At 42.0% G+C, this 144,179-nt stretch overlaps 1 protein-coding gene across 1 annotated transcript; it reads left to right on the top strand.

The window, feature by feature from the left end:
* The first annotated feature begins 35,668 nt into the window (after window positions 1-35,668).
* Window positions 35,669-117,882, top strand: LOC126291702 (uncharacterized). Its single transcript, XM_049985334.1, has 7 exons — window positions 35,669-35,793; window positions 35,949-36,185; window positions 47,419-47,472; window positions 67,403-68,399; window positions 92,510-94,429; window positions 105,744-105,830; window positions 117,606-117,882. The coding sequence occupies exons 3-7, from the start codon at window positions 47,420-47,422 to the stop codon at window positions 117,840-117,842; spliced, it is 3,294 nt and encodes a 1,097-aa protein (XP_049841291.1). The 5' UTR covers window positions 35,669-35,793; window positions 35,949-36,185; window position 47,419; the 3' UTR covers window positions 117,843-117,882.
* The last annotated feature ends 26,297 nt before the right edge of the window (window positions 117,883-144,179 follow it).

Below are 144,179 nucleotides of genomic sequence, written 5' to 3'. Positions count from 1 at the left end.
AATAAAGTTAATTGTGGGGTGTTATTACCGGCCACCAGGTTCCACCGTGACAGTTCTAGAATCATTCAAAGGTAGTCTACATCATGTATCGCAGAAGTACCCGGATCATGCTATATTAGTCAGAGGCGACTTCAACCTACCTAGTATAGACTGGGATGTCTATGGATTCATTATAGGTGGTACAGACAAGCTGTCGTGTGAATTACTTTTGAACACATTATCCGAAAACTGTCTTGAGCAGCTAAATCGACAGCCAACGCGTAATAGAAATATTTTAGATCCGGTAGCCACAAACAGACCAGACCTCATCGACGGTGTCAGTGTTGAGACAGAGATTAGTGATCATGATCTTGTCATTACGACTATGGTTACGAAAGTTAAAAAGTCGGTCAAGAAGGCTAGGAACTCTCTTCTTACTAGAAAGAGCAGATAAGCAGTTGTTAGCATCCCACTTAGTAAATGAATCGACTTCATTTACTTCCGGTACGATGGACGTGGAAGAAATATGGGCACATCTTAAAAACATTGTAAATCACGCATTGGACAAGTATGTGCCGAAAAAGTGGGTTACGGACGGAAAAGACCCACCGTGGTTTAACAGCGCAATTCGGAGAATGCGGTTTCACTCGCGGTACTAGAAAGATCGGGAGAATGAGGACAGGCAAAAGTTAGTGGAGGTTCGTGCTGCTGTAAAAAGAGCCATGCGCAAAGCATTCAGCCACTACCACCGTCATACCTTAGCAGAAGATCTTGCTGAAAACCCAAGGAAATGCTGGTCTTACGTAAAATCGGTAAGCGGTTCGAAGGCTTGCATCCAGTCACTCACTGATCAGTCTGGCCTGGGAACGGAAGGCAGCAAAACGATAGCAGAAATTTTAAATTTAGCATTTGAGAAATCTTTCACGCAGGAGGATCGTACAAACATACCGCCGTTTGAGTCTCGTACAGATTCCCGTATGGAGGACATAGACATCCCTGGGGTTGTGAAGCAGCTGAATGGGTTGAAAACAAATAAATCGGCAGGACCTGATGGGATTACAATTCGGTTTTACAGAGTGTACTCTATTGCATTGGCTTCTTACTTAGCTTGCATTTATCGCGAGTCTCTTGCCCAACGTAAAGTCCCGAGCGACTGGAAAAAGGCGCAGGTGACGCCTGTATATAAGAAGGGTAGAAGGACGGATCCTCAAAATTACAGACCAATATTCTTAACATCGGTTTATTGCAGGATTCTCGAACATAATCTCTGTTCGAATGTAATGAATTTCCTTGAGACAGAGAAGTTGCTGTCCATGCTACAGCAGTTGCACGGCTTTAGAAAGCATCGCACCTGCGAAACGCAACTCGCCCTTTTTTCACATAATATCTTGCGAACCATGGATGAAGGGTGTCGTACTGATGCCACATTCCTTTACTTCCAGAAAGCGTTTGACTCGGTGCCCCACTGCAGACTCCTAACTAAGGTATGAGCATATGGGATTGGTTCCCAAGTATGTGAGTGGTTCGAAGACTTCTCAAATAATAGAACCCAGTAGTAGTAGGGCAAGGTTCGTGTTACGACACACTGCATTGTTGCCAAATTTATTCAAGATGGCGGCGATGACGTCATCCAAGATGGCGGCATGTAGACTTGGGAACAGTGCATGACGTCTTCCAAGATGGCGGGTTTTGGCGGGAAAATAGGCGAATTGTGCTATGTCCACTAACCTAAGCCTCCAGAAAAAATAGGCGTGAAATTCAAATTCCAACAGAATAATGCACGCAAAACTGTACTTCTCTTTATTAATATTCATTATTATTCATTATCATTTATTAACATTTATTATCATTTGTTATCATTCATTATCATTATTATCATTTATTATCGTTTTTTATTATTTATTATTATTATTGGCCTACCTCCACTGACATAGAAAATCGTGCCAAGTTCAATCATTTATTACTATTTATTATTATTTATTCAATACGCCAGATTTCGGTGGGGAGAAAGCCAATTCCATTACAACCATAACAAAAAATCGGTCACAAGTTCAAATTCCAACACGATAATCGGTCACACATACTAAATACTCCACCTCATCCTATCAAGTTTTAATTTTTTCGCGGTCATTGTTTAACTTGTAAGCTATGAAAATCGCGTCAAATAACAATAATAAACTGCACTTCCACTAATCTAAGGCAACTCCTGTGAATTCGTGGGAAAAGGACTAAAGTCTTTATTTCAAACAGTACGGTCATCACTTGTTCTCCAAATCACACTCCTGGAAATTGAAATAAGAACACCGTGAATTCATTATCCCAGGAAGGGGAAACTTTATTGACACATTCCTGGAGTCAGATACATCACATGACCACACTGACAGAACCACAGGCACATAGACACAGGCAACAGAGCACGCACAATGTCGGCACTAGTACAGTGTATATCCACCTTTCGCAGCAATGCAGGCTGCTATTCTCTCATGGAGACGATCGTAGAAATGCTGGATGTAGTCCTGTGGAACGGCTTGCCATGCCATTTCCACCTGGCGCACCAGTTGGACCAGCGTTCGTGCTGGACGTGCAGACCGTGTGAGACGACGCTTCATCCAGTCCCAAACAAGCTCAATGGGGGACAGATCCGGAGATCTTGCTGGCCAGGGTAGTTGACTGACACCTTCTAGAGCACGTTGGGTGGCACGGGATACATGCGGACGTGCATTGTCCTGTTGGAACAGCAAGTTCCCTTGCCGGTCTAGGAATGGTAGAACAATGGGTTCGATGACGGTTTGGATGTACCGTGCACTATTCAGTGTCCCCTCGACGATCACCAGAGGTGTACGGCCAGTGTAGGAGATCGCTCCCCACACCACGATGCCGGGTGTTGGCCCTGTGTGCCTCGGTCGTATGCAGTCCTGATTGTGGCGCTCACCTGCACGGCGCCAAACACGCATAAGACCATCATTGGCACCAAGGCAGAAGCGACTCTCATCGCTGAAGACGACACGTCTACGGTCTTGGCGTGCATCCGTGCGTCGCTGCGGTTCGGTCCCAGGTCGACGGGCACGTGCACCTTCCGCCGACCACTGGCGACAACATCGATGTACTGTGGAGACCTCACGCCCCACGTGTTGAGCAATTCAGCGGTACGTGCACCCGGCCTCTCGCATGCCCCTATACGCTCTCGCTCAAAGTCCGTCAACTGCACATACGGTTCACTTTCACGCTGTCGCGGCATGCTTCCAGTGTTAAAGACTGCGATGGAGCTCCGTATGCCACGGCAAACTGGCTGACACTGACGGCGGCGGTGTACAAATGCTGCGCAGCTAGCGCCATTCGACGGCCAACACCGCGGTTCTTGGTGTGTCCGCTGTGCCGTGCGTGTGATCATTGCTTGTACAGCCCTCGCAGTGTCCGGAGCAAGTATGGTGGGTCTGACACACCGGTGTCAATGTGTTCTTTTTTTCCATTTCCAGTACTTAGTACACATCTTCGAGATCCACTGTGCTCGCTACGATGTCCAGAGTCCAACTGTGTGTTAGTTCGTATCTCAGGCACCCCGAGGACGTCGCCGTGACGTCATTTAATATGGCGGCAAGAAAGCCAATTTGGCCCCACCCACCAAGTTTGAACTTTCGCGGTCACTTATGCTTCCGCCGCTAAATTATTAAAATCGCGCCACTTGTGCTAACCTAAGTCACAAGGTGGGGAAATGACTCTTTATTTCAGGCATTACAGTCATGCAGGTGTGTCCCAACTGACTGCGAAATGGTCACACCACGAACTCCAGAGTGCAAATGGTTTAGTTCACGTCGTCGCCAGCAGAGGGACCTACCCCCCCCCCCTTTCCCTCACCCCTCAGCCCCACCAGTCGGCGGTAGCCCACGCGCGCCGCTGGTCCAGCCAGCAAGCCACCGCTGACGTCACACGCGCCACTCGGCCGGTCGGTTCGCGATCCACCACGCGGCTTTGTGGGACGAGCAACGCCCCGCCACAAGTTCGTCGCCAAAGTTGTTTGCGCGAGGGGGGAATCTGCCCTGACGTCACACCCGCCGACAGGCCAGTCGCAACCTGCTTTGCAGCACAGTCGAATCTGGCCACGTATTTCTAAATCAGCACCCGGGCATACATTATTAAAATCACGTCATTTGTACTGCGCTAAGTGTAAGTGACAAGGTGGGAAAAGGACTCTTTATTTCGTGCATTACGCTCATGCTGGTGTACCCCAACTGACTTCGCGATGCTCACACAACGGACTCCAGAGCGCAGCTGAGGCACTCCGCTCCGTGCCCCGCCTGTCGGCTGACGAAGGCCCCGGCCGGCAGGCAGGCGCCGACCGGGCTCCCAGCCCACGCTAGCCACTGCTCCAGAGGCTGCTGCGTAAACATCCTGCCCGCAAGCACCACGTGCTGGACAAAGGACACGTTCCACCATAAATTTATTTTTCTGAACAGACTCGAACCTGCCGATACCTACCTCACACAACTGCCCGAGATGTTTGCAAAGTTCTATCACGTGCCATGCTAAAAGCTATATCGGTCCCAAAGTTAGCAAATTCCCAGCACTGACAGACAGGAACCAACACCCTTGCTTTGTCAAAACCACTCTCACACCACGTACCACGCCACCAGCACATGTGATGAAGCACAAAGGACGCTCTCATCCCCATAAACTTTGGAATCCCAGACCGACAGACTGGAACCGACACGCTCGAACTGAAATGTTTGCTACCGAGTTGGAAACTTCTTGACGTCACAACGCGCGATCGGCCACATGCCTCTGTCGGGCAAAGAACGCTCTAAGTTAACTGATCGCCTGATTCTAATTATTCACCTCACATGCTTCGATTACCTAATCCAAGATCTTCGCGAAAATACATGTCCGTACACATGAGCCATCACGCCACCTAGCTTAGTACCTCCGCAAGTGAATGCAACAAAGCTCGCATGACTATTTATTTAATTTGATCAATTAATTAACCTCTCTGCCACGTCCACCTAGACTTGGAATCAATTTTCGACACTGCTACGCCCAGCTGGACTTGAAATGAAATAGTTAAATTCCCTACCGACCACCACGTCCTTTTACCGACCCATTCGTTGGCTAACATGTACTAATGCGTAATTCCATTTACTAACGTGCACTAACGTGTACTAACCTACATTAAGTTATATCACATTTTGTCTGTACAAATAAGCCAAGCTTCAATTCTGATGGCCAGTTCTTGTTTCGCTACCAACACAAGAAAATTGTGTCAAACGAAGCCACTAATCTAAGTCACTTGTGATGACTCAAAATCGTCTGCTTTGCCTCTCTCACACACCACGAGCGCGAGACCGCCCACTTCACAGCCAGGACCTTTAGACTCGTGTCGGACATACTCCTCTGTAAATATTCTAGCTAAACTATGACCCTAATACTGTTGTTCAATCCACACAGTCTAGGACATGGCCAGAGCACACCACCAGTAACTTAGCCGAGAACATTGCTCGCTCCACCTTTAGTTAACCGCTGAGAGACGGAGATATGCTGCAATCACATCCCTCGCGCTTTTGTAGCTACTCGCCTCTGGAATTCGATCTAACAAAACCTCCAAGCCGAAAAAATAAGAACCAACTCGAACTCTCCCATATTCTATATCGTCCCACAAATACTTAACGTACATTTTATTTACGCATCGGATATACCTATCACTCTCATACAAAAACCGCTCGCCCTGATGTATCTGGTGTCATGTTGCACAGTCGGCAGACAGGCAAACAGCTCCTAGTTTCAGTGCACAATATCAAACTACTCCTATAAAATGCACTACACATAACTGTAAACACCATCACTGCTCTTAATCTGTCCAAATAACACATTGCAAAATAACTCAACAGATGCGCACAAACAAACTGTCCCACGCTAACTCACACGTCCGACAGCTCTCAATTCGCTCAAAGGTCTCTGTTCGAACCCTCAAACATGACTTGATGACAGCCGCATTCACACCTAACACCTGAGAAATTCATATGACCTACACGCCGAACATGACTATCCAAGCCAGATCGCGCGAGTCGTCTGTCACCGTCCAAACTCAATGCGGTCCAACGCACATGTTAAGGCCGCATTCCATTCCTTGCCGGCCTATATGCGACACATCTCCACGTCTGTTGTCAGAATAGCCGAGAGCGAGTTCACACACACACCATCCGCACACATCCCAGCACTTCAAACATGGTTCAAATGGCTCTGAGCACTATGGGACTTAACATCTGAGGTCATCAGTCCCCTAGAACTTAGAACTACTCAAACTTAACTAACCTAAGGACATTACACACGTCCATGCCCGAGGTAGGATTCGAACCTGCAAATAGTGGTCGCACGGTTCCAGACTGAAGCGCCTAGAACCGCTCGGTCACACCGGACGGCCCCAGCGCTTCCCACCCCTCACAATCTAAAACGGTCATCTGACGATATAAAAAAATATAAGCCCAGTCAACTTCTCCGAAATTGTATAGTGGCGCCCAAAAATAGTTAACACTCGCTTTCGTGTTTTCTCAGCTTATTTGTAAAACGATTCAGATAGCCGTACCGTAGATGCAACTACAACGTAAGGGTATCTGTTGAGAGGCCAGACAAACGTGTGGTTCCTGAAGAGGGTCAGCAGCCTTTTCAGTAGTTGCAGGGGCAACAGCCTGGATGATTAACTGATCTGGCCTTGTAACGTTAACCAAAACGGTCTTGCTGTTGTGGTACTGCGAACGGCTGAAAGCAAAGGTAAACTATAGCCGTAATTTTTCCCGAGGGCATGCAGCTTTACTGTATGGTTAAATGATGATGGCGTCCTCTTGGGTAAAATATTCCGGAGGTAAAATAGTCCCCCATTCGGATCTCCGGGCGGGGACTACTCAAGAGGATGTCGTTATCAGGATTCTGTGGATCGGAGCGTGGAATGTCAGATCCCTTAATCGGGCAAGTAGGTTAGAAAATTTAAAAAGGGAAATGGATAGGTTAAAGTTAGATATAGTGGGAATTAGTGAAGTTCGGTGGCAGGAGGAACAAGACTTTTGGTCAGGTGAATACAGGGTTATAAATACAAAATCAAATAGGGGTAATGCAGGAGTAGGTTTAATAATGAATAGGAAAATAGGAATGCGGGTAAGCTACTACAAACAGCATAGTGAACGCATTATTGTGGCCAAGATAGACACAAAGCCCATGCCTACTACAGTAGTACAAGTTTATATGCCAACTAGCTCAGCAGATGATGAAGAAATTGATGAAATGTATGATGAGGTAAAAGAAATTATCCAGGTAGTGAAGGGAGACGAAAATTTAATAGTCATGGGTGACTGGAATTCGTAAGTAGGACAAGGAAGAGAAGGAAACATAGTAGGTGATTATGGATTGGGGCTAAGAAATGAAAGAGGAAGCCGTCTGGTAGAATTTTGCACAGAGGATAACTTAATCATAGCTAACACTTGGTTCAAGAATCATAAAAGAAGGTTGTATACATGGAAGAATCCTGGAGATACTGAAAGGTATCAGATAGATTATATAATGGTAAGACAGAGATTTAGGAATCAGGTTTTAAATTGTAGGACATTTCCAAGGGCAGATGTGGACTCTGACCACAATCTATTGGTGATGACCTGTAGGTTAAAACTGAAGAAATTGCAAAAAGGTGGGAATTTAAGGACATGGGATCTGGATAAGCTGAAAGAACCAGAGGTTGTACAGAGTTTCAAGGAGAGCATAAGGGAACAATTGGCAGCAATGGGGGAAAGAAATACAGTAGAAGAAGAATGGGTAGCTCTGAGGGATGAAGTAGTGAAGGCAGCAGAGGATAAAGTAGGTAAAAAGACGAGGGCTGCTAGAAATCCTTGGGTAACAGAAGAAATATTGAATTTAATTGATGAAAGGAGAAAATATAAAAATGCAGTAAATGAAGCAGGCAAAAAGGAAAACAAACGTCTCAAAAATGAGATCGGCAGGAAGTGCAAAATGGCTAAGCAGGGATGGCTAGAGGACAAATGTAAGGATGTAGAAGCTTATCTCACTAGGGGTAAGATAGATACTGCCTACAGGAAAATTAAAGAGACCTTTGGAAAGAAGAGAACCACGTGTATGAATATCAAGAGCTCAGATGGCAACCCAGTTCTAAGCAAAGAAGGGGATACAGAAAGGTGGAAGGAGTATATAGAAGGTTTATACAAGGGCGATGTACTTGAGGACAATATTATGGAAATGGAAGAGGATGTAGATGAAGACGAAATGGGAGGTAAGATACTGCGTGAAGAGTTTGACAGAGCACTGAAAGACCTGAGTCGAAACAAGGCCCCCGGAGTAGACAACATTCCATTAGAACTACTGACGGCCTTGGGAGAGCCAGTCATGACAAAACTCTACCAGCTGGTGAGCAAGATGTATGAGACAGGTGAAATACCCTCAGACTTCAAGAAGAATATAATAATTCCAATCCAAAGAAAGCAGGTGCTGACAGGTGTGAAAATTAGCGAACTATCAGTTTAATAAGTCACAGCTGCAAAATAATAACACCAATTCTTTACAGACGAATTGAAAAACTGAGGAGGATCAGTTTGGATTCCGTAGGAATGTTGCAACACGTGAGGCAATACTGACCTTACGACTTATCTTAGAAGAAAGATTAGGAAAAGGCAAACCTACGTTTCTAGCGTTTGTAGACTTAGAGAAAGCTTTTGACAATGTTGACTGGAATACTCTCTTTCAAATTCTGAAGGTGGCAGGGGTAAAATACAGGGAGCGAAAGGCTATTTACAATTTGTACAGAAACCAGATGGCAGTCATAAGAGTCGAGGGGCATGAAAGGGAAGCAGTGGTTGGGAAAGGAGTGAGACAGGGCTGTAGCCTCTCCCCGATGTTATTCAATCTGTATATTGAGCAAGCAGTAAAGGAAACAAAAGAAAAATTTGGAGTAGGTATTAAAATTCATGGAGAAGAAATAAAAACTTTGAGGTTCGCGGATGACATTGTAATTCTGTCAGAGACGGCAAAGGACTTGGAAGAGCAGTTGAACGGAATGGACAGTGTCTTGAAAAGAGGATATAAGATGAACATCAACAAAAGCAAAACTAGGATAATGGAATGTAGTCAAATTAAATCGGGTGATGCTGAGGGAATTAGATTAGGAAATGAGACACTTAACAGTAGTATAGGAGTAGTATGGAGTGTAGCCATGTATGGAAGTGAAACATGGACTATAAATAGTTTGGACAAGAAGAGAATAGAAGCTTTCGAAATGTGGTGCTACAGAAGAATGTTGAAGATTAGGTGGGTAGATCACGTAACTAATGATGAAGTATTGAATAGGATTGGGGAGAAGAGAAGTTTGTGGCACAACTTGACTAGAAGAAGGGATCGGTTGGTAGGACATGTCCTGAGGCATCAAGGGATCACAAATTTAGCATTGGAGAGCAGCGTGGAGGGTAAAAATCGTAGAGGGAGACCAAGAGATAAATACACTAAGCAGATTCAGAAGGATGTAGGTTGCAGTAGGTACTGGGAGATGAAGGAGCTTGCACAGGATAGATTAGCATGGAGAGCTGCATCAAACCAGTCTCAGGAATGAAGACCACAACAGCAACAACATTTGTAAATTCAAATTCTTACCAAAACAGAACTTGTTCACCAAAATAATACTGAATGCCCTCCTAACCTCCTACCTTTCTAGGTCTCAACATACGCAAATATTCTCAATCCTCTTGTATCATTAACTTTACAATACCCACTACATGCCCCAATTCTCTCCATTCCTAAGGAAGTACTGTGAACCTGCTCTTTCTTTCTACATACGCCACACTCAGCGGTAATCAGCGCTTCTACATCAACGGGCGGAAGTCCCTCTCAGAACTGTCCACAAATTTGGCCATCGCTTCCCCTCAACACAAATGCATTACTCTCTCTTCTTCTTCCTTGCCTGCTCCCTTTGTTTCTACAAACATATCCAGACTCATAGACTACAAGAACACACCTTTTTTTTCTATGTACAGCATCTTGTAAACCACAGAATAACTAGAAACAAACAGACCAAAAAATGATATTCGAACTCTCGAATACTGAAGTCATTGATGTCATTATACTTACAGTTAAATCTTATGATCGCGGTCTCAATTGATTGGCATTCCACAATGAGCTAAGGATCGGAAATACACTCTCTTGACCGCTGTTACTCTGGAAATATCTCAACCGTCCTTACGACTTCCTCTCTACTCATCACATAACATAAACAATATTAACTTTACAATGCAATATATACAAACGCTCTTCTTCTTCCTTGCCTGCTCCCTTTGTTTCTACAAACATATCCAGACTCATAGACTACAAGAACACACCATTTTTTTCTATGCACAACATTTTGCAAACCACAGAATAACTAGAAACAAACAGACCAAAAAATGATATTCGAACTCTCGAATATTGAAGTCATTGATGTCATTATACTTACAGTTAAATCTTATGATCACGGTCTCAATTGATTGGCATTCCACAATGAGCTAAGGATCGGAAATACACTCTCTTGACCGCTGTTACTCTGGAAATATCTCAACCGTCCTTACGGCTCCCTCTCTACTCATCACATAACATAAACAATATTAACTTTACAATGCAATATATACAAACGCTACACAATATAAACCACATTAACTTTACAATACAGTATATACAAATTTACACAAAACAGTGCACTTATCCAATATAGCTCTACAACATGCGAAAAAAAAATCCTATTCCTACAGAGTCTATATACATCAATGCTCTCCAATCCCAGAAAAGCACCGTCAACCTGCTCTTTCTCTCTACAGACCTGACACTCAAGCTAATCTTCCTTCTTACATCAGTGGACCTAAGTCATCCTCAGAACTATTTTTACAAATTCGGTATCGTCCCCCCTCAGCGCAAACGCCTTACTGTCTCTCCTTCCTTATCTGTTCGCTATCCTACAAGCATCCGCAGACTCATAGACTGCAAGAACACATGTACTTTCTCCATAATATTACACCATTTTAGCTGTACTTTTCAATATCATGCACTAGGCTACACCCTACCGATCACTAGTTCATCATAATTCCCAAGATATAGACTTCAAATTAATTCTCTACAAACGCTGAACTTTATCTATGTGCAGAATGCTGTAAACCACTGACTAACTAGAAACAAACATACCCAAAATGATTTTTCCAGTCTCGGATACCAGTCTCAGTCATGTGACATTTTCGAGATCTTGGCTATAATTTACACGCCAACTAAGGTCTGTCCCAGGTCTAGTGAACAGACAAGTGTGTATCCAACACACCACAATCGATCTTCACTCAGCTAAATAAAGGAAGCAAATGTGCAGAAGTAGTCAACCGAAGAATCTACATCCCATCTAACAACACTCCAACCCAAATCAATCATCTTCTCAAATTCTGACTTGATCACCAAAGCCGCCCAACACATACTATTCCTTCGCTATTCGGTCGTCTAGAGGACATCAAAGTTAACTCTTACAGATTCATACACTCCAACAGGTCTCTGCATTCGGACAGCTGCTCCAGTTATTTATTATCATTTATGATCATTTATTAATATTTATTATTATTTATATCATGTGCGTGTGTTCGCCACAAGGTCAGGAGACCAACTGGGTTAGTACTCATCGCCACAAACAGCGGGCCTCATTCAAGATGTCCGATTTTGTCAGGGAGTTTGAATTTTGGCAGAAGATCATACAATTCGTTTACCTAACAAAAATGGCTCCAAGTTCAACTGTGTTTAGCTCCTAGCACAACCACCAGAGTGCTCTGTCATCACGTCAGTTGATTACACAATTACCATTATTCAAGACGGCTGCACCCAGTGCGAAAATGTCACCTTTCCCGAACATGCATGCTACTCTAAAATTAAAAAAAAAAATATTCAAATGGCTCTGAGCACTATGGGACTAAACATCTATGGTCCTCAGAACTTAGAACTACTTAAACCTAACTAACCTAAGGACATCACACAACACCCAGTCATCACGAGGCAGAGAAAATCCCTGACCCCGCCGGGAATCGAATCTAAAATTCCAACTTGGCTTTAGTCACACCCTACACATCGTTCAGCTGGTCCCATTTCCAGATCTTTGCGCACCTGATATGTGCAATTTAAGTCGGAGAAAGACATATCAATTACCTTCTGCAGCCTGTCTACAAACAGAATGACCTCAGTTACTGCAACAGGACCTTGTCTTGACCATTCGCCGGAAATGCGAGCGCCGCCGGCGGCATGTCAAAGCCAGATATCTGTCCATATAAAAAGCCGTCCACTCAGCCCCAGGACCAGCATGCCAAAGTGGGCTCTCTCTCTCTATACCTGCTCTCCAGCTATTTTCTAACGACATACAACTGCACAAATGGATTCCTGAATAGCGCAGATCTCTATCCTCCCCTGCATCTCCAACTCGACATGTAAACAGTGTCTCCCCCAGCCAGCGAACCCGTCGTCATCAGTCCCCTAGACCTTAGAACTACTTAAACCTAACTAACCTAAGGACATCACACAACACCCAGTCATCACGAGGCAGAGAAAATAAGGATAGGGCATTTAATATTATAACTTAAACACAAACTAATGATAACAATATTCCGACACGCACCTTGGCCTTGTAATAAAGCACACTGGCCAATCATGTGACAGCATGTTTTCCTAATTTGAGTATCACAGTTAAACCATACCTCCTCTGCTTTGCAAGTATCATTGCGAGCATTGATAGATGACTGCTCAGTACGTCCATTCACACTTAATTTTCGAACACATAAAAACGAACAAAGTACACCAGACAACGATGTACATATTTCTAACACCTCGTGCATAGTACTTGATCAATCTCTCTGTGTATGGCGGTCACAGAGCAAACTCGCCCTCTTACGTTAAAAGACCATCCTCACATCGACATTGACCACTCTACCCTGCAACATCGCTACCCAATTAATCCTGGAATTAATTTGGAATTAATAAAACAGTTTCTAGAGATACCTAACATTTTTCCATTCTGTTATTTCACTATCACTGGAGTTTTCATGGCTGTTTACAGATCTAAATATTTACCTGAAAATACAATCGCTATATTGGATAAAGAACAGAAAGGTAATAGTAAAAAGTCCATAGCTTGGTTAAACAGGAACAACATCTCGCATGCTCTTAATAGTGGTGAAGTAAGAATTGCAGGAGAAAAAGTAGATGGATTTGATAAAGAAACGAATACTGTTTATCAATACCATGGTTGTTATTGGCATTGATGTAAAAATGTTTCAAAAGTGAAACGGTTAACAATAAAAATAAGCAGACAATGGATGATCTTCATCAAAAGACCGACAAGAAGCGCAGAAATATGAAATACTGGATACAGTCTGGTAGATATGTGGGACTGTGATTGGCTGAACTCAGCAGAGTATAAAAGGCTTAAGAAATTAAAGCAGTTGCCTGAAATTGTTGAACCATTGACTCCAAGAGATGCTTTTTATGGTGGCTGAACAAATGCAATAAAATTAAGAGCTAAAGCTGATGGTGTTTTTACTTCGTTGACCAGCTTATTCTGAACTTTTTACCTCACCAATATCTGCAAATCTTATTAATTAATTCACTACCTCGCATTCGAAATGAACATCCAAAAACCACTAGTCTTTTTATTCTCATTCCGTTTGAAATATTTTCTATATTCGGTATATTTCAGCATTACTTTGTAATTTCGAAACTTTTGCTGTGTTTTGTGGTACTAATATTTTCCTTAACAATTCGTCTTTCTAGCACTTCTAATTTCTCTAAATTATTGTTTAAAGCCAGGCATTCGCTCGCCTATAGGTATTCTGGCTTCAGTAATGTGTTGTAATGCCTTAGTTTTGCGTTTTTGGATAGACAGTTTTTAACATAGAGATCTTTGCTGATACTATTTGCTCTCCGCATTTTGAGCGGTGTTTCTTCTATTGCAGATTTTTCCAAGGCATTTTCTTCCATTATCTACCCTTGATATTTAAATTTTTTAACCCTCTGTATTCAGCCAATACCTGTTTTCACGAATTTTGGAGGGTCATTGATGTTTGTTAAAAAATTTATTTTTCTGCAAATATTTTAAAGCCAGTTCTGCTGAACATTTCTTCCAGGAGATTTATTTGTATTATAGCAGACGCCACATTTTTGGAAATAATAGCAAAATCATCTGCAAACTCAAGACAGTTGATTTACATCTTTTTGCCGGCCGCGGTGGTCTCGCGGTTCTAGGCGCGCAGTCCGGAACCGTGCGACTGCTACGGTCGCAGGTTCGAATCCTGCCTCGGGCATGGATGTGTGTGATGTCCTTAGGTTAGTTAGGTTTAAGTAGTTCTAAGTTCTAGGGGACTGATGACCACAGCAGTTGAGTCCCATAGTGCTCAGAGCCATTTGAACCATTTACATCTTTTTGCTTCCTCTTCCTATCCTTATCGGCGAAATGTTGAACTTGGTAAGTTTTTCGTTCCGAATTCTCACTGTTTTCTCTAATAAACCATTAAAAAGACCTGGGGATAGGCCGTCACCTTGTCGTACACCTGGTTTTATTTTGAAAGGCTGTGAAATTTTTGTCATAAATTATACTTTACATTCTGTATCTGTAAGTGTTTCTCGAATTAGGTTTGCCAGTTTGGATATTACGCCAAATTCTTGAATTACTTTATCTATAACTTCTATGTCAACAGAATCAAAAACCTTTTTGAAATCCACAAACAAAACTACAATGTTCTTTGAATTAACTAATCTGTGGCGAATTACTGAGTTGAGATTAAATATTTGTTTTATGCATGACCCTCCGTTTCTAAAACGGCTATGATATTCACCTAAATGACTGTCTAGTGTTGTTCCTATTGTGGTTAATAAAATAAGTACTTTATATGCTACTGACAGTAAAGAGATTCCTCTGTAGTTGCTTACACTTTGATTATTACCTTTCTTTGTTGAATGGATGTATCAATGCACATTTCCATTCCTATGCGATTTATTCTTGTTTACGGATTTCTTCAAAGACTAGGAGTATTTTGTAAGGACACTTGAAAAGTTCAACTGTAATAGAATCTTCTCCAGTAGCTTTATTGTTTTTGAGGATATTAATTACTTCTTCAGTTTGTTCTATAGGTGGTGGTAAATCATCTTCCAAATTTTCATTAATACGTTGGAATGACGTTGTTCGGGACAGTTCAGAAGCTGATGAAAACATCCTGGTAATATAGCGCAATTTTCAGTATTGATTAACTCAGTTCTGCTGTTTTCATTTTTAAAAGACATTTGGAGTTTGGTACCCCTGTAATTTGTTCTTAAAAGTTTGATGAAAGTCATGGGCATTATTTGTTACAATGTTTTTCTCGACCTGCGCTGTCGCGTGGAAAATTATAGGTTCCCCCACCCCGTCCCCTCTTAAGATACGTCATGTATTCACCAGGCGTAGGAGGCGGCTACCGACCTGTCGCAGTATGTGTTGCTAGCACCTCTGCGTTTTAGGACAGATAAATCCCTCTGCGTGCGCGACAAGAAACGTTTCTACTTGCTATGGGGAAGAAAACCAGCCCCAGTAATTAAAGAGAGTAACATTCGTCAAGGAAGGCACGTCATAGAAAGAAGATGTTAATACAGTGAAAGGTAATTGCAGGATGTTAAAAGCAATGAAATTGTAAATACCGACTGGAATGCATAAAGTATACCGTCAAGATAGGGTGAATAGCGGTGTCAGAGGCGTAAAAAATATCTAGCGAGATTCAGAACGCGAAGTACATTTGTTGAGAATAAGTGTAAAACGCGAATAAGACACAATCATCGGATGATTATATAGTCGCTTATATATACCTCCTACCTCCAGAGTAGTAGTGACGGGGAATCTGAGAGGAAATTTGGAGAATATTTCGCCTAAATCTCCTGATCTTGTTATGATATTAAGTGGAGATTTTTGAATATACCAGCTGTAGACTTGGAAATTCTAGTTACTAAAAAAGGCAACCGTGTAAATTGTTCTAAATGCGTCATCCGAAAGTTACCTGGAGCAGCTAATCAGAGAACCGACTCATGAAGTAACGTATTAGATCTGAAGGTATAGTAAAGGAAACCAGTGATCAAAAGGCCGCAACAATACCACTGAATACAGTTGCAAGTATGAATATAAAGAAAGATAGCAAAACATTACCGCTACTCAAGGCGACAAGAACCAGATTTCAGATACCGATAAATCTAATCTCCAACGTTGCCATTTTTGCGCGCCAGTGGACAAAGATCAAGAGTACGCTCTGCACAAAGTATGCTCTGAGGTGAGCAAAGTGATCTGACAGCTGTGTTATAAAGCTGCTACGGAAACAAAGAGAACTTTAGTGCAAATGTAAACGCAGCGAAAGTCTCACAGATGCAAAATTACCGTAAGGAACAACTTGCGTGAAGCGTTCAACAAGTCCTCGTTTTGAAGAAGGATCGTCAAGCAGAAACACATAACTAGTCGGTATTATGACATTTCTGGAGACCGTAAATCTCTGCAGGGATCACCGTGGGTTGCAAAACCAACGATCTTGTGAAACCTAACTCGCTCTGTTTGCCCAGGAGACCCATAAAGCAGTAGAAGGTTGATGCGTTAGCCCTTCACTTCCGGAAATCGTTTGATACAGTCCTGTAGTGCACGTTGATGAACAACATATGAGCGTATGGAATATTAGACCAGCTGTGTGATTGGACAGAAGGGTTTCTAGCAAACAGAACACAGCATATCGTTCTCAACGGAGAGAGAGATCTTCAGTTGTAAGATTAGCTTTGGGCATACCCCGAGGGGTGCTGTAGGGTCATTTCTTTCCGCAGTATGTATATATGACCTAGAGGATAGCGTCAGGAGATCCATAGGGACTTCTGCGGATGACGCTGCTGTATACATGTGGAGAAGTTGGGAGACTATAAATTTGTGGCAAACTGCGGGAAGACCTGCAGAGAAACGACGCTTGGTACAGAGACTGACAACTGAACCTCACCATAAGTGTAAAGTATTTTGCCCTAGTAGATCCTGCGCAGAATTTTCAGTCTAGAGACCGTTCTAAAATACAAAGCAGCCTGAAACAGCCCAATAATCTGCAAGTTTGTTGACTTTAAAAAGACATACGACTCAGTGACCTACAAGCACTTTTTGATATCCTTGTTGGACTAGAGTCAGATCCAAAAACCCTTAACCTCATCAAAGGAACACTGGCAGATACTGCCTCCAAGGTGAAATTCATGGGTGAAATATCCGAGCCCTTCCTCATCAAAACTGGCGCTCGACAAGGTGATGGTCTGTCTCCTATTCAGCCTTGTGCTGGACAAGGTCATCCCCGAATTGGAAAAGGAATTGAAGAATAACAACTGCTGGAAACCTTTAGATAGGGCGACTCAAAGATGGCATGATAATTTCATGTTTAGCTTTTGCTGACGACTTAGCCATACTGGCGGATGATGAGATAATATCAATCGAACAGGTTGAAACCCTAAAGTCTGAGTTAATAGCCACAAAAACTTGATTACAAAATACGGTCATTTCAATAGAGTCCAATACTTTAAATACTTAGGTAAAGTCCTTGAACATACGGGGCGAGAGAAAATAGCGCAAAACATTCGCCTCCAAAGACTAAAGAGAGCCTTTGCAAGAACCTAAAAGGTGTACAATAAAAAATGCTTGTCCAAAAACACTAAAATTAGGCACTACGACACAGTTTTAAAACCTGAAGCCCTGTATACCAGTGAAACCCTGACAGTCCACGTAAAACGTGACCAAGAAAACTTACTAAAGGAAGAACTTAAAATCATCGGAAAGATAATAGGGCCAAAGAAAACAGAAGAGGGCTATAGACTACAGTCTCGCCAAGCAACTGAGAAATTGTCCAGCCTTGCAGCAAACACTAGAAAAAGGCGAGTAAAATTTTATGGCCACGTCTGTAGGCTTCCAGAAACAAGACTTATGCACAAAATGCTTAAGTACATAGAAGGACTTTAAACTATACCATGGATACAAGAGGTCAAAAAGCACCTAGAAAATGCTCAGGTAAATTATTCAGATATTTTGGACAGAAAGGTATTTTGCAGAAAGTTGACAAGTGGAAAGTGAAGTCAGAGAACGAAGCTCCGAAGAAAGGAGGAACAAAATGGACGGAGGAAAGGAAGGTCACATGCAGAATAAATGAGAGCAGCTTGGAAAAAAAGGAAAAAATAATCAAGAAGCTTTGCGTGATCCAACAAGGTCTAAAACTCTGTTGTATGATTACATTATATTACGGGACAGTTTTCCCAAAACTGCTCCACAACTTGATTAATAAACCGTTATTCCGATTAGGAGACCTAATTCATTTAAATTGTTAACGCTGCATGAAAGTATGCCTGCAATTAAATCTAATACCAACGACAGCAGATGTAGTTAGTTATATTTTCTTTAACTCTGTATGGTAATGCTCTAAGGAATGAAGAGATACGTTTGAAGTTCTCTAACGCTATAGATACAGCACTAAGGAACAGCGCAGTAGGCAACACAGTTGAAGAGGAATGGACGTCTCTAAAAAGGGCCATCAGAGAAGTTGGGAAGGAAAACATAGGTACAAAAAAGGTAGCTGCGAAGAAACCATGGGTAACAGAAGAAATACTTCAGTTGATTGATGGAAGGAGGAAGTACAAATATGTTCCGGGAAAATCAGGAATACAGAAATACAAGTCGCTGAGGAATGAAATAAATAGGAAGTGCAGGGAAGCTAAGACGAAATGGCTGCAGGAAAAATGTGAAGACATCGAAAAAGATATGATTATCCGAAGGACAGACTCAGCATACAGGAAAGTCAAAACAACCTTTGGTGACATTAAAAGCAACGGTGGTAACATTAAGAGTGCAACGGGAATTCCACTGTTAAATGCAGAGGAGAAAGCAGATAGGTGGAAAGCATACACTGAAAGCCTCTATGAGGGTGAAGATTTGTCTGATGTGATAGAAGAAGATACAGGAGTCGATTTAGAAGAGATAGGGGATCCAGTATTAGAATCGGAATTTAAAAGAGCTTTGGACGACTTACGGTCAAATAAGGAAGAAGGGATAGATAACATTCCATCAGAATTTCTAAAATCATTAGGGGAAGTGACAACAAAACGACTATTCACATTGGTGTGTAGAATATATGAGTCTGGCGACATACCATCTGACTTTCGGAAAAGCATCATCCACACAATTCCGAAGACAGCAAGAGCTCACAAGTGCGAGAATTATCGCACAATCAGCTTAACAGCTCATGCATCGAAGCTGCTTACAAGAATAATATACAGAAGAATGGAAAAGAAAATTGAGAATGCGCTAGTTGACGATCAGTTTGGCTTTAGGAAAAGTAAAGGCACGAGAGAGCCAATTCTGACGTTACGGCTAATAATGGCTAAAGAAAAATCAAGACGCGTTCATGGGATATATCGACCTCGAAAAAGCGTTCGACAATATAAAATGGTGCAAGCTGTTCAAGATTCTGAAAAAAGTAGGGGTACGCTATAGGGAGAGACGGGTCATATACAATATGTACAACAACCAAGAGGGAATAATAAGAGTGGACGATCAAGAACGAAGTGCTCGTATTAAGAAGGGAGTAAGACAAGGCTGTAGCCTTTCGGCCCTACTCTTCAATCTGTACATCGAGGAAGCAATGATGGAAATAAAAGAAAGGGTCAGGAGCGGAATTAAAATACAAGGAGAAAGGATATAAATGATACGATTCGCTGATGACATTGCTATCCCGAGTGAAAGTGAAGAAGAATTAAATGATCTGCTGAACGGAATGAACAGTCTAATGAGTACACAGTATGGTTTGAGAGTAAATCGGAGAAAGACGAAGGTAATGAGAAGTAGTAGAAATGAGAACTGCGAGAAACTTAACATCAGGATTGATGGTCACAAAGTCAATGAAGTTAATGAATTCTGCTACCTAGGCAGTAAAATAACCAATGACGGACGGAGCAAAGAGGACATCAAAAGCAGACTCGCTATGGCAAAAAAAGGCATTTCTGTCCAAGAGAAGTCTACTAATATTAAATACGGGCCTTAATTTGAGGAAGAAATTTCTGAGGATGTACGTCTGGAGTACAGCATTGTATGGTAGTGAAACATGGACTGTGGGAAAACCGGAACAGAAGAGAATCGAAGCATTTGAGATGTGGTGGTATAGACGAATGTTGAAAATTAGGTGGACTGATAAGGTAAGGAATGAGGAGGTTCTACGCAGAGTCGGAGAGGAAAGGAATATGTGGAAAACACTGATAAGGAGAAGGGACAGGATGATAGGACATCTTCTAAGACATGAGGGAATGACTTCCATGGTACTAGAGGCAGCTGTAGAGGGCAAAAACTGTAGAGGAAGACAGAGATTGGAATACGTCAAGCAAATAATTGAGGACGTAGGTTGCAAGTGCTACTCTGAGATGAAGAGGTTAGCACAGGAAAGGAATTCGTGGCGGGCCGCATCAAACCAGTCAGCAGACTGATGACAAAAAAAAGGTAATGTTTGCAGTTTTTTTTCGTAAACTTTGGGTGCCCAACTGGCTATGAGAACGAACTAGATCAGAGGGGGAGCACAGCAGGCAGAGAATAAAAATATTTCCACTGAAAGTTATGAGTCAGTCAGGAATGGACTGGAAACAGAGCGCCGTTTTTCCAACAGACGCTAAAACACAAGGCAAGAGGCACCGTGGGTGTAAAAGACAGAGAGACAGAGAGAGAGAGAGAGAGAGAGAGTGCTGAGCACATTTAAACTTTCAGTAGCAAGGAGCTTAAAGAACGGTCTCCAGAGAAGATAAGATCTGTAAAGGTAGGGGGAAAACACATTTCACCCAGGGAGGGAGACAGCTAATGTGGGCCGGAGTAGGTCACAGGAATAGATTTTTAAATTTTGAAACCTGTCCATGTTTGGATTGTGATAATTTCGTAGCGGTGGTGGAGATTTGCAAGTGAATACATGCAGATGTTTCGGTTGGATGAAATTCGTAGGTATTCTTCTATCACTAGATACTTCACTCCCTAAATAAGTGAAACTGTCTACCACTTTGAGGGGTTCTCCACTCAAACAAACAAAACAAAATACTCGTTCGATCTATACTTGAGTATTGCTCATCAGTGTGGGATCCGTACCAGGTCGGGTTGACGGAGGAGATAGAAAAGATCCAAAGAAGAGCGGCGCGTTTCGTCACAGGGTTATTTGGTAACCGTGATAGCGTTTCGGAGATGTTTAACAAACTCAAGTGGCATACTCTGCAAGAGAGGCGCTCTGCATCGCGGTGTAGCTTGCTCGCCAGGTTTCGAGAGGGTGCGTTTCTGGATGAGATATCGAATCTATTGCTTCCCCCTACTTATACCTCCCTCGGAGATCACAAATGTAAAATTAGAGAGATTAGAGCACGCACGGAGGCTTTCAGACAGTCGTTCTTCCCGCGAACCATACGAGACTGGAACAGGAAAGAGAGGTAATGACAGTGGCACGTAAAGTGCCCTCCGCCACACACCGCTGGGTGGCTTGCGGAGTATAAATGTAGGTGTAGAAAGTAGTATTTCCATTGATCCTTCCGTGTTTTCCAAATACCATTACTTAACTCTTATCTTTATTTATTTTTAATCCATACCTTTTCATTATTTCCTTCCACGCATCAAGCTGTACTATACATCGCCCCATATTACCATATCATGTACAAAACTCATGTTTTGTCTTTTTCTTTTACTATATCTTTAACTGCCCTATTCATTCCCTTCATCACAACATTAAAAAGCGCAGAAGGTAGAATACTTCCTTGTTTAAGTCCTTTGCCTTATTTCGAAGTATTCAGAGCTCCCTAATGGTGTTCTCACTCTACAATTGTGTCTTCTGTAGTTTTATTACATCTCCTATACTTATCTTCTTCACTTCTTCCCAGAGTCTTCCACTGTTAACTGAGTCATATGCCTTCTCTATGTATATAAAAGCCATTATCACCATTTTATTATACTCCCAACATTTTTCCATCAGTTGATGGATAGGAACATCAGGTCGATCGTGCATCTTCCTCTCCTAAACCAATGCTATACTTCACTGCTTTTCTATCTTTTCACGTATTCGATTTAGTAAAATTCCTTCAGAGATCTTGCTGTATCACTCGCAAGGGTTATTCCTCTGTAGGTTATAAAGTATACATCTCATACATTCCCGTGCTGGTGACACTCGACACGCAGAAGTTTGGCCTCTGACTTTCTCCAACCATGAGACCCACATCTGCGATCAACGACCTATATAAACAACATAGACTGGCTATGACACCGTCATCTTTGAAGCAACTTGAAAACTGAGCCGCCATGCCTTGTAACGCCGAGGTGCAGCCTACACGTCGTCTGCGAATACCGAATGTTGTTATTGTTTACCACGCATCGTGTAAAAGAAAGACAATCTGCGCTGACAATGTGATGAGGGCTAAAAGAAATGAAACACACTTCTGACATCGATTAATTGAAAAGTTTATTACGACATGTTGCAGTTCATTTCGCTGCAAAGCCATATAGATTAGGTCAAAAACAATTTTAAATAGTTCAGTAGGTCCAAAAACGATCAATTGACAGCGCAGGACCTCTCATTGTCCCTTAAACAATATAAGCTTGTTTACATTTGCCGAATATGTTTCCCTCTTTCTTCCATTGGCCTGGTTTTGCACCTACAATTAAAGTACCATTTTAACAGCATTCTGACTAGAAAAGAGTAATGTGACTCTTCTCTAAATTCAGCTGGCACCATTAGATGGTTAAAATCGATTAAATAAATTCGGCCTGTCACCCAACATTCTGAACAATTCCACACACATCTACAGAATGTAGTTGTTCTTCCATATTAAGGTTTGACAGTCCCTGAAAGCCCTTTCTGCCACTGTTAACAATTTGAATACACCCTTTGGAGCAGTATAAAAAGTATTTCTGATGCATTTTATTGCAATGAAACCTGTTTTCCATCAGTTTTACACTTGATGTTAATCCATTAGGAAAACAATAGCCAACAGGAATTTTCCAACTCTTATTAATCCCACTGATCATAAACACTAGTGCCTCTTTTGCTATTTGGCTATCATCACTTTCCTCACATTCTTGCCCTAAGTTAACATAATCCCAGACCTTATTACTGTCCCAAATTAAGTCTTTTTTAAGAGCCACCTTATCGAACATAAGTGCAGCTAAAATAGGTCCTGATCTGCATTGAACCTCATCTGCAAATTTTTTTAAGCTTTCTTCTGTAAATCCAGGACTACCATTTACTGTAGTTACCCACCTGCGGAGTGTTCGAGGATGGGGTAATTTAACAGACTTCCTCAAATAAATATAAGGTTTGAAGGAGTGAAAAATTAGTGTAAGGGCAAACTGTCTTATTTCTTTAGGATATTCAGGAACTGAACATTTGCTTTGCATTGCAAAAAGTGCTTCAGAATATCACTATTTTTGTCACATCCTATCACTTCAGAAGCACAGTCTTGATGTATCTTATTTAGGCCTACAATCGCTGTTTTATAAGTCACAGTTTGTTTCTTCTTTCTTGAAACACTGTGCCTTGCATGTTTCGCTAGCTTCCTCAGCTTCTCGGTTCTTCTCTGTATTGCCTCATAATTCTGTTTCAATTTTTTGGGGCTAGGTAAACAATAAGAATGATGTGTATGATCATTCTGATTCACTCTTTCACCTACAAAAATGAAGTATTATCATTAAGCTTTATTTTTCTTTAAACATACATTGATTAACAGTGAAATTCACACATAACCCATACAGCAAATAAATAACAGGAAAACTATTTTACCTGGTTCATTTGATAAGGAAGCTGATTCTTCACTGACATGCCGTTTCCTTGGTTGTCTCTATACTGTAGTTGTTTCCTGCAGATGGTCAGGAAACGTAAATATTGTCGGTACTGCGTTTGCTAGAAGTCGCCTTTTCTCGTTTGTACTATACATGTATCTATCTATCTTCAAAGTGAAATGAGCATATGTAGCTATATTGAGTTGGCTGCCACTTATCTCGCCTCATATTGGCTACCCACCGACTTAACAGCTCTTTCTTTTTCAGAGGAAATCTAAATATAAAAAGACGTGTAAAAAGTGGCTTATTTACATTTTGTATACAGCTTAAACACGAAAATGATGCACAAGACGCTAAGTACAGCACGCATTTAGATACTAAATATGATATTCCAGTTGTTTTATTACTTCTATTAGCGCAATTGTACGCTGCACATACACTGGGCATGATTCGCGATAGGTCAATAAGACTTTTAAAACAAATTACAACCGGAAAACAGTGATTTTCTAACGCCAGTACTATACACCAAATGTAAATACACTGACATGTAGACGTTCCAAAAAATGGCGGCCGGTGTTGCTTTTTGCTGCCGCTGGGAGCGCTGTTACCTCACAGATAGCCACTCTATGTAGTTTATATACCTCCTTGTCTGCGATGTCACCCTCGCCCACCAACACTTCTGGCACAGTTATAACCTGTGGAAATTAAACGTTTCCTACCTGGCTGTCCCTGACTGCCGACAGATCGTTGAGGATGCGTGGGGCCTATATTGTCGACGTTGCCCCCCTACACATCCACCCCATCCTGCTGGCTATCCTGCACGAAACTGGCTCAACGCAGAGCAATGGTGGGATACGGCCAAGACGTAAAGGCTTGGCATGGGAGCACCGCGAACTTTTATTACGCTATCATGTATGACTGCACTTCGATAGCATTCTCTCCTGTCAGGTAACAGTGCGTAGTGCTAAAGCACGGATTACTTCACTCATGTGAGTATCCTTAGAAGGAACGCTTGTCAGGTCCTACACTCATGACCATATGACTCACGAAACCCCATCGAGGTACCACCTCCTCACAGAACGCCGATATCGTCGTCAAACTCTAATACACAACCTCAATGATGCAGAAGAATGACGATATACTACATAACGCGCCGTTGGTAATGCTTTCCATTCCCATTTCATTTGACTGTACACTGGCGTCTCACATTACCTAACTGAAAAGGCAGAGGCACCACCGCGCTGGAGGATGACTCAAGAACTTCTGCAACACGTGACAGCTGAAGAAGTCCTAGAAGCTATCAATGCGGGCGCTGACAATAGGTTCCCCAGACCTGATGGCCTCCCTCTCGAACTTCACCAGTGTTTTAGCTATCGTATGGTAACTGGAAGTCCGAGGCTCGAACTCGGGACCTTTGCCTTTCGCGGGCAAGTGCTCTACCAACTGAGCTACCCAAGCACGACTCACGCCCCGTCCTCACAGCTTTACTTCTACCAGTATATCGTCTCCTACCTTCCAAACTTTACAGAAGCTCTCCTGCGAACCTTGCAGAACTAGCACTCCTGAAAGAAAGGATATTGCGGAGACATGGCTTAACCACAGCCTAGGGGATGTTTCCAGAATGATATTTTCACTCTGCAGCGGAGTGTGCGCTGATATGAAACTTCCTGGTAGATTAAAACTGTGTGCCGGACCGAGACTCGAACTCGGGACCTTTGCCTTTCGCGGGCATGTTAAGTTTGGAAGGTAGGAGGCGAGGTACTGGCAGAAGTAAAGCTGTGAGGACGTGGCGTGAGTCGTGCTTGGGTAGCTCAGTTGGTAGAGCACTTGCCCGCGAAAGGCAAAGGTCCCAAGTTCGAGTCTCAGTCCGGCACACAGTTTTAATCTGCCAGGAAGTTTCAGATCAGCGCACACTCCGCTGCAGAGTGAGAATCTCATTCTGGGAACTGGAAGTCCATTTGCCGTGAACTAATGTCCCCAACAACTACGATGACATTCGTCTTCCTTGATGAGGTCATCATCCTGGTTCCTAAGCGGTGGGCCCATCACTCTACTCAAGAGTGACATGAAAATATTGTGGGAATCATTCATAAAATAGACTTTGCTGGGCAGTGATAACATTCATCCAGCCCTTTGACTTTAGAAGGACATGATCGCACTCTCCAGTTGGTGATGTTTATCTGGTGCATTGGCATAACCTGACTTCAGTCAGGTGTCGACCACATATTTTTGAAAACGGCCCTCCAGCACATGGCTTTTTCGGTTCATATAGTAACAGTGGTAAGTCGCCTCTTGAGAGGCATGACTTCAAGAATATAATGGTCGCCTCACCACGCCTTTATAGTTCAAATATTTTATCTTGGCGGCTCGCGCATGCCCACTCAGACGCGGGAGATTGCTGCGTTGCCAGCTGCACGCTCCAAGAGAAGCAGCGCCATAGTACAGTATAGTTCGCAAACTTACGTTTTGGGTGGAGCGCGCAGTTTATGAAGTAAAGCCACCACAGCGACATTAATCCATTCGCTGCTTCAGAGACGTGCTCCCCGCATTCTGTGCTGTGCGCGATTTTGTCATCACTGCACTGCTCGCCTGTGCAGACACATGGTATTCCGGCTGCTTTGACACACTTTATAATTCGATTTCACAAAAACTATTTGGACAAAAAATTTGATTTTTACACATCTTCACTGATGCCTTCCCCCCATAAATGGCTTAATTTTGTTTCGACGTTCAACCCAATTATTGTGCAGCATTAGATGTAGTAAACCATTGCACGAAATTTTGAAGAGTTTGCGGAGTAAAAAGTCCACAGTGTATACTTTCTATATGGGCGATTTTAGTTGCCACTAGAAATTTCAAAAACTTACAGTCAAACGAATAAAATTCATGAAGTAAAACACTTCGATATTATTTTTAAATAAAGAAAATAATAAGCATCCAACAAGATTTGAACTCGGAATCTTTTGTTTAGCAGCAAAACACCTTAACCATTACACTAACACAGCTCAACATTAATTAGAATTCCTGGAGTACTTTAAAGGATCAAACAAAATACCGACAAACACTGTTGGTATCACTATAAATTACTCACGTTTCGTCAAAGTACAGCAGGAAATAAACAATTACCACTGTTCTTTATTGCGGAAAAGCGGTTAGTGAGAATGAATTTCTTTGCTATAGCCTGAATTGCTTGTTTGGTTTAATTAATTAATAGAATATGAAACAGTTGGTATAAAGAACGCTTTTTCCAAACTTTCTTTTATAGAAAGTCTGCTATTAAGACATTGCTTTTGCTCAATTACTTTTTTTATGACTAAGCGTTTCTAAACCTCAAGACACTCGTCCGTGCTCTGCACTGCAGTCGTTCTCTGTTCATTGACCGAGTGTGTTTCGTGGTGTCAGACGCGCAGAACGAACCTAAACTCGGCCGCCGTCGTAAATGACGTGCACTTTAGCAATTGATCTCACTGTCTGACAGTGTTACCCACTCACCACAATACTGCAATAGAGCACCTATTCCAAGGACCTCGCCAGTGCCTGTTGGGCCTGACATTGCATGGACACCATTTCTGCTGCATGGCCTATGCTGACGATCTCCTCTTGTACCTACGCAGTGAAGATGATGTCCATATGGCCCTGACATTGGTGGCGACATACGAGGAGGCATCAGGCACTTCTTATAACGTTTTCAAATCGCATGTTATGCTCATTGGTGAGGGTCTACCTAAGAGATAAGTTGCTCCTGTAAGTGAGGCCACGAGCGTCCGCTGTCTGGGAACTGATTTTATGAATAATCTTTGTCGTTTCTCGGCAACAGATATCTCCTTCAAAAGATCAGGGCTTAGATTCCTCGACATTGTGTAGTGTGCACAATGTGTGAATGTCTACCCTCTCTCTCGCATCCTTCATGTCCCATAAGTGTTCCTGGTCCCGGTTCCCCTCACCTGTCATATGTTGATGGCGATGGGATCCTAAGTCTGTACTGGGATGTTATTTAAAGTTCAATATTCCCCTTTGCCCTCCCACGGGAACGTGGTGGGGTTGGCTTATTCCACGTGCCAGACAGTTACAACACTTCTTGTTAGCTCGCAACTGAAAGTCTGGCCCCTTTGCCGTCAGTCTGCAGGTGATGGTCGTGCGGTAGCGTTCTCGCTTCCCGCGCCCGGGTTCCTGGGTTCAATTCCCGGCGGGGTCAGGCATTTTTTCTGCCTCGTGATGACTGGGTGTTGTGTGATGTCCTTATGTTAGTTAGGTTTAAGTAGTTCTAAGTTCTAGGGGACTGATGACAATAGATGTTAAGTCCCATAGTGCTCAGAGCCATTTGAACCTTTGACGACAAGCCTGACCGAACTGCTTTTACATGAATATGCGCCGGTCTCCATGTCAGCCCCAGTCATGTTATCAGACATTTCATCCCCTTTTATAAAAAAAAAAAAAAAAATGGTTCAAATGGCTCCGACCACTATGGGACTTAACATCTATGGCCATCAGTCCCGTAGAACTTAGAACTACTTAAACCTAACTAACCTAAGGACATCACACAACACGCAGTCATCACGAGGCAGAGAAAATCCCTGACCCCGCCGGGAATCGAACCCGGGAACCGGGCGCGGGAAGTGAGAACGCTACCGCACGACCACGAGCTGCGGACATCCCCTTTTATCACTTTCGGGATTTCTTTCTGGAATTAAGTTACGTTCTCCTTATCACTGCCACGAATACTCTGGACAAAGACTGTACATGGCGCATTACGAAAGCATCGACCCCCCAATCTTATCGAACTTACGTTTCCTCAAATCATATGGAGTCAGGTGTGGAAAGTAGGGCGTGCACGCTTCCTCTACACCAGCGTCCAGTCTGCCTGGTATATCACCGCCAATGACAAACAGGTCAGCCGGTTTGGTTTACACTGCATCCGTCTCGTTGAAACAGCCCTATGTATTCACTGTGGTGTGGACGACACAGATGCCCACCGATTCGCATGCAATGCGTCGTTTGACTTCTGGAGGCTTGCCCAGTGTATCTTGGCTTTCTCTGACAGACTCCTGCTCAGATCACATTCCAGACACTTTCACTCGCGGATGTGATTTATTACCCTGCAACGAAAACTAATGCTGTGAGTTAGATGCCCAGCCGTATGTTCCGTTAATTTTTTGGCCCCAATAAGAAATCGGAACTGGGTTATTGGATGTACCTCAAAGGTCAACACTGTGCGCTTGTTCGGGACTCCAGACATACACGCAATTCTTTTCCAATTTTCTGGCGAGCACCTTTCCTTACCTGCCTTCCAGCTGGATCGTCCAAGCTACGAGATGCAGATGCTTATTTTGCTTATATGATGTTCTGAACGAACTACAAACGGAATCGCCTTTAAAATTTCGAGAGGACACGTTTGGATGTTCCACCATCCAATGACACGAGCGCCTCCTAGAATTCTGGTACATAAAATAAAAATAAATAATTAAATGACATAAACAAAAATATAAATAAAGTAAAAAACTACAAAATATAAATAAAATAACAAAATAAAAAGGCCCTACTCGACAACTTCCATTTTCATCGCTCTTCTGTTTGTTGCTTTGTTGCTTCCCCCCGCCCCCCCCGTCCACGTCCTACTTTCTTCCTTTCCTACCTCATTTTAGTAATAGGTTAGTTGATTTTGGATAGGCATAGATAGGCGACAACGACTGAAGGGGTGAAGTTATTTTCTTTTTCTCGGGATACAAGTGTCGGTGGTAAGTAGATCTTTTTATTGTACTTCCCTTTCTTGTCCAGGGGCGAAAACAAAAATTCGTGAAAAAAAGATGGGCAAACGTCCCGAGTTCAAGTCTCGGTCCGGCAAGTAGTTTTAATCTGCCAGAAAGTTTCACAACGTGCAGCTGTTCGACAACTGCTGGCACTTACCAAGTGAGTTTTCGGAGGCAATGTATGTCAGGATATCAGGAAGGAAATATCTTTGCACATAACTGTTTACTTTCTTCGCTGTCTGTTACTCATTTCCTTGATTTCTTTCTGTGCTGGTACAGTTTCTTTCTGTTCACATTATAAAGTCGTGTTGTAAGACAGTCTTTTGGCTGATAAATATAATATAAACGGTTCCATTAACATTTACAAATTTCATTATCGTACGGAATCTAAGGCTCGTACAGAAATTCTTAAGTGAAAACTGAGTTCAGGGGCGAATTGTCTTGCAGTTACAGGGTGTGCTGTTCTTGTAACTGAAAAAAAATATTTTCTTGTCCACTAGCGTAAGCGTCATCGTGCTCTGTGCCGATGAAACACTGAAGTGACAAGAGTCATGGACAGAGTTATGGACGTATACAGAGGACGGAAGCATCGCGTCCACGAATTTGGGCGTAACATTGCAGAGCGATATGAAGTGGGACAAGCATGTAATGGCAGTTGTCGGGAAGGCGGATGGTCGTCTTCGGTTCATTGGTAGAATTTTGGAAAGATGTGGTTCATCTGTAAAGGAGACCGCTTATAAAACACTAACACGACCTATTCTTGAGTACTGCTCGAGCGTTTGGGATCCCTATCAGGTCGCATTGAGGGAGGATATAGAAGCAATTCAGAGGCGGGCTGCTAGATTTGTTACTGGTAGGTTTAATCATCACGCGAGTGTTACGGAAGTGCTTCAGGAACTCGGGTGGGAGTCTCTAGAGGAAAGGAGGCGCTCTTTTCGTGAATCGCTATTGAGGAAATTTAGAGAACCAGAATTTGAGGCTGACTGCGGTACAATTTTACTGCCGCCAACATGTTTCGCGGAAAGACTACAAAGATAAGGTAAGAGAGATTAGGGCTCGTACAGAGGCATATAGGCAGTCATTTTTCCCTCGTTCTGTTCGGGAGTGGAACAGGGAGAGAAGATGCTAGTTGTGATACGAGGTACCCACCGCCACGCACCTTATGGTGGATTGCAGAGTAGATGTAGACGTGGATGTAGACGTAGATGTAGATGTAGATAAAAGTGCAGTGCAATCACGGAGCTGTCGTTCGTACTCGGATGATTAATGTGAAAAGTTTTGATTACGGCAGAACGATAAGAATTAACAGATTTTGACCGTGGAATGGTAGATGGAGCTAGACGCAAAAGTGTGCCGAGAATGCCTAGTTTCAGGCATTACCTCTCACCACGGACAACACAGTGGCCGACGGTCTTCCGTTAACGACCGAGAACAACCACATTTGCATAGGGTTGTCAGTGCTAACAGACAAGTACCACTGCGTGGAATAACCTTAGGTATCAATGTGGGGCGTACGTTGAAAGTATCCGTTAGGAAAGTGCTGTGAAATTTGGCGTTAATGGGCTATGACAACAGACGACAGACGCGAGTGCCTTTGCCAACAACACAGCGCATGTCCGTGGCTCCTGAACATATCGGTTGGCCCCTGGACGTCAACAGAACCGTGGTCTGGTCAAATGAGCCCCGACTTGAGTTGGTAAGAGCTGATGGTATGGTCCGAGATTGGCGCGGATCCCGCTAAGCCATGAACCCAAGTTGTCAACGAGGCACTGTGCGAGGTGTTAGTGGCTCCATAACGGTGAGGGCGTTAAAATTTTCAAATGTGTGTGAAATCTTACGGGACTTAACTGCTAAGGTAATCAGTCCCTCGACTTATACACTACTTCACCTAAATTATCCTAAGGACACACACCCATGCCCAAGGGAGGACTCGAACCTCCACCGGGACCAGCCCCACAGTCTGTGACTGCAGCGCCTTACACCACTCGGCTAATGGTGTGGGTGTGTTTACATGAAATGCACTGGGTCTTTTGGTCCAGCTGACCCGATCATTGACTGGAAATATTTTCAGCTACTTTTAGACCATTTGCAGCCATTCATGGAGTCCATGTTCATAGACAACGATGGAATTTTAATGGATGACAATGTGCCGTGGCACTGGGACACAATAGTTATTCATGACTGGTTCGTAGAACATTCTGGACAATTCGAGAGAATGATTTGGCCATCCAGATTGCTCGACATTAGTCGATTCGATGAGCATTTATGGGACATAATTGAGAGGTCAATTCGAGCCTCAAATCCTGCACGGGGAACACTTTCGGAAATAGGAACAAGTATAGACGCTGCATTGTTCAATATTTCTGCAGGGGACTCCAAACAAACTGCTGGGTCCATCCAACGTCGAATTCCTGCACTACGGACGTCCGACACAATATTAGGAGGTATCCCATGACTTTTGTCATCTCCGTGTATATAGGAAAACTCGACATCAGGTCTTCACAGGATAAAAAAGTCATAGGTAAGAACATGTAAAAATTCTTGTTAATCTTTAGCTAGCCATTTACCGTAGAAACTTCTATAACTGACTCATTATGCTGCAGTAACATCCTTACTAAATGACAACAAGAAGCTATATTCTTCTTTGATTGGCACAATGTTTCCAACCTTAAATTCGAGAGTAGTGCCATTAGCGTTCTGACGAACTAGTCTGCCAAATTATGGCGAAAATTGTTGGCTGCACTCGGTCTGCACTTAATAACAAACTGCACAATATCTTCGAATTTTATTCTGATTCGAATGAAGAAAATATTGAGAAGTAGAACACAATATTTTTTTCGATGTCATCGGCAGTCTCTAAGAACACACTGCCTGGTCGGTAAAAATATCGTGTGTATTAAATAGACTCAGGGTCATAAATTAAGGATAACTGCAGAGCCGGCCGGTGTGGCTTAGCGGTTCTTCAGTCTGGAACCATGTGACCGCTACGGTCGCAGGTTCTAATCCTGCCTCGGGAATGGATGTGTGTGATGTCCTTAGGTTAGTTAGGTTTAGGTAGTTCTAAGTTGTAGGGGACTGATGACCAGAGATGTTAAGTCCTTTAGTGCTCTGAGCCATTTGAGCCTTTTTTTGTTGTAATTGCAGAATTTGGTGCCACACATCGTGGCACTACACAGAACTGGCGCTAATAGCATAGGCACTTAGGGAACACACACGACACAAATATGTAAGTTCACGGTATTGGTGATAAGTTGAGAAAACCGTTCCGAAACACATGTGCTGCGCATGTATACCGACATCAGTATGGGATATGATCACCATGCACACGTACACAGGCCGGACAACGGGTTGGCATACTCTGGATCAGGTGGTCGAGTAGCTGCTGGGGTATAGCCTCCCGTTTTTGCACCAGTGCCTCTCTGAGCTCCTGAAGTGTCCTAGGGGTTTGAAGACGTGTAGCGATACGTCGACTTAGCATCCCAGATCTGCTCGATGGGGTTTAGGTCTGGAGAACAGGCAGGCCACTCCATTTGCCTGACATCTTCTATTTCAAGACATTCCTCCGCGATGGCAGCTCGGTGGGGCCTTGCGTTATCATTCATCAGGAGGAAGGTGGGACCCACTGTACCCCTGAAAAGGCGGACATACCAGTGCAAAATAACGTCCCGATACATCTGACCTGTTGCAGTTCCTCTGTCAAAGACATGCAGGGGTGTAAATGCACCAATCATAATCCCACCCTACACCATCAAACCAAGACCTCCATACATGTGCCCGCATCTCGTGGTCGTGCAGTAGCGTTCTCGCTTCCCACGCCCGGGTTCCCGGGTTCGATTCCCGACGGGGTCAGGGATTTTCTCTGCCTCGTGATGGCTGGGTGTTGTGAGATGTCCTTAGTTTAGTTCGGTTTAAGTAGTTCTAAGTTCTGGGGGACTGATGACCATAGATGTTAAGTCCCATAGTGCTCAGAGCCATTTGAACCATACAGGTCCTTTTCAAGGACATTAACGGGTTTGATATCTGGTTGCCGGTTCACGCCAGATGAAAACCCGGCGGGAATCGCTGTTCAGTCTATACCTGGACTCGTCAGTGAACATAGCCTGGGACCACTGTTCCAATGACAATGTACTGTGTTCTTGACACCATGTTTTACGGGCTCCACTGTGACCAGGGGTCAGTGGAATGCATCTTGCAAGTCTCGGGCGAATAAACCATGTCTGTTCAGTCGTTTGTCGACTGTTTGTCTGGAGACAACTGTTCCTGTGGCTCCGGTAAGGTCCCGAGCAGGGCTACCTGCAGTACGCCGTGGCCGTCTGCGTGCACTGATGGTGAGATATCGGTCTTCTTGTGGTGTTGTATACTGTGGACGGGCCGTACTGTAGTGCCTGGACACGTTTACTGTTTTCTGGAATCGTTGCCATATCCTTGAAATCACACTTTATGGTACACGAAGGACCCGTGCTACGATCTGCTGTTTGGCCAGCCTCCAGTCGCCCTAGTATGCTACCCCTCATAACGTCATGAGCCGGCCTGGGTGACCGTGCGGTTCTAGGCGCTACAGTCTGGAACCGCGTGACCGCTACGGTCGCAGGTTCGAATCCTGCCTCGGGCATGGATGTGTGTGATGTCCTTAGGTTAGTTAGGTTTAAGTAGTTCTAGGGGACTGACGGCTTTAGAAGTTACGTCCCATAGTGCTCAGAACCATTTTTAACCATTTTTGAACGTCATCAATATGTGTTCTTTGAGCCATTTTCAGCACACAGTCACCATTAGCACGTCTGAAAACGTCTGCACACTTACTCGCTGCACTGTACTCTGACATGCACCAACACACATATGAGTATGTGGACTGTTGTCACCGCCACCGTGCGACGACTGCAGGTCAAATGCACCGCATGGTCATACCCTGAGATGATTTAAACCCTCAAACCGTACACCAGGGAGTTGTTTCACCATGTATCAGCATTATCCTTATTTTATGAGCATGAGTGTATGTCATTAATTTACAGAGATCCGCTTCAAAAATGGCTCTGAGCGCTATGGGACTTAATACCTGAGGTCATCCGTCCCCTAGAACGTAGAATTACTTAAACCTAACTAACCTAAGGACATCACACACTTTAATGCCCAAGGCAGGATTCGAACCTGCGACCGTAGTTATAGGTAGTTTCCAGAATAGGCCACAAACTGCTTGCCTATTTATTTCACAAGAATAAATGCTTAGTATTCTGTTGTAGTACCTACACATTATTATTATTATTCTTATTATTGGTGTTAATATTACTGGTACTGGTCAGGGACAGGGTACTGGCAGCCAGAAATCTTCCAATTTCTGACAGTTCAGGAGTAAGGAGAAAGGTAATCAAGTAATTCGCAAAACCGTAGGTACAGTACATACAGTTTGACACGGCTGATTCTAAATGGAGTAGCTGCGATGGGTGAAGCAAGTCTCACTGGTAAGAGGACTTGGGCAGATGCATGTTTTTGAACTAGTGTCTAGCATCAATGTGGATTGTTAGCTTTCTTTCCTGCGAAGGAATTATGGGTGACACTTTCTACACACTGAAAATTGCTTCATCGTTCTGCAAGAAATGTGGTTAAAAATAAACAGCAGTAATTGCCACATTGGGTCCGTAGTTCGTGGTTTAGTAAAACACTCATAAAAAACTAAATATTATTTATCTTCCATCATTTTAAAAATAAAAGTTTTCGAAGAAAATTCCCTTTTATTTTAAAGTTTAGTTAGGCACTTATATGGTGATGATGGCTGGGAAAAGGGGTAGGGGTAGATAATACCTGGTTGTACTCTGGGGTAATGGTCTAAGAAAGCTTGGGAACCAGTGTTCTGAAGAGACAGTAATGAAATGCTTTTTACGAACGCTATAACTTTACAAGGACGCATAATATTCGTGAAGTGTCTGGTCCCCAACAAAGGCAAGAAAAATTGTTGCTTTATGATCCTTGGCAACAGGTGTTGGCTAAGTTTGAGTAAAATTTCTCTCCGGTAGATTACTTGACAGCGCAAATAAGATAAATGCTATCCATATCTGCAGCTACCTTATCCCACCATGTTGTGTGTGGGTTTCGAGCTCACACACGTTCTGATAAGCGCCTTAGCGCATCATTTAATTATACGTTCTCGCAATCTCTCTCACAAGTCGATGAGTGTCAGTTACCGTTTGAACTGTAGATTCATCAATAGGCAGGCATTCTGCTAACCGACTGCGATTGCATACATCGACGGTAAGAATTTTGTTACATATCCATTTATCTAACGTGCTTCTGCAAAGAGGGAGGTGTTGCTCTAACATTATGAGAGGCAAGTACCGGTCTGTCGCAAATTTTTGCGCAGGTGGTCTGAAAGGAAAAAAATTCGCTATTATAAACAACGGTTTCAGGAAATTTGAGACAGATGGAGAACTTTTGGCGCCTACAATATTAACTTGCTTGTACGTGAGAGTTTCTGCGAATGCAGCTCCTATTTCGAGAGTCGCAGCTACACAAATCTTTCCGATCAGAGGAAACAAGATATCAGCCTACATAACCTGACGGTGTGCGGCGTGAAAAATTGAAAAGGAGGACAGCAGATTCTGGACTGTAAAAGGATCAGCAACAACGGGCCTTTAAGGACAAAGGTAAGACAATAAAGACTTTTGGCATACTTTTGAACCTACTTGTGTTGCGTGTGTAGAAAGGATGTTGCCTGCCGAGTAAGGAACTGAAAATGTTTCGAAACCAGAGTTGTTATCGAAGTGTGTGGGGTATAGCAATTGATTATTTTGAAGGAGAGTCAGGTTTTGCTTTAGATAAAAATCGTCAGCTGGAACTTTGAGGGTCGTTCAATAAGCAAACACCTTTTTCTAAGCCAATTTTGGTTGCAAAAATGCTGAATTTGTTGTGGGACATCGCGGAATATTCCCGCTTCAGCCCCTATGGTTTCATGAAATTCCCATAGGTGGCGGTGCTACACGCAGCCGTCAAAATGGCGTCTATAACGTAGATACGTTCCAAGCAGAGATCATTGAGTTTGTTTTGGCGGAAAACCAGAGAATCGCAGATGTTTATAGCAGCTTGCAAAGGCTGGATACGTTCTCAGCTGGTTTTCTGTATGTTATTAATAATGGGACATAAATTTTAGTAATTTAGTTCCAAGTCAGCTATCTCAAGCAAATGTTAGAGTTTACGCTATGTTAAGAAACGTGTGTGAGGTCTTCTTGTATATTGTAAACTCTACGGTTGTTATAAGGTAAAGTTATTGTTTTCTGATCTCTGGTGTTCTGAAAATTATTTTGTACTAGAAGCATCTCAGTTGACATTCATGAACTTCTGTTGCATCTGGATTGAGGGAAAAACGTTAACAGGCATTATTAATTTGTTTTGACTAAGAGATTTGTCAGCAGTCAGGAACTGTTCTCTTTTCGTAAAGGACAATCACAGCTGGAAATGTTATCTGCCACGGTTAAAACTGAAATTTTATGAACAAGCGTACACTTCACCAAGCGACTGAAATTGCAGACATTAGCGGTAAGAGATTCATTGCATTTTTATTTTTAACATCTGCCTGGGAAAGATGTAAAACCGCATTGTCGCAGCTGGTACAGAAATTTTAAAATAAGGACTGTGTTCATGGGCGAATTACCTTTCAGGAAATGTGCATATTAATCGTGTAACTGAGAAAAAAACAATATTTTCATATTCGACACTGCAATGGTGTGGTTGCTATACGCAGGTTGTGGTGTGCGTAGTATAAGACCTTCGGTACACACACCATCAGATTCTTTGACTTGTCGCTCTAACGAAGTAGGCGAGTGTGAGCAATATGTCTCGTGGTCTTATCGTGGCGTGTTTATCTTCTGCTGTTAGGTCAGACGATAGATATGCCACTTGCACGCTTAGAGTAGCAGATTGACGGTGACCAACTTTAAACAGAACTTGATTAATTTTCACACACATTTATTAAAATAATAACAAGCATAAACATTACCTAACTTGATTCTGGATGCTATTTTCATTTGACAATCTGAAGTTCCTTTGGTCTTGGTATGTTAATCTTATTCTCACATATCTCTGATACTTGACAAAGCGTCTATACATTTATCTTCATGGCTATGTACAGGAATATGATAATCTTATTAGACGCAAACTGGAACTTGACTATAGAGTGCTACAGACTAATGCAGACTCGTACAGACTGGTGCAGACAAATGTAGACTGACTAGTCAGTGGTCTGTACACGCATTATAATACCTCGAGTGTTCAGATGTCACTGTGTGAGTGTGATCCAGGAGGAGAAAAGGTTTTACGTTAGCAGCAATCTCATTGGCTGCGTTACATATTAATACGCGGATCGGCGGAAGCAAAATTTGGTCCGCCTCTAAGGCAGCGCCATCTCGTAGTGCAGAGACGGACGAGCGATGCACCTGCGCTGTTGTGCTTAGCGGAGCGCGCTCTTGTGGAAAAGTTGTGTACGCGCTGACTACGCGGAACTATGTACACAACACAGATTACATGGCTGAAAATTCGACACCTAGCCATCAAACGATAAGAAAACTATAGTTAAGACATTGTAAAAATTACTGTACTAACAGCAGTAAGGGAGACATTATGCACCAGTTCCTGTAGCAAAGTTAATCCAAGAGCAATAGAGAGTTTTTTAAACCTTGTCAAGGAATAAGACTAGGAGGATGTTTACAGTGCCAATAACATAGATGATACCTATAATCCTTTCCTTAACACATTTCTCATGCTCTTTCCATTCTAAACGGGCTACTAGCAATAATATACGGCCCAGGTGGCTGAGTAGTGAGATAAGAATATAATGTTGAACAAAACGGGAATTATATCAAAATGTTAGAAGCAGTCACAATCAAGCTGCAGTAGCCAAAGCTTCCTGGCAGATTAAAACTGTGTGCCAAACCGAGACTCGAACTCGGGACCATTACCTTTTGCAGGAAAGTGTTCCAACATTTTTTCTTTTTCTTCATTTTGTTCGTTATAGATCGTTGTGTTTGGTTCAAGTTCGTTTCTTAATCGTTCCACTCAGTTTTTTTATTACAGAGGCCAACCGCCTCTCTAACCGAACTTGCTGAGCTACCGTGCCGGTCCCATCTGAGCTACCCAAGTACAGCTCACGCCCTTCCTCACAGCCGTATTTCTGTCAGTACCTCCTACCTTCCAAACTTCACAGAAGCTGAATGAGATTTCGCTCTTCAGCGGAGTGTGCGCTGATATGAAACTTCCTGGCAGGTTAAAACTGTGTGCTGGACCGAGACTCGAATTAGGGACCTTTGCCTACTGTGGGCAAGTGCTCTACCTAGGTAGGAGACGAGATACTGGCAGAAGTAAAGCTGTGAGGGCGGGAGTGAGTCGTGCTTAGGTAGCTCAGATGGTAGAGCACTTGCCCGCGAAAGGCAAATGTTTTGAGTTCGAGTCTCGGTCCGGCACACAGTTTTAATCTCCCAGGTAGTTTCATATCAGCGCACTCTCCGCTGCAGAGTGATATCTCATTCAAGCTGCACTAGTCCATTACGAATAGTATTGTAAAGTGTTTAAAATGTTATTAGGAAGGCAAGGAATGGATGGTATGGAAATAGAGTAGTTATTTCACAGGATAAAATTAAAACCATATGGTCAGTTCTGAACGAAGTGTCTGGTCAGCAGCACAAAGACGTAGATATAAAGTCAGTTCGCTGTAAAAATATTTCTGTTACTGATAAATCAGATATGTGTGTGGTATTTAACAATCATTTTCTAAGCATTGCTGGTGAGTTATATAAAAGTTAGTTTCTACAGGGAATCATATAACTTTCTTGGCAAATTCCTTTTCCAGATTGATATCTGAAATACTCCTCTGTGATACTGATAAGGGGGAGATTGAATCAATAATTAAATCACTGAAGACTAAGCACTCTCGTGGATATGATTGACTATTAAAGCATTGTGCTGCACATGTTAGCCCTGTATTTAGCCATATTTGTAATTTTTCCTTTAGGAATGGTCAGTTTCCTGAACGATTAAAGTAGTCAGTAGAAAAGCCGCTTTATAAAAAGGGAGAAAGGGATAATACAGACGATTTTAGACATATTTCTTTGCCATCAGTGTTTGCTTAAGATATTGAAAATGTTGTGTATGTAAGGATAACTGATCATTTAATATTACACGATACGCTATCAAATGTACAGTTCGGCCTTATAAGTCGTTTAACTACTGAAAGTGCTATATTCTCTTTTCTCTGTGAAGTACTGGATGGATTAAACAAAAGGTTTTGAACGCTAGGCATATTTTTATTGATCACAAAATATTGCTTCAGAAGTTGGACCACTACGGAATACGGGGAGTAGCTCACAACTGGTTCACCTCTTACTTTACCAACAGGCAGCAAAAGGTCATTTTTCACTATGTTGAAAATGGCTGTGATGTTCGTCTGAGTGGGGTACAGTCAAGTGGAGGGTGCCCCAGGGATCAGTGTTTGGGCCACACTTGTTCCTTATTTATATAAATGATAAAATGTATTACAAGTAACTCTAGAATATTTCTGTTCACTGATGTTTGGTAGTAAAGGATGTGTGTGCAACATTGGCTCGATTTCAAAAATAGTGCAGTTCATGACTTACGTTCATGGCATGTAGAAAATAAACTAACGCTAAATCACGGTAAGACTCAGTTTTTACAATTTCTAACACACAATTCAACAAAACTTGACGTTTTAATTTCACAGAATGGGCATATGATTAGTTAAACTGAACAGTTCAAATTCTACGTGTTCAGATAGATAGTAAACAGTCATGAAAAGCCCACTTTCAGGATCTTGTTCAAAGACTTAATGGTGCCATTTTTGCTATTCAAACGGTATCTGAAGTGAGTGATCGTTCGACACGAAAATTAGTTTACATTGCTTATTTTCATCCGCTTATGTCACATGATATTACAGTTCGAGGTGACTCTTCCCATTCTAAGAGGATATTTTTGACCCAGAAACGGGCTGCTCGGGCAATAAGTGGTGTAAGTTCACAAACCTCTTGTCGACCCCTGTTCACGAGTCTGGGTATTATGACACTGGCCTGTCAGTATATATAAATTCCTTAGTGTCATTTTTTGTTAACAATATAAGCTTATTCCGGAATATATGCAGCTTTCACTCAGTTAATACTCGGCAGAAATCAAACTTGCATCTCGATCGGACTTCCTTAACTCTTTTGCAGAAAGGTGTGCAGTATACTGTGCACCCATTTTCAGTAAGCTATCACTCGAATTCAAAAATCTTAGCAGTGGTCCACGCGCTATCAAATCTAAACTGAAGAGTTTCCTCATGGGTCACTCTTTCTATTCTGTCGAGGAGTTCCTTGAAAAATTAAGCTAATTCTTGTCGTATTGTTGATTATGTTTACTTAAACTTATGGATTGAATTTCGGGTCCATAAACATTTTTTTTATCTGTTATTACTTTTCTGTTGTAATTTCATGTACTGACACCTTCCACGACCTTGGAGATTCGCTCCTCAATTAGGTCCTACGGAACGTGACTTGTAAATAAAATAAAATAACCAGCGGCACTACGGACCCTACAATTGTCTTAGAAGATAGATTAAGGAAAGACAATTCTACGTTTCTAGCATTTGTAAACTTACAGAAAGCTTTTGACAATGTTGACTGCAATACTCTCTTTCAAATTCTGAAAGTGGCTGGGGTCAGGTATAGAGACGAACGGCTCTCTACAATTTGTACAGGAACCGGATGGCAGTTATAAGAGTAGAAGGGCATGAAATGGAAGCAGTGGTTAAGAAGAGGGTTAGACAGGGTTTAAGCCTATCCCCGATGTTATTCAATCTGTATATAGAACAAGTAGTAAAGGAAACAAAAGAAGAATTTGGAATAGGAATTAAAATCCACTGAGAAGAAAAAAAAAAGACTTTGAGGTTTGCCGATCACATTGCAATTCTGTCAGAGACACAAAGAATCTGGAAGAGCAGTTGAATGGAATGTACAGTATCTTCAAAAGAGAATTTAAGATGATCATCAACAAAATCAAAGGATAATGGAATAAGTCGAATTTAATTAGGTGGTTCTGAGAGAATTAGGAAATGCGACACTAAACGGTAGTAGATGAGTTTTGTTATTTGGGAAGCAAAGTAACTGATGATGGTCGAAGCAGAGAGGATATAAAATGTAGACTGGCTATGGCACGGAAAGTGTTTCTCAATAAGAGAAATTTGTTAACATCGAGTATAGATTTAAGTGTCAGGAAGTCTTTTCTGTAAGCATTTGTATGGAGTATAGCAATGTATGTAAGTGAAACATGGACGATATGTGGTTTAGATGGGAAGAGAATAGAAGCTTTCGAAATGTGGTACTACAGAAAATGCTAAAGATTGGATGGGCAGATCACGTGACTAATGAGAAGGTACTGAATTTGGAACTGAGGAGAAGACGAGTTAATGGCACAACTTGACAAGAAGATGGGGTCGGTTCGTAGGATAGATTCTGAGGCATCAAGGGATCACCAATTTAGTACTGGAAGGAAGCGTGGAGAGTAGAAATCGTGGAGGGAGACCAAGGGGTGAATATAGTAAGTATATTCACAACGATGTAGGATACAGTTGTTACTCGGAGGTGAAGAAGCTAACACAGGACGGAGTAGCATGGAGAGCTGCATCAAAGCAGTCTCTGGACTGAAGACCACAACAGCAACAATAACAACATTTCTATCCATTTTTGTGTAAAATTTCCACTAAGCTGAGCGCTTCGACATCTTGATCGAGATCAAAGCTCACTCACCACTAGGTAAACGCACTAGTCATAAACACAGACGAAAAACTGGACTTAGAGCTACTGCAAATACCGGAACGACAGTAACAATGACGATTCGTGATAAGAGAATGCAGTCAGAAATAATAATTCAATAAGAACAAAACGGGTCGATTGTTTCCGCCCAGTAGTGAATGGGTCGAGATGCCAGATGCCAGGCGAGATGTTGCTCCCATCATTCTAGATCGGTTTGAAGTTCCTTACAGGCTATTTACACTACTAACTACAGGTACGAGGATGGTTTGATAAGTCTGGTAAATTTCTGTGAAAGAATAGAAGATTATTCTTACACCCTCATGGCTCGTAAGCTTAAGCGAGCGAGCGACTCTTAACCTAAGGGACAGCCTATGTGCCCTGTGGTTTCACAGGCTAAACCCAATTGTTATTCCTGCTTATCCTAAGTGTACTTGTGTCTCTGATGGCCTAACGTGTTGTGTGTGTCCTATGTGTCACATGAGTGTTGTGTGGGTGTGTAGTGTATCCGATCCCTAATCATGGGGATCCTTGTGACTTCATGCAGGTCCATGGTGGGGAAGTCCCGCGGCAGGTGCATGGCAAGGTGCAGGACCTTACCTTGCAGGCCTTGTAACCGCTTGATATGGCAGTCGGCGGCATTTCCCCGCACTACGGCCGCGTATTCCAGCACTGGTCGAATCAGCGCCAATTATAGCGTAATGCCGCAGTGTGTGGGAAGCGTGGACTGTGGATTCAGTACAGGGTAGAGTTCGCGTAAGCGTCCTAAGACTCTGCCCCTAACCTCTGTGATATGTGGCCCCCAAGTGACGTGCCGGTAGAAAGTCACGCGCGGATACTTTACAGTGCGAGACCATGGAATGGGGCCTCCCATGATCTGCACTGGTTGAAGATCCCTTAGTATCCGGCGACGTGTAATAACAATTGCCTTGATTATTCCAAGAATCGTATAAAGAATTTCAACAATGCACAGCGTACAGTTCATTGTTGACAGACGTCTGAATTGTACAATATGTCGACTGCGATCGAAATAGAGAAAACCGACTTTCGTGCTGTTACTAAACATTTTCATTTGAATGATTGGACTATCTCACAGTCAAAACAGAAGTGGATGAAATTCACACAGACTCTCCACCATACTGAGGACCATTTACTTTTAGATTATTGGATTTAAACGTGGTCGGGCAAGTACCAAGATTGAAGTGTATATCGAGCAGTTAGATCAGGGGCCCACGTGAATAGTAAATGGTTGTGAAAACACACTTGACCTCTTAGCAACAAATAATCCTTAGTTAATAACGAGCATCGAAACGGATACAGGAATTAGTGAACACAGGGTTGTCATAGCGAGACTGAATACTGTAATCCCCAAATCCTCCAAAACTAAACGAAAGATATACCTATTCAAAAAAGCAGATAAAAATTCACTTGACGCCTTTCTTTGAGACAATCTCCACTCCTTCCAAATTAACAATGTAAATGTAACTACATGTGACTTGAATTCAAAGAAATCGTACCGGCACCAACTGAGAGATTTATACCAAATAAATTAACAAACAACGAAGCTGACCCTTCTTAGTACACAAAACGGATCAGAACACATGTCAAATTTAAACGGAACCAAAATCTCCAAGATTGGAAATCTTTTACAGAAGCTCGAAATTTAGCTCGGACTTCAGTGCGAGATGCTTGTAATAGTTTCCACAACGAAACTTTGTCTCGAAACCTTGAAGAAAATCCAAAGAGATTCTGGTCGTATGTGAAGTATGTCAGCGGCAAGCCACAATCAATGCCTTATCTGCGCGATAGCAATGGAGATACTATCGAAGACAGTGCTGCGAAAGCTGAGTTACTAAACACAGCCTTCCGAAATTTCTTCACCAGAGACGACGATGTAAATATTCCAAACTGAGAATCAAGAACAGCTGCCAACATGAGTAACGTAGGAGCAGATATTCTTGGAGTAATGAAGCAAATCACTTAACAAAAGCAAGTCTTCCTGTTCAGATTGTATACCAGTTAGATTCCTTTCATAGTATGCTGATAACAATAGCTCCATACTTAACAATCATACACAACCGTTCGCTCTACGAAAGATCCGTACCCATAGACTGGAAGTTTGCACAGGTCACACCAATATTCAAGAAAGGTGGTAGGAGTTGCCCATTAGATTACAGATCCATATCATTAACGTCGGTATGCAGCACGATTTTGAAACATATATTGCGTTCATACATTGTGAATTACCTGGAAGAAAACGGTCTATTGATTCGCAGCCAACATGGATTTAGAAAGCTGTGAAACACAACTAGCTCTTTACTCGCACGAAGTATTGAGTGCTGTTGACAAGGGATTTCAAACTGATTCCGTATTTCTTGATTTCCGGACGGTTTTTAACACTGTACCACACAAGCGGCTTGTAGTGAAATAACGCGCATATGGAATATCGTCTCCGTTACGTGACTAGATTCGTGATTTCGTGCCAGAGAGGGAATAGTCCGTAGTAACTGATGGGATGTCATCCAGTAAGACAGCAGTGATTTCTGCCGTTCCACAAGGTAGCGTTAGAGGCCCTTTGCTGTTCCTTATCTATATAAACGACAGTCTGAGCAGCAGTCTTAGGTTGTTTGCAGATGATGCTGTCGTTTATCGACTAGTGAAGTCATCAGATGACCAAACTCATAGCAAAAAGATTTGGAAAGGTATCTGTATAGTCAAAAAATTGGCAATTGCTCCTAAATAACGAAAGGTGTGAGGCCATTCGCTTGAGTCCTAAAACGAATTCGTTAAACTTCGATTACACGATAAATCAGTCAAATCTAAAGGCCGCAAATTCAACTAAATATTTAGCAAATACAATTACGAACAACATAAATCGGAAAGAACATATGTTGTATGGAAGGCTAACCAAAGACTGCGTTTTATTGGCAGGAGACGTATAAAATGTTACGGATCTGCCTAGACTTCGCAGGTTCAAAAATTGGTTCAAATGGCTCTGAGCACTATGCGACTTAAATTCTGAGGTCATCAGTCGCCTAGAACTTAGAACTAATTAAACCTAACTAACCTAAGGACATCACACACATCCATGTAGCGGTCGCTCGGTTCCAGACTGTAGCACCTAGAACCGCGAGGCCACTCCGGCCGGCACTTCACTTGTCCGTCCTCTATTAGAATACTGCTGCGCGGTATGGGATCTGTTCCAGATAGGATAGACGGTGTACATCGAAAAAGTTCAAAGAAGGGCAGCAGGTTTCGTATTATCGCGAAATAGGGGAGAGAGTGTCACTGAAATGGTACAGGATTTTGGAAGGACCTCATTAAAACAAAGTCGTTTTTCGTTGCGGCCGAATCTTCTCACGAAATTTCAATCACCAACTTTCTCCTCCGAATGCGAAAATATTTTGCTGACGCTGACCTATATAGGGAGAAACGATCACCATAATAAAATAAGGGAAATCAGAGGTCGCACGAAAAGATATATATGTTCGTTTTTTGCATGCGCTACGCGTGATTGGAATAATAGAGAATTGTGAAGGTGTTTCGATGTAGCCTTTGCCAGGTACTTAAATGTGATTTGCAGCGTATCGATGTAGATGTGGTTATGCAAGACCACTGAATAAAAATTAGTGAGATAACTGAAACTGCAGGCGGCTCAAATGAGTGAGAGCATAATTTCCCGCAAGGAAAATTGGCTACGAAGAAACTGTGTACGGTGAAGGTGCCACGATTTCCCTGAGTCGACCAGTAGCGCGCAACATCTAGCACAATGACTAGCGATGTTTAACCGCAAGACTGTTTGCACCGATTTGTGACTGGATCTGTCGAAAGACGCCAGAGTAAAAACGGCAGTCAAAACAATGGACAAAGGCTGGTGAAAGTGCACTAAACAAGGCAAAGATCACTTATTAGCTGATAATGTGATGTTCACTGTTTTTTGGAGTTCTCGAGCCACCGAGGGCACAGAGGATAGTGCGACTGCAGGGACTATCTCGCACACACCTCCCGTGAGACCCACATTCTCACCTTGTATGCCCACACACTACATTCGTAGTGTCCCACTCCAAAACACTCATTACTCGTGGAAGACATTCTTTCCAATCCCCGTAAGAGTTCGGGGAATATGTGTGCATCCGCGCAGAAGGAGGTCATGGCCGGTATTGCCAGAACTGTATGTCCGAAAGTCCGAAAGAACCTTTCATTCAAAATTGAGACCTTTTCCCCGTTTCTTAGAATAGTTACGTTGTATGCAGCCTCGTGCGGGTTACAGTACGGTAGGTTTCTACTCAGCTTTCCTACGGGCGATCTGCTGCAGCGAATTCACAGGTAGGTGCAGGCAGAAGGACGAAAGAAACCGCACCGCATCAAGGCGATGGACAGGAAATGAGGGAGAGTGAGGGGGCACTTGGAGAGAGAGAGAGAGAGAGAGAGGGGGGGGGGGTGAGGAGAAGATGAACAGAGAAAGAGAGAGAGAGAGAGAGAGAGATAGAGAGGAGTTGATGAACAGAGAGGGGAAAGGAGGAGAGGAGATGGACAAAGAAAGGGGCAGGGGGAGATGGAGAGAGACAGGGAGCAGGAAGAGATTAGGACGTATATCCAATTCCACTTTCTTTCTTTTCCATTTAACTAGACAGAGCCATAGCAGTATAGGATAAACCTGATTCCACCGACAAAATTTTGAAATTTATTCACAAATATTTTCTGAAAATATTGTTTTAAGAGACAATTGGTCTTCGGTGGGTCGTTAGAGAGTAATAATGTAATTAAGATATATTCGGTTTGTTACCTCAGTTGTTTCTGTGTAAATATTCTCAAATACCTTGGAAAAGCCTGACATATGCAGTCCCCAAAATACAGAACCCAAAACACAGAGTTATGCAACGAGCTTTAGACATATCCACAAATGGTGGGACGTGGGAACAGCTCAACACAGCGCCGCTTTCCCATGACGTTCAGTGAATCCCTGCACCAGAAGCGTATCGCCCAAGCGTATCGTTAGGAATCCTATCCATAATGCTGTGCATTACTGTTATTGAATAACTAAACCTGGTCATTTATTTGTTCAAATGACCGTTTTTGTTTTGTTTTCCAGAATGGTCAGACTCCTGGACATAACAAGTGCCGTGGCGAAGTCCACCGATGACGAGTGAGTATTCTGTTTATAATTTAAATCAATGCTCGTCGAACTGCGGTCCTAGTCAAGTATTCGTGCGGCCCGCGTTTCTCAGCCGTATCTTATAACAACATCCACTCGCAACTAACAGCCGACTCCTTAAACATCAACTAACGTTGAGAGCTTGTTAAGCGGGTATTTTTCTTGCTCAGTAACGAACAAAAATGCTTATAGAGGCAGTAGATAAGCTTAATTTTAATTAACATTAGTGAATTCGGTCTTAAGCTAAGTAAAGTTACGTCAGGCGCAGAGTGGTATGCAGCGCGGCTACTGGAGGGTTTAGAGCAGTGAGAGGAGGAATATTTTATTGTTTGCCTTCTAGTGCTGGCTACTCACGAGCGTGCGCAACTGGCACGGATCAACTGCTATGGCAGAAATGTCAACCGGAAGTAGCATTCATTCGCAACTACGCATTATAGAGATGGTCATCTTCAATTGTTGTACTTGTTTGTAGCAAGTAATAAGAAATTAAACTAAGGCTGTTGTAATACAACACAGTGGGTGTGATGAAAAAGACATTCGAATCATTTAGTCAACATTTGTGACTGTGTCATCCATTGCAATTACTATTACTGATTAATATAATGCACTAATTTATGTAGGTTACCAATGAATACTAAGGTCTGTATAGTAAGGTGTTGTAAAGTGACCGGGACAGGAAATGAGGAAAAATTATTATTTTTTCCTCTGGACAGAGCTGCTGCCTACCGAGAAGTGCTCACACTAATTCTAATACACAACACCACTGTTGTCAGTGAGACTTGGAGGAGAAGCTTGTTCCGTTATTTTTTAGCAAAAACTTTATCTTTTTGAGTCGTCAGATTTACAATGTCGTTCTCATAATGCCCCGTACCACATTCGTTCGTAGAGTAATAATTCTAATATCTAAAAAACGTCTTTTGGCCTACAACTGTAATTCCTCGTTATTTACTTCAGTCTGATAGTTTTTTTCGTAGATCACTAGCGCCGACACGGTGTGCGATCGGGAAAAGTGGCCACGCTACTCGTCGGCTAAAGTACCCAAGACGTTCGCCCCAACAAGAGTTAGTTGCTTCCAAAACACACGCTTAATACAAAAAGTCAAACTGATTTCTAATCAAGTTATGTTATTTAAAACCTTCTGTGTTATATATGGTTCAGATAGAAAACCACCTGCTGCAGCCGTTTGGCGTGAAGACTCCTGCAGAATGCGCCTGGAAATCAGAAAAAATCAGCTCTCTGTCCGAACAGGCCTCGGAAGGACCAACGGTACCGACCGGCCGCCGTGTCATCCTCTCAGCCCAGAGCGTCACTGGATGTGGACATGGGGGCGGGGGGTCATGTGATGAGCACACCGCTCTCCCAGCCGTTGTCAGTTTTCGAGACCGGAGCCGCTACTTCGCAGTGAAGTAGCTCCCCAGTTTGTCTCACAAGAGCTGAGTGCACACCGCTTGCCAAAAGCGCTCTGCAGACCGGACGGTCACCCATACAAGTGCTAGCCTATCCCGACAGCGCTTGACTTCGGTGATCTGCCGGGAACCGGCGTTACCGCTGCGGCAAGGCCGTTGGCTACATCAGGAAAAAAGGTTTACTGTTAAACGTCATTGTCCACAAGTACCTACTTAGAGACTAAATAGAGGTAGCTACACTCATGCTGATAATTAAGGATAACTGCAGAATGTGGCGCCACACAACGTAGCAGTACACAAAACTGGCGCTAATAGCATAGGCACATAGGGAACACACACAACACAGATCTGTAAGTCCACGGTATTGGTGATAAGTTGGGGAAACTGTCCTTAAACACGTGTGCTACAAACGCCTCTGTTTCCTGCACAGGTACCCCGACATCAATATGGGATATGATCACCAAACACACGTACACAGGCCGCACAACGGGTTGGCAGACACTGGATCAGGTGGTCGAGCAGCTGCTGGGGTATAGCATCCCATTCTTGCACTAGTGTCCGTCGGAGCTCCTGACGTCTCCTAGGGGTTTGAAGACGTGCAGCAATACGACGACTGAGAGCATCCCAGACGTGCTCGATGGGGTTTAGGTCTGGAGAACAGGCACGCCACTACATTCGCCTGATTTCTTCTGCTTCAAGGTACTCCTCCACGATGGCAGCTCGGTGTGGCCGTGCGTTATCATCCATCTGAAGAAAGGTGGGACCCACTGCACCCCTGAAAATGCGGACATATTGGTGCAAAAGTACGTCACGATACGCCTGACCTGTTACAGTTCCTCTGTCAAAGACATTCAGGGGTGTACATGCACCAATCATAATCCCAATCCACACCATCAAACCACGACCTCCATACAGGTCCCTTTCAAGGACATTAAGGGGTTAGTATCTGGTTCCTAGTTAACGCCAGATGAAAACCCGGCGAGAATTACTGTTCAGACTACCCCCGGACTCGTCCGTGAACATAACCTGGGACCACTGTTCCAATGACCATGTACTGTGTTCTTGACACCAGGCCTTACGGGATCTCCTGTGACCAGGGGTCAGTGGAATGCACCTTGAAGGTCTCCAAGCGAATAAACTATGTCTGTTCAGTTGTCTGGAGACAACTGTTCCAGTGGCTGTACTCCGTGGCCGTCTGCGGGCACTGATGGTGAGATATTGGTCTTCTTGTGGTGTTGTACACTGTGGACATCCCCTAATGTTGCGCCTGGACACGTTTCCTGTCTGCTGGAATCGTTGCCATAATCTTGAGATCACACAGAGGGCCCGTGCTACGACCTGACCAGCCTCCAGTCGCCCTAGTATTCTACCCCTCATGACGTCATCCGAATGTGTTCTTTCAGCCTTTTTCAACACTCAGTCAGTCATCATTATCTCGTCTGAAAACGTCTGCACACTTACTCGCTGCACCGTACGCTGACATGCAACAACACACCTCTGCATGTGTGGACTGCTGCCACCGCCACGACAGCAGCTTAAATGCACCGCATGGTCATATCCTGAGGTAATTTAAACCCGCAAAATCGCCCATCAGAGTGTTGTTCCACCATGTATCAGCATTATCCTTAATTTATGAGCATGAGTGTATGTGGCCTTAACAAAATTGCATGTACTTCCAGGACGTTATTTTGTTTATCACTTAAAAATATTTGGGGTGTTACCTTATATGGAGATTCAAAATGTGTAAGTTGTAAGCTACAATCATTCACCATGGTTTGCTGAAAATTGAATTTCTCTTCGAGTGGACACTTTACCCATCACCCCTTCCTATGTGGCCCGAGGTATCGTTCTACAATGTCAGTATTGGATCTTGAGCAAAAAATTTGATGACCACTGCTTTAAAACATTTACGAAAGCTCTGTTGTACTTACAGCAGGTAATTAACGTAGCCAGACAGCTTTGGAACGCCATCATAAGAACATTTTACAAGGAAAGACTATGTTAGTAAGAGTAACTGGGTACCCATCCTTGTAAACAAGGTCGGTATCACATTGTTGCGATATGGCATGCGACTCAGAGACACCTGGCTAAACTTATAGTAGAATAAATTTCCAATGCAAATATTTGGCCAGTAAGTCGAGAAGTGGTGATAGCATACAGTTTATAATCACCAGGCGTTCCTCCACTGACCTGGGTTTGTGTCCATACCTCAACACAGTGTCTCAAGGAGTGAGGGGCTGTGACACTGGTGATGGCGATCCATCTGTCGAGGGTTGATGCTAAGTTCAGAAGCCGCTGCGGTGCCATTCGAGTGGGGTATACAGTGGCTTTCACTATCTTTGTCCTTTTACTAAAGTTCCGTGCCTCACTCTGTAAAAATTGAACCCTTATAGGACCGCTTTGTTGTCAGTCAGTTCTGTCTGTCCCAATGTTATGAACCCTTATCCTAAGGAACGGATAGACTATCAAGTTCAATTTTACGTCACATCCACTACTGGCCATTAAAATTGCTACACCAAGAAGAAATGCAGATGATAAATGGGTATTCATTGAACAAATATACCAGAACTGGCATGTGATTACATTTTCACATAATTTGGGCGCATAGATCCTGAGAAATCTGTCCCAAAACAACCACCTCTGGCTGCAATAACGGCCTTGGTACGCCTTGGCATTGAGTCAAACTGAACTTGGATGGCGTGTGCTGGTACAGCTGCCCATGCAGCTTCAACACGATACCACAGTTCATCAAGAGTAGTGATTGGTGTATTGTGACGAGCCAATTGCTCGGCCACCATTGACCAGACGTTTTCAATTGGTGAGAGATCTGGAGAATGTGCTGGCCAGGGCAGCAGTCGAACATTTCCTGTATCTGGCAGGGCAGCAGTCGAACATTTCCTGTATCCAGAAAGGCTCGTGCAGGACTTGCACCATGCGGTCGTGCATTATCCTGCTGAAATGTAGGGTTTCGCAGGATCGAATGAAGGGTAGAGACACGGGTCGTAACACATCAGAAATGTAACGTCCACTGTTCAAAGTGCCGTCAATGCGAACAAGAGGTGACCGAGACTTGTAACCAATGGCACCCCATAACATGACGCCGGGCCATACGCCAGTATGGCGATGACGAATACACGCTTCCAATGAGCGTTCACCGCGATGTCGCCAAACACGGATGCGACCATCATGATGCAGTAAACAGAACCTGGATTCATCTGAAAAAATGACGTTTTGCCATTCGTGCTCGCAGGTTAGTCGTTGAGTACACCATCGCAGGCGTTCCAGTCTGTGATGCAGCGTTAAAGATAGCCGGTGCCATGGTCTCTGAGCTGATAGTCCATGCTGCTGCAAACGTCGTCTGATTGTTCGTGTAGATGGTTGTTGTCTTGCAAACGTCCCCATCTGTTGACTGTGGGATCGAGACGTGGCTGCACGATCCGTTACAGCCATGCGGATGGGATGCCTGTCATCTCGACTGCTAGTCATATGAGGCCGTTGGGATCCAGCACGGCGTTCCGTATTACCCTCCTGAATCCACCGATTCCATATTCTGCTAACAGTCATTGGATCTCTACCATCCCGAGCAGCGATGTCGCGATACGGTAAACCCCAACTGGGATAGGCTACAATCCGACCTTTATCAAAGTCGTAATGGTACGTATTTCTCCTCCTTACACGAGGCATCACAACAACGTTTCACCAGGCAACGCCGGTAAATTGCTGATTGTGCATGAGAAATCGGTTGGAAACTTTCCTCATGTCAGCACGTTGTAGGTGTCACCACCGGCGCCAACCTTGTGTGAATGCTCTGAAAAGCTAATCATTTGCATATCACAGGATCTTCTTCCTGTCTGTTAAATTTCGCGTCTGTAGCGCGTCATCTTCGTGGTGTAGCAATTTTAATGGCCAGTAGTATATTAAGGTCTACGGTCCTCTGGAGATGTAGAAATTTTAAGCTTCTAAGTCACTTCAGTCAAAAGATACGGCCGTTTATGTCACACATTTTGGTATTAGAAAACTCACTCTTCAAAACCAATAGGTTACTTCGCGTTGACCTAGAATAATGAAACTTGCAAAGAAGCGAGGTTTCACATTATAAGTAAAGTAAAAATTTCTGAAACATCAATTGTAATTATAACACGTATAAAATTTCTGTCGTCATTTGAAAATGCACCGCCCTCACCATCCGTTAAAAGCATAATAGACGAACATTACGTCATACAAACGTAAGATGTATGTTGCAGCTATGTTTCAGTAACCAAATAAAACTGTTTCATCAAATCGTCTCTCTCTCTCCGTACACAAACTGAAATTGCCTGCTCGCTTTGTTTTCTATGTTCGGCCTAGTCTGAGAAACTGCTGTAGAGATTTTAATACGGTCTTGTAATTCTTGGGACCAATATCTTGCCTGTATCGATATCCTAAACGGGCAAAAATCGTTCATATTTTCGATTTCAAAGATGGGTGAACCATATACACACATAATTAAGTTTGTACGCATCCCTCAGTGCGTGAGTGCTTTTCGCAGTTGGTCAATAAAACACAGACGCGCCATTTTATAGTGTGTCTGAGAAGTTTGTATACCACTCTAGACTTTTTTTCGATTGGGGAGATATATAGTTGTTTTTCTTGCATTTCTGCTTTGGCAAACGCCTGCCAGGTAAAGCAGACCTGCTGCAGTGCCAGAAACGTGCTTTGTTACAGTTAGTGACAAAAACTGGGCATGGACCTAAGGAACCGTGGAGCTGCACTTAATCAATTTCCAAATTCCGTGTCACGATCAAGGTCGTTAGGTTCTTATGAAGGTTCAGTGCATTACAGGTCACACAGGAGGAATGTGGTTTTACGGTCCTCAATATGTGCTAGAGTTGTAAGGAAACTCGACTCGTATCATGATACGGGTCACAGAGTCACCACGATACCACTGCTGTTCCTATCTTTTTTGAAGGCCACATGAATGTAAAATATTAGTTCACTATGGAATCTGCAGCATATACGCTGAAGCGCCAAGGAAACTGGTATAGGCATGCGTATTCAGATACAGAGATATGTAAACAGGCAGAATACGCCACTGCAGTCGGCAACGCCTATATAGGACAACAAGTGCCTGGCACAGTTCAGATCGGTTACTGCTGCTACACTGGCAGGTTATCAAGATTTAAGTGAAATTACAGTTAAATCACTACTCTCAGGCACATACAGGCGTTGATATAAGTCAACCGGGACAAGTGAAAATGTGTGCCCCGCCCGGGACTCCAATCCGGGATCTCGTGCTTACATGGCAGACGCTCTATCCATCTGAGCCATCGAGGTCACAGAGGATAACGCGACTGTAGTGATTTATTTCTGGCACGCTGGCACGCCTCCCGTGAGATCCACATTCTCAACTTATTGTCCTGCACTATATTCATGCCGGCCGGAGTGGCCGAACGGTTCTAGGCGCTTCAGTCTGGAACCGCGTGACCACTACGGTCGCTGGTTCGAATCCTGCCTCGGTCATGAATATGTGTGATGTCCTTAGGTAGGTTTAAGTAGTTTTAAGTTCTAGGGGACTGATGACCACAGCTGTTAAGTCCCATAGTGCTCAGAGCCATTTGAACTATATTCATAGTACCACTGCCCATTACACTCATTACTCGCAGCTTTTTGCCGATTCCCGTAAGAACAGATAAGGCTCACCGGCCAACCGCTCGGGGTTAGCCGAGCGGTCTCAGGCGCTGCAGTCATGGACTGTGCGGCTGGTCCCGGCGGAGGTTCGAGTCCTCCCTCGGACGTGGGTGTGTGTGTTTGTCCTTAGGATAATTTAGTTTAAGTAGTGTGTACATGCCGACGTCGCAAGCTGAAGATGAACAGATAGAGAAAGTGTATGAGGATATTGAAAGGGTAATGCAGTATGTAAAGGGGGACGAAAATGTAATAGTCATGGGCGACTGGAATGCAGTTGTAGGCGAAGGAGTAGAAGAAAAGGTTACAGGAGAATATGGACTTGGGACAAGGAATGAAATAGGAGAAAGACTAATTGAGTTCTGTAACAAGTTTCAGCTAGTAATAGCGAATACCCTGTTCAAGAATCACAAGAGGAGGAGGTATACTTGGAAAAGGCCGGGAGATACGGGAAGATTTCAATTAGATTACATCATGGTCAGACAGAGATTCTGAAATCAGATACTGGATTGTAAGGCGTACCCAGGAGTAGATATACACTCAGATCACAATATAGTAGTGATGAAGAGTAGGCTGAAGTTCAAGACATTAGTCAGGAAGAATCAATACGCTAAGAAGTGGGATACGGAAGTTCTAAGGAATGACGAGATACGTTAGAAGATCTCTAACGCTATAGATACAGCAATAAGGAATAGCGCAGTAGGCAACGCAGTTGAAGAGGAACGGACGTCTCTAAAAAGGGCCATCGCAGAAGATGCCCATTTGATGTATGGATTAGCACGGGGCAATAGCCGTGGCGCGGTACGTTTGTATCGAGACAGATTTCCAGAACGAAGGTGTCCCGACAGGAAGACGTTCGAAGCAACTGATCGGCGTCTTAGCGAGCACGGAACATTCCAGCCTATGACTCGCGACTGGGGAAGACCTAGAACGACGAGGACACCTGCAATGGACGAGGCAATTCTTCGTGCAGTTGACGATAACCCTAATGTCTACGTCAGAGAAGTTGCTGCTGTACAAGGTAACGTTGACCACGTCACTGTATGGAGAGTGCTGCGGGAGAGCCAGCTGTTTCCGTACCATCTACAGCGTGTGCAGGCACTGTCAGCAGCTGATTGGCCTCCACGGGTACACTTCTGCGAATGGTCCATCCAACAATGTTTCAATCCTCATTTCAGTGCAAATGTTATCTTTACGGATGAGGCTTCATTCCAACGTGTTCAAATTGTAAATTTTCACGATCAACATGTGTGTGCGTGTGCAACGTGTACTGGAGTCCCTCGGTGTGGAGTCTGTACAACCCCAAATCCAGGGTTTTAACCGCCTGCCACCCTGGTTACTGAAGAGGCCCAGAGTGATTTTAGATTTATTGCAGTACAAGAGAGATTGCACTCCTGCCACCGTTTTTAATGCAGCATTTTCTGCCATTTTATCTGTTTTTACGGATGGGTCGAAACAAGGGGATTCTGTTGGTTGCTCAGTTGTTTTTCCAGATCGTGTCTTCAAGGTCCGCCTGCATCTTCTGTCATTGATGCAGAATTGTCTGCGATCTTGCGGGCACTGGAGCACACGAGACATTCTTCCTCTCCTAAATTTCTTGTCTGTTCCGATTCAGTCAGTGCCCTTCACTTATTGCAACGTTTGTATCCGGCAGACAAAACTGTCCAGACCATCCAGGATGCCCTCCTCCGACTACACTGACTGGGGAAGGTTGTAGCTTTCTGCTGGGTTCCGGGGCATGTCGGCATTGCTGGGAATGAAAGGGCATATCTCGCAGCCAAGGAGGCGTGTCTCGCCCCACACGTATCTCAGTGTGCCATCCCCTTGCACGCACTCACCTCGCTGTTGAGCTCACGGGTTATGCGTCGGTGGGAGGATGAGTGGCTGGAAGTGACTGACAATAAGCTCCGTATAGTCAAGCCCACAACACGTGTGTGGTGCACTTCCTTTCAGCCCCATCGACGGGACGAGGTTCTCCTCACTCGGCTTCGAATAGGCCACAGCCCTATGACGCATGGCTACCTGCTCCGGCGAGAGGACCCTCTAATGTGTGGTGCTTGCGGCGTCCAGTTCACTGTGCGCCACGTTTTATTGGATTGCGTTTTGTTTTCTGACCAGCGGGCCGCAGCTGACTTGCCAGCGGAACTGCCATCTCTTTTAGGCAACACTCGGACGAATGTGGCTAAAGTTTTAAAGTTCTGTGCCATGTCAAATGTTTTTACAAAGATTTTAGGGAGAGGATTTTAATTTGCTCACTGTGTGACAAGCTAGCCCGTATTTTATGTAAGTGGCCAGCCAATAACAATTTCCTGTGACATTCTTGTTGCTATGTTTCCCCTTTCCTTAGGTTTTACTTTCTTATGTAGCATTTTCCTTATTTTCCTGCATTCTTTGAGAGTGTGCTTTAGTTTTCTTAGGTCTGTCCACGTTCGTTCCTTTTAATGTGTGTCAGGGCGCTGATGACCTCGATGTTGAGCGCCCATAAGCCCCAATACACCACCACCACACCATCAACATGTGTGGGCTAACGAAAATCCGCACGCAATTGTGCAATCAAGTCATCAACACAGATTTTCTGTGAACGTTTGGGCAGGCATTGTTGGTGATGTCTTAATTGGACCCCATGTTCTTCCACCTATGCTCAATGGAGCACGTTATCACGATTTCATACGGGATACTCTACCTGTGCTGCTAGAACATGTGGTTCATCCACGATGGAGCTCCTGCACATTTCAGTCGCAGTGTTCGTACGCTTCTCAACAACAGATTCGGTGACCGATGGAATGGTAGAGGCGGACCAATTCCATGGCCTCCACGCTCTCCTGACCTCAACCCTTTTAACTTTCATTTATGGGGGCATTTGAAAGCTCTTGTCTACGCAACCCCGGTACCAAATGTAGAGACTCTTCATGCTCGTATTGTGGACGGCTGTGATACAATACGCCATTCTCCAGGGCTGCATCAGGGATTCCATGCGACGGTGGGTGGAAGCATGTATCCTCGCTAACGGAGGACATTTTGAACATTTCCTGTAACAAAGTGTTTGGAGTCACGCTGGTACGTTTTGTTGCTGTGTATTTCCATTCCATGATTAATGTGATTTGAAGAGAAGTAATAAAATGAGCTCTATCATGGAAAGTAAGCGTTTCCGGACACATGTCCACATAACATATTTTCTTTCTTTGTGTGTGAGGAATGTTTCCTGAAAGTTTGGACGTACCTTTTTGTAACACCCTGTATAACCAACAACAACTATGAACGTGCTTTTGAGATCGACGGAAAACTAACCACTAAAGATGGAACAATTGACCATACATCTTCACATCCAAAGTCTCATACATATGCATCCTTTCAATCCATGATTAACAGAATCCAAAGTATGCCACTGCAACAGGAAAAAGAAATAAGTACGCTACAGCACATCACATACGAGAACAGCTATGACTATAATATGGTTCTACAGCTTCACAACAAAAAACACAATCTGAAAAAGACGCCATAATCATAAAATAATACTAACGACAGACAGACAGAAAACCATCGACATACCAACAAACTGTACAGGAAAACTATCCGATAAAATAAACGCCCCACTAAGAAATACAACCGTGAAATTAACCTTCAGAACGACAAATAATATTATACAAAACTACGCTCACGAAAAACCACACTCCCAAAAACGCTTGAACACTGGAATTTACAAAATTTACTTCAGTAACTATTCAAAATATTATGCAGGACAGACGGGGAGAAATTTCATCGTCAGATTCCCAGAACACACGAGAGAAACAAATAACAACCTATGCACCTCAGGCCGGCCGGAGTGGCCGAGCGGTTCTAGGCACTACAGTCTGGAACCGCGCGACCGCCACGGTCGCAGTTCGAATCCTGCCTCGGGCATGGATGTGTGTGATGTCCTTATAGGTTTAAGTAGTTCAAAGTTCTAGGGGGCTGATGACCTCAGAAGATAAGTCCCATAGTGCTCATAGCCATTTTAACTATTTATCCACCTCATTCACAAACTTCAAAAACGAAAAACACGAAGTTGATAAGTTTGAAAACGCACTAAAAATGCTGCACAAAATCCCGAAAGTCTCAATCATAAGTATTTTGGAGGAATTTGCCCGTTAACTGAGTGGTCAGCGTGGCGGAATGCCTCGCCAAGGGGCCTGGGTTCGATTCCCGGCTGGGGCAGGAGATTTTCTCCGCTGAGGGACTAGGCGTTGTGTTGTCGTCATAATCATTTCATCCCCATCTCCGACGCGCAAGTCGCCCAATGTGGCGTCGAATGCAATAAGTGCGTACCCGCGGCTGCCGAACTTCCCCGAATGGGGGACTCCCGCCCCACAATGCCGTACGCTCATTTCCATTTTGAGGACTTTGATATATATATATATATATACTAATCATTATCCCCACTATATAATAAATGAACAAACCCATTTCACGCACATACAGTTTTTAAAAAGATTTGTTGCAAATTTATATAGGAATAACAGATAAATAAAATACCGGAGATTACAAACTCATGAATAACAATTCCATTGATACACGACCTGCAAACAACATAAACATTTCTGAGTAAACTACGAGCTGTCAAACTTGAATTTCCACGAATGCCAAAATAATAAAAAAAACAACTTGTTTCGATGTATGTAATAAAATGGAACACCTAATCCGTCCTTTTGCTGATATTTATTATATGGCAACCAATTTCGGTGCTTCACTACACCATCTTCAGGCCTTAATTAACGCTGAAGAGGTTAACGCCACTCGTATACACAATTGCATCAGTGGCCAGCATCTGTAAACTGGTTTCCGTAGACTGTAACGACGATGTTGTGTCTCCAACCATCAACTACCAACTAGCTGTTAGTTGATGGTTGGAGACACAACGTAGTTGTTACAATCCACCATGTTGTTGGTAAGTTGATGGTTGGAGACACGACATCTTTGTTACAATCCACAGAAACCAGTTTATAGATGTGGCCACTGATGGAACCGTGTATATGAGTGGAGCAAACAGAAAAAGGAGGCTTATTACATGAGTGAACGGCTGAAGTCCCTAAAACTTCCAGTCGGAAGTATGGGCATACAGAAACTATTTTAATATCGGTGAAACGAAAGATCATCGAACGATTTTAAAAAGTTACTCAAAAAATGTTACATCGACCAACTACGGACAGCAGCGAAAGTTAACTCAAAGTTGACGTATGTCCGTTTACAGTGACAGGACGTGGGCAGAACATCCAATATAAAAATCCTTTATTAATTATACATAATGTAAAATGTAAATAAAAGCAATTTTTTCAGATATACTGATGAAGGCAGTACAGCCGAAATGAGCTCATATACAAAAATAAAATATCAAGCAGTATAGTCTATTAATTCTCTGCATTATTATATAGAGATCTTGGAAACATGTGTTATTACAACATCTCGAAAACAACGGTATCGTGGATCAAATGGAGTTAGAGGAGACTGGAACTCCAGCAGACTTTCCTAATCAGGTGCAAGAGTCCCTTGATGGACAGTTTCGCAGCTACTGGATTGGTCGTGTCTCGGCTTCTTCTCCTGCCCCATTGGTATGGCCACTATGTATCCTGCTCCTCAGCAGGCAACTCAGTATGGGCAGTAATTCGGTCCCATGTGTGTCAACGTCGGTACAAGGCTGATGAAAAACCCCGCAAAAGTGTTGGGGATGCCTTTCGAAGCGTAACTCCTCAGACGCTGGATGTCATGGACGGCGAGAGGCACAGACTTTTGTGTAAGTCTACATGGTCGGATACAGATCCGTTTGATACATAGTTTTCTACACGGAAATTCTCCATAACGCAGTATACAGCTCTGAGTTGGGGCTATCGGGACTTCTATGACTTACTGTGCGGGGTGCGTTTGAAACTGTTTGTGCAAAAATAAAAACTACTTACGTGTTTGGGGTAAACCTTTCTTATTTTTCGACATAGTCTCCTTTTAGACTTATACACTTCGTCCAACGCTCTTATAATTTGTTGATCCCTCCCGAATAATCGGAATTGTCCAAGTCTGAAAAATAGCTATTAGTTGCTGCAATCACCTCCTCGTTTGAATAAAACCTTTGTACCGCCAGCCATTTCTTCAAACTGGGGAACAAATAGTAGTCCGAGGGAGCCAGGTCTGGAGAATAGGGGGGATGGGAAACGAGTTGGAATCCTGTTTCCAATAGTTTTGCGACCACAACTGCTGAGGTGTGTGCTGGTGCACTGTCGTGATGGAAAAGAACTTTTCTGTGGTCCAACCGCTGGCGTTTTTCTTGCAGCTCGGATTTTAAACGGCCCATTAACGATGAATAATATGTATCTGTAATAGTTGTACCCTTTTACAGATTGTCGATGAGGATTATCCCTTGTGAATCCCAAAAGACAGTCCCTATAACCTTTCTGGCCGAAGGAATGATCTTCGCTTTTTTTGGCGCAAATTCTCCCGTGGTATCCCATTGTTTAGATTGTTGTTTGGTCTCAGGAGTATAGTAATGTATCCATGTTTCATCCACAGTGACGAAACGACGCTTAAAGTCCTGCTCATTCTTCCTGAACAGCTGTAACCCATTCTTGCAACACTTCACACGATTCTGTTTTCGGTCAAGCGTGAGCAATCGCTGAACCCATCTTGCGGATAACTTCCTCATGTCCAAATATTTATGCAAAATATTGTGTCCCCGTTCATTCGAAATGCCTGCAGCACTAGCAATCTCACGCACCTTAACTATTCTGTCATCCATCACCATATCATGGATTTTATCAATGGTTTCTGGAGTAGTAACCTCCACAGGGCGTCCAGAACGTTCAGCATCTCTTGTGCCCATATGGCCACTCCGAAAATTTTGAAACCACTTATAAACAGTTCTAATCACCGTAATATTTATCAAGCTTCTCTTTAGTCTCCTGATGCGTTTTGCCTTTCATGAATTAATGTTTAATCACCACACGAAATTCCTTTTCGTCCCCTTTTTTTACAATCACTCGACTTTCTTGATTCACACGAATGCCAGACTCAAAGAAATAGACCAATATGGCTGAAACTTGGTGTTCGCTCTTTCCAAAGATGCTACAAACGTTACACCGTCCGTTTATGTTCTGTCTGACACGGGCAAAAACCCCAAGAGAATCCTGAAATGTTCCTGCTGCTGCTAGTATCTGAGCAACCAGATCCTCTTCTGATGCAACAGGAGCTGCGTAAGCAAGGTTGTGCATCTCTCCCCACACAAAAAAATCCAGAGGGGACATATCTGGGGTTCAAGCAGGCCATGGTACAGGACCACCTCTGCCAATCCACATTTCTGGGAACTGTCGGTCCAGGAATCGACGCACACGACTGAAATGTGCCGGCGCCCGGTCGCATTGGAACCACATGCGTTGTCTTGTAGGGAGCGGGACGTCTTCCAGCAATTCTGGCAATGCTCTGGCGAGAAAATTGTAATAGTGCCCGCCATTTAATGACTTAGGTACCAGATACGGCCCCCAACAACACCGACCCACACATTAACGAAGAACCGCACTTGATGAGCGCTAGTAGCTGTGGCATGTGGGTTATCCTCGCTCCAGACATACGAGTTGTGCATGTTGAAGACTCCATCACGCCGGAACGTTGCTTCATCGGTTAACAACACAAAGGATGGAAATGTAGGATGCATTTCACGGTGTCCCAGGTACCACTGGGAAAACTGTGCTCTGGGTGGATAATCAGCTGGCTCCAGGTTGTGGACACGCTGTAAGTGAAATGGACGTAACAATTGCTCTCGAAGGACTGTTCTTACATTCGTCTGATTAGTCCCCATGTTACGTGCAATTGCACGAGTGCTGATTGAAGGATCCCGCTCCACATGCTGCATGACAGCTTCCTCAAATTGCAGCGTTCTTGCCGTGTGACGGCATTCCTGTCCAGGTAATCTGCTAAATGACCCGGTCGCACGCAGACGTTGGTAGACAGTAGGAAACGTCGTATGATGCAGGATACGGCGATTGTTGATAAACCTGCTGTGCAGCTCGTCCGTTGTGGTGCGCTACGTAGTACGCACCAACCATGTCACTGTACTCACACCAGGTGTGTGGCTCCATTAGTAAACAGAGACAATGCACTACTACACTGGTGGAGAGCGGTTGCCTACAACTGAAGAGCATAGTACGCCCTCTAACAACTGAAGATCGCAATACAGCCTCTAACAACCGAAGAGCGTAATGCGGCTTCCACCGGTTTAAATAATCCTCATAGGGAAAAATGACATTATGGAAAAGTATTTGTTTTTATGTTCCCTGCAGCCTCCCAGAGTTTGTAGGTTTAAATACTTTTTACCCTGCATATGCATACTGATGCGAAAAATGAAAATTTGTGCGAAGGCTGGCAGTGAAGCCCATGTCTCTTGCTCACTGGGCATATGTCCGCCCCAGGTAGCTTATTGGTCAGCGCGACAAACTGTCAATCCTAAGGGCCCGGGTTCGATTCCCGGCTGGGTCGGAGATTCGCTCTGCTTAGGGACTGGGTGTTGTGTTGTCCTAATCATGATCTTTCTTCCCCATCGAACGCGCAAGTCGCCGAAGTGGCGTCAGATCGAAAGACTTGCACCAGGCGAGCGGTTTACTCGACGGGAGGGTCTTTGTCACACGCCATTATTATTATTATTTGCTGGGCAGATGCGCTAACCACACCTCCACTCTCGCACAGCTGAATGAATGACCCTATCACACGTGCCTCCTCAGTCCAGGTCCCCATCCACGCCTCTGCCCACTGACTGCTCTCACTGAGCTCCAACAGCACTGCGGGGGCTCCCAAGCTCACGTCAGAAACCGAACAAAATAGGGAATCCTACCTGAAACGCAGACACAGGTGCTATAATCAAGTCGTTACCGTATCTGCTTAGTGAGCAGGAGGTCCGCGTTCGAATCTCAGCCTTGGCACAAATTTACTTTCATCGGTTCAGTCTGCATATACAGGGTGTTCAGAAAAAGTGTCGAATATTTAGAGAGGTGGTAGTACCCACCAAAACAAGAAAAGAAATTCGGTAAACATGGGCTCTAAAATGCATACCTGAAGAGCTATGAAAACTTGTTTATCTTCAATACTACGAAACACCTTTCCACTGCAAGCTCTTAAAAAGCACTCCGTCTTCAGGCCACAAGTGGCCCATCGGGATCATCCGACCGCCGTGTCATCCTCATCTACATCTACATCTACATGTGCATCCATATTCCGCAAGCCATCTGACGGTGTGTGGCGGAGGCTACCCTAGGTAGCTCTATCGGTTCTCCCTTCTATTCCAGTCTCGTATTGTTCGTGGAAAGAAGGATTGGCGGTGTGCCTCTGTGTGGGCTCTCATCTCTCTGTTTTTATCCTCATGTTCTCTCTCTGCGAGATATACGTAGGAGGGAGCAATATACTGCTTGACTCTTCGGTGAAGGTATGTTCTCGAACCTTTAACAAAAGCCCGTACCGAGCTACTGAGCGTCTCTCCTGCAGAGTCTTCCACTGGAGTTTATCTATCATCTCCGTAACGCTTTCGCGATTACTAAATGATCCTGTAACAAAGCGCGCTGCTCTCCGTTGGATCTTCTCTATCTCTTCTACCAAGCCTATCTGGTACGGACTCCACACTGCTGAGCAGTATTCAAACAGTGGGGGAACAAGCGTACTGTATCCTACTTCCTTTGTTTTCGGATTGCATTTCCTTAGGATTCTTCCAATGAATCTCAGTCTGGCATCTGCTTTACCGACGATCAACTTTATATGATCATTCCATTTTAAATCACTCCTAATGCGTACTCCCAGATAATTTATGGAATTAACTGCTTCCAGGTGCTGACCTGCTATATTGTAGCTAATCCTTCTTTCTATGTATTCGCAGCACATTGCACTTGTCTGCATTGAGATTCAATCGCCATTCCCTGCACCATGCGTCAATTCGCTGCAGATCCTCCTGCATTTCAGTACAATTTTCCATTGTTGCAACCTCTCGAAACAGCACGGCATTATCTGCAAAAAGCCTCAGTGAACTTCCGATGTCATCCACCAGGTCAGCTGAGGATGTGGCTAGAAGGGCCGTGTGGTCAGCACACCACTCTGGTTCTCTTTGACCAGAGCTGCTAGTATTCGGTCGAGTAGCTCCTCAATTGGCATCACGGGGCTGAGTGCACCCCGAAAAATGGCAATAGCGCATAGCGGCCTGGATGGTCACCCATCCAAGTGCTGGCCACACACGACAGCACTTAACTTCGGTGATCTCACGGGAACTGGTGTATCCACTGTGGCAAGGCCGTTGCCCACTGCAAGCTCTTAGCTTTTCATATTTTGGGAGGAGCTAGTACTGACAAAACAAGAAAAAATGTCAAGTAAACATAGGCTCTACAACGCATACCTTAACAGATATGAGCACTTGTTCGGTAGAAAAGATATTTTTCAAGTAGCGAAGATGACTGAGTGCTCATAGGTCTTAAGGTATGCATTTTAGCTGTAGAATCATACGTTGGCCATGAGGTGCAGGCCTAAAGAGGACAATTCTCTGATGATTAACGCTCAAAAATACCATTTTAGAGCATTTTTTGTATTAAAAGCCTGTAAATCAGCATTTAAGGTTTATTAACAAATTGTGCCCTTTATAAATCATTGAATTGCTGAGGTAAAAAAAGTTACATTAAAAAATCGTTAAGGTGTTCATATTGATTTATCAACATCGTAACGAACATCTAAGTAGTGTAAAAAACAGAAGTTGAGAGTCATGTTCATGAAAAAACAACAGTGTTCCAATTTAACAACAATATGTTGTAACAAGAAGCAAAGATGTTTCTTAGAAAAATACGAGACAACAAAAGGGAAGTGTCCAGCAAACAATTTTTACCATGCTGAATTCAAATACAATAATTTCGTAAATAATCAGCTTTAAACTGAAAGTTTTAAACTTATCGACCAACTGGTTTGTGCCAAAGGTTTATAGCAATGAAGCTGCTTACAGTACGAGGGACGTTCCAAAATAAGTTTCGTCATTGTGTTTGAAAGGTAATATGGGACACGAGGTGACTCAAATGCCATATCAATCCATACACACTGCTGACACAATGACAGAAAGCGAATCAGTGCTGAGGAACGACGCATGCGCAGAGCGCCAAAGACAACAGGGATTATTCGAGTACATCTCATGCTGGTCACGGTGGCAGACCGATGTGTATCGACAACGTGGTCGCCAGTGTAGGTGCACGCTGATATCCAGTATAAATGGGCATGCGGAACTAGTGTGTTGTCATCCATGAATGCCTACACATAGTGTATAGTGAAGAAGTTTCACTCCACTGAAAGTTGCACTCTCAGGACACCACTTAAAAACTAATGATGAGGTGGAGTAGTGGAACAATTCCTTGGATCACAGGGCACTGATTTCTACCAGGATGGTTTCTTCTACTGATTGCCACTACGAGCAAATGCCTCAACATCGGTGGCCAACAAGTCGAAAAATAGTGCAAAGTGTATAGTTCATGATGCCATGCTCTATTTGTTTTTTGAGAACTTTTGGAATGTCCCTCCTACCATCATCACTTTGGTGTCTTAAAGTACCACTTTCAATATTAAAACAAATGTAAATGTCGTGTGACTAGGGCCTTCCATCAGGTAGACTGTTCGCCGGGTGCAAGTCGATTTGACGCCACTTCGGAGACTTGCGCGTCAATGGGGAGGAAATGATGATGATTAAGACAACACAACACCCAGACCCTGAGCGGAGAAAACCTCCGACCCAGCCGGGAATCGAACCTGGGCCCTTAGTTTTGACATTCTGTTGTGCTGACCACTCAACCACTGGGGGCGGACATTTTCAATATTTATTGTTGGCGATGCCAAAACATTGACACCTGGCACCTAGCATGAAGGTTCAAAACTGTTTTTTGAGCAACTTCAGTATTAAAATTAATACATCAGCAGTGTCAAAGATTGTGAAGGCATAGTCCTGTTTCTCATCGCGCAGCAAATGGTGTTTCCGACCGCGAAATGTGTGGTAATCAACGCCGCAAGCAATGGTGTGATTTCACCGAAGCATGTTAAGCTACCCCCCTGAAGACTTTTCGGTGTGAGATGTTTGCATTGGCCACCCATAAGAAAAGCATGGGATTTCCACTTGGGTGACATACGGATAAGAGGGGGTCCAACGACCTCCCCATTGTGTGAAATATCCACGGCGTCGTTGGGCAGAACTGTTGTGAAATGTGATCCCAGTGTGATGTCATTAACTTCTGAGCTCTGGCCTTTTTGTCTTATGTATCGACACCTTGTTGTTTGAAGCATCGCCGAGCCTGAGGGTGATGTTGCAGGGAGCCGCACTTTGCACCTTTACAGAAGAAGGTCGTAGGTACCTTTGAGGCAGATTCCGAATTTAAGCGTCCTTTAATTTGTTATGCAGTGCAGTTACACATCCGCTTTACTTTTTGACCATAACAAGGTGCACACTACAGGGCTCCTCTAGTCTTAAAATTATTGCTGGCCTACATAGCCATCCTGTTTTAAGACGCCACTGGTTCGCCTCCAGTGAAGAAAGACGTAAAGAAGCGATTGGTGTTTGTGTTTCTTGCTGCTCAACTGAAAACGTCTTTCTACGAGTACTGAGAAACTTGGGCAACATCACAACGAGTGCACTGAAAGGAGTGGTGTTCTCTGTTGAGAAATGCTGCCATTGAAGAGTTTATACTGTTGTAATAAATTAGAAAGTTATGAGAGTGCTTTTGCTTTACTTTCGTATTAAATATATATATTCATGTTCAGCAAAAGGGCTTGTACTCTCACCTTTGAGCACCCTAAAATCATCATCCTCATCATCATTATGATGTTGCTTGTTGTAGGTCTGTCGCCTTGGAATACAACAGGAGAGCACATGCTTCAGGAGAAGGGGACAGGTACGAGGAGCGCATGCTAGCCTTGGTCTTCCTACGCTGCTTGAAGCGCAGGCTGCTCTTCCAGTTGTCGGCCAACAATGGCGATGCAGGCAGGTTCGACGACTTGGTGCTGGTGTGGCGACCTAAGGAAGACACAAAGGCGGACATCCTGCTAGTGCAAATCAAACACAAGATCTCCCTCAATAACATGCGCATTAGCAGTAAACAGTGGTTGTCTGAGGATCCTAAACGCAACTTTGGGATCAGGGAGTACTGTGCCTCCTATGTAAAAGTTAGAGAGTCACTTAAGATGGACAGGGTCACATTTGTGTTGCTGACAAATGCCTTTCTGGGAGAAAGTGGAGATAACATATTTGTGAGCCAGGATGTGGACAGTGTCCCAGGGCTAGAGCTGCTACACGCTGGTGGTGACCTCTACAAGCTCAACTGGGACAACCCACAGGTGCAGAAGGCAGTGCGTCGAGACCCCAGCTTCGTGAATCATTTCTACTTGTTGTGCAAGCAGAGGGATTGGGAGGAGATTACGGACAACATTTATGGGGAGCTGGAAGAGCTGCTCGGTATGGGTGGCCTCCTATGCGAATCCATCTCTGATAGTTTGTGTAAGAATCTCCGGCAGTGGATGAACAAGGAGAATGTGTGTTTGACAGGTGGCTGGAGCAAGTGGCAGAAAATTGTAGACGAATACATCAGGAAGGAGGTGACACTGTGCAGGTCGGTGACCACCAGACTCAAGTACTGCAGTGTGGAAGAGGTTCGAGGCTACATAGAGTCCTCTAACCCTGCGTGGGTGAGGCCTCCAGAAACGGGATCTGCAGCTCTCTCTGCTACAAAGATCCACCAAGCACTGGCTCTCGAATCACACATCATGGTGGTTGTGGAGCAGTTCAGAGAGCTGGAACACCAGATTCTTCGCTGTTGGGGACCATTTTGCAGATGGTTGGTAAGTTTTGTAGTGTTGGTATTTTGTAACAGAATTTAATTATGCACTTATTTCGAACCATGGTCCAGATCCAAACTAGTGGACATGTTTGGCTGATGGTCGTTAGCGAATATGCACAGATGTTACGCTGTGTTCCCTAATGAATTGTGTGCAGTGTTTGGAAGCTAGTCAAAAACGTTCTCATAGGTGGTAAGTTGTTGTGCCAGTGCTATGTGTGAATACCGACACCATTTGCGGACAATAGAAGTATTGTACTGTCTATTGGCAATTCTTCCTTAATAGCAGGTAAGTGGTACTCAAGTGCAACATTTACTGATGTCTGTTGTGTTTGGCAAAAAACTATCAGCCAACAATTGCCATCATGACAACAGTTTAAATCAGAATCAGATGGTAACCAAGAAATTATATATGTATATATAAAGGTATATGTGGATGTGATATTATTTATTTGCTTTAATAATTGAAGGATCCTGAGTAGGGATGCCACGTGAAAGATAGTGTAAAGGATATGAACGAATGAGTTTAATTTTCTTGCAGATATTGTTGAAAAGGTGCGCCAGTGGATACGTCGCATTTTTTGATTAACATGCTTGTCTTATTGACTCACCCAGGGCACACTGATATGACTCAATAAATGAATCAAAATAGGATTTGATAAAACAGTTAATGTGATTTTAAATGACGGTGTCAGGGAAAGTAACGCATTGTAAGTCACATTAGATTTTATCATACTGACAATATCTCGTTTTACTTACTACTTTATTTAAATATGCTTTGGCACTGTAGACACATTTCTTTCTAAGGGTCAAATACAGATTGTTAGAATGGCTAATATTACTCACAGTAACAAAATCATTTGTGTAACCAATGCGATACTTTTCATCATAAATGGTGACAATGTATTTATCAAAAAGCAAAAGGTTTCCACTAATAGTTCTCTGGAGCTTATTCAGTACACAATATTCATTGTGCGAACAGAAGCAGTTAATCATGGTTAGTTATTATGGTGAGGGACTCATTTGGATAAACGGATCGATGGTAGTGGATACAACGGAGAGTTAGAGATACCAAGTTTCACAAATCGAGAGTGAAATTACAAAATTCACTCATGCACTTATACCATTAAAATGGTCAGACATGGTTTATATTACTCTCCGCTGTCAGTAAGCCAAGCAAAGAATGAAAACAGTGGATGTTGGGAGAAGCCACATTAAAGGCACATGATCGCCAACATTTTGAAAAAAGTCAACAAAATGATTACCAAAAATAATTCAGATGAAATGTAGGTATCTGCTTCGCACAAATTTTACATACTACACATACAAGATACTACCGTTTAATAGCTGTGAGATCTTGAGCACATGGGTTCCTAATGGACAAAGAGCATCCTAGTAGGCACAAAGAAAAAACTGAACCCCACACAAAATTTCCATTCAATATATAAGTTAATGATAACCAGAATTTAACAAACGTCAAGCCCAAGATTTAAGAAAATGGATTATATAATCACAGAGGGATGGCTCAAATTCAAACAAAGCGCTGGTTATGAGACTAATCTCTCTCGCAAAATGTAATCAACAAACAAGATATTGCACATCAACTCATTTTACTAACATAAACGAACCTGAAGGAGACTGTGATAGCATTTCTCTAACCAGACTAACACGTTCTAATGTGTTTCCTCTATCAAACTGGACAATATTACGATCTATCATGCGAAATGATCCACATGTAACTAACTAACTAATTAAAGCAAGTATTTGGCTAAAATTCGCATCAAAGATGAAAGATAAAAGATTAATGACCCACTACAATCCCCTTAAACGAATTCAATATCTTACTCCTCACGCCTAGCGCACGACGAGAACCAGCCGCCACTACCTCCGGAAAGCCAGCAACATATACCGGTTTCACTACGAGTCCTAGCTATCCTCTGGGCGGCCAATGGTGGGGTAGTTTCCCTTAAGCACCGGAAGGACAGTGCCGACATTCTGCGGGGATTTATTTTCCCTGCTCTCATCTTGTTACTGGTCAAGAAGCTCCCTGGACTCTGCTGCCTAAAACAGCCCAGTTCAACTGACAGTGCTAAGTTACTACTGTACTGTCTCTGACATGTGGTGCTAACTTCAAAACCTTGTCACTCTCACATTCATTTATACACCAACACATACAAAGAGAATGAGGTAACAAACTTTGAGTAACTGAAGTAACCCCATCTGCAGGGGCTGTGCGTAGCTGCAGCAGCATGAAACAAGACTTACAGGCAGTTCATTACAAACTGCACGCATGAGAGGTCGCAAAGTGCCCTTAACGCCCATGAAAGGGTGACAACAGTCATCTTTCAACGGGCCGTGTGTGGTCAGACGTAGTGCTACAGAAAAATGATATAAGGATACTGTAGCATGAGAGGTGGGACATGAGAACATAGGATGTCCGTGAGGTAAAGGTAGGGTTTCCAGATCTGAAAATACACGGACCGAAAGAAATCACAACACCAAGCAGTTGAGCGATACAAACGAAAGGTGGTAGGCGTGTTTCTACATCTGAAAGACAATCCCTGTTCAGATTTCGCGCCAGTCGCATAAGGGTGGCGCAAGTAGCGCCACTATCAGGATGCAAATCATGTTAGCTTGAAATACCGGCTGATAAAAAAGTCAGTATAAATTTGAAAACTGAATAAATCACGGAATAATGTAGATAGAGAGGTACAAATTGACACACTTGCTTGGATTGACATAGGGTTTTATTAGAACAAAAAAAAATACAAACGTTCAAAAAATGTCCGACAGATGGCGCTTCTTCTGATCAGAATAGCAATAATTAGCATAACAAAGTAAGACAAAGCAAAGATGACGTTCTTTACAGGAAATGCTCAATACGTCCACCATCATTCCTCAACAATAACTGAAGTCGAGGAATAATGTTGTGAACAGCACTGTAAATCAGGTTTGGAGTTATGGTGAGGCATTGGCGTTGGATGTTGTTTTTCAGCATCCCTAGATATGTAGGTCGATGACGATACACTTGCAACTTCAGGTAACCCCAAAGCCAATAATCGCACGGACTGAGGTCTGGGGACCTGAGAGGCCAAGCATGACTAAAGTGGTGGCTGAGCACACGATCATCACCAAACGACGCCCGCAAGAGACCTTTCACGCGTCTAGAGACATGGGGTGGAGCGCCATTCTGCATAAACATCGTACGTTTCAGCAGGTGTTTATCAGCCAGGCTGGGGATGATGTGATTATGTAACATATCGGCGTACCTCTCACCCATCACGGTACCAGTTACTAAATCAGAATCACGCACTTCCTGGAAGAAAAACGGCCCGATAACGGTAAATGTGGTAAATCCAACCCATGCCGCGACTTTCTCGTCGTGCAATGGAGTTTCCACGACAGTTCTAGGATTTTCGGTAGCCGAAATTCTGTAGTTGTGGGCGTTGACAGACCCTCGGAGCGTGAAATGAGCTTCGTCGGTCCACAACACGTTACTCAACCAATCGTCATCTTCCGCCGTCTTTTGAAACGCCCACACCGCAAATTCCTTCGCTTCACTGAATCTCCAGGTAACAGTTCATGATTCCGATGGATTTTGTACGGATAGCATCGGAGGGTACGCCTCAGTGCCAACCAAATAGTAGTGTATGGAATGGCTGTACGACGTGCGACTGCACGAGCGCTGACTTCCCTGTGCATAGACGAACCCGCTACAGTCCCCATTTCTTCCTGAACTGTCTCACCAGCATTACGCCTTGTGCTCGGTCGGCTACTACGGGGTCTATCGTCTAAACAACTCGTGGCTTCGAACTTCAAAATCATTTTCGCCACAGCTGCATTTGTCAACGGACCTTTACCCATTCGAATCCCCTTCCCATGGCGATAGGATCGTAACGCTGAACTAGTTCATTCCCCATTCTCATAATACAGCTTCACTAAAAGCGCCTTTTCAGGTAATGTCAACATGCTGCGACTGTCGGCCCATCTGATTCTCTCTCCCATTACAGCTCCTTTTACACACGATTGTCATGCGCAGTCACTGACGTTTTGCTGTCCTGCGTCATCTGTTGGACATTTTGTGAACTTTGTTTTTTTTTTTTTTGTTCTAATAAAACCGGATGTCATTCCAAGCACGTGTGCCAATTTTTACCTCTCTATCTACATTATTCCGTGGTTTATTAAGTTTTCAAATTTATCCTTTTGATCACCCGGTACATGCTGTAGTGATCGTGAGCCTTAGTTACCTTTGCGATTGTTCGTTGTAACTCGATGTTAGTCAAGAATGCCTTTAAGGCGACAAAGGCGTCATTATCAGCACCTCACTGAGTTTGAACGTGGTCGTGTAATAGGACTACGAAACACTGGACGGTCCTTCTGCAATAGCTCAGGTAGACTTGGCAGGAATGTTGCCCTGCACGTGACTGCTGTCAGCGGTGGTCAGGTGAATGTACGCTCGCTACAAGACCAGGCGTCAGACGGCCACGTGCCACTAGGACAGGCAAGACCATCGTGTTCGGCGTATGGCTACAGCACATCACGTCGCATCTGCAGCAGCCATATAAGCCTCAGTTCCCACCACAGTCACATAACGAATTGTTGCAGACCGGTTACTCCAAGAAGAGCTCCGAGCCACACACCCTGTAGCGTGTATTGCGACTCAAGAGAGAGCTCACTGGAAAGTAGGACAATGGTCTGTGGTGGTTTCTGCTGAAAACTCGTTCTGTCTCGGTTCCAGTGATGCCGTTGGTTGGGAGGCCAGAGAAACGTGTGGTTCCTGAAGAGGGGCAGCAGTCTTTTTAATAGTTGCAGATACAACAGTCTGGATGATTGACCGATCTGGCCTTGTAACACTAACCAGACTCAGTACATCCAATTCAGAACCTGTAAGAGGTTTCCACCCAGCACATGCATAAAGTATGAAGAAGAGCAGATAGAAGAGGTTGTCAGTCTTAAATTCCTAGGATTACAATTTGATAATAAATTCAGTTGGGAGGAGCACACCACAGAACTGCAGAAACGCCTTAACAAATCTGTATTTGCAATTCGAGTGTTAGCAGACATAGGCGACATAAAAGTGAAAAAGCTTGCATACTTTGCCTACTTTCATTCCATAATGTCATATGGTATAATATTTTGGGGTACCTCTTTAAGTCAAACAAAAGTTTTCAGAGTCCAAAAGCATGTAATACGTATTATTTGTGTAGTAAACTCACGGACGTCTTGTAGAAACCTCTTCAAAGAACTGGCTATACTAACTACTGTCTCTCAGTATATTTACTCCTTAATGAAATTTTTCCTAAATAATATATCTCTTTATCCAACAAACACTTCAGTTCATACATACAATACCAGGAACAAAAATGATCTGCACAAGGACTTAAAAGCACTTACTTTAGTTCAAAACGGGGTCCACTATTCAGGAACACTCATCTTCAATAATTTGCCAGCAAACATAAAAAAAATTAGTTACAAATAAAGATCAGTTTAAAAGGAGCCTGAAAGACTTACTAGTGGCCAATTCCTTCTACTCCATTGACGAATTTTTTAATAGAAACAAATGATGTGTTGTATTAATTTATACTATTAGTGTTGTTATTTCAGTTGAAAAAAAAAAAGAAATTGACATCTTCCACATCCACGAGGGTCTCCTCAACACGGATCTACGGAACGAAAAACTAATCTAATCCAAATCTAATCCAAAACGGCTTTGCTGTGCTGGTACTGCGAATGGCTGAAAGCAAGGGGAAACTAAAGCCGTAATTCTTCCCGAGGGCATGCAGCTTTACTGTATGATTAAATGATGATACCATCCTCTTGGGTAAAATATTCCGGAGGTGAAATAGTCCCCCATTCGGATCTCCAGGCGGGGACTGCTCAAGAGGACGTCGTTAACCCATCTGGTGAGCAACATGTATGAGACAGGCGAAGTACCCTCAGACTTCAAGAAGAATATCATAATTCCAATTCCAAAGAAAGCAGGTGTCGACACATGTGAAAATTACCGAACTATCAATTCAATAAGTCACAGCTGCAAAATACTAACACGAATTATTTACAGACGAATGGAAAAACTGGTAGAAGCCGACCTCGGGGAAGATCAGTTTGGATTCCGTAGAAATATTGGAACACGCGAGGCAATACTGACCCTAAGACTTATCTTAGAAGAAAGATTAAGGAAAGGCAAACCTACGTTTCTAGCATTTCTAGACTTAAAGCTTTTGACTGGAATACTCTCTTTCAAACTCTAAAGGTGGCAGGGGTCAAATACAGGCAGAGAAAGGCTATTTACAATGTGTACAGAAACCAGATGGCAGTTATAAGTGTTGAGGTGTATGAAAGGGAATCAGTGGTTGGGAAGGGAATGAGACAGGGTTGTAGCCTATCTACTATTTTATTCAATCTGTATACTGAGCAAGTAATAAAGGAAACAAAGGACAAATTCGGATTAAGAATTAAAATACATGGAGAAGAAATAAAAAATTTGAGGTTCGCCGGTGACATTGTAATTCTGTCAGAGACAGCAAAGTACTTGCAAGAGCAGTTGAACGGAATGGACAGTGTCTTGAAAGCAGGATATAAGATGAACATATACAAAAGCAAACCGAGGATAATGGAATGTAGTCGAATTAAGTCGGGTGGTGCTCAGGGAATTAGGTTGTAAATGAGACACTTAAAGTAGTAAAGGAGTTTTGCTATTTGGGGAGCAAAATAACTGATGATGGTCAAAGTAGAGAGGATATAACATATAGACTGCCAATGGCAAGGAAAGCGTTTCTGAAGAAGAGAAATTTGTTAACATCGAGTATAGATGTAAGTGTCAGGAAGTCGTTTCTGAAAGTATTTGTATGGAGCGTAGCCATGTATGGAAGTGAAACATGGACGATAAATAGTTTGAACAAGAAGAGAATAGAAGCTTTCGAAATGCGGCGCTACAGAAGAATGCTGAAGATTGGGGGGATAGATCACATAACTAATGAGGAGGTATTGAATAGAATTGGGGAGAAGAGGAGTTTGTGGCACAACTTGACAAAAAGAAGGGGCCCGGTTAGTAGGACATGTTCTGAGGCATCAGGGGATCACAAATTTAGCATTGGAGGGCAGCGTGGAGGGTAAAAATCTTAGAGGGAGACCAAGAGACGAATACACTAAGCAGATTCAGAAGGATGTAGGTTGCAGTAAGCACTGGGAGATGAAGAAGCTTGCACAGGATAGTGTAGCATGGTGAGCCGTATCAAACCAGTCTCAGGACCGAAGACTACAGCAACAACATCTCGGACACACATTAACCTGTATCTTGCAATGTTGAATCCTGAAATATATTACCTTGACAAATGCATTCACGAAATTTCATTAGTCTACATTAATTATTTTTCGGTGTTGCGATTTTCTGCCACCAGCATAGAAAAGCCGGACCCTGCGTTACATTTAGTCAGACTTTATGCTCCAGTAGCTGGATTTTGCATAGAAATAGAGTCTGCTAGGTATTTTAACGCGTTTGTTAATAACCACTTACAGTCTCTGTTTTGCGAGATCAGTGTTCAACGTGCTTAAACTATCACTTAACATTCTTCTGATTTGGAAATTATGATAGCACGATAGCAACTAAGTTGCCAGTCTTCTTAACTGCTCAGTTCTCTTCCTAAGGTTGTCTTATGTCAAAATACACTAAAAGTTCTTCATTAATCAATATAACTGTTCTTCTGAGACGCAAAGCGGGAAGATATGCAATACTTTTGAAATTTCAATTAGACATATAAAGAGATAATAATAATGTGTTGTTAAGTACCGGAACTGAAATTTCTGTTTTGAACCCATTTTATCAAGAACGTTATTTTTCTTAAAATCATTTCACATAACTCTTGAAAGCATAATTTTAAATTATACGACAAGAACATGATCTTTATGATTGTGTCGATTTGCAATTTATTGTGTTGCTTTCTCCATTGGACATTTGTGAAAGCGAACGCCCTTTAAAAGCTGTCAATATGTCATGGAATTGTAAAGTAATATTCCCCCAATTTCAATAATTCCGAATAAAGTTCTTTTTTAAACTATGATCTGATACAAGCAGCCCACGTTTCGTATGCCAAAAGGTTTTTAAAGGCGTATGCCAAAAGGTTTTTAAAGGCTGAACTGTCTTTTTTTCGCATGAATGTCATGAAATTGTGCTATTGATGAAATAAATTACTGTCATCCAGCTTTACGTTTTCTCTAGGCAAAATTCCTGAAGTTGCTGCTGTTTATCGCAGATTGGCATCGGGTGATTTGTACATCCTACTCTGCCTCGCTCGTTCGGCGCTTAGCACGGTTGTTACATCGTGCGTTATGTTCTTTCGGCTTACGAAGAAAAACAAAGGATACAGACATAACAGTAGTATTCGTTGGTATTATCTGTACATCTGTATGGTATATCTCCTTATTCCTCCTTTTCTTATTCCCTGTGCTTAGCTCATAGGCATAGAATGATTGTGCGTCCTCTAAGAAAAGGTGGACGGGCCTTGTTGTTGTTGTTGTTGTTGTGGTCTTCAGTCCAGAGACTGGTTTGATGCAGCTCTCCATGCTACACTATCCTGTGCAAGCTTCTTCATCTCCCAGAACTTACTGCAACCTACATCCTTCTGAATCTGCTTAGTGCATTCATCTCTTGGTCTCCCTCTACGATTTTTACCCTCCACGCTGCCCTCCATTTCTAAATTAGTGATCCCCTGATGCCTCAGAACATGTTCTACCAACCGGCCCCTTCTTCTTGTCAAGTTGTGCCACAAACTCCTCTTCTCCCCAATTCTATTCAATACCTCCTCATTAGTTATGTGATCTACCCATCTAATCTTCAGCATTCTTCTGTAACACCACATTTCAAAAGCTTCTATTCTCTTCTTGTCCAAACTATTTCACTTCCATACGTGCCTACAATCCACATAAATACTTTCAGAAACGACTTCCTGACACTTAAATCTATATTCGAAGTTAACAAATTTCTCTTCTTCAGAAACGCCTTCCGTGCCATTGCCAGTCTACATTTTATATCCTCTCTATTTCGACCATCATCAGTTATTTTGCTCCCCAAACAGCAAAACTCCTTTACTACTTTAAGTGTCTCATTTCCTAATCTAATTTCCTCAGCATCGCCCGACTTAATTCGACTACATTATTCTCGTTTTGCTTTTATTGATGTTCATCTTATATACTCCTCTCAAGACACTGTCCATTCGGTTCAACTGCTCTTGCAAGTCCTTTGTGTCTCTGACAGAATTACAATGTCACCGGCGAACCTCAAAGTTTTTATTTCTTCTCCATGGATTTTAATACCTACTCCGAATTTTTCTTTTGTTTCCTTTACTGCTTGCTCAATATACAGATTGAATAACATCCTAAACGCTGCCTTTCCTGTTGCGGTGCCAACACATCAACGCTACTTCCCTAGTACGGCTGCTGCTACTCTCAAGCAATTACAGGAAGTAGCGAGCGAGGTGGCGCAGTGCTTAACACACTGGACTCGCATTCGGGAGGACGACGGTTCAATCCCTCGTCCGGTCATCCTGAGTTAGGTTTTCGTGATTTCCCTAAATCGCTCCAAGGAAATGCCGGGGTGGTTCCTTTCAAAGGGCACGCCCCACTTCCTTCCCCGTCCTTCCATAATCCGATGAGACCGATGACCTCGCTGTCTGGTTTCCTTCCCCAAACAACCCAATCCAACAGTACGTAGCAGGGACTCCATTACTTGTTCTCGGATGATACCCGCAGACTCGAGAGGTTGCCACGTCTGTTGGTGCACAATATGGCAGCTCTCCCTTGTGACGATCACACAGGGTTGACCAGAATGTTAACGATGAGTATGCCTGCCCCCACGTCCCCCTGCAGACCAACATCGTCACACTGACACATCCGAATGCCAGACAAATACGGATATATTGGTCAATTGAAGTGACACAATGAAGCCACTTTCAAGCTCTGTCGAGTACTGATAACGCTGTCTCACACGAGTATGCGGCATCTCTCCATCCTTCACAGTGATTACTCGACATCTGGTGCTGGCCACGCCCTTTATATGTCTTATGAGCCAACACAAATGACACTCTTCCAGTCTGGTTGGCATTCTACCTGTCACGGAGAACTGCGACTCAAATCATTTTCATCCTGCCATGTCTTCTAGCTGCTTCAATTTTCAGTTAGCTTGTGTGAGGGCCGTTCAATAAGTAATGCTACACATTTTTTCTCTGCTGATTTCGGTTGAAATAATGCAGAATTCGTTGTGCGACATCGTCGAATATTCCCGCTTCAGCCCTTATAGTTTCATGAAGCTCCGATGGACGGTGGCGCTGTACGTTGTCTCTAAAATGGTATCTGTAACGAAGGTGCGTTCCAAGCAGACAGCTGTCATTGAATGTCTTTTGGCGAAACATCAGAACGTCGCAGGTATTCAGAAGCGCTTGCAGACGGTCTATGGAAATTTGGCAGTGAACAAAAGCACAGTAAGTCGTTGGGGGAGGCGTCTGTCATCATCACAACAAAGTCGCACAAACCATTTTGATCCCCCACGTGCCGGCCGACCCTCAGAAAATTCAAGAAATTATTTTGGCGTGTTCGTCGCTACAAAAATGCTAACGAACTTCTCCTTCTCCATGATAGTGCAAAGCCTCACATAAGTCTGTGCACCCGAGAGGAGCTTACAAAACTTAATTCCTCATCCACTCTACAGCCCATATCTCACAACTTCCATCTCTTTGGCCCAAAGAAGGATGCATTCTATGGGGAGCAGCATGTGCATGATGGGGAAGTTACTGATGCAGCTTTACACTGGCTCCAACATCGACTAGTGGAGTGAAACCATGTGTGGTCATCCAGGCCCTTCCAATAACGTAGTGTAAGGCCGGCGCATTGAACAGGAGATTACGTAGATAAATACAGTTTTGTATCCGAAAGAGTCGAGAATAATATGATGTATTTGAGTCATGAATAAAACCATCCTGCTATCGGAAAAAGAGTGCGTTGCGCTATGCCTACTCATGAACAATCCTCAAATACATACTTATACGATGTCTGGAATGATTTTTTTCCTGATATATAAGTGAAGTCACCATAGTAATACGAGTCAAAGAAAGTAAACAAGCAGAACAAAGATGGATCGGGGAATCACTCTAGAGTATAGAGCTTTTTTGACCAATAGACGAGGGTCGCCCAAAAGGTAATACACTACATTGTATTAGCCAACAACAATAGTACTAATGCGAAATTGCAGGTATCCACTATTTCAAATTTTCGGGGTTTCTGTTTCCTCCGACAGACTACGTAGCTGCAGCAATGTTTCAACATGGCGTCTATAAGTGATGTACGTTACAAGCAGCGTGTCGTCATTGAATTTCTCACTGCAGAGAAAGAAACTGTTGGGAACATTTACAAACGGTGCTGATACTTTTTGTTCTATCACTACAACTACATGAAGATGCGTGTTTCGCTTCATTGAAGTAAAGTGTCATCACTGGCCTGTAATCAGATATTTACAATTTCATTTGTCTTTAAGATCGGATAGCAGTTCATTAAGAGTTTGTTGGTTTCTTGCTTATGGTAATTTCTGCTTGATTTTTCGCTTAGTTCTGGACATACTGTCTGCTAGCACGTCTTTTGTTTCGTTTTTCATTATTCACTGCCACTTGTGGTCTAATTTTTTGCTGCTTTAATTACGTTTTACACCGACACTTTCTCGTACATCAGTGTTCACTGTTTATTTGTGTGATTCTAAATCCGTATTCTGTAGTGTTGACAACATTGCCACTACTTTGTCTTTGATCTAGAATTTTTTTAATTTTTCTCTGTGTTTAATTAAATATGCGTTGTCCTATTTAATTGTGTTGTTGTGTATTTATATACTGTGTAAGAGTAATGAAGGAAAAGTGATAGAGTTTTTGTGATGAGTAGGTGGGAAAGAGAGGAGGAAAGGTGAGTGGACAAACACGGATACTTGTGTGATGGAGTTGCTCAATGACCAAAGAAATATGGGGAACGAGACACTGCAAATAATTGCATGTCACTTCTTGCTCGTCACATTTTCCTCCAACTCACTCCCCATCACACTGCTATGCACTTACGTCGACTCACCTTTGCTTCTCTCTCCCTATTCACTGCAAAAAACACTCCATCACTGTCTTTGGTGTGCGTACTGTAAGACCTTCAGTACACCCACCATCAGGGTATTTGACTTGTCACTCTAACGAAGTAGGCGAGTGTCAGCAATATGTCCCATGGTCTTATTGTGGCGTGTTTATCTTCTGCCGTTAGGTCAGACGATAGAAATGCCACATGCACGGTTGGAGTATCAGATTGACGGTGACCAACTTTAAACAGAACTTGATTAATTTTCACACACATTTATTAAAATAATAACAAGCATAAAAATTACTTATCTTGGTTCTGGATGCTATTTACAATTGACAATCTTTGGTATTGGTACATTAATCTTATTCTCACATATATCTCTGATACTTGACAAAAGTGTCTATACATTTATCTTCATCGCTATGTACAGGAATATGGTAATCTTATTAGGCGCAGGCTGAAACTTGACTATAGACCGGTACAGACAAATGTAGAACTCCTACCGACTGGTACAGACAAATGCAGACTGGTACAGACTGGTGGAGACAAATGAAGACTGACTGATTGGAGATCTGTACACTCGTTATAGTACCTCGCGCATTCATGTATCACTGTGCGAATGTGATCCGCGAAGAGAAAGGGTTCTACGTTAGCAACAATCTCATTGGCATCGTTACATACTGATATGCGGATCGGCGGTGATAATCCGCGAGACTCATTCAGAGCCACATCTACGTTCCTGGCATGACTGGACTTGTAACATACCGAACCTGCATGTTCAGCTGTGAATAACATAGACCAAGTGCGCTTGTGCGCACAGTGCATGGATTAGCATCCCGTGATGTACCTGTCAATTTTCGCACTATGTTATTTCTGGCTGCCACTTTCTATCTGGTGTTTAGGCTATGCTTTGTATATGTTAGCGCGTGATCCAAAGTTACTCCAAGATATTTGAGAGTAGGATTATGTTCGAGCACGATGCCTCCCCAGGATATATTTAAGGATCTGTCTGCCTGTTTATTCTTCAGGTGGAAAGCACAAGTCTGAGTTTTGGCAGGATTAGGTTTCAGGTAATTCCCATTATAGTAAACAGTGAATTCTTCCAAAGATTTTGATAGTGTATCTTCTACAGTCTCAAAACAGTCAGCCTGAATAGTGACAGCATAGTCATGAGCATAAATAAAGCTTCGAGTTCCTTCAGGGATAGGTTGATCGTTGGTATAGATGTTGAATAATAGTGGCGCAAGCACACTGCCTCGTGGCAGCCCATTTTTCTGAGTTCTCCATCTACTTTTCTTATCCTGAAATTCCACAAAAAATATGCAGTTTTGGAGAAGGTTTCTAATATTGCACAGGAGTGTGAAGTCTTTATAAACTTTACTCAGAAGGAGCCGATGGTTGATTGTATCGTAGGGCGCGGATAGATCGATAAAGACAGCACCTGTAATGAGCCATTTCTCATATCCGTCGTTGATATGTTGTGCTAAGTTTAATATTTGAGACGTGCAACGCTTCCCATCTCTCAAACCTGTAGGCTCTGGTATTAGAAGGGGCTCCACCATTCTAATCATTTTCTGAAGAATGAGCCTCTCCAGTATTTTGTAGAGGTGACAGAGTAAGGAGATAGGTCTATAATTTTTGGGATCTTTCCTATCCTTTCCCGGTTTCGGTATTGTTGTGTACATAGTTCCGCGTAGTCAGTGCGTGCTCAACTTTCCCACTAGAGCACGCCCAACTAAGCACAATAGCGCAGGTGCAGCCTCGTCCGTCTCCGCACTACGAGATGGCGCTGCCTTAGAGACAGACCAAATTCTGCTTCTGCCGATCCACATATTAATATGTAACACAGCCAATGAGATTGCTGCTAACGTAGAACCTTTTCTCCTCGCGTATCACACTCGCACAGTGATACATGAACACGTGAGGTATTAAAACGAGTGTACAGACCTCTGATTAGTCAGTCTGCATCAGTCTGCATCAGTCTACATTAGTCTGTAGTCAAGTTTCAGTCCACGCCTAATAAGATTATCATATTCCTGTACATAGCCATGAAGAGAAATGTATAGACACTTTTTAAAGTATCAGAGATATGTGAGAATAAGATTAACATACCAAGACCAAAGGAACTTCAGATTGTCAATTGTCAACAGCATCGAGAATCAAGTTACATAATATCTATGATTTTTATTATTTTAATAAATGTGTGTGAAAATTAATCAAGTTCTGTTTAATGTTGGTCACCGTCAATCTGCTACTCTACGCATGCAAGTGGCATTTCTATCGTCTGACCTAACGGCAGAAGATAAACACGCCACGAGACATATTGCTGACACTCGCCTACTTCGTTAAGAGTGACAGGTCAAATAACCTGATGGTGTGTACCGAAGGTCTTACGGTATGCACACCACAGGTATGGCAATTACTCTTGCTTTTCGCCATACTTTAGGGACCTTGCATTCTCGAATACAATTGTTCATATTCCTTCGATATTCACGGATATTATATTCAACACTGGTCCTAAAAAGGACAGTTCATTCGATATCTCTGATACTTCTGGTGTGAAAGGATAAGCCGCCAGGTCATTCTGAGTTGCCCAGGGTATGCCCGATTGCAATTCATATCTCTCTACGTATCATCAAACGTTGCAATCTTCGGGGAGGCTCCTTTCGTGTGCCCCATATTGCCATTGTCAGGTGTTCTTTAAATACATAAATACGTGGTAGACTTGATATTGTAAACTGTAATTATGATTGTAAAGGCATTAAACATTCAACTGGTGTTTTTGCCTTAAGGTGTAATATTAATGCTGCCATCAGCTGTCTGTATTGGAATTGTATTTTGAAGTTACTGGGACGTTTATTGTAAACGTAGTATTATATTTGATTCACAGATATATACATTAGTCAGTTTATGTGCATTATTTTTCCTCTTGACGGCTTTGATGACAGTGGATCAGCGATACTACGTGTTTACATATTCGCTACTAGAAGTAAGAGGTGTGTGGAAAGTCGGTTATGTTTCTGTTATTTTCTTAGGTTTGGTTCTGATTATCTACATTTACATAGAAACTCCGCAAGACACGGTACGGTGCGTGGCGAAGGCTACCCTGAAACACTACTGGCCATTTCCTTTCATGTTCCACTAGCAAATAGAGCGAAGGAAAATGATTGTCTATATGCCTCCATATGAGTCCTAATTTCCCGTATCTTATCTTCGTGGTCCTTACGTGCAATGTACGTTGGCTGCAGTAGAATCGTGTGGCAATCAGCTTCAGATGCCGGTTCTCTATAGTGTTTCTTGAAAACAACGTCACCTTCCTTCCCATTTAGTTCCCAAAGCATCTCCGTAACACTTACGTGTTGTTCGAACCTAAGGGTAGGAAATCTAGCAACCCACCTCTGGATTGCATTGAAGTATTCCTTCAATCCGACCTGGTATAAACCGTAAACCTTCCTATATGAGGTGTCCTTTACAGACGGACCACTCTTTCCTAAAATTCTCCCATTCTCCTTCCCTGCCACAGTTTTCTCATGCTCGTCCATATCATATCGTTTATCAACCCCCCCTCCCCCCAATCGATATTTAAATGACTTGACTGCCTCAAGCGGGACACTAGTAAAACTATATTCAAACATTACAAGTTGGTTCTTCCTACTGATTCCCATTTACTTACATTTCTCCGCATTTAGAACTAGCCGCCATTCATCACACCAACTGGAAATGTTGTCCAAGTGCTTTTTTGTCTTCCTACAGCCACTCAACTTCGACACCTTACAGAACACCGCAGCATCATCAGCAAACACAAGCAGATTGCTGCACACCCCGTCTGCCAAATCATTTATGTATACAGGGTGTTGCAAAAAGGTACGGCCAAACTTTCAGGAAACATTCCTCACACACAAATAAAGAAAAGATTTTATGTGGACATGTGTCAGGAAACGCTTAATTTCCATATTAGAGCTCATTTTAGTTTTGGCAGTATGTACTGTACTTCCTCGATTCACCGCCAGTTGGTCCAATTGAAGGAAGGTAATGTTGACTTCGGTGCTTGTGTTGACATGCGACTCATTGCTCTATGGTACTAGCATCAAGCACATCAGTACGTAGCATCAACAGATTAGTTTTCATCAGGAACGTGGTTTTGCAGTCAGTGCAATGTTTACAAATGCGGAGTTGGCAGATGCCCAATTGATGTACGGATTAGCACGGGGCAATAGCCGTGGCGCGGTACGTTTGTATCGACACAGATTTCCAGAACGAAGGTGTCCCGACAGGAAGACGTTCGAAGCAATTGATCGGCGTCTGAGGGAGCACGGAACATTCCAGCCTATGACTCGCGACTGGGGAAGACCTGGAACGACGAGGACACCTGCAATGGACGAGGCAATTCTTTGTGCAGTTGACGATAACCCTAATGTCTGCGTCAGAGAAGTTGCTGCTGTACAAGGTAACGTTGACCACGTCTCTATATGGAGAGTGCTACGGGGGAACCAGTTGTTTCCGTACCGTGTACAATGTGTGCAGGCACTATCAGCAGCTAATTGGCCTCCACGGGTACACTTCTGCGAATGGTTCATCCAACAATGTGTCAATCTTAATTTCAGTGCAAATGTTCTCTTTACGGATGAGGCTTCATTCCAACGTGATCAAATTGTAAATTTTCACAATCAACATGTGTTGGCTGACGAGAATTCGCACGCAGTTGTGCAATCACGTCATCAACACAGATTTTCTGTGAACGTTTGGGCAGGCATTGTCGGTGATGTCTTGATTGAGCCCCATGTTCTTACACCTACGCTCAAAGGAGCACGTTATCATGATTTCATACGGGATACTCTATCTGTGCTGATAGAACCTGTGTCTTTACAAGTACGACACAACATGTGGTTCATGCACGATGGAGCTCCTGCACTTTTCAGTCGAAGTGTTCGTACGCTTCTCAACAACAGATTTGGTGACCGTTGGATTGATAGAGGCGGACCGATACCATGGCCTCCACGCTCTCCTGACCTCAACCCTTTTGACTTTTTTTTCTGGGGCATTTGAAAGCTCTTGTCTACGCAACCCCGGTACCAAATGTAGAGACTCTTCGTTCTCGTAGTGTGGACGGCTGTGATACAATATGCCATTGTCCAGGGTTGCATCAGTGCATCAGGAATTCCATGCGACGGAGGGTGGATGCATGTATCCTCACTAACGGAGGACATTTTGAACATTTCCTGTAACAAAGTCATGCTGGTACGTTCTGTTGCTGTGTGTTTCCATTCCATGATTAATGTGATTTGAAGAGAAGTAATAAAATAAGCTGTAACATGGAAAGTAAGCGTTTCCGGACACATGTCCACATAACATACTTTCTTTCGTTGTGTGTGAGGAATGTTTCCTGAACGTTTGGTCGTACCTTTTTGCACAACCGCGGTCTTATCACACGTCCCTGGTGCACTCCTGACGATAGCTTTGTCTCTGATGAACACTCGCCGTCGAGGACAATGCAGTGGGATCTGTTACTTACGAAGTCTTCGAGCCACTCACATATCTGTGAACTTTCTCCCTATGTTCGTACCTCCGTTAACTGCCTGCAATGGGGCACCGGGTCAAATGATTTCCGCAAATTTAGAAATACGCAGTCAGCCTGTTGCCCTTTATGAATAATTCGCAGTATATCATGTGAGAAAACGGCACCCTAAGTTCATGCGAGCAATGCTTTCTAAAAACATGCTGATTCATGGACATAAGCTTCCCCGACTCAAGAAAGTTTAATATATTAGAAATGAAAATATGTTCAAGGATTCTGCAACAAACGTAAGCTAGGGATATTGAGCTCTAATTTTGCGGGTCCATACTTTTACCCTTCTCACATACTAGAGTCACCTGCGCTTTTTCCAGTAACTTGGGGCTTTGTGCTCAAGAGAGATTCACAATAAATGTAGGCTAGGTAAGGGGCGAATGGCGTAGAGCACTCTATGTAAACCCAAATTGTGAATCCTTGCAGACCTGGTGATTACTCATTTTTAAATCTTCCAGTTGTTTCTCCATGCCAGGGTGCTTATTACTACGTCGACCATACGGGAGTCTGTCCGATGGTCAAATGACAAAATGTTTGCACGTTTCTCCTGTCTGACCGACTTCTTGAACGTTAAATTTGAAACATCGGCTTTCGTTTTCACCTGGGTTGTGTTGGGATTATTATGTTTCATTCTTATTTTTTCTGATAGTTTTTGTATGGTTTATGCGCTGTGATGTTTTCTTGGTGTTATATCTTTCTTGTATGGTGTTTATGCTGTTACAATAGATGTGAGTTACTTAGTATCTCTTGTTTGGTAATTTTACCCGTTTTTCTGCTTTAGAATATCAATAAAGTTTTCAATATATTTTTTGTGCTTGAGGTCGGTTTGTTCGTTCAGTAAATATGGAGAGTAACTATTTCCACACATCGCCTATCTCTAGTAGTAACAATGGAAATACGTAATATCGCTGATTCACTGAGATAAATGCTGTCAAGAAGAAAAATAATGCACAAACACTGACTAATATATCTCTAAAGATCAGATGTAACATTAAACTTACAATAAACGTGCAAGCAACATCCAAACACAACTCTAACAAAGACAGCAAATGGCATCATTAATGTTACACGTTAAGGCAAAAACACCAACTGAATTCTACGATCATTGTTACAGTTTACTAAATCAACATTATCAGTTATTGATGTATTTATGTAACACCTGAAGATGGCAGTATGCCAGATGAGCTCATAGTGATTTACACACCATACGACTCAAAAATGTATATGAATTTCTAAGGGACCAAACGTCTGAGGTCATCAGTACCTACACTTACACACTACTTAAACTAACTTAGGCTAAGAACAACCACACACACCATGCCCGAGGGAGGACTCGAACGTCCGGCGGGAGGGGCCGCGCAGTCCGTGACATGGCGTCTGTAACCGCGCGGTCACTCCGCGCCGCCATACAAATCATGTAAAGAGCAGTGTATCTGGTATATCATTATGGTAATAATTCAGGTGGTTTGTCTGATTCAACAGGACAACGCTCGACCTAACACAAATTTGAGGACCTCATATAACCTCAATCACGTCCATTCGCTGTTATCCCCTACCATAGCATTGAGTTTCTAAGCGAAAGTTGATATATTCTTAAATTACTGTAGGTTCCAAAGGTATGTTCGTCGAAAGAAACATGATAAAGTGGAAAATATAGCTTATCTCATTTGACAAAATCGGAACAATAGACATATAACAACTGAGGATAGTTAACTATTATTATTACTCTGGTACAGGTGCTACTTAACTTTTACTTTCACTCTTTATTTATCGCCATATTACACTCAGGTCTTCGGAATGAGCTCTTTTCCTGTCTTCAGACCAAGCGATTCGACTCTTTTTGGGTTTTGCTTTCTCGAGAACTGCCCATTCATGCACATCCTGCCTCAGAATCTTGTATTTCCTTGGGTTATAACTGTTTCTTACTGTTCTTCTTCTACTACTGTGATCCATTTTATTGCGCCCTATTTATCTTTGCTGCAAGTTTAATAGAACCCTACAACTTATCTAGTCCAGTTTTGTATCCATTCAGTGGATCTCTTTCTGTTTAAAATGCGTGTTTCAGTCCAATTAAAGTAGACTCTGGTCTGTTGATCATACTGCAGTTTCTTACTTATCCGTATTTTGAGGCGCATCTTTTACAGTAAATGTTTTCTGTAATATTTTCTAGTGTAGTCTTTTGAGAGGTTTTGCCTAAATGTAGAGAAACTTTGCTGACCAAATATGTACTTTTCCATTTCTAATGAGATATGAACATTTACTCGTCCTGTAATTTCCTTAAGAATTTCTGCTTATTTTTGTGCTATTTCAGTGCTCCAACGCAGAATTACCAGTTTGTATGCGACCGCTATGCAGACGAACGTGATATTAGTTCTTCATTATTTGACTGATTGGTCTATTTGAATCTCTTATTTGTTCAAGTGTTCAATTATTTTTCTGTGAAGTAGTATGAAACTAATGGAGACATTCATTGTCACATTCCTGATTTAATTTCAATGTTTGTCTTAAATTTTTCCTAAATCTTACTTGTATTTTGCGCCATTTAGCGTTTCTCTAATAGTTGGACTGGTCTTGAGGAGTGAGCTTTGCTTCTTCAGAATTTGGATAGGATACTTATAAGTCATAAGCTCATTTCTAATTTACAAAGGTGAAAACTTTTTGCCAATTATGTTTTTTTTTTCATTTTTGAGTAGTAGTTTCAAAAGAACATACTTGGGGAGTAGGTCTTTGTCCTAAAACCTGCTTCATATTTACCATATTTTTATTAAAATTACTGTAGTTTTGGTCCACATGGCAATGATGTTACGTAGTAAGCGTATCAGAACAGTCTTAACGTTTAATATTATTAAATGCTGTACCTTGAAATAATCATTGTAGTTGCTACTAACATAGTGTAATAAATTTTTTGTGGGCTTCAGTGAGTCACATAACACAACTTCCTCAAGCATGCAAATCATGTTAGCAAGGTTCTGATTGCACGGGTTAACATAAAGGCAGCACACATAAAAATTCTCTAGAATGGCACTAAAGTAGAAGTCGAATGGAATGGCACAGACAAGCATATCAGACTATTGGGTTTGTTTGATAAAGAGAACATGAATGTGACATAATATTTTGCCTAGGAAAATTGTGTGGAAGGTAGCCCAAGTTTTAATTTATTCATGTTAGTTAAGACGAAGTATTGTATGGTAAAGTGTGTAAACTGAGTCGTTTTGACCTCCTACTTTCAAGCAGATAATTCAGTTTGTTCAATAACCTATTTCTCAACTGTGTCTCAAGCCAAATATTGCAGTGCTCATGCAACGTAAGATTGGTGAAATTAGCCTATGATAGCTCTCCAGCACAAGCACTATTATTTCACTGGAACCAAACGCTGGTTATTGCTGCTAATAGAGCCTATCCAGCGTAAGATTTATTTTCTTAAACGAAACTAAATGCGAAAACTGAATCGTATGAAAGTATCTAACAGAATGTAGAAACCATAGGTCTGAAAAAAATAAATATCAACACATTTCTTGTTGTAAACAGAAGTATATATGTTTTGATATGCGAAAATTCACATGTATATATGTGGTGTCTGTTGTTTCAGACGTGTCCAAAAGAGAAAACACCATTTTTGACCCAGCAGCCACAATTAAGACGCAAAGGAACTACAGACATTGATTGCAAGTGGGAAAAATGTGTCTGTCAATCCGAAACAGTTCCGACGTTGGTGCTATAGCACAGTACAAGAAATACTGCAAAATATTAAAGACTGTAATACGCACGTCAAAGCAAATATATTACAAGGAAACGATAGTCATATCAGATAACAAAATAGAGACAATATGTGATATAGTGAAAGAGGAGACCGGTAGAACCAGACATGAAGAAGAAAAAATAGAATTAATAATAAATGATACATTGGTGACATATGTGTATAGTGTTGCAGAACTTTTTAACAAACATTTTATAACTGTTACTGAAAAGATGGGGTTGTCAGGTTCGGTAGATGCTGCTATGGAATACCTCAGACCAAACATTTCAATTAACTTCCATTATATGAATATGACCCTCACTCGCCCGGCAGAAATAATGTCCATCATAAAATATTTAAAATTTAAAAAATCTAGTGGGTATGATGAAATATCTACAAAGTTAACTAAAGAATGTGATTCTGAGATAAGTAACATATTAAGCTATCTGTGTAATCAGTCGTTTATCAGTGCAATATTTCCCGAATGGTTGAAATATGGTGAAATTAAGCCACTGCTTAAGAATGGAGATAAAGAAATAGCATCAAATTTCCGTCCAATTTCACTGTTGCTAGCATTCTCAAAAAAATTTAGAAAAAATAATGTACAATCATTTTTATAACCATCTTATCTCAAATAACATGCTGTCAGAGTCACAGTTCAGATTTCTAAAGGGTTCTAATATTGAAAAGGGTATCTACTCTTATAGTGAAAATGTGCTTAATTCATTAGACAAAAAATTCCAGGCAACTGGTATATTTTGTGATCTGTCAAAGGCATTTGAATGTATAAATCACAATATCCTTTTAAGTAAATTAGAATATTATAGTGTAACAGGAAATGCTGCAAAATGGTTCAAATCTTATATCTCTGGCAGGAAACAAAGGGTGTTAATAGGAAAGAGACATATATCAAGCTATCAGGCATCATCCAACTGGGAACTAATTACATGTGGGGTCCCACAAGGTTCCATTTTGGTGCCCTTACTTTTCCTTGTTTATATCCATGACTTTTCATCAGTAACATTACCAGATACGAAGTTCGTTTGGTTTAGTAATGATACAAACATTGCAATAAATAGCAAATTTCGTAGAAAGATCAGCTAACAAAATATTTTTGGACATTAATCACTGTTTCCTAGCCAATTTGTTGTCACTAAACTTTGAAAAAACACACTACATGCAGTTCAGAACTTGTAAGGGGTGTCCCACCAGTATATGTCTAACATACGATGACAAGAAGATAGAAGAAGTGGACAGTGTTAAATTCTTGGGATTACAGCTTGATAATACATTCAACTGGGAGGAGCACACCACAGAACTGCTGAAGCGTCTTAACAAATCTCTGTTGCAATGCGAATTTTGTCAGACACAGGGGATATAAAAATGAAAACGCTGGCATACTATGCTTACTTTCATTCGATAATGTCATATGGGAATATTTTTTGGGGTCATTCATCAAGACAAGCTAAAGTTTTCCAGGTACATAAACGTGCAGTAGGAGCTATATGTGGTGTGAACTCAAGAACATCCTGCAGAAGCCTGTTTAAGGAACTAGGATACTAACTACTGCTTCCCAATATATTTATTCCTTAATGAAATTTGTCGTTAAAAATATATCACTTCTTCAAACCAACAGTTCAGTTCATGGAATCAATACTAGAAATAAGAATAATCTTCACAAGGATTTAAAGTCACTTAGTCTTGTACAAAAAGGTGCCCATCATTCAGGAACACACATTTCCATATATATATATATATATATATATATATATATAACTTCTGCAATTTCTGCATAATTTCATTGCAGTAATGTGTTCATTGTAAATGTGTGTGTGTGTGTGTGTGTGTGTGTGTGTGTGTGTGTGTGTAAGTACAATCTACCTGCTGCACCATTTCACTGCAGTAAAGTGTTCACTGTAAATAAGTATTATAGTAGTTGTATTACATGTTTATTACCTTATAAATAAATAAAAAACTTTTTAATTTTAAATTCAGTGCATAAGTATTTGTGAAATGACTCTTTCATATTGTGTTCATTATAAAATGACGATTATTCCACTTAAAACTTGTGGAATGGTACATTAGCTTATTTGTTTTAGTTGTAAATATTTGTCATCTATTGTTGTTTTTCTGACATGTTCCACATCCCTGAGGACCTCTTCATTACGGATCAATAGGATTGAAAGTAAATCTAATCTAATCTAATCTAATTGATTTAATTCAGTGGGGAAACTGCTTACTAGGCAGATGGTCTGATAAATAAGCCATCTGGTCACAGTGCTATGGGCAACTCCACGGACTACCCCAGTACTCATCCCGCCAGACCCAGAGTCTCAACTTATCCACACACTACTAACGTAGCTCCTGTTGCCCATTTCCTCATCATTCGTGGCATTTCGTTGATTCCCATAAGAGTTCGAGCCGGATGTGCATCCACACTGAAGACATCAGTGGCCATCCTCACCTTTATTTTATACATATCTATTTATCTATCTTCCTTACCATGTATGTATGTGTGTGTGTGTGTGTGTGTGTGTGTGTGTGTGTGTGTGTGTGTGTGTGTGCGTGTGTATATGGTGTCTGTTCTTTTGGACATAATAGGATTGTGTAAACTCTTTGTGCCTTGATTCAGGCTAGTTGCATGTCTTGCACTTTCCATGAAAAAAAATAGTTTCGAAAACATTTTATTTAACTAATCCATTTCAATCATTTACAGGTGATTGTAGACGATGATAAGGAAGACAGTCCTATCATTTTGGATGAGCTGGTAAGCCAGATAGAAGATGAGCGGCGTCTCGTGATTGCGTCATCGCGGGGAATTAACTGCTTCGACGACAAATACAAATCATCTGACGTCTCCGATGACACCTGGGATGATTGCCTGGACATCAAAGTCAGACTAAACGGGGACAGCTACGAATGCCACCTGCGGGACCTGGTGGCAGGAGTCGATGCTCTCAAGTCACTGCTGGACGAAAAGCCGGCGCTCTTGCTGGCTCTGGCACGGCTGTCGCAACCTCTGAGGATGGGCCGGGAGCTGGAAACGCTGCCTGCACACTACGTAACAAGGGAGTTGGCGGACCAGAGGCTGCTGACGGACGAGTTCTTCTCGTCTCTGGGTGGGATTCATGAGTATGAAAGTAAACAGCGAAAAGTCCAGCTCGAAGCAATGGACACTGGTAGGAACAGAGTGATCGTGGTGGGGGGACCCGGAACGGGAAAGTCGAAGATGCTGTCATATGTGGCAAAGAAAATAAAAGAAAGGGCCCCTGCATGTTGGCTATTAAGAGTTAATCTTTTGGATTTTTACACGGTTTTAGAGCACAGTGATAGCGACGAGAAAGCTGTGGAAGGCATCTTAGGGCGGTCAGTGTTTAGTGAGGGCGAGTTTGGTGACCTGGAATACGCACTACTTCGCTACAATCTGCGAGAGTCCCCAAGAGTGGTCTGTCTCGTGGATGGCTTCGACGAGGTGTGCCCAGATTACATCAGAAGGTGTCTCGGGGTGTTGCCTCTGCTGTCACCAAGCGAGGGCAAGCTTCTGGTGACGACGAGGCCAGAAACTGTCAAGCTCTTGAAGGCTCAGATGGGTGTGAATGCACATTCTCTGGAGCGTTTCAGTAACTTAGAGCTAACAGAATTCTTCAGACGCCACTCCTCGAGGGGAAACATCCAACGTTTCCTTCGTCTTAAGCAGAACGTAAGGAATCTACTGAGAACGCCTCTATTTGCTGAAATGTTTGCAAATCTGTCCCAGGAATTAGGTGAGAAATACGACATTGTGACTCTGTACGAAGCTTTCTTCCGAAATAAATTCAGGAGGCTTTATGAGGAAAAGTGTGGTGACAACTTTTCCGCTCCTGGGAAGAAGAGAGAAGTGGAGGAGGCACTGAATAAGCACGAGGAACAGTTGATGCCCCTCGCAGCATCCGTTCTGTTGCGCGGTCCGGACATACCGGCAAAGCCGTCATTCAATAGGGACTACTTTGTGAAAGCCGGAATTGTGTACGAGTTTGCCGATGGGAAGCCCGCGTTTCTGCATAGGACGTTCGCCGAGCACTTCCTCGCCAAATGGTGTTTCCTCGGGGATGGAAAGCAGAGTCGTGCGGCACTGTACCGCAAGGCCTACGTGCGCAATCGACTCGAGTTCTTTGTGGAGTCCTTCAACCGCAGGGCAGTGAGGGGTCGGCCGCTGCTGGAGGCTGTACTGGACGGCGACCAGGGCAAGGTGCAGGCGCTGATGGCCGAGGGTGCCGACCCCGGACAGACAGACGAGTGCGGGCGCAACGCACTGCATCTGACCGCAGCCACCGATACGGTAGGCTGCGGTGGGGTCTTCTCCATCTCTGTGCTGCGGCGACTGTGGGGAGACGCTTGGAAGGCCACGTTGTCTGCTGTGGACGGCCTGCTGGGGTGGACTCCTGTGAGGTACGCCGCTGAGGGTGGACGCTGGTTAGCCTTGTACAAGCTGCTGTTCGATGGCGGTGACCTCAGCCACCTCGGAGACTTCCAGGTGGGGCTGCACGACCCTGTAACGTTGCAGGCCATATTCGAACATTGTGGATACTGGATGCTGTACCAGCATGTCATCAAGCGGAAACATCCCGTAAAGGAAAGTATGGAAGAACAAGTCGAGGTAAATTAAAATGTACCATGCACCACATAATACGTAACTGAAACTAACCTGAAACTTTCTGGCAGATGAAAATTGCATGTCAGCCGGGACTAGATCCGGAACTTTTGCATATTGTGCGTAAACGCTTCATTGTCCAGCCACACTTTGTTGACCATCTATCAAAAACCTGAATAAACATTTTTTTCAGCTTGGACTGTAGTGAGACGTACAGGAAGAGTGTTGGTGAGGTTCTGGAACGTCCTGATAGGAATATGTCGACCTCACTGTCGTGGTCAACTGCACTAAGTCTCTTGGTTGAGGCTCCATGATGTGAACAGCCTGAAAGAGGTGGTACCAAAGATTTTCATTGCGGGGAGTTTGGAATCTCATTCTGGGGCTCACTGAATCACACATGTACTCTACTTGCTGTGTGACATGTTGCATTGTGCTGTTGGTATATGCCATCATGGCAAGGAAAAACCAACTCCATGTAGAGGCTTGTGTTGATCCACTGTGTCTTCTAGAATAACTAGATCACCTAAGGGATGACACAGAATCATTCCCAGACAGTAAGGATTCCTCCTCTGGCCTTGACATTTCTGACGATAGTTGCAGGATGTCTGCTATCGTACATTTCAAGATGTACATGTCAACGGACATTTGTTAGATGGAGAAAAAAATTTGATTAATCTGAAAAGGACATGTGTCCCACTCAGTGGACGTCCTGTTGCTTTTACTGCTTACCGCCTTTGTCGCTGATCCACAGCAGTCAGCATGGGTACACGAAGCAGGTGCCTGCTGCAGAAGCCCATATGGGGCAACACCTACTAAACGGTCATTGAGGAGACACTGTTGGGGTCCTTCATTTGGATGGTCGTTCAACTGTTGCATACCTATTTTCCCATTTCTGCAGCTGACGTTCACCTCTGTGGCTCTGACTCTGAGCACTTAACAGTGGAGGTCATCAGTCCCCTAGAACTTAGAACTACTTAAACCCAACTAACCGAAGGACATCACATACGTCCATGTCTGAGGCAGGATTCGAACCTGCGACTGTAGCAGTTGTACTATTCCGGACTGAAGCCCCCAGAACCACTTGGCCACCGCATCCGGCATTCACCTCTGTCGCCTATGGAGCACCACATTTGTCTTGGCGGTGGTTTTGCATAGTGCCATTTTGTCATGCACAGTATACTTTATCCACTGTGGTAAGCAGTTAGTTTATATATTTATCTATCTCGGAAATTCATCCACCCATGGCTCGAAACCCAATGATCTTGGGCTTTGGGATAGCAGATAAATCGCTCCATCTGCGCATTAACACTATCACTGCATCATTTCCCATGTTCCCCTCTCTTCCCGATTTGGTTTAAATATCCATATCCTCCATTGCTAGTGCAGCCATCCTGGTCTGCGACTGGTTATTGTGGGCTGACGTCATAACTAGGTGGTGCTAACATGAATGTGACTGGACCTTTGTAGCGTTGTTGCATTAATTTGTTACGAGGGCGGTGCTGATAGACAATAAAAGCTGGTTAAAAGCTGTGAGCTATGTGGGGAAGTTAACCTTGCATTACTGAGCAACTGTTTCACCAGGTATCCACTCTAGCTTACCAAATTCCCAACCAGACTAACATTAATTATAATCTTTTAATAGTCATACGACAACCGGTGATATATAATTCAATTAAAAAGAAATAAATTAGATCGAAAAGCAATTTACAAAAGAAAAACCTCGAAATGGTTACTATCGTCTTACTATTAACCTGATGGGTCAAAGAACTGTATAAGCACGTGGTACTGGCCTCACAAAGTACACCCCACGGGGGTTGAACATAAAGAAAAGTTGCTATATTGAAAAATATTGTCAAGACGAGACGTTATAATCTCACGCACATTCGCATTTAAGATTGATGATTTTAGTTAGAGTTACTGATCAACACGTGGTTCCACTTTACTCACAAAGTAGTGACAAAGCAACTACCGGAATATATTCTGAACTTCACACTCGAATTACACTGCGTTGCAATTTAAGATAACATTAGATATTTTATAGCTAAACCTGAAATAAAGGTCATTAAATTTTCAGTTAGGCTGATCTTAAGAAATCCATTGTCCTACGGACTTAGCAGACACGCGCTTAGCCGGAGATCTTACCACTTCAGACGCTCGCCGCGAACAGACCGACCTGCGCTCCTACCGAGCGTGCTTCCCAAATACGAACGGAAGTGACCAGAGAGGCAGCTCCCTATACCAATATGACAAGGGACGGACAGGACCATACTAAGGACAGAAACCTCCTTGCTTTTAGAAAGCGTAGCTTCCTGTTCCGACGTTAGTCCTACTGTTCTCTAGCAGACAGGCTTGTCTGCTGCCATCCAGCATGCAACTAGAAATACATTTTCTCATTCATTCTTTCACACAGAAGGGAAGGGGGATGACAGTATCTTACCATATACAGTATATAAAAAAAAGCGGATGTAGGTTCCGTATGAGACTGTGTGACATGAACTACTGTGCTTTAAATAGTAGTAGTGTGACAGATCGTTCTTGTTTATGTGGAAAAGTAACACGTTTCACTGCTCAGTCTCCTCCCAGATAGTCAGAAACACCACAATTAATTTAGAAGTGGAATGTATGCCGTAAATGACAACAGATTTAAGAAATTAACATGAAAGGAATCCAACAGAGACATTTCACCTTGTATTACAGAGTGAACTATCCAGGAACGACTGACATCTGCCAACATAGTTTTACTTCCACCAGTCTCTCGTCTCCTACTATCCAAACCAAATTGAAGGTCTCTTGCATTCCTGGTTTCACTATTACTTTTACCAGAAAGTATATTTCGGGCAAATGGCTTACTCAGACTGATTTTTTTCTCTGTAGCGACGTGTGCACTGATAAAACTTGATTTCGTCCAATAGTTCTGCAAGGTGCGTGCAATTTCTTATGTGAAGTTCGGAAAATAGAACATACGGGAGTAAGAACCACCAGTCTCCTAGTGGAGTGGTAATGTGAAGAGAGGAGGAGGAGGAGGGGGAGATGGACACCGATATTGGAGGGGGTGGGGGGAAGGGGCAGGAGATGGTCAGAGAGAGGGTGAGGCGGAAATGGACAGAGAGAGCTGAGAGGAGCAGATGGGCAGAGAGGAAACGAGCAGATGGACGGAGAGAGGGGGAAGGGCTGATAGACAGAGAGAGGGGTAGGGGGAGATAAGCACAGAGAGGGGTTGGAGGAGATGGACAGAGGGAGGTGAAACGACGAGATGGACTAATATAAAATTGGAATAAATACACCGGTTTCTCAGCTGACAATAAATATTTACCAAATCCTATAAAAGCGGACCCCCCTGCTAGACAGTAGACATTGTAGGGAAATTAAAGAATAATACTTAGTACAACTGCTGCCTCTCTCCTTGGCACAGCAAAAGGTACCTTCGATGGTGAAATTTAAGGCACACAGGTAACTCTTCATAACATACAGTAGAACGGTGTCATTGCGACTTTATTAGTGACGGAGGGAAATTGGGATTATTACACTTGGATTACAACGCCTTACCTTTGAAATTTTTGGTGAACTCAATGTGTATATCATTAAGTATCAAAATACCGGATAGCCAAAAAGTCAGTATGAATTTGAAACCTTAATAAACCACGGAATAATGTAGATAGAGGGGTAAAAATTGACACACATGCTTGAAATGGCATGGGGTTTTATGAGAACCAAAAAAGAAACAAAGTTCACAAAATGTTCGACAGGTGGCGCTGGACAGCAAAACGTCAGTGACTGCGCATGACAATCGTTTATAAAAGGAGCTGTAATAAGAGAGAGAATCTCCCGTCACTCCGCTATCTTCCACTCCCTTGACCTTGAACGAGCCTATGACTGCGTGTGGCATTCTGGTCTCCTCTTCAAGCTCCAAACCATCTCCCTTCCTATTAACTACGTCTGTCTGATCGGCTCCTTTCTTTAACACCGTCCTTACTGTGTCACCATCCATAACATGGATTCCTACACCTTTTTCCCTCTGCCGGTGTGCCCCAAGGTACCGTCCTCTCCCCTCTTCTGTACCTTTTGTATACGGCGGACATGCCGCCACCTTCACCCCACATCCACCTTCTCCAGTACGCCGATGACACCGCCTTCCTTGCCCTTGCCCCCACCCTGCAGCGCTCCAAACACCTTCTCCAATCCCATCTCGACCGGTTCACTGCTTGGTGCAACCACTGGTTGCTTAAGGTCAATCCTTCAAAAACCCAGACGATCATTGTAGGCAAAACCATCCCTTCCTTCCGCCTAATCGATTTCTGCATCACCATCTATGACCATTCTATCGCCCTCACCCCCACCCTTAAGTACCTTGGCGTCACCGTCGACCATCGCCTCTCCTGGACCCCCCCACCACTGGACAATCCAAGCCAAGGCACGCTCCCGTCTCCTGAAGCTCCTTTCTGGCCGTAGATGGGGTCTGGACCCCTCCACCATCCTCCATACCTATAAATCCCTCATTCGCCCTGTCCTTTGCTACGAAAACCCTGCCTGGATCTCCATTCCCCATACCTTTTACAAATCCCTTCATATCCTAGAACGCCATGCTCTTCGCCTCGCCTATCGCATCCGTCTCCCCTCCCTCACGTGGACCCAGTACGACCTTATTCCGTGCCCTCACCTCCTTTTCCTCGAACAGATAAGGATCCTCTACACCTGCTGTAAACTTGGTCCTCCTCACCAGCTGGTCTCTCCCATCTTCTCCCGCCCCCGTCTGCTGCCGCACCTGTATTTTCACGTTCCCACCTGCCCTACCTCTCTCCCAAGGTGGCTTTCGCCAGGTCCCCCTCCCTGATGATGGCCTCCTCCCCTCCATCTACCCCTTCTACCAACTTTGATCCTCCCTCCCTCTTCCTGTGTTTGTTCCTATAGGCACCCTCTCTCCCTTCTCTCCCCCTTCCCTTCCTTCTCCCATTCACCCCACTCCTCACCTGGGCTTCCCCTACCCCCATACCTCCATTCCTCCTACTGTCTCCTCTGCCATTGGCATCTTTGCTCTCCCCTCTCTCTCCCTCACCCCCTTCTTCCCCTCTTGGAAAGTCACCGTACTCGCACACATTACGTGGACAATCGTGTGACGGAGATCATCGCCTAGTGCTTGTGAGTGGCGTCGTGTTCGTGCTCAAGTGTTCCAGTGTTTATCTGTGTGTGCTCCAACGTTCGCATGTGCCATCTATCATCTCTGTGTCCACATGTCTGAAGATTCTTATCTTGGACTCTGCGCCCGTGAGCGGCTCCGTGTGTTTTAATTTTGTATGTCTCCGTCTGCATATCCACCCTGTCTGTTCTACGATTGTCTTCATTTGTATCTTTAGTTTTATCTGTGGCCGAAGAGCGGCGTAATATGCCGCTGTTGGCCTACCTGTATCAGGTGTGAAATTGACAATAAAGGGAAAAAGAGAGAGAGAGAGATAGAGAGAAAGAATCAGATGCGCCAGCAATCGCAGCATGTTGACGTTACCTGAAAAGCCGCTTTTAGTGAAGCTGTATCATCAGAATGGAGAATGTGCTATTTCAGCCATAGGAAGGGGATTCGAGCGGGTAAAGGTCCGTTGAGAAATGCAGCTGTGGCGAGATTGATTTCGAAGTCAAAAGCCACGGGTTGTTTAAACGATAGACCCCATAGTGGCCGACCGAGCACAAGGCGTAATGCTGCTGAGACAGTTCAGGAAGAAATGGAGACTGTAGCGGGTCCGTCTGTACACGGGGAAGCCAGCGCTCGTGCACCGGCATTCCATACACTGCTGTTTGGGTGGCACTTAGGCGTACCCTCCGATGCTATCCATACGAAATCCATCAGCATATTGAGTTGTTACCTGGCGATTTAGTGAAGCGCAGGGCATTTGCGGTGTGGGCGTTTCAAAAGATGGCGGAAGGTGACGATTGATTGAGTAACGTGTTGTGGATCGACGAAGCTCATTTTACGCTCCGAGGGTCTGTCAACGCCCACAACTACAGAATTTCGGCTACCGAAAATCGTAGAACTGTCGTGGAAACTCCACTGCACGACGAGAAAGCCACAGTATGGATTGGATTTACCACATCTGCCGTTATCGGGCCTTTTTTCTTCAGGAAATGCGTGATTCTGGTTTTGTAACTGCTACCGTGACGGGTGAGAGGTACGCCGATATGTTACAGAATCACATCATCCCCAGCCTGGCTAATAAACACGTGCTGGAACGTACGATGTTTATGCAGGATGGCGCTCCACCACATATTGATAGACGCGTGAAAGATCTCTTGCGCGCAAAGTTTGGTGATGATCGTGTGCTCAGCCGCCACTTTCGTCATACTTGGCCTCCCAGGTCCCCAAATCTCAGTCCGTGCCATTATTGGCTTTGGGGTTACCTGAATTCGCAATTTGATAGTGATCGAGTGACATCTCTAGGGATGCTGAAAGACATCATCCCACGCCAATGCCTCACCATAACTCCGGACATGCTTCACAGTGCTGTTCACAACATTATTCCTCGACTACAGCCATTGTTGAGGAATGATGGTGGACATATTGAGCATTTCCTTTAAAGAACATCATCTTTGCTTTGTCTTACTTTGTTATGCTAATTATTGCTATTCTGATCAGATGAAGCGCCACCTGTCGGACATTTTTTGAACTTTTGTATTTTTTTTGTTATAATAAAACCTCATGTCATTCCAAACAAGTGTGTCAATTTGTACCTCTCTGTCTACATTATTCCGTGATTTATTCAGTTTTCAAATTTATACTGACTCTTTGATCACCCGGTATATTATTGTGTGGCACATTTGCTGAAGCAAAATATGATCAACACATAAAGCTAACGGCTAGTTCAAACTTTTGAACTTCATGAAAACAACTGCTATGAGACAAACAGCATGGGAAAGGTGTAAGAAGCTGACTGTCCACGTGGACCTACATATAAATTGAATTAGCGATCAACCGTTATGTAAATTTCATTAAAAGTTTATAACGTGTGGTTACCATCTAATTACGTAATTTGGCATAACTATGAATGTCACTGACGTAAGATATTCGTGCAACTGATAGCATCTCGCATTACATCACACACATAATAATAATGTATTCGGAAGCCACATACCGTTATTTTCGTTCTTTTGGTGGGACAGAAACAACTGTGTGAGGTTGCTAGCCTTGTTAATAGTCTACAACACCACATCAAATCCCGTTACAGTTCAGACGAGAGTGAGCGTTCATTTGACTGATGTGGAGTTTACTACACATGTCACTTGTCTCCTCTTGCGTAGCTCAAAACTTAATTCTCTTTTTAATTTAAATAATAATGTGGCAGTTTACATTCAAACTTACTTGTGTATTATAGTGCGGATCTTTTACTTCTTGGTTTTTGTATGCGATTTCATTTCAGTGTTTTACTAACATACGAAGCAAATCCGGAATGTAATGGCGATTCGATCACAGAAAATAGAAGCCCAATTAGAGAAAGGTTATATTTGCCGTTTTATTTCTCTACGAACGTACTTCACATTTCCACGTAATCGTCTTTCACTTCCAACAGGGGAAGTAACATGACTAAAGTGGCTAAAAACGAATAAAAATGATTTTGAAATTCGAAGTCTGTCTTTTTATCTGTCAAAGTTTGAATTTGTGTGTAATCGATGTACACACAGAAGCTTGCTAAATATTCAACACCATGTAACAGGCTAGTATAACGACTGTCGGATTTACATAAATGAGCTCTTATTTGGCAAAAAGCTTAACATTTGCTTCAAAAAGTATATGCTAAGACATGCTTACGGAGCCATATTCCACAAAAAAGAAGGTACTGTGTTGTCGTACGTCTTGCCGTTATTCGTGGAGTTTGAGTGAAGTGACAGAAACACAGAGGTCAGAACTAGATGTACAGGTGACAAGGCCAACAAGCGCACGTGTTACGTCATTTTCGGTGGGTCCGTGTGATAATAGGAGTCCTACAGGAAAAGACACGGTGACCACGTCATTCTGCGCTTTGCGAGGTTTGCCACACATATTCGCGGCAGATCCATACTACTACATATGGACAAGTCGTTTTTTTAGTATTGTTGAAAAAAAATTCGAAAAACGTACGAATTATTTACTTCATATTTTCACATGATACTCTAATGAATCGACGGATGGACCTAGGCTATATATTCTTAATACACGTAATATACAAATATATATGTAATGTATAAGGAGGGAACGTTGTTATCAAAAGTTGAGAAAAGCTTTTGTCTCAAGCACTTCAATTTTTACGTGTTACTTTAATGAACTTTCGTACGGACATAGGCTATACATTATTTAAATATGCATAATATATAAATATGTATACAATATATGACGGGGGAAACGATCCTTGCTGAAGTCTCGAAAGGTTTCTGACTGCTTTGTTTCAAATTTTTACACGATACTCTAATGACCATTCAGAGAGCTATACGATACATTTTCCTTAAACTGTAATGTATAGGTTTTCGGTTAAAACTGACTTCAAGAAGGAAAATGCTGTGCTATGAAAATGTGCGGTTTTTCAACTAATACACTGTCTTCTTTTTTCATGACAGTTATGTGCAAGATTTGCTACGTTTTCTTTAAGTCGTTCAGTTTTATCAAGAACAACCTACTTAATAGGTTCTTAATTTTTGTTAGTCTCGTCAATTTTTGATCATCTACAAATGCTCTCTTTAATTATAATATTTTTGCGCCTTCTTTCATGTCCTTGGGGTCGAGTGCTTCTCCGACGTAAGTTTAACAAGTTTCAGCATTGAACCAGCCAACAGATGGCCCTTAAGAAACCTGACCGCAATTTACCTGTTTATTTATTTATTTACTTATTTTGTGCTCCATTTGGGCGATGTCACTGTGTGTGTGTTCTAAAACAAATTTCTGCATAAATTAATAGAATCATTTGTTTTACTTTTAATCAGTAAGAACTCTCTGTAAAAACATATAAATATCAGAATTAATTACACTGAAATTGTTACATGCAATATATAGTATGCCTAGTACCGTACGGCTTGAGCATGCTAGCTCACGTCCCCAGGGGATAGGTGGGCCCTTCCTCGACCATTTCTGGGCGGAAATTTCACAGGGCGGAGAATACATGACACCGTTTCAACTACGATAGGGGGGGGGGGGGGGGGGAGGGGGGTCTTGTAAACCACTAGACAAACTTTTTTCTCCAATGTATATAATCTTTCTCCTTACACGTATTTTCAAGCAAAAATTCTACACATGTGCGATGTTTTGTTTTATTTCTCGCCATCATTTTTACAGAATACAGGAAAGCTGTATTTACGGCTTATGATTAGAATACTACTACGGAGCCTGAGTAGTCCGAAAGTTAGTAATCCTATCCATTCACAGACTAAAACATTGCGAAATGCTGTCGCTGAAGGTGCATGCCTCTCATGTGCACACATCAAAAAAACTTTTGCATCACCTCGGTTCCGAGAGTGCCGGAACCTGTACAGAAAATTGGAATAGAGATCAACATAAACATCCTTTCCGCCCTTTTTATTGCTCATGAAAACCACACATTGCATGTTGTACCACCATACAGCGAGACCTTCAGAGGTGGTGGTCCAGACTGCTGTACACACCTGTACGTCTCATATCTAGTAATACGGCCTCTTGCATTGATGTATGCCTGTATTCGTCGTGGCATATTATCCGCAAGTTCATCAAGGTACTGTTGGTCCAGTTTGTCCCACTCATCAACGGCGTAGACCCCTCTGAGTGGTTGGTGGATCACGTCGTCCATAAGCAGCCCTTTTCTATCTATCCCAGGCATGTACGATAGGGTTCATGTCTGCGAAACATGCTGGCTACTCTAGTCGACCGATGTCGTTCTCCTGAAGGAAGTCATTCGCAATATATGGGGGCGCCAATTGTCGTCCATGAAGACGAATGCCTCGCCAATAAGCTGTCGATATGGTTGCACTATCGGTCGGAGGATGCTTTTCACGTATCGTACAGCCCTTACTGCGCCTTCCTTGACCACCAGCGGCGTACGTCAGCCCCACATAATGCCACCCCAAACAGTAGGGAACCTCCACCTGGCTACACTCGCTGGACAGTGTGTCTAAGGCGTTCAGCCTGACCGTGTTACCTCCAAACACGTCTCCGATGATTGTCTGGTTGAAGGCATATGCGACACTCATCGGTGAAGAGAACGTGATACCAACTGATTGCTCCATTCGGGATGTTGCTGGACCCATCTGTACCGCGCTGCATTGTGTCGTGGTTGCAAAGATGGACCTCGCCGTGGACGTCGGGAGTGAAGTTGCACATCATGCAGCCTATTCCGCAAAGTTTGAGTTGTAACACGACGTCCTGTGAGTGCACGAAAATCATTATTCAACGTGGTGGCGTTGCTTTCAGGATTCCTCCGAGCCATAATCCGTAGGTAGCGGTCATCAACTGCAGTAGTAGCCCTTGGGCGGCCTGAGCGAGGCATGTCATCGACAGTTCCTGTTTCTTTGTGGCTCCTCCATATTGAACAATACCGTTATGGTTCACTCCGAGATGCATAGACACTTCCCTTGTTGACCAGATCGAACCGGCATGGTTGAACGACAGACTACACGAGCCGTGTACCTCTTTCCTGGAGGAATGACTGGAACTGATCGGCTGTCGGACCCCCTCTGCCTAATAGGCGCTGGTCATGCATGGTTGTTTGCATCTTTGAGCGGGTTTAGTGAGATCTCTGAACATTCAAAGGGACTGTGTCTGTGATACAATATCCATTGTCAACGTCTATCTTCAGAGTTCTGGGAAATGGGGTGATTCAAAACTTTTTTTGATGTGTGTTTATCAGATAAATAGGTGTTTGCATACCCTGTAGTATGTCTATAGTCCCAGCCAATTTACCTGTTCACTTTAAACAACTTAAGTATCCAATCAAGGTTTCGTTTACAGTAACAATAAACAATAAACAGAAAGGATAAGTGGCCAGGTTGGGGGGATTAAGTGAACATAGAGAAGAGCGATTAGGAGATGGACAGAAAGAGGCAAAGGAGGAGGAGATGGTGGAAGAGAGGGGAAAGATGGGCAGAGAGGAGAGGGGGGAGGAGGTTAGGATGTATATTCAATTCCCAAGCATCTTTAGCAATTGAGACGCTTTGCCAGGTTTGGTACTTCCATACAATTTCAAGGGGACTTCGCGACGAGATTTGGACTCAAAATGTATTTCCATTGTTGGAAAATATGTAGGCGTGTAAAATAGCTGTTTTTTCCTCAGTGGATTGTTGCTAATTTTTCTATTGCGATAAAGATAGTAAAAATGCATTGACATAGTCCCATGGTTTGCAGTTTGCTGTATCCTTGGTCGCTGCAAAGGTGCGAAGAAAATGTCTGAATCTCATATACCACAAGGCCAGGAAGAAAGGGCATTTGACGGTAAGTACGACGGTTGTTGACAATAAATGTTTTTTTAACTATGATGGAAGTGTCACGCTAAGATATGTGGAGATCTTATGATGACATTGTCTGACCATTTGTGTAAAAGTTGTATACTGATTGTGTTTTAACACAACTGATACTACAATGCAGTTTTTCATTGGTCCATACATATAAAAAATTTACAGTATTTTGTTTGAGTAGAATTATAATATTAGAGGTATTTGCACGAAACTGCTCTATTGTAACCGAGGAGACCAATTTTAGTTTCTTAACTTCACCTTCAATAGATTTACAATAAAACATACAAAAATTATATGTTTTTGCTTATATTAACGAAGATAATGATAACATTAATAGATTAAACCGAAACATTTGAACAAATACATGGCAATAAATATTTTGGAAGGGTGGATTGTTACATGTAGTATATGAAAGATAACACTAAAATCAGCATTGAAAGCGTATATTAAGTGTTTTATGCCCTGCGCGACGTCATGAAGATCAAATATACCTATAGCAAGGCCAAAACGGGCATCTGTCGATCTCTTACACTGCACTTTTAACACACGCGGTACGAAGGATTTTCGAGAGGAAACTTGCAAAGTGTTTGGTGTAATGAAGGACCATGTCACTAAGGGATGGCGAATGCTCAAGAATTAATTAAAGAACCTAACATTATAGCAAAGCTAAATGCTAGGAACATTAAGTGGATTGATAATGTAATTAGATCACACGTATACATGAGTATTGCCTTAAAAGAATTCTAATAAGGAGGAAAACAATAAGGACAGCTGATTTTATAATGATCTCGAAACGAATGTAAGATTTTCGAAAATTACGAATTGGAGAGACAACTGGAATGAAAAACAAGTCTGTCTAACCATTGTTGCGTCAACTACAAAGGCCTTACATAGCTTGTAATTACGTCAAAATAATAATATAATGATAACATTAATAGTAATATCAAAATATTTGACTGTTCTGTAAGAGTGAAAGGTGCATGGACACATTCAATCACTAATTCAGATACTACAAGAATAATAGCTCCAATATCACTAAAGTCATCGACCTGAAAATATGCATTACCTTTGACAGATATGAAACCCTTTGTTAGCTCACATAAAATCAGCCTCCTAAATATCGAAGAAGGAACACAAATTATCATGAATTCCCGTCGGTTGCCTAGAAATTCCTACTGCTTTAGTACGGTTCTAAGAATCAATCTTGAAGCGCAGTTTCCTGAACTTAATTAACACGATTGGTCTGTCGATGACATTCGCAGTAATTGCCGCAGTGGGAACTCATTTTAACTTACTTATGCGACTCGTAGACTGAGAGTCTGGAAAACCTTACCTTAGATGTTGAAATTCAGAGACATGAAATAGATTCGGCGTAGTATGCTCAAGAGGTGGGAGGTGTAGGATGATATGGCTTTTAATTTATTTTACGGTGGAGGGGAAGAGAGGAATATTGTACTACAGTTATGCAAATCGATCGCCATTAACCTTGATAATGTATATTACAAAATAGCAAGCGTTCACTGTATATCGTTACACTTAACACAGGTCGTCAATACCTGAAACCATACACATGTGAGACCACCGACCACAGGAGTGGTGCAGAGGCAACGGAAAAAAGCATGCGAAGTTCAGAAGAACGCGAAATCCCGAAGATTGTCTAAAATTTACAGACAAGCGAAATTTGGCACGGACTTCAATGCGAGATGCCTTTAATAGGTTCCACAACGAAACATTGTCTCAAATTTGGTAGGAAATCCGAAGAAATCCTGGTCGTATGTAAAGTACACAAGTACACAAGACGCAGTCAATACCTTCACTGCGCAGTGCCGATGGTACTGTTACCGACGACTGTGCCGCTAAAGCGGAGTTATTGAACACAATTTTCCGAAATTCCTTCACCGGGGAAGACGAATGGAATATTCCAGAATTTGAAACACGAACAGCTGATAGCAAAAGTTTCTTAGAAGTAGATACCTTAGGGGTTGCGAAGCAACTCAAGTCACTTGATACGGACAAGTCTTCAGGTCCGGATCGTATACCGATTAGGTTTCTTTCAGATTACGCCGATACAATAGCTCCCTACTTAGCAATCTTATACAACTGCTCGCTCACTGATAGATCTATACGTACAGATTGGAAAATTGCACAGGTCGCACCAGTGTTTAAGAAGGGTAGTAGGGGTAATCCATCGAACTACAGACCTATATCATTGACGTCGGTTTGCAGTAGGGTTTTGGAGCATATACTGTATTCAAACATTATGAAACACCTCAAAGGGAACGATCTATTGATACGTAATCAGAATGGTTTCAGAAAACATCATTCTTATGCAATGCAGCTAGCTCTTTATTCGCACGAAGTAATGGCCACTATCGACAGGGGATCTCAAGTTGATTCCGTATTTCTAGATTTTTGGGAAAGCTTTTGAAACCGTTCCTCACAAGCGACTTCTAATCAAGCTGTGGGCCTATGGGGTATCGCCTCAGTTGTGCGACTGGATTCGTGATGTCCTGTCAGGAAGGTCGCAGTTCGTAGTAATAGACGGCAAATCATCGAGTAAAACTGAAGTGATATCAGATGTTCGCCAGGGAAGCGTCCTGGGACCTCTGCTGTTCCTGATCTATATAAATGACCTGGGTGACAATCTGAGCAGTTCTCTTAGGTTTTTCGCAGATGATACTGTAATTTACCGTCTAGTAAGTCATCCGAAGACCAGTATCAGTTGCAAAGCGATTTAGAAAAGATTGCTGTATGGTGTGTCAGGTGGCAGTTGACGCTAAATAACGAAAAGTGTGAGGTGATCCACATGCGTTCCAAAAGAAATCGGTTGGAATTCGATTACTTGATAAATAGTATAATACCTGGGTGTAAAAATCATGAGCAACTTCAGTTGGAAAGACCAAATATATAATATTGTGGGGAAAGCGAGCCAAAGGTTGCGTTTCATTGGCAGGACACTTAGAAGATGCAACAAGTCCACTAAAGAGACAGCTTACACTACACTCGTTCCTCTTCTGTTAGAATATTGCTGCACGTTGTGGGATCCTTACCAGGTGGGATTGACGGAGGACAACGAAAGGGTGCAAAAAAGGGCAGCTCGTTTTGCATTATCGCGTAATAGGGGAGAGAGTGTGGCAGATATGATACGCAAGTTGGGATGGAAGTCATTAAAGCAAAGACGTGTTTCGTCGCGGCGAGATCTATTTACGAAATTTCAGTCACCAACTTTCTCTTCCGAATGCGAAAATATTTTGTTGAGCCCAACCTACATAGGAATGATCATCAAAATAAAATAAGAGACATTAGAGCTCGAACAGAAAGGTTTAGGTGTTCGTTTATCTGACCACTGTCCTTATATGCTCGCTTTGCAACGTTACGCCCAGATATTTAAAGGACGTGACTGTGTCAGCAGGACATTACTAATGTTGTATCCGAACATTACGAATTTGTATCTCCTACTCATCCGCATTAACTGGCGATTTGGGAATTGCTCCTGGGAGAAGCCGACAGGCAGTTGCACTACAAATTGTTGAAAAAGTTTCTGTTGCCATGGCGGAGAATGCTGGACGCATTGTGTGGTTTGAACGTGAGCGCAGCGAAGGGGACAGCCTGTGTCCCAGCTGAGAAGTTCCGGGCAGCAGTAGAGCAATGTCCAGTGTGGTTCCAGGCTCTACGCCGCAGACGGCAGTCCCGTTACGTAACGCTTGCAGCCTGGGACTTAGAACCGGTATGCAGTTAACAAACTTTATCCTCTAATTTGGAAATTAAAATGAGTTTCTTTCAACGTCGTGCAGGTGGTTGTTGTCTTGCAAACATCCCCATCTGTTGACTCAGGGATCCAGACGTGGCTGCGCGATCCGTTAGAGCCATGCACATAAGATGCCTGTCATGTCGACGGCTAGTGATACGAGGCCGTTGGGATCCATCACGGCGTTCCGTAGTACCCTCCTGGGGAGCGGACCGAGTGGTCCTTCTCTGCCTCTATCGCACCTTAGTGCGCTCGAGATTGGACTATGGAAGCATAGTTTACTCCTCTGTTCGGCCGTCTATTCTTCGGCATCTCTATCCACCACCGTGGATTGCGTTTAATGTCTGGAGCTTTCTACACCAGCCCTGTGGAAAGCCTTTATGCTGAGACTGCTGAACCTCCGCTGTCCAATAGGCGAGCTGTCCTTCTGAGTCGTTATGCTAGCCATCTGTCTTCCATGCCTGCTAATACAGCCCATGACATTTTTTTCGACGCCTCTTTGGATTCAGGGTATGGGGCCTCGCTTCCTCCCTACTACCACCGGGAGTCCGCTTCCGTCAACTGCTCCATTCTCTTTCCTTCCACTTTCCTAAAACTTTCTTGACAACTTGGGGTACAGCACCACCTTGGCTCCGACCCCAGACCTGCCTGCTCCGTGACCTTTGTAGTTTCCCAAGGATAGTACCCCTTCTCTTGATTATCGTCGGGCATTTGCTGCTCTATGCGCACAAATGAAGGATGCCACATTTATTTACACTGATGGCTCAAAAACATCGTTTGGTGATGGGAGTGCCTATATTGTTGGCGAGATCCCAAATCGATTTCGGCATCCCGACCAGTGTTCGGTTTATACTGCGGAGCTTTACGCTGTTCCCCAGGCTGTCCACTACATCCGTCGCCATCAGCGGATACAGTATGTTATCTGCTCAGATTCTCTCAGCTCTCTCCTCAGTCTCCAAGCTCTCTATCCTGTCCATCTTCTGCTCCACCGGATTCAGGACTGCCTCCACATGCTCCACTTGGGGGCTTCTCTGTGGCGATCCTCTGGATCCCAGGACATGTTGTGGAAATGAGGCCGCCGACTTAGCGGCCAAGACTGCAGTCTCTCTTCAGCCAGCTACTCGCATGATTCCCTTCACCGATCTACGGAGTGTTGTTCTTTTATGGCACGCACATTGGTCGACACTTCAGAATAATAAATTGCGGGACGTGAAAGCTCCTCCCTGTGCTTGGACCTCTTCCTCCCGAACTCGTCGTCGGGAGGAGGTAATTTTAACTAGACTCCGGATAGGGCACTGTCTTTTTAGCCATCGACATCTTTTAAGCGGCGATCCTCCCCCACTCTGTCCCCACTGCTCTCAGCTGTGGACGGTGAGACACCTTTTACTTGAGTGCTCCTATTTTACTCCGTTACGCGCCTGTCTACAGCCGTCGCCTGATATATCTTACATTTTAGCAGATGACTCGCGCTCAGCCGATCGCGTTCTCGAGTTCATTAGTGCCAGTTAGATGACGTCAGTCATTTGACGCTCTTTTGGGGGACAAACAACCCCCCTCCTATAGTGATTTCTTAAGCTTTCCTTCCGCTCTTAGTTTCCCTACTTTTTTGAGTTTCGCTCTCATTACTGATGGTTTCCAGTTTCGTTTTTTTACCTTTTCCTAAGTGACAGACCGGGCGCTAATCACCGAAGCAGTTTTGCGCTCTAAAACCATTAAAACAATGTCATTGGGTCTGGACCAATGCGTGCAGCAATGTCGCGATAAGATAAACCGCAATCGCGATAGCCTAGAATCCAAACTTCATGAAAGTTGGAAACGTGATGGTACGCATTTCTTCTCCTTACACGAGACATCACAACAAAGTTTCACCAGGCAACGCCAGTCAACTGGTGTTTGCGTATGAGAAGTCGGTTCGAAATTTTCCTCATGTCAGCACGTAGTAGGTGTCGTCACCGGCGCCAACGTTGTGTGAATGCTCTGAAAAGCTAATCATTTGCATATCACAGCATCTTCTTCCTGTCGGTTAAATTTCGCGCCTGTAGCACGTCATCTCCTTGGGGCAGCAATTTTAATGACCAGTAGTGTATCTGCAATTCTTGTCGCAATTTAACATTTACTCGCAAAGTTCTGTTCCGCATTGATTGTTTTATGTGCAACTGCCTGTACATCATGGTTTCCTCGCAAGTAAAACTTTTAACACACTCCTGGAAATTGAAATAAGAACACCGTGAATTCATTGTCCCAGCAAGGGGAAACTTTATTGACACATTCCTGGGGTCAGATACATCACATGATCACACTGACAGAACCACAGACACATAGACACAGGCAACAGAGCATGCACAATGTCGGCACTAGTACAGTGTATATCCACCTTTCGCAGCAATGCAGGCTGCTATTCTCCCATGGACACGATCGTAAAGATGCTGGATGTAGTCCTGTGGAACGGCTTGCCATGCCATTTCCACCTGGCGCCTCAGTTGGACCAGCGTTCGTGCTGGACGTGCAGACCGCGTGAGACGACGCTTCATCCAGTCCCAAACATGCTCAATGGGGGACAGATCCGGAGATCTTGCTGGCCAGGGTAGTTGACTTACACCTTCTAGAGCACATTGGGTGGCACGGGATACATGCGGACGTGCATTGTCCTGTTGGAACAGCAAGTTCCCTTGCCGGTCTAGGAATGGTAGAACGATGGGTTCGATGACAGTTTGGATGTACCGTGCACTATTCATTGTCCCCTCGACGATCACCAGAGGTGTACGGCCAGTGTAGGAGATCGCTCCCCACACCATGATGCCGGGTGTTGGCCCTGTGTGCCTCGGTCGTATGCAGTCCTGATTGTGGCGCTCACCTGCACGGCGCCAAATACGCATACGACCATCATTGGCACCAAGGCAGAAGCGACTCTCATCGCTGAAGACGACACGTCTCCATTCGTCCCTCCATTCACGCCTGTCGCGACGCCACTAGAGGCGGGGTGCACGATGTTGGGGCGTGAGCGGAAGACGGCCTAACGGTGTGCGGGACCGTAGCCTAGCTTCATGGAGACCGTTGCGAATGGTCCTCGCCGATACCCCAGGAGCAACAGTGTCCCTAATTTGCTGGGAAGTGGCGGTGCGGTCCCCTACGGCACTGCGTAGGATACTACGGTCTTGGCATGCATCCGTGCGTCGCTGCGGTCCGGTCCCAGGTCGACGGGCACGTGCACCTTCCGCCGACCACTGGCGACAACATCGATGTACTGTGGAGACCTCACGCCCCACGTGTTGAGCAATTCGGCGGTACGTCCACCCGGCCTCCCGCATGCCCACTATACGACCTCGCTCAAAGTCCGTCAACTGCACATACGGTTCACGTCCACGCTGTCGCGGCATGCTACCAGTGTTAAAGACTGCGATGGAGCTTCGTATGCCACGGCAAACTGGCTGACACTGACGGCGGCGGTGCACAAATGCTGCGCAGCTAGCGCCATTCGACGGCCAACACCGCGGTTCCTGGTGTGTCCGCTGTGTCGTGCGTGTGATCATTGCTTGTACAGCCCTCTCGCAGTGTCCGGAGCAAGTATGGTGGGTCTGACACACCGGTGTCAATGTGTTCTTTTTTCCATTTCCAGGAGTGTATATTCGGAGGACTGCATGTACAGTCTATTTCGCTAATTCCATGTTCAGCCTTTACCTATATTCATGTTAGTCTAACATTACTATTTTCCAAAGCAATTCCTTGTTTTCCTCAGAACGCGATATCGAGGGATGCCGAGATCTCTGTACCTCATTATACCATTAAATCAAACTTTCCTGTGTGTATGTCATAACTTCTTTGTGCTGACATTCTATTTGATGCTTCATTTTTGCGGGCGTTGCGTGCAATAATGTTGACAAAGCTGCACTATATTTCAACGAGACAGCTGGTCGTCATCTTCAGGTACTCACTGACTTGTCGCTGCAGTGGATATCCAATATAGGCGCCGGCTCGCTAGAAAAGCGCTGACGCGAAGGGGTTGGGCTGTAACGCCATCTTACAAGGGGAGGCCGCCAATTGTGAAATTCAGATTCGATTCATACTGCGCATAATAAAAGCTCATTTCCAGAGGTGTAACATGGCAAAGCACCAAGACGCACTTCTCAGCCGTTGTCGAGAAAATCGACAGTTAAAAGAAACCGTTGTGATGAAATACTCTCTACGATTAATAATTTTTTAAAGCGTCGTGGCGCAGCGGTAAGCGCTCGGGTTCGTAATCCGAAGGTCGCCGGATCGAATCTCGCGCCATGCAAGCATTTCTTTAGTATTTGTTTTTTTGTAATATATATACAGGGTGTTTCAAAAATGACCGGTATATTTGAAACGGCAATAAAAACTAAACGAGCAGCAATAGAAATACACCGTTTGTTGCAATATGCTTGGGACAACAGTACATTTTCAGGCGGACAAACTTTCGAAATTACAGTAGTTACAATTTTCAACAACAGATGGCGCTGCAAGTGATGTGAAAGATATTGAAGACAACGCAATCTGTGGGTGCGTCATTCTGAACGTCGTCTTTCTGCTGTAAGCGTGTGCTGTTCACAACGTGCAAGTGTGCTGTGGACAACATGGTTTATTCCTTAGAACAGAGGATTTTTCTGGTGTTGGAATTCCACCGCCTAGAACACAGTGTTGTTGCAACAAGACGAAGTTTTCAACGGAGGTTTAATGTAACCAAAGGACCGAAAAGCGATAGAATAAAGGATCTGTTTGAAAAATTTCAACGGACTGGGAACGTGACGGATGAACGTGCTGGAAAGGTAGGGCGACCGCGTACGGCAACCACAGAGGGCAACACGCAGCTAGTGCAGCAGGTGATCCAAGAAGCGGGCTCGGGTTTCCGTTCGCCGTGTTGCAGCTGCGGTCCAAATGGCGCCAACGTCCACGTATCGTCTCATGCGCCAGAGTTTACACCTCTATCAATACAAAATTCAAACGCGGCAACCCTTCAGCGCCGCTACCATTGCTCCACGAGAGACATTCGCTAACGATATAGTGCACAGGATTGATGACGGCGATATGCATGTGGGCAGCATTTGGTTTACTGACGAAGCTTATTTTTACCTGGACGGCTTCGTCAATAAACAGAACTGGCGCATATGGGAACCAAAAAGCCCCATGTTGCAGTCCCATCGTCCCTGCATCCTCAAAAAGTACTGGTCTGGGCCGCCATTTCTTCCAAAGGAATCATTGGCCCATTTTTCAGATCCGAAACGATTACTGCATCACGCTATCTGGACATTCTTCGTGAATTTGTGGCGGTACAAACTGCCTTAGACGACACTGCGAACACCTCGTGGTTTATGCAAGACGGTACCTGGCCACATCGCACGGCCGACGTCTTTAATTTCCTGAATGAATATTTCGATGATCGTGTGATTGCTTTGGGCTATCCGAAACATAGAAGAGGCGGCGTGGATTGGCCTCCCTATTCGCCAGACATGAAGCCCTGTGACTCTTTCTGTGGGGACACTTGAAAGACCAGGTGTACCACCAGAATCCAGAAACAATTGAACAGCTGAAGCAGTACATCTCATCTGCATGTGAAGCCATTCCGCCAGACACGTTGTCAAAGGTTTCGGGTAATTTCATTCAGAGACTACGCCATATTATTGCTACGCATGGTGGAATGTGGAAAATATCGTACTATAGAGTTTCCCAGACCGCAGCGCCATCTGTTGTTGAAAATTGTAATTACTGTAATTTCGAAAGTTTGTCAGCCTGAAAATGTACTGTTGTCCCAAGCATATTGCAACAAACTGTGTATTTCTATCGTTGCTCGTTTAGTTTTTATTGCCGTTTCAAATATACTGGTCATTTTTGAAACACCGTATATATTCCCGGCAATCAGTTGCAACAATTATGCATATAATAAGTTGTTGAAAGTCGTTTGTCGTGGAAATACTGGCGACTTCGAACATCATTATGTTTTCCCCAAACAAAGTTGTGTTTCACAAATGTTATTAATTGTCTTCATAATGTTAACCACGTATAGTTAACGGAAGACGTAGAAACGATATTCCGAAACGAATACGTATAGCGTAAGTCAAACGTTCGAATTAGAATAGAGACCCCACGAACACAAATTTGCTGTGGCAGGTATGAAATATCAACTCCGTTACTCGCTCGTTACACTTGAAGGACAGATGTTGAATGGGCCTAAACGAGCCACCGCATAACAGCGTAGTTGCCTGCTAACTTCGAAAGAAGGTAGATGCGGTCCCTAGCGCACCATCGCAAGTGATGACGATGATGGGTTGTGTTAAAGGCGACCTTGGGCTAAGGACATCTGGGATATATAAAACCTGTGCCTGTGTGGGAAAACATACTTTGGACAGACAGATGCGCTGAAAATAGACGTCATACCAAATCGGGTCAGCCAGGAAAGTCTGCTATTCTAAGCACTATCTTCACAAGGAACATAGCATGAACTATGGAGAGACATAGATGCTTTCGTCTGCCTCCACGTGCCGAGACTCTATCATTAAAGAAGCTATCGGAACGTGCGTAAGTAACAAGAGACACTGGATTTCAACACAGAAAGGAATGGGAATTAGCAATGGCGACACTAAGGCATCGCGGCCGCAGACCAAGGAATCCAATGAGTCGACTCAGGCGGGGAATCTGAGTCGGCACTTACACTGGGTGCCAACCCTCCACCCACGCGAACGCAGGGCTGTGGCTTGCGAAAGCGCAGACCGTGGTCAATTTCTCTGGTAAGGGGCTCTGGTCGATTCTGCGCTCTATGATGACGTTATAGCCCCACCCACCGGCGCCTGCGTTTTTCTAGCGAGTTTTCTGGCGAGGCACTGCACCAAAACACCAGTAACCACCTGAAGATGACGAGTGGCTATCTCATTGAAGTACCGTGCAGCTTTCACAGCCGTGCAGCATTCCCGTCAGATCACCGAAGTTAAGCACTGTCGGGCTCGGATAGCACTTGGAAGGCTGACCATCCAGGTCTGCCGAGCGCTGTTGGCAAGCGGGGATCACTCAGGCTTGTGAGGCCACCTGAGGAGCTACTTGACTTAGAAACAGCGGCTCCAGCTTCGAAATCTGACTACGGCCCGGAAGGTGGTGTGCTGACTGTGTACCCCTCCATACCCGTATCCAGTAAGGAGGATGACACGGCGGTCGATCGGTACCGTTGGGGCTCTCGAGGCCTGTTCGGACGAGGCATAGTTTCACAACATTATCCGACGCGACGACCGTGAACCACTGAAGCACTTATTAGATCAGGAATGTCTCAAACACCACAACGAAATTAATTTTAAAATATTCGCTGTTAGGGAGAACAGACTACAAATTTTTTAGGTATGCTACTCACACTAGCCTACCTCTATTTTACTGGCACAAAACATTCATCTATTCGCTGTAAGAATGCGCCTTATTTTGAAACACATTTTTTTTACATGACAGTAGTACAAACATCTACTGTGAGAGAATGAGATTTTCACTCTGCAGCGGAGTGTGCCCTTATATGAAACTTTCTGCCAGATTAAAACTGTGTGCCGGACCGAGACTCGAACTCGGGACCTTTGCCTTTCGCGGGTAAGTGCTCTACCAACTGAGCTAGCCAAGCACGACCCACGCGTCGTCCTCACAGCTTTACTTCCGTCAGTACCTCGCCTCCTACCTTCCAAACGTTACAGAAGCTCTCCTCCGAACCTTTCAGAACTAGCACTCCTGAAAGAAAGGATATTGCGGAGACATGGCTTAGCCACAGCAGGAGAGCTTCTGTAAAGTTTGGAAGGTAGGAGGCGAGGTACTGGCGGAAGTAAAGCTGTGAGGAGAGGGTCTGAGTCGTGCTTAGTTAGCTCCGTTGGTAGAGTACTTGCCCGCGGAAGGCAAAGGTCCCGAGTTCGAGTCTCGGTCCGGCACACCGTTTTAATCTGGCAGAAAGTTTCATTTACAGTGAGAGTTTTTATTACACTAATACAGTGCCACGTTTACACGCTAAAGACTGATGTTGTTTTTCAGGTGTGCACCTTCCTCCTGGCAGTTGAGAACTTGAGAATATCAGAAGAAGTTATGTTTTTTGGCCAGAAGAGAGAAAGGAGCAGTTTCAGCTACAGTTTTGTCACGGAGGTTCCAGATGGTGGCGCCACACCCCAGACAGACGTGCTGTCTTCAGTGACCACCAGTGGCAGTGGGCAGTCAGAGGCACAGAACACGAGGACAGACGAAAGTGGCATCCACTCGTTTCTGAGCTACTGAGCCAGCCTCTCTAGACACAAATAACGTATCTTATGTCAAATGAAGTACACGGCGTTTCAAAGAGAATAACCTGATTTCAAAACTCAATATTTATTGATAAAAACATACTACAAACATGGGATTCATTGCAAAATACTCACAAAATCCAGACAATTGCAAAATTCATCATGAACTTTAGACAATGTATCTGCTTTTACGTAAGTTATGGCTGCTGTTATTCTGTTCTTCACTTCATCCATGTCACGAGCTACAGAAGATGCGAACACACTTTCCTTCACATATACCCACAAGAAGAAATCGCATTTAGTCCTGTCTGGCGACCTCGGAAGCCAAGAATGCAGAGTAGTGTATGGGGTCCTGTGCTCCCTATCTAACGTTGGGGCAGAGCGGCATTGAGAAACTGACGCACGGTGTTGTGCCATTGTGGTGGAGCTCCATCGTGTTCGAAAATGAAGTCATCGGAGTCCTGGCGTGTAGGCTTTCGTGGACTCCGCTCAAACGTCTGTCGGATTCTTTCCACCATACTATCATCTGGTCTCTTACTTTTGCTCAAGCAACCTGTCTCTTCAAATTGGTGAAACCAGCGACGAATATTTTTGGGTGCAGGCGAATCAATGGCAAAACGCCGACAAAAGCACGCTGACTTCTTTGCAAACTACAGCACACAAGACGCTTTCCGTTAAGCAGACCTTATCTTACTTGTGAGAGACTGCAGACTGAGAAAACGTATTGAATAACCGCTAAGGCGATTTTCTTAAAACCTTAGACACGTCCATTAAGGGAAAAAAAATCATATTTCCCTGCCGGCACGTCCCAAGTTTTGTAATTATTACTGCCCAAAACCAGATCAATCTTTTCAAAACACCCTGTATGTTCTTAAATCATGTGCTGTGTTTATTTACCTAAATATGAATTTTTTGTACTTCTGGTGTTACAGATCAATTTTTGGTTGATTTGTAAAGTTAGTAAGTGATAGGAAGCTATAAATTAATATACAAACAAATGAATAATTATTTTTATTTAAATTCACGAACGATATGCTGCTCTCTTCCAACTGGTTTACAGCCTTCCCCGATAATTCTCTCTTGGAAAATGCTTCGACATATGAACAGAAAGAATGCATAAGGGCAGTCAAATGGAAGGAGACAAATGGAATAAAGGAAGTAAATCGTTTAAGTAGTAAGTGGGCGGACTGACCCACTCGCAGGTAATTTATTGACATTTTTCATTTTGTTAAAAACGGGTAGGTTGAGCACACTAGAAACTTACTTAATGACATTTTTTATAAGCGAATCACTTGAGTGTACAAACCAACGCACCAAAAGTCACACAACGAACTGCGGATCATGAAATTCGTTATCATTATTTTTAATCTTCTTCAATCCTTTATATTTTAGCTTAATGTCACCTTCTTCAAAATATTGAAAGTCCCACCCACTAATTAAAGTGTTGTATCTGTTTAGTAAAGTAGCTTTGAATTTTCCATCGAGTTACATACAATTTTTCTCCCCATATCTAGTTTTTAAATATTCACAGCCTGTAATATAATAAAATTCATTTACTTCTACCTCGCTAATCTTTTTAAACAAACTAGAATTGCTTTCGTTATTGAGCATCTTCAGTAGAGCGTCCATTTATGTAGAACAAAATTTGAATAAGCTTTCAAATTTTTAATCTTTATAAATATGACTAATGTGTGGGACGAATTTAAATTTGACATCTTTGTTGAGAGAACTAATAATCCTAGAGAGAAACAAGTTAAGTGTAATTCTTCCAAAGAATATTTTAAACCATCAATAATTATAGAACGCTTGAGAAGTCAGAATCATACTGAACATGTTAATGCATTAAAGAGAATTTACAGAGAGCAACACGTAAAGAACTTTGATAGCTATAAGGAAACTGATATAGAAATATGGGAGGAAATAGAAAACTCCAATTCTCTCTTTTTTATGACTGTAAAGCAAATAGTTGATTCTAATTTGTCTATTAATAATTTATCTACAGAACTACAAAAAATATTTGAAAGATTATTCATTATTTTTTAAAGTACCTCATTCTATAACCAAAAACTTAGATAGCACAGAATACAACAAATATCAACTAACTACTTTATATTATTTGTATAAAGAATGTGGTATGAAGTTTATCTTTTCATTAGAAGAGATTCAATAACCATAACGTACTGCATCAAAACTTTCTAGAACCACTCTTTTATCATACTGAAATGAGAATTCTTTCGTAACCTGTTTGTTGACCAGATTTTTAGTTTCATCATCTCTAGTTCTCTGATTGTACTCTAACTGTATCTTTACTTCCACTTCACTCTCAGTTAGCCTTATCATGGATTCACCATTCAACTTTTGAATATTCCTGTAGTTTAGAGTGAAGCCCTTTGCCTTCATCTCTGTCTTTTTATCATTTTTCTCATAATAGTAACTTTTTGGGCCTGTTGATGCCCAATCTGTAGTCCAGTTATTTCCCTTTTGTCAGTCCATTCGCCTAACATACAGCCTGTTTCCACAATATTTTCACCATCATCAATATATACTACAGAATAGGTATCAAAATATATAACAGATTCTCCTAGTTTGTCTAATATATCATAGAATCTGAATCTTGCATTTGATGTGGTGAATGCAGCTATAAAATTATTTGCAGCTGTGTTGTTTTCCATCTAATAATCCTTGAAATTAAATCTCATCTGAACCATCTGCTCTGTAATAAAATTGATATCTAAGTTATCTAATTGGTCATCCAGCAATATCTCATAAAAGTTCTGTAAATTGGTTACATATTCTGTTTGACTCATATTTTGCCTTTGACCAAATTTTCCCCATAATGAATTAACACATATCTTAGCAACAGCTGGTCTTCCAAGATATTCCTTTTTTCTGTTATGATCCAAGTCAATATCCAACTTCACTTTAACTGTTTTGATGTACTATTCAGCAGATTCGAAATTGTCTTGAATGGTTCCAAGTTTTATTTTCAGAAGATTTTTCACATGATTTTCAAACAACATATTAGTTTTATTTTTAAAATCCCAAACATCATACACATTTAAAATTTCATATCTGTTTTCTACATATTTCTTCACTTCATCAGTCATCCCAAGTTCGAATAAAACTTCTTTCATTGTCACTGTGATTGCACTTATCTATTTTTTCTTGACCACATTTGACACACAAAGGAAACAACAGTTTTCCATTTTTATCGACTTGCATATGTACAGGCAAAACAGGGTGATACAATCCTCTAGGAGCCAATACCTCACTTTTTATTAAACCGTACCATTTTTTAGAATAATATTTCATTCTATATATATTTTTCTTGGATGTTGTTCAGGATAAAACTCATGAAACTGCACAGGATAAAGACTACATACATCAATATATTTTACTTTTGAGCTAACATCATCTGCATTAGCTCTTTATTTTAATTGAATTTATTTGACCAACTTAAAAATGCGTCTGTTGGATTAGACAGTTCAATAATTTCAGGCAACTGCTTTAATTTCTTAAGCCTTTTATACTCTGCTGAGTTCTCTCAATCACATTCCCACATCTCCACCACATTGCATCCACCATTTCGTATTTATGGACTTCTTCTGAAAGTCTTTTGATAAATGTCATCTATTGTCTCCTTATTTTTATTGTTAATCATCTCACTTTTGAAACATTTTTTACATCCATTCCAATTAACAGCTATGGTACTGATAACCAGTATTAGTTTCTTTACCAAACCCATCTACTTTTACACCAGCTATTCTTACTTTGACACCATTAAGAGCTTGTTGAATGTTGTTACTGTTTAACCAAGCTATGGATTCTTTATTATAATTCTCTTTCTGTTTATCCAATACAGCTATTGTATTTTTTGGTAAGTATTTGGATCTGTAAATAGCCATGTAAACTCCAGCGATGGTTAAATAACAGAATGGATCAATGTTAGCTATCTCTAGAAAATGTTTTCTCCTCTTCTCAATATACCTACTCGTTAATGTCTTTCTTCATGTTCAACAAATAATTTTCTTTAACTCTGGAGCTATGCCATTTGAGAAATGCTTCTCTATCCTTGACTTCATATTGTCGACACAGTAAAATTCAGTATCAGGAATCGGTCTTATGTAGTTTTCATTTTCTGGCGTATTGAATAAATGTGGGAAGTAGCCTTTCTTCAATTCTTTCAAATCAAAAGTTTTTGGAAAACTACTGAGTGGTCCTTGGATTAACTTACTGCTGTCTATAATTTATATGCCTAACTGTTTGATCTCTGACAACATCAGTTTAGTTCCTGTGTAGATGGTACATGACCTTATTGTATTTTCAACACATTACTTGAATTGGGAATGATAACCTGTTTCATAGTGAGCTATAAATATGTAATAACTGTTCTTTTCATATTTCGTCCACCTACAGAGTTCATCATTTCTCTTAAATTTATGAATAGTATCACCTTTAAAATTGTGAACAATTACGAGATTTTGAAGGTGTGTTCCTGTTTCTTGAGTTGCTTCATAATCAAAGCACATGTATCTCTCAGTATAGGTTCAATTCACTTTTTTAGGGAAGCGTTTTTCACAACATTTAAACTCTTTACCAGCGACTACTTTACTGCATTAAATATAAAAATCTTTGAATTCTCAATTAACATAGTAACCTTCTTTGTTACAATTTGGGCAACCTTGCACTATCAAATCCTCACCAAATTTTCTTTCAGACATACCACCTTTTTGCAATACAGGTGGCATACAACAGTTGTGATTTCCACTACTTGATACAATTTCTGCAAAGTTCAAAGCCACATTTATGTTATTTAGACCTGAAACAAATCTTTTTGCATTCTACACACTTGTAAGCTGTCTCACAAACTTCTTGGTGATTGTTCAAACATTCTTCATTATAACACTCTCTATCGCATTTCTCACAATAAATCTTATTTTCTTCACTTTCAAGTTCTGGACTTTTGCATAATATGCTGACTTTTCTCTCTGTTTCACATTTGTGAGCACTCTTGTTGTGATAAGGCTTCTTGCATTTATCACAGAAATATGAAGATCCTAGAAATGCTGTCATACTGTTAATTACATAGAAATGGTTGTAATCTTTATACAGATATATTTTCATTTCTTTTTCAGCGCCACTATAGATAGCCACATTGAAGTTTTCAGCACATACGACATTTATTTGGATATCGAACAGTTATTCAACATTTTTTATGTTATCTAAAGTAAATCATTCTTCCTTATATTCACACAGCTATTTACATAATATGCCAGTTAATTCTTTCTATAATTTGTATTTATTTCCGTCTCTGATTTTCTTAATTTCAGCTGTGGTTAGTTCTCTTCCCAAAATATTATTTGTATGGTATGTTAATGCATCCTGCTCTAGGATTATCATCATTTTTAATTTTTGTGATGCATCTCTTAGTCTGTTTGTCTTCAGCAAGATTTATTATTTTTTATTTTTCCCATTACCACCTCGTCCTCTAGGAATTGCAAACATCTGAATATTAAATGCGGTATCAGCTATATCAACAGTCTCATCAGATATCTCTCATTTTGTTTCAGAAGCTCTGAACATTGTTATTCGATGCATTATAACCTTTAGAAATTATATAAAACATTTCTGGGTTGTTGACTCTTATGTTCAACTTATCTTCTTTCCTGAAATTAGTTCTCTTTTTAGCTACATCTACCATAGAGTTGAGTGCTTTTGTTATGAAATCTGTTTTCACACTAACAGTATCGGGTTTGGCAATGTTAGCATGCTTAAAGACAATTATATAGACCATGCTTTAAAATTTTAATTAAATCTCTCTCTAATTTCTTTAATCTTAAATAAATACTTCTTAGATGGCTCAGCCTCCTTTTCTTGCTTCTTTCTAGCTTCACTATTTTTTCTTCTCTCAGTGGGATAGATTTATCAATAATGTTATCATCAAATCTGTAAAAATAATTATATTGGGAACACACTTTGGTCTTGATCTAGTCTTTTGGACTACTTCTGGATGAAATGTAAACACTTGTAATCCAATAGTGTTAATTAACTCTGATTTCTTTAATATAAAGTATCCTGTAATGCCAAGACTTTTAGCTCTAGATTTGAGTTCCTTCACCCTCAAATTATGGAGAGTTCTTGTGGGAGGAGGCAAATTATTTGAAACGATTAATTTAATTAAATTACCTTTTCTAAGTCTGCTATATACTCATAAATTATTCTTCCTGCAATAAGCATGAAGTTGATCGACTGTCTAAACGCTCTCTAAAAGCTTCATCCATTTATTAAGGAATAAAAAGCATTAGTTTTGCAAAGAATGAGTGTTCATATTTGATTATTTTGATGTGTCTATTTGTCAGTAAATGTTTTTTGAGATAGATTTTAACTATTGCTTTTCCACACTTACACACTATTTTTCTATTTTGCCTATATTCTAGTTTATAAATCTTGCATCTACTTGTAAGCTTGTACCTAGATGTATGACTTAAGTAAAAACAACAAAGATCTTTAATTTATTGACAGCCAATACATTTTTTACACTGTTGTTCTCTATATAACGCTTGCAGTAGTAGTAGTAGTAGTAGTAGTAGTAGTAGTAGTAGTTGTTGTTGTTGTTTGTAAAAACAAAGAAAATATTTCATGTCCTTAAACATTTACAAATGACTCTTATAACTAGATACAAACTGTTTAAAACGTTTTTCCATTAATATATGCATTTCTTCTAAGCATTTTATTACATTCTTCGCAAATATTTGAATTCTTATCCTTTGTACATTTACGTAAATAAAAGTTATCAATTGACATTTCCACTTCGCATTTTGTACACTTCTTGAGCACTTCCAACTGTTGAGACAAAATTTTCATTAGCAATTAACCTTTTCAGACCTGGTGATCACAGTTGTGTATATAAAGTTTGTTCACTAATATTTCGCTGACAAGAAATGTCAGGTGCATCAAAACTCACTGTGCACATTTGTGTAGGTTTATTTTGGCCGTGCTCCAGCAGCTGCTGCTCTCTTCTGAGCAGTCTGTGAACTACCGAGTGAAATATACTCTCTGGTGTTGTCTCTCTGTGGGAAGCCATTACTCGTTGACTTTATTGCTATAATAGTCACTTTGTGAGTTTTGTTAATGAATGTTTTGTGTGGTTTCCTTCTTTTGGAAACATTAGATATTCTTTCACTGGAATTTTCAGCAATTTCATTCAGATCATATATGTGTTATGTACCAGGTGAATTTAATGTGCACATTTGTGTACAACAGGTCCTTAACTGTGTAAAACAGGAAATGTAACCCCAAATTTTGTCTCAGCTATATTTGCATGGCTGTGGTCGTTATGTGTGGTAATTTTTTCAGGAATTTCAGTACCAGCACCAAGGAGGAGAATAACTGACCAGTACACATCATTTTATTTTATATTTCTGGATTTTGACTTACAAATCTGGGTAAGGAATATCTTTCTGTGGAGAAAGATTGGGGCTTGATTATGGACATAATTGAAAATGGTGACGTTTCTGACATAAGTTTGAATGGAGATGAGGATGACAGTGTACCACTTATTAAAAAGGCAAGCTCCACAAATATTGAAACGTGTTGGAGCAGATAAAATGGGCTTGAATGATGTGAGTAGAGACACCATATCTGAAGATGAAGATGACGGAGAGGTGGTGGATGCTGAAATGAACTTTTTATGCAATTAAAGCAACCCAGAATTGAATAACCTGTGTGACAACACAATGGTGACACCTAAAGATTCCATAAAATGGAAACGCATGGGAGAAACATACAAAGCTCCAAATTTTGAAGAATCTGTCTTGTGTTCTCCGATACAATTCTTCAAAAGATATATACAAGATGATTTGTTCACTAGCATAGCAGCACATACTAATATTTATGCATTACAACAAGGCAAATCCTCATTAAGTAGATAACTCCTCAAGAACTAGAGGTGCTATTTGGTTTGCATTCATTGACTGGTGCTTTGAAATTTTCCAGATTATGAATGTATTGGGATACAAGCCTGAAGGTCAATATGTTTCGGCATAACATGTCACGAGACAGATTTGTAGAATTACAAACAAAACTACACTTGGTGAACAGTCTGAAGAAGCCACCTGAAAATAAAGATAAATTTTACAAATTCAGGCCAGTTTACACAGCCATTCGAAAACGTTGTAGTGAACTTCGTATAGAAGAGAATGTTTGTGTGGATGAAGGAATTATTCCTTTCAGTGGGAAGTTTTGTGGAAAGTGTGGAATAGTGCATCATTTCCTTTTGGATCAAGGCGCTGCAACTAAATTAAATATCGCATGCTGTAAAAAATTTGGATTCGCTCCTGCTGTTTCAAGTTCTGAAATCTCAAAGCATCAATGCAGCAGGTACTGTCCGTCAAACCAGATTTGGAAAGAACTTGCCTTTTTCAGATGATAAATAAATAATGAAACAAACCAGAGGTTACTGTGAAGAAATCACTAGTGCTTATGAAATTACCATGTGTAAGTGGTTAGACAATAAGCCAACTTTGTCGGTAATGGCTCAGTGGATGAAGTTGAGCTTTGGGACAAAAAGCACCATAAATATGTGAAAGTAGAAAGACCTGAAATCGTGAGAAGATATAATCATGCTATGGGTGCTATGAATCTCTTTGATCAATTGATAAGCTACTACATAGTTTTCATGAGATCTTGAAAATGGCCTTACGTATGATTCTTCACACTGTTGACTTTGCCACTGTCCAAAGTTGGTTGGAAATACAGACGAGATGCAGACAACCTGTCCATGCCCTTTCGTATCAGGACAGCAGATGGATTGATACTGTGCCAAAAGAAAGTGACTGAAAAGAAGAGGGGGCATCCGTATGAAGGACTGGCTTCAGACATGAGAGTCATACGAAGAAAAACAGGAGAATTATGACCAGTGACGGAGATACGTTTTGATTCTATTGACCATTTGCCTTTGCATGATGTAAGAGCTCCAAGACCCAAATTTCCAAAATGTACAGGGTGTTCAAGAATTCAGTGCACAAAATGTAATGCACATTTGGGTCTCCAAAAGGACACAAATTGTTTTTTGCAGTTTCATACTAAATGTTAAAATCAGGTGTTGACCATTCTTGTTTAAATAAGAATGTAATATGGAATTATTTTTATTGTTTCCTCTGTTTTAAAGTGACATAAAGTGTGGTATAATTGATCCATACTGTTAACCTCCTTAATGTATGACATGATGGAACCTCGAGACCTGATGACAATATTTGTGTACATTAAATATCTAGAAAACTAGAGATCATACGAAATTTTTTCTTAGAAAAATGTTGTCAGGAGACTCAACATAATGTATAAATGATGTCAGATTTTTTTGCAAGTAAATACAAAATCAGGTCTGAAAGGGTTAAAATTATTCCTTAATAATGAATCCTCTTTCATGTTGCTGTGGGATTGATAACTGTATAGATAATGTATTTACATTCTTAATTTTCCTCCTCTCTAATATTTCTACTGTGTGTTTTTATTTCATTTATGAGTTTTTAGTACAATGCACATTTCACAAAAAACAAAGGAAATTGCAGATGGAATTCCAGGCACCTGAATAATTAACAGACCATGACGACAAAGAAATTTAATGTATTTTCATTCTATATAAAATGGAGTCTATTGTAGACCTCATGAACAACAAGCTTACAAACAACATGGAACAAGTGCTTGTAATAATTGATAAAGAGAATAATCCATGGTTCAAAGCAAAAGATGCCACTGAAATATTAGAATATAAATAAAGACACGAAACAGGAAATTACAAAAAATGTGGATGTAGATGACAGTAAAATGTTTGAAGATTTAAAGAGTGTCTCGCAGGCACCCTCAAGAGACAACGAAAAACCTTAAATTTTTTATCAATGATGGAGGTCTTCATTCTTTGATTTGAAAATATAAAAAGAAGAAGCAAATGTGTTTAGAAAATAGATCCTCATGAAGTTCCTCCTTCGATTCGAAAATTCGGCGAATACAAAGTGCAACAAACAATAAAAGAGAGGGAGCAATTCGCCAACGATTTCATAACAGACTCTCTTTCGACTCAAAAGAGAAAGAAGAATTAAAAGAGGAAAACAAAAGACTCAAACAATTCAAAATGAATATGAAAGTTTTTATTGATAAAGTCAAACAAAAGTGCGTACATTTACATAGCTACATCAAAAAGATATTTCTTAATCAACAACTTTAAAGTTGAAAATCAGTGGAATTTGTCTATTTGAAACTTGAATTTCAATTCTTCACAAAATGAGCAAGATAAATTCTATATCTGTTTTACAATAAAGTATATAATATTCATAAAACAGGAAAGATGATTCACGAATTATTAGACGATTTCAGAGATAAAAAACAGAAGGAAATCTTCGTTTTTCATTACACATAACTGCTCGAGAGTGTTAAATTAACTATTAAAAACATAAACGAGCCTTTCCACTTCATTGATGAACTAACTAAAAATCACTTACAGGAAATGTACTCTTTAGACCCGATAACGCCCGAAGAAGAGGAATTATTTATGCAGAAGAAATGAAGGAGAAAATAAATCAAGCTCTTGATGATTGTATAACTGAAAATAATTTACGTTTAACTAGATCAGAATTGTTGCATCAAATAAAAGTTGAACATCACATTAACATCACAAAGATTTGGAATTGCTTCAAAGAACTCAAACAATGAAAAGTAGTAAAGAACAGATTACACATAAAGAAGTTAAAATTACAGTTACTTATTAATCGACCTGTTGCTCATAATATTCATTATCGGAAGTTACGTTTCTTCCCCTCGCATACTGTTTTATCAATGGTGTTCGTCTCTCTGGGGGATTCACCAACTTTTTCGAAGGAGAATATTCTCCCCCTGCAGATCTTAAACAACAGTATTTGCTCTCAACAACGTCTGTCACAAAAATGTAGAGCGTCAGGCATGCAAGCACTCAGAGCGTCACCTCTGAAATTACAAATGTTTTTTTTCATTCTATATAAAATGGCAGTTGTCACTAATAAAGGAAGTATGAATTAAGTTTAGGAAGTTGGTTCAATGACATTTGGATTCCTTCGTTTAATAAAGAGGAAGTTTTTCCCAAATCGTCAATTTATGCTTTATTAAGTATGGAATTTCAGCCAATGTGGTGCCATCAGCTGAAGATTACCTCATTATTAAAAGGAATTTAGTACAATCCTTAAATAATTACACCGAAATAAAATATAACGATCGTCTTGCTCTACAATACGAAAATACTCAAAATGAAGCTAAACAGATAACACAAAATAAATATAAATGAAACAAAACATGGATTTCAGTGCCGATTAAAAACTTTAAAAAACTTGTGATGAGTTTGAGAAATAAAATAGCTAATGATATTAAAGATTTCTATATTGCTCTTGAAGAAATATTTCATGATTATACTTAGTATGTAAAAGAACATAAAGCCATTCAATCTGAAAAAATTATCGAACTGCAATCAATAGAATTAAAATAAAAGGAAAAAAGTGCGTTCACTTAAGAGAAGTAATTTCTGATGTAGTAGAGATGGAAAAAGAACAAATTATATACATTGCAACATCAAAACAGCATGCCAAGAAAAATTATTTTTAAGTTGGTGATGTATTATCTGTCAGGATGATTATTGAGCTATAATAGTGGAAGACCTAAAGACAATAAATTATTGTATGTCAGAAAATACAAATGTATGGATTAAACTTAGTAGAGCAAATGTTCAAGATTTATTTTGGTGTACACAGAGTAAACAAAAGAAATGAAATGTAGAATATTCACTTGAACATCCTATCATACTTTGTTGAGAAATTATGTGATCAGTCCAATGATATTGTTGATGAAATTAATGAGGAGAGAAAAAATATTTATGTTGAAATTCTAACTGTTCCTGCCATAGAATCTCAATTATAAATGGACTCCAACAACAAGCTGATGTACAATGGTAAGCAAGTGTTTGTAATCATTGTAAAATATATCGAAATTTGAATGGTGGCACGATTAAAATATTCGTCCGCACACAAAATATTCGTCCACACAAAAAATTTATTAACGAACTGGGATGGTATCCTTTAGTTATGAGATCCGAAATGCCTTTTGCAGATCAAAAAGATGTTTTGACCACTATGTATTTTCAGAGTCTGGCTTTTTAGTATGGAATTTCAAAGGGTAAAATATACCCGCTACAGACCAAAAAGAAATTAGTTGAAAAAAGTCATCATGGTAACATGAAAGAAGGTTTATTATCACGTAGTGTGGAAGATAGGAAAAATCGATCGCTGTTTTGTGAAGTATTTATAAACAATACAACAATCTCCTTTGAGATCATATAAATATTTCACATTTGCATCAGTTTTTTGATTTATGAATGTTGATGTATCTCCATTTGGATAACATATGGTTAGAAAGAATGAAACTGTTAGCTTATTCATTTTTAGGGTAGCCATTTAATAGACAAAATTTTAATAGTGTTTTAAAAAATTATATAGAATTGAAGAGTAGCCATTGGTTACACTTACATTGAGACAAAAAATCAGAGGTCCATTATTTGTATTCTGCCGATCAGTTAATCACCAACAGTTTATAATAGTACATTATCTTTATTTATCCAACTGTTGTGTGATTTATTGAAACCCAACCATTTAACATAAACTGTATCTCCTTTCTTTCTCAAAAGTTTTTCAACAAGATATACATCTGGTTATTTTCTTTTCTGTAGTTCTTGTTCATAAAAATGTCCTTCGATGTCTCTCAATTTGTATGTGACTAGATCCAAATGAATAACATTTTCAGTTTGAAAATTTCTGTTGACATTTGGCAGTATATCCTTTTTCAAAAAGTCCTTTCTGTGTACTAATTCTAAGCTTGTCACCATTCTTACATTTCGATTTTTGATTAATTACAATGGTGCCCATCTTTAAATTTTTCTTGTTAACCTCTATCAGTTTCATTTTTATAGTTGAATGTTTTGTGATTTGTACTCATCAACTAGATTTTTAACTAAGTCAACACATTTGTAATTTCCTTATTGACTAATTTTTTTGCGCATCTTTTCTTTCAATGTTCTATTGAATCGTTCAACAACAGATGCTTTTATTTCAATAAAGTATGAATAGCGATTAATGTTATATTTTTCATCAGGTAGTGAAATTCTTTGCTGTAGAATTCTTTGCCATTATCTGTCTGTAAAGTTTTTTGCTTGCTTACTATGAAAATTTTTTCGAGAGCGTCAGTCACATTCTTACCTGTTTATCTTTAACAGGAACAGCCCAAGAAAATTTTGAAAATATATCTTTAAGAGTTAATAATTATTTGTATCCTCGATTTATTTTTGAAATTCCTTTCAGATTACCTGAGTCCAATTCGAATAGATCAGCTTACCATAAATCGTCTATACCAAAAGAGACAACCTTATTCTTTTAAAATTTCTTCTCATCGGTTTATGTAATTGATCAATTATTTCTTCATGAATATTCTTCAGACCTTCACTATCTACAAAAAAAATTTAACAAATTTAGTCTATTTGGTTTTACATATTCTATAAAGACCTTCAATTCTTTGTCTTTCATTATTTGTTGTTACTCTGTGTGGATCGTGTGTTCACTAATTTTTTTTACACTTCAAGCAATAAATCTGATTGTCCTTAAGGACTAAAAGCGAAACATGATTGTCCATTTATATAGAATAAATATTTAATAAGACTTGAATTATTTCACCAAATATAATTAACTTAACATCAACTGGTACAGTTTTAACAGAATCTTTCAATGTTATAGACAGAAAACTTGACTTATTTACTATTATTGACTGATTAGATGTAGTTATTTCATAAAGATTATTATCTCAGTATTCACTGAAATATTGTCTACTGCTTTACAACCTGTAAGGCGTGTACACCTTCTCCTCCTATAATATTGTGGCATGTTCTGTGTGTGCAGTCCAGTGCTGTTGCTCAAGTGGCTGCCCAAAGACTGATTGCTTCTTACCAGATTCAGATTCATTACTTATATAGACAAAGTGTTAGATCCTTGAGCCCCTGATACTCAATGTACACTCAGTAGTTCTTGGCTGACGCTGTGGATCAAAATTCTCTAAGTCCAGAGATGCATAATCCCATACACGTGCTGTAGTCTCTCTAGCAGCATGCGGGATTGGGCATCTGTTTATTAACACAGAGAGATAAGCGGTTGCATAATCACTGAGGTCACGGCTCACATAGAGTGCATCCCAGAGTGCTCCAGAGAGCTACAACACTGAGAGGAATCGCTTCTCGGCTTTTGGTAAGATCAGTGTGTAGTTTTTTTTGGTAAGGATAATGGAGGGGGAAAAATTTATTTAATTTCTATAATAATGTGTAAGATCACTGGCGATATTAATTTTTTTACAATTTTCAGTACCATTTACACAGACTGATACAGATTCAAATTCATTTTTTTACGACAATTCCTTGTCCTCAGAACCAACGGCACCGATGACAAGTAATATGATTTACCAATATCTCTATTGTAAACCTCTCCGATGTTTCTAGCCCTGCAACTTTATCGACTTTAGGTCCATGGACGAGAGCTATGGTTACCCACCCATTACCATGTTACATGGTGTCATTGTTGCTAAGGGTAAAACTTTTATCAAATACCTATCATTATATTATACTTTCTAGTGTGGTAATGAAAATATGGGACATTCGGTATACATCGTGCTTTATCATTTGCAAACAACAAAAAGCCAGAAATGCCAGTGAATTTACTGTTTCTACAGCATCACAAGAATTCATTCGGAAGTAGAGTGATGAACACAAGAAGGAGAAAAATGCTTCTTTACATTGGGATGCCAAAGTTTCAGATCAAGCACCTGGTGCAGATGATTACTTGTTTCTATATGATAATAATAAAATTATACATTCACCACCTGTTACTGTATATCTTGGTGCCTGGAGGGGCTCCATCGACCTACTTGGTAATTATCTTAAGAATCATGAAATGCTACCTAGAGTTCGTTGTAGACCTACATCCGAAATGAAATATGTTGTCTATACAAAAGCTAAAAACATATGAATTTCTTAAACTAACCAAACTGTTGGACTATTATTCTGAAATGCAAATTTTCCAATCATTTCAAGGTTGGAAAGTGATAATAGACATTCTGCCACCAGTTACAGCAGCAACTGCTGGTTCAAAACGAAGATTTTGTGAATATACTGTATCAATTAAAAATTCAATTACTTATGTATTTAAATTTGCTCATCTGTCGATGCAGACGGATCTGTTTTTGAGAATAATCCGAAAAAGCTTTTTCTAATTCCTTTTTTGTAAATAAATTCTTTATAGTGTAGTAGTTATCTTGATGAATCTGATTATTTTTTCATTAAACTGTATAATGTTGTCATAGTTATTGAACTGTGTTAGAATGCTTGTGTATTCGGGTTTTGTAACATATTCCTTCTCTAAATACGGTTTAGTAATAGCATCATAATCATTTACTGGATCTTTTATGTCTGCTAATCGTTTGCCTCTAAAATCAATTAAAGTTTTAGTTATTCTAAAAATGCCCCATAATTATTTCTGGAATTAAGAAACTTCCTGGCAGATTGAAATTGTGTGCCGGACCAAGACTTGAACCCGGGACCTTTGCCTTGCGCGGGCAAGTGCTCTACCAACTGAGCTACCCAAACACGACTCACGCCCCGCCATCACAGCTTTACTTCTGCCAGTACCTCGTCTCCTACCTTCCAAACTTTACAGAAGCTTTCCTTTCTTTTAAGAGTGCTAGTTCTGCAAGGTTCACAGGAGAGCTTGTGTAAAGTTTGGAAGGTAGGAGACGAGATAATGGCAGAAGTAAAGCAGTGGGGGCGGGGCGTGAGCCGTGCTTGGGTAGCTCAGTTGGTAGAGCACTTGCCTGCTAAAGACAAAGGTCCCGACTTCGAGTCTCGGTCCGGTACACAATTTTAATCTTCCAGGAAGTTTCATATCAGCGCATACTCCGCTGTAGAGTGAAAATTTCATTCTAGAAACATCCCCCAGGCTGTGGCTAAGCCATGTCTCTGCAACACCCTTTCTTTCAGGAGTGCTAATTCTGCAAGGTTCGCTGGAGAGGTTCTGTAAAGTTTGGAAGCTAGGAGACGAGGTACTGGCAGAAGTAAAGCTGTGACGTCGGGGTGTGAGTCGTGCTTGAGAAGCTCAGTTAGTGCCGGCATGGTAGCTCATCGTGTTCGGTTGAGGGTTAGCTACCCCCTGTAGTAAACAAACTGAGTTAATCGATCAACAACGAACTTACATGGATGTTGGAATTGTTTTATTAAATTCGCTATTTTTGGTCCTAATTCTCTTTTAATTCTTGATTCCAATGAGCTTAAATCTTATGGTGGCTCCTCATCAGTGTTGATTTTATTCACAAAAATGTCTATTTATTAGTTTAAAAAATAATTAACTTTTGAATCACACAACAATTTTAAAACAATTAGACACAAATGACCACATATTACTTCAATCGAAATTTTATATTCTCTCAGTATTGTAGTATAGTTCATTTGTTCCCAAATAGTTAACTAGTTGTATTGGTATATTACCACCAAAAGAATGGAAAACAAATCTTAAATTATTCGCTTTGTATTAACAAATCCCATGAATACCAGGATGATCAGATGTATGTAAATTAACTATTCCACATTCATATTCTCTTGTATGACTCGATCTTTCATCAGTCACGTATACACCACGAAAATGATTCATTTAGATTGTTTAGCAGGTTTTTCTATGTCAAAATTAGATAAAGGACTGTTAAATTTTTCGATCAGCGCTTCGAAATGTTTTTTGATTTCTTCAGTCTAGCGCCAGTGCCTGCTGAAAGAGGCTTAGGCTTGTGCCCAACGCCAGCTTTCATCTCCATTGCTTCACCATGTATTTTCTGTTCTCCTAATTCTTTATCGGATTGCTTCTTGTTTATTACTACATTCCCAATTGCTGCAGATCCTTTAGCAAGTGAACCAATACTTGCTAGATATGGTGATGCAACCAAAAGTAATGGTAGAAATCCACCTTGTTGTTTTGTTAGTCCTTTTTCTTCCTTGTTTTTCTTAGACATTCAATAATTTTTCTTCACAACAGGAATAGCTAATGTAACAAGTAAATTTCCACCTGTTTTCTTATGTTTCTTTTTCTTTTGAACATCAGTAAAAAAGGGTTCAATCACATGTAACTGTTCATTATTCACCTTTAATTTAACCGCTTTTGGCTTGGTTTTGCCACTTGGAAGCAAAGTATAATCGATGGAAAAGTTGTTCATTTATACAGATTAAAAATTTAATAAGATGAAATTTTTATATGCCCATTTCTAATATTCCTCTAACTAGTATTGCTACAACTATTTCTCCTAATCATCACTTGCATGCATTCTTTCTTTTGCAGCTAATTGAAGTTCTTTATCAACTTGGTACCTAGATTCTAAATTATTACGATCTCAATAAGTAATATCATGTTTTTTACCAGCCTCATCTTGTTGATTAATTCTTGGATCACCACTTGCTAGTCTTTCTTCGACATTAGTATCTTGGTGGATGCTTCACTGACAATGATAAATTTAAAGCCCATGTGGCGGTGATATCATTCATGTCTGGTGGAAAGTGATTTCAAATGTGTGCAAGAGTTTTTTCTGGTCATGTGTTGTTTTTTTTTTTATCTTTGCCGTAAGACTATAGAGTCTCCTAGTTTTTGTAACTTCTCTGTTGTTTTTTTTTAGTTTCTTCTCATTGTGAGTTTTTTCGAATAAATATTTTTTCGTCAACACATTATACCAGATGGCTATGCAATTATTTGTTGTAGGCAAGTTGCCTACATAATGGGTGACCTCCGATTAAGGACCTTTAAACCTTTCGTTAGCTGCGTCGAACATTAACTGCAAAAGCAGTGGACGACGACGGCAAACGATACGGCTCGATAACGGAAGAAATTCATAGGCTTCAGAATGCGATATAAACTTTAGAGTTGCATATTTCGAAAGATATGAACTTCAAACACATACTGGACCAAAGGAATGACGTTGGTTCAAAAACCATGGCGCACCCGCTGGTTTCAACGCTTCACCAACTCAACGATTGCAATTACGAGCGCCCCCATTCATGCCTTCTCAGCCATACACATGGATCGCGGTAATGGAAAATATATTTCTGTTGTTGTTGTTGTCTTCAGTCCTGAGACTGATTTGTTGCAACTCTCCATGCTACTCTATCCTGTGCAAGCTTCTTCATCTCCCAGTACCTACTGCAACCTACATCCTTCTGAATCTGCTTACTGTATTCATCTCTTGGTCTCCCTCTACGATTTTTACCCTCCACGCTTCCCTCCAATATTAAATTGGTGATCCGTTGATGCCTCAGAACATGTCCTACCAAACGATCCCTTCTTCTTGTCAAGTTGTGCCACAAACTTCTCTTCTCCCCAATCCTAATCAATACTTCCTCATTAGTTATGTGATCTACCCATCTAATCTTCAGCATTCTTCTGTAGAACCACATTTCGAAAGCTTCTATTCTCTTCTTGTCCAAACTATTTATTGTCCATGTTTCACTTCCATACATGGCTACACTCCATACAAATACTTTCAGAAAAGACTTCCTGACACTTAAATCTATACTCGATGTTAACAAATTTCTCTTCTTCAGAAATGCTTTCCTTGCCATTGCCAGTCTACATTTTATATCCTCTCTACTTCGACCATCATCAGTTATTTTGCTCCCCAAGTAGCAAAACTCATTTACTACTTTAAAAATCTTTAAAACTCTTATTTCCTACCCTAATTCCCTCAGCATCACCCGACTTAATTCGACTATGTTCCATTATCTTCGTTTTGCTTTTGTTAATGTTCATCTTATATACTCCTCTCAAGACACTGTCCATTCCATTCAACTGCTCTTCCAAGTCCCTTGCTGTCTCTGACAGAATGACAATGTCATCGGCGAACCTCAAAGTTTTATTTCTTCTCCATGGATTTTAATACCTACTCCGAATTTTTCTTTTGTTTCCTTTACTGATTACTCAATATACAGATTGAATAACATCGGGGAGAGACTACAACCCTGTCTCACTCCCTTCCCAACCACTGCTTCCGTTTCATGTCCCTCGACTCTTATAACTGCCATCTGGTTTCTGTACAGATTGTAAATAGCCTTTCGCTCCCTGTATTTTACCCCTGCCACCTTTACAAGTTGAAAGGGAGAATTTCAGTCAACATTGTCAAAAGCTTTCTCTAAGTCTACAAATGCTAGAAACGTAGGTTTGCCTTTTCTTAATCTTTCTTCTAAGATAAGTCGTAAGGTCAGTATTGCCTCACGTGTTCCAGTACTTCTATGGAATCCAAACTGATCCTCCCCGAGGTCAGCTTCTACGAGATTTTCCATTCGTCTGTAAAGAATTCGTATTAGTATTTTGCAGCTATGGCTTACTAAACTGATTGTTTGGTAATTTTCACATCTGTCTACACCTGCTTTCTTTGGAACTGGAATTATTATATTCTTCTTGAGGTCTGAGGGTATTTCACCTGTCTCATACATCTTGCTCACCAGATGGTAGAGTTTTGTCAGGACTGGCTCTCCAAAGGCTGTCAGTAGTTCCAATGGAATGTTGTCTACTCCGGGGGCCTTGTTTCGACTCAGGTCTGTCAAACTCTTCACACAGTATCGTATCTCCCATTTCATCTTCATCTACATTCTCTTCCATTTCCATAATATTGTCCTCAAGTACATCGCCTTTATATAGACCCTCTATATACTGCTTCCACCTTTCTGCCTTCCCTTCTTTGCTTAGAACTCGGTTTCCATCTGAGCTCTTGATGTTCATACAAGTGGTTCTCTTATCTCCAAAGGTCTCTTTAATTTTCCTGTAGGCAGTATCTATATTACCCCTTGTGAGGTAAGCCTCTACATCCTTACATTTGTCCTCTAGCCATCCCTGCTTAGCCATTTTGCACTTCCTGTCGATCTCATTTTTGAGACGTTTGTATTCGTTTTGCCTGCTTCATTTACTGCATTTTTATATTTTCTCCTTTCATCAATTAAATTCAATATTTCTTCTGTTACCCAAGGATTTCTACTGGCCCTCGTCTTTTTACCTACTTGATTCTCTGCTGCCTTCACTACTTCATCCCTCAAAGCTACCCATTCTTCTTCTACTGTATTTCTTTCCCCTATTCCTGTCAATTGCTCCCTTATGCTCTCGCTGAAACTCTGTACAACCTCTGGTTCTTTCAGTTTATCCAGTTCCCATCTCCTTAAATTCCCACCTTTTTGCAGTTTCTTCAGTTTTAATCTACAGGTCATAACCAATAGATTGTGGTCAGAGTCCCCATCTGCCCCTGGAAATGTCTTACAATTTAAAACCTGGTTCCTAAATCTCTGTCTTACAATTATATAATCTATACCTTTTAGTATCTCCAGGGTTCTTCCATGTATACAACCTTCTTTCATGATTCTTAAACCAAGTGTTAGCTATGACTAAGTTGTGCTCTGTGCAAAATTCTACCAGGCGGCTTCCTCTTTCATTTCTTAGCCCCAATCCATATCCACCTACTACGTTTCCTTCTCTCCCTTTTCCTACACTCGAATTCCAGTCACCTTTGACTATTAAATTTTCATCTCCCTTCACTATCTGAATAATTTCTTTTATTTCACATACGTTTCTTCAATTTCTTCGTCATCTGCAGAGCTAGTTGGCATATAAACTTGTACTACTGTAGTAGGTGTGGGCTTCGTATCTATCTTGGCCACAATAATGCGTTCACTATGCAGTTTGTAGTAGCTTACCCGCACTCCTATTTTCCTGTTCATTATTAAACCTACTCCTGCATTACCCCTATTTGATTTTGTGTTTATAACCCTGTAGTCACCTGACCATAGGTCTTGTTCCTCCTGCCACCGAACTTCACTAATTCCCACTATATCTAACTTTAACCTGTCCATTTCCCTTTTTAAATTTTCTAACCTACCCCCCGAACTTCACTAATTCCCACTATATCTAACTTTAACCTGTCCATTTCCCCTTTTAAATTTTCTAACCTACCTGCCCGATTAAGGGATCTGACATTCCACGCTCCGATCCGTAGAATCCTGATAACGACATCCTCTTGAGTAGTCCCCGCCCGGAGATCCGAATGGGAATATTTTACCCAAGAGGACGCCATCATCATTTAGTCATACAGTAAAACTGCATGCCCTCGGGAAAAATTACTGCCGTAGTTTCCCCTTGCTTTCAGCCGTTCGCAGTACCAGCACAGCAAGGCCGTTTTGGTTATTGTTACAAGGCCAGATCAGTCAATCATCCAGAGTGTTGCCCTTGCAACTACTGAAAAGGCTGCTGCCCCTCTTCAGGAACCACACGTTTGTCTGGCCTCTCAAGAGATACCCCTCCGTTGTGGTTGTACCTACGGTACAGCTATCTGTATCGCTGAGGCACGCAAGCCTCCCCACCAACGGCAAGGTCCATGGTTCATGGGGGGAATATATTTCTACAACAAAGAATACTCAGTGATCACGAGAAGTTCACCTTGGTGATAAGTAATTTGGACCATCAGACCTCGGCTTTGATACCTGACATCATAGTTCGACAGTCTCTGATAGACTGTTACTCCACGTATGGCAACAACAGCTACCAATGAAAGTAAGAACTAAAGTAGCTATACACGGCGAAAGATCAGTTCACAAACTGCTGCTCGCTGCACACAGAATCTACGAGACGCACGAGCCTACTGCAACAGTCGCAATGACGTCGACAGATGCCCCGTACGATAACTTCCATTACCAGCAAGACCAAACTGACGATAAAACAGTAAACTGTGCCGCGGTCGCAACGCGACAAACAACAAAAAGTTCAAACGAAATTAGAGATTTCAAAACTGCTATAGAGGATTTGCTAACGCAGCTACGCACGCTACAGCGACCACAAGTTATCTTTAAGCGCAAGAGAGACCGGGCTGGGCGTGAAACACGAAGTCAGCAAGAGGACGAGCTAAGGTGTGTTGGTACCGTAAACGTTTTGGGAGAGATGCTACAAGATGTACATAACCGTGCGCCTACCCAGACAACCAAGGTATGTGCAGAAACAGTGCAGTGTTTTCATGTCAGCGTCAGCAATCGTCAATATATAAGCCTCCTTCTTCGAAAAGATTGTATGTATCAAACGTACTTACGGGCACAAGGTTTTTGGTGGAGACCGGGTCTGACATTAGTTCGCTTCCTGTCAGCGATGCGCCACACAACGAAAAAGACATACAGCCACGTTTGAAGGCAGTGAATAATTCGGTGATGAACACTTACGGATGTAAAGTGTGCAAGATTGATGTAGGTTTATCCAAACAGTTTACCTGGTCTTTTGTGATAGCTGGTATATCAGAACCTATTTTGGGCGCTGATTTTCTGGCACATTTCGAGTTGGTGGTCGACATACAAGGAAAACGTTTGCTAAACCTGACAGACAACAGTGCAATATCAAGCACTAAAGGGCATACAACTTGTGGGAAGCTACAGGCGATTGGCAACTCTGTAGCCGAAGAGATACATGGCGAAGAGAAGAATCGGAGATGTTCTGACATGCAGACAAAAGAAGTTAAACATAGTACGGTTCACTATATTCGTACCACGCCAGGACGACCAGTTTCACGACGAGCACGTACAATCGCACCAGAGAGATTGACAGAAACAAAGGCGATATTCGAGGAAATGTTACAGTCGAGAATAATTCGCCAGTCAGACATCCGTGGTCTTCACTCCTACACTTAGTAAGTAAGAAAGATGGATCATGGAGACCGTTTGGGGATTACCGAGCATTAAACTCAAGAACCATTCCAGATAGATACCCAGTACCTAATATACAGGACGTCACATGTGCTTTGGCCGGCGCGAAAATTTTTACCATCCTCGATTGCAAGAAAGTATACAACCAAATACCGGTGGCTCCAAGAGATGTTCAGAAGACAGCAGTGATTACACCATTTTTATTTATGCCTTTTGGCCTTAAGAACGCGGCACAGACTTTTTCAGCGTTTTATCGACGAAGTGATTCAGGGATTAACATTTTGCTTTGCTTATCCCCCCCATGAACCATGGACCTTGCCGTTGGTGGGGAGGCTTGCGTGCCTCAGCGATACAGATGGCCGGACCGTAGGTGCAACCACAACGGAGGGGTATCTGTTGAGAGGCCAGACAAACGTGTGGTTCCTGAAGAGGGGCAGCAGCCTTTTCAGTAGTTGCAAGGGCAACACTCTGGATGATTGACTGATCTGGCCTTGCAACATTAACCAAAACGGCCTTGCTGTGCTGGTACTGCGAACGGCTGAAAGCAAGGGGAAACTACAGCCGTAATTTTTCCCGAGGACATGCAGCTTTACTGTATGATTAAATGATGATGGCGTCCTCTTGGGTAAAATATTCCGGAGGTAAAATAGTCCCCCATTCGGATCTCCGGGCGGGGACTACTCAGGAGGATGTCGTTATCAGGAGAAAGAAAACTGGCGTTCTACGGATCGGAGCGTGGAATGTCAGATCCCTTAATCGGGCAGGTAGGTTAGAAAATTTAAAAAGGAAAATGGATAGGTTAAAGTTAGATATAGTGGGAATTAGTGAAGTTCGGTGGCAGGAGGAACAAGACTTCTGGTCAGGTGACTACAGGGTTATAAACACAAAATCAAATAGGGGTAATGCAGGAGTAGGTTTAATAATGAAGAAAAAAATAGGAGTGCGGATAAGCTACTACAAACAGCATAGTGAACGCATTATTGTGGCCAAGATAGATACGAAGCCCACACCTACTACAGTAGTACAAGTTTATATGCCAACTAGCTCTGCAGATGATGAAGAAATTGAAGAAATGTACGATGAAATAAAAGAAATTATTCAGATAGTGAAGGGAGACGAAAATTTAATAGTAATGGGTGACTGGAATTCGAGTGTAGGAAAAGGGAGAGAAGGAAACATAGTAGGTGAATATGGATTGGGGCTAAGAAATGAAAGAGGAAGCCGCCTAGTAGAATTTTGCACAGAGCACAACTTAATCATAGCTAACACTTGGTTTAAGAATCATGAAAGAAGGTTGTATACGTGGAAGAACCCTGGAGATACTAAAAGGTATCAGATAGATTATATAATGGTAAGACAGAGATTTAGGAACCAGGTTTTAAGTTGTAAGATATTTCCAGGGGCAGATGTGGGCTCTGACCACAATCTATTGGTTATGACCTGTAGATTAAAACTGAAGAAACTGCAAAAATGTGGGAAATTAAGGAGATGGGACCTGGATAAACTGAAAGAACCAGAGGTTGTACAGAGTTTCAGCGAGAGCATAAGGGAACAATTGACAGGAATAGGGGAAAGAAATACAGTAGAAGAAGAATGGGTAGCTCTGAGGGATGTAGTAGTGAAGGCAGCAGAGGATAAAGTAGGTACAAAGACGAGGGCTGCTAGAAATCCTTGGGTAACAGAAGAAATATTGAATTTAATTGATGAAAGGAGAAAATATAAAAATGCAGTAAATGAAGCAGGCAAAAAGGAATACAAACGTCTCAAAAATGAGATCGACAGGAAGTGCAAAATGGCTAAACAGGGATGGCTAGAGGACAAATGTAAGGATGTAGAAGCTTATCTTACTAGGGGTAAGATAGTTACTGCCTACAGGAAAATTAAAGAGACCTTTGGAGAGAAGAGAACCACGTGCATGAATATCAAGAGCTCAGATGGCAGCCCAGTTCTAAGCAAAGAAGGGAAGGCAGAAAGGTGGAAGGAGTATATAGAAGGTTTATACAAGGGCGATGTACTTGAAGACAATATTATGGAAATGGAAGAGAATGTAGATGAAGATGAAATGGGAGATACGATACTGTGTGAAGAGTTTGACAGACCTTAGTCGAAACGAGGCCCCCGGAGTAGACAACATTCCATTAGAACTACTGACGGCCTTGGGAGAGCCAGTCATGACAAAACTACCAGCTGGTGAGCAAGATGTATGAGACAGGCGAAATACCCTCAGACTTCAAGAAGAATATAATAATTCCAATCCCAAAGAAAGCAGGTGCTGACAGATGTGAAAATTACCGAACTATCAGTTTAATAAGCCACGGCTGCAAAATACTAACGCGAATTCTTTACAGACGAATGGAAAAACTGGTAGATGCAGACCTCGGGGAGGATCAGTTTGGATTCCGTCGAAATGTTGGAACACGTGAGGCAATACTGACCTTACGACTTATCTTAGAAGAAAGATTAAGAAAAGGCAAACCTACGTTTCTAGCATTTGTAGACTTAGAGAAAGCTTTTGACAATGTTGACTGGAATACTCTTTTTCAAATTCTAAAGGTGGCAGGGGTAAAATACAGGGAGCGAAAGGCTATTTATAATTTGTACAGAAACCAGATGGCAGTAATAAGAGTCGAGGGGCATGAAAGGGAAGCAGTGATTGGGAAAGGAGTGAGACAGGGTTGTAGCCTCTCCCCGATGTTATTCAATCTGTATATTGAGCAAGCAGTAAAGGAAACAAAAGAAAAATTTGGAGTAGGTATTAAAATTCATGGAGACGAAGTAAAAACTTTGAGGTTCGCCGATGACATTGTAATTCTGTCAGAGACGGCAAAGGACTTGGAAGAGCAGTTGAACGGAATGGACAGTGTCTTGAAAGGAGGATATAAGATGAACATTAACAAAAGCAAAACGAGGATAATGGAATGTAGTCAAATTAAATCGGGTGATGCTGAGGGAATTAGATTAGGAAATGAGACACTTAAAGTAGTAAAGGAGTTTTGCTATTTAGGAAGTAAAATAACTGATGATGGTCGAAGTAGAGAGGATATAAAATGTAGACTGGCAATGGCAAGGAAAGCGTTTCTGAAGAAGAGAAATTTGTTAACATCGAATAAAGATTTATGTATCAGGAAGTCGTTTCTGAAAGTATTTGTTTGGAGTGTAGCCATGTATGGAAGTGAAACATGGACGATAACTAGTTTGGACAAGAAAAGAATAGAAGCTTTCGAAATGTGGTGCTACAGAAGAATACTGAAGATAAGGTGGATAGATCACGTAACTAATGAGGAGGTATTGAATAGGATTGGGGAGAAGAGAAGTTTGTGGCACAACTTGACTAGAAGAAGGGATCGGTTGGTAGGACATGTTTTGAGGCATCAAGGGATCACAAATTTAGCATTGGAGGGCAGCGTGGAGGGTAAAAATCGTAGAGGGAGACCGAGAGATGAGTACACTAAGCAGATTCAGAAGGATGTAGGTTGCACTAGGTACTGGGAGATGAAGCAGCTTGCACAGGATAGAGTAGCATGGAGAGCT

The sequence above is a fragment of the Schistocerca gregaria genome, chromosome 9 (genome assembly GCF_023897955.1).
Source record: "Schistocerca gregaria isolate iqSchGreg1 chromosome 9, iqSchGreg1.2, whole genome shotgun sequence".
In the NCBI taxonomy this organism is placed as follows: Eukaryota; Metazoa; Arthropoda; class Insecta; order Orthoptera; family Acrididae; genus Schistocerca; species Schistocerca gregaria.
This window is presented reverse-complemented; position numbering and strand designations above follow the sequence as displayed.

Excerpts from the sequence above, each read along its gene's own strand:
- LOC126291702 (XM_049985334.1), top strand. The coding sequence starts at position 47,420 with ATGGTCAGACTCCTGGACATAACAAGTGCCGTGGCGAAGTCCACCGAT. Across the intron at positions 47,473-67,402 it reads GCGAAGTCCACCGATGACGA|GTCTGTCGCCTTGGAATACA; the intron begins GTGAGTATTCTG and ends TGCTTGTTGTAG. Across the intron at positions 68,400-92,509 it reads GACCATTTTGCAGATGGTTG|GTGATTGTAGACGATGATAA; the intron begins GTAAGTTTTGTA and ends AATCATTTACAG.